General features: G+C 38.6%; 12 protein-coding genes across 20 annotated transcripts; 6 read left to right on the plus strand and 6 right to left on the minus strand.

Moving 5' to 3' along the window:
- Positions 1–3120: 3120 nt before the first annotated feature.
- On the plus strand, positions 3121–22768 carry RB195_015943 (uncharacterized protein; the record flags this gene model as incomplete). Its single annotated transcript, XM_064206885.1, has 30 exons — positions 3121–3282; positions 4413–4466; positions 7188–7280; positions 7600–7701; positions 8550–8613; positions 8696–8832; positions 8924–9073; positions 9142–9290; positions 10458–10569; positions 11296–11423; positions 12492–12650; positions 12779–12844; positions 13292–13393; positions 13627–13717; positions 13800–13895; positions 13990–14078; positions 15123–15191; positions 15259–15360; positions 15522–15675; positions 15756–15819; positions 15886–16036; positions 16380–16449; positions 18550–18708; positions 18805–18948; positions 20042–20149; positions 20340–20429; positions 21632–21743; positions 22009–22133; positions 22423–22506; positions 22682–22768. The coding sequence occupies 30 exons, from the start codon at positions 3121–3123 to the stop codon at positions 22766–22768; spliced, it is 3273 nt and encodes a 1090-aa protein (XP_064062766.1).
- A 1331-nt stretch (positions 22769–24099) lies between these two features.
- Positions 24100–24537, plus strand: RB195_015944 (uncharacterized protein; the record flags this gene model as incomplete). Its single annotated transcript, XM_064206886.1, has 1 exon — positions 24100–24537. One exon carries the CDS (start codon positions 24100–24102, stop codon positions 24535–24537), a length of 438 nt encoding a protein of 145 aa, XP_064062767.1.
- A 756-nt stretch (positions 24538–25293) lies between these two features.
- On the minus strand, positions 25294–35001 carry RB195_015945 (uncharacterized protein; the record flags this gene model as incomplete). The annotated part of the gene is made up of 12 exons (XM_064206887.1): positions 25294–25442; positions 25711–25837; positions 25939–26026; positions 26138–26231; positions 27737–27887; positions 27972–28062; positions 28417–28545; positions 28624–28730; positions 28966–29147; positions 29336–29456; positions 34126–34224; positions 34945–35001. The coding sequence occupies 12 exons, from the start codon at positions 34999–35001 to the stop codon at positions 25294–25296; spliced, it is 1395 nt and encodes a 464-aa protein (XP_064062768.1).
- A 9883-nt stretch (positions 35002–44884) lies between these two features.
- RB195_015946 (uncharacterized protein) lies at positions 44885–46598 on the plus strand (the record flags this gene model as incomplete). Its single annotated transcript, XM_064206888.1, has 5 exons — positions 44885–44918; positions 45015–45173; positions 45241–45297; positions 45409–45473; positions 46458–46598. The coding sequence occupies 5 exons, from the start codon at positions 44885–44887 to the stop codon at positions 46596–46598; spliced, it is 456 nt and encodes a 151-aa protein (XP_064062769.1).
- Positions 46599–47402: 804 nt separating this feature from the next.
- RB195_015947 (uncharacterized protein) lies at positions 47403–49352 on the minus strand (the record flags this gene model as incomplete). The annotated part of the gene is made up of 5 exons (XM_064206889.1): positions 47403–47565; positions 47623–47775; positions 48645–48795; positions 48966–49062; positions 49239–49352. The coding sequence occupies 5 exons, from the start codon at positions 49350–49352 to the stop codon at positions 47403–47405; spliced, it is 678 nt and encodes a 225-aa protein (XP_064062770.1).
- Positions 49353–50098: 746 nt separating this feature from the next.
- RB195_015948 (uncharacterized protein) lies at positions 50099–50627 on the plus strand (the record flags this gene model as incomplete). 2 transcript variants are annotated; one of them, XM_064206891.1, is made up of 2 exons in its annotated part: positions 50099–50362; positions 50412–50627. In XM_064206891.1, the coding sequence occupies 2 exons, from the start codon at positions 50099–50101 to the stop codon at positions 50625–50627; spliced, it is 480 nt and encodes a 159-aa protein (XP_064062771.1). The 2 variants fall into 2 exon arrangements, with proteins under 2 accessions (XP_064062771.1, XP_064062772.1); XM_064206890.1 differs by having other exon boundaries at positions 50433–50627.
- A 553-nt stretch (positions 50628–51180) lies between these two features.
- Positions 51181–51921, plus strand: RB195_015949 (uncharacterized protein; the record flags this gene model as incomplete). Its single annotated transcript, XM_064206892.1, has 1 exon — positions 51181–51921. The coding sequence occupies one exon, from the start codon at positions 51181–51183 to the stop codon at positions 51919–51921; it is 741 nt and encodes a 246-aa protein (XP_064062773.1).
- Positions 51922–52456: 535 nt separating this feature from the next.
- On the minus strand, positions 52457–56982 carry RB195_015950 (uncharacterized protein; the record flags this gene model as incomplete). The annotated part of the gene is made up of 9 exons (XM_064206893.1): positions 52457–52680; positions 53262–53370; positions 53809–53911; positions 54062–54262; positions 54318–54421; positions 54799–54908; positions 54996–55083; positions 55427–55516; positions 56920–56982. 9 exons carry the CDS (start codon positions 56980–56982, stop codon positions 52457–52459), a joined length of 1092 nt encoding a protein of 363 aa, XP_064062774.1.
- Positions 56983–59566: 2584 nt separating this feature from the next.
- Positions 59567–65685, minus strand: RB195_015951 (uncharacterized protein; the record flags this gene model as incomplete). 5 transcript variants are annotated; one of them, XM_064206898.1, is made up of 16 exons in its annotated part: positions 59567–59684; positions 59743–59886; positions 59939–60089; positions 60338–60434; positions 61304–61411; positions 61916–61996; positions 62239–62288; positions 62345–62374; positions 62441–62503; positions 62539–62647; positions 62730–62832; positions 62918–63118; positions 63174–63277; positions 64168–64277; positions 64375–64462; positions 64588–64617. In XM_064206898.1, 16 exons carry the CDS (start codon positions 64615–64617, stop codon positions 59567–59569), a joined length of 1587 nt encoding a protein of 528 aa, XP_064062776.1. The 5 variants fall into 5 exon arrangements, with proteins under 5 accessions (XP_064062776.1, XP_064062775.1, XP_064062777.1 ...); XM_064206896.1 differs by lacking the exon at positions 62441–62503 and having other exon boundaries at positions 62239–62360; XM_064206897.1 differs by lacking the exon at positions 62441–62503 and having other exon boundaries at positions 62239–62360; positions 62730–62859.
- Positions 65686–67793: 2108 nt separating this feature from the next.
- On the minus strand, positions 67794–75223 carry RB195_015952 (uncharacterized protein; the record flags this gene model as incomplete). 2 transcript variants are annotated; one of them, XM_064206900.1, is made up of 15 exons in its annotated part: positions 67794–67911; positions 67967–68110; positions 68163–68307; positions 68640–68736; positions 68911–69018; positions 69371–69454; positions 69869–69996; positions 70593–70698; positions 70779–70881; positions 71013–71216; positions 71272–71375; positions 72607–72716; positions 72815–72902; positions 73029–73118; positions 75167–75223. In XM_064206900.1, 15 exons carry the CDS (start codon positions 75221–75223, stop codon positions 67794–67796), a joined length of 1686 nt encoding a protein of 561 aa, XP_064062780.1. The 2 variants fall into 2 exon arrangements, with proteins under 2 accessions (XP_064062780.1, XP_064062781.1); XM_064206899.1 differs by having other exon boundaries at positions 68163–68313.
- A 922-nt stretch (positions 75224–76145) lies between these two features.
- Positions 76146–104039, plus strand: RB195_015953 (uncharacterized protein; the record flags this gene model as incomplete). Of its 2 annotated transcripts, XM_064206902.1 has the most annotated exons (13): positions 76146–76181; positions 76296–76344; positions 76407–76454; positions 95618–95694; positions 98552–98737; positions 99596–99730; positions 100973–101046; positions 101282–101348; positions 101784–101841; positions 102280–102371; positions 102428–102591; positions 103311–103397; positions 103928–104039. In XM_064206902.1, 13 exons carry the CDS (start codon positions 76146–76148, stop codon positions 104037–104039), a joined length of 1185 nt encoding a protein of 394 aa, XP_064062782.1. The 2 variants fall into 2 exon arrangements, with proteins under 2 accessions (XP_064062782.1, XP_064062783.1); XM_064206901.1 differs by lacking the exons at positions 76146–76181; positions 76296–76344; positions 76407–76454 and having other exon boundaries at positions 95626–95694.
- A 5086-nt stretch (positions 104040–109125) lies between these two features.
- RB195_015954 (uncharacterized protein) lies at positions 109126–115077 on the minus strand (the record flags this gene model as incomplete). 2 transcript variants are annotated; one of them, XM_064206903.1, is made up of 6 exons in its annotated part: positions 109126–109194; positions 110553–110682; positions 111751–111879; positions 112085–112245; positions 114612–114753; positions 114830–115077. In XM_064206903.1, 6 exons carry the CDS (start codon positions 115075–115077, stop codon positions 109126–109128), a joined length of 879 nt encoding a protein of 292 aa, XP_064062784.1. The 2 variants fall into 2 exon arrangements, with proteins under 2 accessions (XP_064062784.1, XP_064062785.1); XM_064206904.1 differs by having other exon boundaries at positions 114830–114996.
- Positions 115078–121450: the final 6373 nt, after the last annotated feature.

A 121450-nucleotide genomic window follows, 5' to 3' on the forward strand; every position in this document is an offset into this window, starting at 1 on the left:
CAACCCGTATCAAAAAAAAAAAAACTTTTCGATAGAGGTTGTGGCTCAAACAAAAAATTTTACATAAATTTATCCTCTATCCACTGCTCGATCCATCCATTTCAATTTCTGCGAAGTATTACCCCGTTTTTTTTTTCAAGAAACATTTCGAGAAACATTTTCAGAAACATTTCGAGCACGAAATGGTCATTCAATGCGATGCAAAGGCTTCTAATGTTCTTTATGAAGAGCGGAGGATAAAATGGACAAATTAATCCCTATGAGGATGTCCTTATCCACATCCGACTTCAATTCAGGATCATTTGAGATTTATGAACGCTTATGCAGCCTTAAAATGATTTACTGAGGAACGCAAAAATGTCAAGTCAGCGTTTCTATCCTTCCAGAGAAGTCTGATACCAATTTGTCGACCTTTGAAATGAAATGAAACACCCTGGTTGGCATCGGAGTGGTTTCGATCGATCCATCGATTAGGCAGTCAAAGTCGGATCTCTTACGCACTGCTCTACATCCACTCCTACTTTTTCATGTTATGCAGGAATTACCATGACACAAAATAATTTTTTCTCCTAATAAAATTTCTCAGATTAACGTGTGTTCTCACAGGAATATGTGTTATTCGGAAATATTCGGAGAATCTATGATTTTTTGCAAAAATTTGCATTTTGCATTCCCAATAATAATTTATGGAATTCCTTGCAAAAAACAAATCACAGTTTATTGGCAACTTATGAGATTTTGCCAGGGAACATTTTCAACAAACTCGTGTTTTTCGTACGATAATAAATCTCCTCTGAGAGGGAACGTTCAAGCCCTCGGGCTATTTTTTCCTCATTTTTTTCTCGATTCCCGAAAGTACATGTTATAACTCATTTTGATGAAGGAAAGCAGGAAAAATTGCTACTATACAAATGGTACGGTAATGGAATAGTTTAAACGACGGTTTATAATTTATAATAAAATGAATAATATGATAAATAATATGAATAATATAGATATAAATAATAATAATGAATAATAATAGATAATGATAAATGATAAAATATCTTTTTACGTTCATACATTTCTGAAATCAAATTTTTGTAGGTATGCTCTTGCCGTTCCGGCGTATTTACGTCACTAACCTGTTTTTCTGTACAATGTAAACAAATCAATTTATTACAGTCACAAAATCCATATAAATATATTTTCAACTAGTTATATTAAATAAATAAAAATAATAAAAGATATTTTTTCTAAACTGTTCTCGAAAAAAAAAAACTAACAAAAAGAAAAAGAAAGAATCCTTAGCTAAACCATAAATCCATCTTTCTTTATCTTATTGTCATTCTTATTCATATTAGCATTTCTTTTTGTTTTTTCATATTTATTATTAAAAATTGATTTTATTTAATTCTCAAATTCACGAATTTCGAGTAGCACATAAAACCACTGAAATCTTTCCTGGTTTTATGATGTCTAGCAATTTTGAAATAGTTTATTCCAAGAAACCATAGATCCAGGCGAATTTTTGAACAAATCCTTGTTATTTTTTTTCTGTTGACTCATTTTTCATTCCATTTTTAATGTTCTCACTTCTTCGCCGAGTTCTTTCTTCAACACGGATTCAAATCCCTCCAATCCATCAGCTTTCTGGGAGACCATCGAAAAGTGCAATTTTGAGTACGAGTAATTAAGTAATTAAACCGTGAGCTGCAATGCAAACTGATGGTGGACGCGTCTGAAAAAAACGGCTTGAATTGAATCCTGAAAATAGGATTTCCTTGTTGTCGACCGACACGCACACGAAACCGTCAAAATTCCGTCATTCGGTGCAAGCGAAACGAACTGTTGTTCTTTTTTTTTCGAACGAGAAAATTTATGGATGTTTGATGTAATTGGTTTCTCACGTAGCTCATTCAATTTCCATTGTATCCGAAATTTTCAGGAAGTGTTCTGTTATTCCCTTTCAATGTCGTCTTTGCCCATATTTTGCATAACACTATCGCTATTCCGACCGCGCTTTCACATTCTTGATATTGTACTGAAATTTTTTTTATTGCTTATACTCATTGACAATAGTTAATGATATATTGTAAGATGTAAGTTAAAATATTAACATTGGGTATACGAATATAAATAAATATTCAAATAAATAAATATGAATTTGAGTATTTAGTAAGTTAATTATACTTACTTAGCTTACTAATTTTCAGGTTACAGTTTTTTAGTTGTTTACGTTTCAGCAAAATGACATATATTGATTTTTAGAGGGAAATAATGACGTCTTCACATGAATATAGGTACAAAATGCTCCGTTGCGATTCAGTACTAGTTACGTCATCTTTTGTAAATCCCTCAAAACTTATTTGTGCCCCTAAAGTTAATGATTGTAGCGTAAGATGACGTTATTCTGCTAAATTACTACAAGTTAATCTTCAGAAGATTTCCAGAAAAACCTAGAAGAAAGTTCTAGAAAAAAGGTAGGAAGAGAAAAAATAGTGACTAGACTAAAAAGGATAAAGGATAAAGTTTCTGGGGTTAATCAATCCGCTTGGGACCTGCGCCATCACGCTCACTTCAATTCAGAATCGTTTGAGGTTTACGAACGTGTAACTGGCCTACACAATGACTTGCAGTGTCTAGCCGATGTGTCAAGTCAGTGTTTTTATGCTCCCAGACAAGTCTTTACTGACCCCAGGGATGAAAGGCTTGGGGAGCATTAGGACGGACTCGAACCTCCGATCGATCATGCAGGCAGCGGAACCTCTAACCGACTGCGCTACACTCGTCGCTTGCGGCTAGACTACTCTTTATAATTGAAAATCACTCTTATAAACATAGAACAAACCAGAAATCTTTCAAGTAAATAACAGAGAAAAACGACACCTTGTTTAAGTCTATTTTTTCGCTAATTTCCTTTTTCTTGGTTCTTTAAGAACGTTTTATCTCGTGCCTCTCATGATTATTTCCTAAGAATTAAGTTTTCTAGTCATCTTAAAATGTTGCTTTCTTAGGAACTGATTCAGTCCTGTTTCCTTAGCGCTTTATTTCTGTTTTTTTTTCGTATTTGCATTGGATATGAATTATATTTGCACGGATGTCCTCGTGGATAAGTATACTGTAGATTTGCAGGGAATCATGTCGAGCTCTGAGGCGTCAACACGTTCCGAGATCCGTTCCGTACTCGTTCGTCATTGGCGTACATTGGACAGAGCTCGACTTCATACATTGCACCTATGGATGTTAATCTATGCTGTTGCACAAATATTTATTGTTTATTATTTTAGTGAAGTTAGTGAGGTACGACGTAAATATTCGGATTTTTATTTATTAATAGCGCTAGCTCAACTACAACACACAAGAAATCCAGGAATCCGTAGTTTTTGCAGATTATAGGCACCACATAACTTATTTCCGCTTAAAGGCTCGAACATCTTTTCTTGAGGATTCACATGAAAGACCTCTGGAAGAAGGAATTTTCCGGAGAAAAAAAGAATTGTAAACACGAAAGAAATTGTTTGAAAATGCACGAAAAGTCGCATTTTCTTACACTCGCGGTAGAGCTAAAACAACCGCTAGGATGGCTACAAAAAATACCGCCCAGAGCTATAAATTTTCTCTGGAAAAAAGGTTCCATAGGTTTTGAACGAACGTTACATATATCATTGCAAAATTGAAAATTGAAAAAAGATTGCTGGACTGACGTTCTTTGGCTAAAAAACGTATTACCGTACTAAAGAACGTATTACGTACATACTACACGCACTATGTAATTAGTTTCCTCTTTGAGAACGTTCATTTGAAAGTTATGGATTTTTCTCGTGGGAAATTTCCCCACATTGTGATCATTCTTAATGTAGTCGTTCATGAAAAATTGTTTGAGCTCTACTGGAAGTGGAAAAAAAATTGGAATGGAAGAGAAAAATACTGTAATTATACTATATTAACACACATGTACAGTAATATTGCGATTTTTACGTAGGTACGGAACAAATCCACGAAGTTTTTACCGATCCTATAATTCACATAATTATTCTTTCGCTTGGAAACCACTGTGCTTTTTTGATACACATGAATGAAATAAGAAACATGGAATTTTTCTAATTAAATTAAAGAATTATTAAGAATTATTAAAGAAAAAAAGGTTAAAGTTGAAAGGAGTTATTTGAAAATGTACGGGAAATTATTCTATTTCACCATTTTTCTTTTGCATTCCATTTACCTTCCACTACCAGTTAAGCTCAAACAATTTACCAAAAACGACTACAATAAGTACGATCAATAATGCGGAAAATTTTTCCAGGAAAAAAAATTCCATAAATTTTGAATCGACGTTCTCAGAGCGGGGACTAATGGCTTCCCCAAAATTACCATTTAATTTTTTTCATCCTAGAATTAGTCCAATTTGTACCTAAGCAAGTGCATTTCAGATTCTTCTACCGGTGGAAAAGGATCGTTCATTATCAGTGATGAACAAGGATGAGGTGATGAATATTTGTTTACCTCAATCATAGTGCTTTTTTGAGCTAAAGGATGGCTTAGGATTGATAGAAATAGGAAAACCCCACTTTGTTTGTTTTTTTTTTGTTTATTTTTTGTTCCACTCTCTTCATATACTCACTTCGTAATTTGAAAACGACCTCGTAACTGCTGCTAATTCTCCATCACGATCTTAATTTAAAGGGATCACCCCACGAATCCGAAGAGGTACGAATTTCAGGTGTAGTATTCTTATACGGGATAGTAGATTATGGAGAGGGGGGCGATCCGGTCCATTTCTTCCTAACTGCGGCCCAGAAGATGCGCCGCGTGCTCAGCGTGCTCCAATCGAACTCGTTGTGGACAGTAACGCGCCGGAACGCTCGAGGCCGTATCTTCTCGCCGTTTCTCACGGCAATTAGGAAGAAATGGACGGAATCACTATTCTTTCCATAATCTACGATTCCATATACGAATACTCCACCTGAAATCCGTACCACCTCAAATTCGTGGGGTGATGCCTTTAAAGACTGATGATTTTAGAAAAACATTATGCTCATTTTTTCCATCTTACATGAATATTTGTTTGTAATTTGCAATTTTTGTAATTTTTTTCCTTCAATTTATCCTAATCAAAGAAATGGCGTTCAAAAAATAATCTTTCCTCTCATAGAGTTTAGATCGTGAAGATCAGCGTCAGCTGGAAAAACCTCCTTTTTCGAACACCTAGTTTTTTATCCAATGATTTTCATCCTAACCTTAAATCAACGCGTAATGAATACGTCGCATAAATCACTCCATAAATAAAATTAACTTGATTAAAAGAAGTAGATTAACTAAGATTTAAAGAAATTTCATGTAATTTAAAACTTTTCCTAGGTTTATGTGTTTTTAGAAGGGTTAAATGACAGGATATGGTGATACGGAAATGAAGGAAAACAGTAAATATGATGTATTAATTGTTTTCCTGTAATCTAGAGAAAATTTGCAGAAAAGACACGTTTTTCTGATAAAAACAAATGCACTTTGTATTGTAGCTTCACAGAACAACTATTTTAACAAAAAAAAAAACTTTTTCTACAACGAAAGTCAATTAATCTCTGAAAATTCACTCGTGTTCTGGAAAGGTACAAGTTTGAAAACAAATTTTGCACCGTAAATGTATTTGCAAGAAAATGAAAAATTGAAAAAAAAAGATTCTAACCAGGGATGTTAGTGGTAAACTCATAGAATTTTAAAAAATTCCTGCTTATACTACCTATATTCTAAATCCATAATGGAAATTTTGGTCCTCTCGGATAATTCCGTCATTTCTTCAGAAAGCATAAAAAATAAATAAATAAAGTAAATAAAAATAAAGCGTAAAACAATAAATAAAAGCGCGTCTCTTTTCAAGACTTTTCCGAGAGTTTTTTCCCAACATCTGATCGAAAATTCGTAAAGCTATCCTGTGTATCCTTAAAATAGACCCCCGCGAAATGTCATGACCGATCGGAAATAACATTTTCACCCAGGCATACATATTTACGGTGTCCAATATTTTCGTATATCGAAACGACGGGTTGTTTTGGCGGGGGGGGGGGGGGGGGGATTGCCGCAATTTTCGACACATTCGACTCCTCTTTAGCGTCACTAACTGTCTTTGAGTCCTGGAAGGAAGGAAGACAGGGCGACGAGGGGGGCGTGTAAAGAGGGTCCCGCCGTATTTTCCAGTATGCCCCAATCATGGTCCTAGCCAGAGCAATTAGCGATGAGGTGCGAGAAAGAGATTTACTTTCGTTGCTACCTAAACCTAGCTGATTCCGTTTAGCTATCGCTATTCGTATACGTTGGATCACCGGCTAGGATATAATCCACGAGCTACTTGGTAGTTTTGGAGGATCACACACACATCCACTGGAAATTTGTGATGTGAGATCATCTCAAATTTATAATCGTAGCAGTAGCAGCAGAAATAATCCCGTAATGATAATCTTCTGTATTTTTGAACTCTTGGAAGAAAAAGAGCCCATTTGATAAGATTTCTAGACTTCCTGAAAGTAAGATCTGGACAAAGCTCGCCGCTCCCGTTCTACTTTTTATTACACATTTCTTATAACTCTTTGCACCTCCATGGCTAGAAGAGCGGTTGTCTGCGACTCCAGGAGCGTGACCTTGACGAGATATGTTCGTGTATCCCCCGGGCACATCCACTGGACACGTAATTTCTCGAAGGAATTCGCGGAGGATCCGTCGGGACCCTCTTTACCGTCCCACAGCTACGAGTTTGATGTGGCCGGTGTACGTACGTACGTTGGCATAAATATGTAAACGTATACATAACTCTTAGGAAAAAGAAGAAAGTGAAAAATAAAATAATAAATGAATAAATGAATTAAAAATTAATGAAAAAATTAATAAATAACACATAAAAGGAACAGTTTGAAAAAGAGGTGTACTTGCTTCTTTTGTATGTTTTCCACAAAACAACGAACTGAAAACTGGAAATCTCAGAGAGTCTACTTTTCGTGGAATTCCAATTTTCCTACTTGAATCTTCATCGATCGTCGTAGCAATAAAATCTGTCGAAGAACTTGGGTAGGTCCCACACAGAAATCGTCTTGAAATAGTTTTCTTTTCTCAAAAATTTGCAACAATTTTAAAATGGAATGAACTTATAAATAGTGTTTGAAATAATAAATAATAATTTTAAAATGTAATGAATTTACAAATAATGTTCGTTACAGGTGAAACAGTGGGCTCCAGTATGTTTTGGTATTGCAGCCATATTCGTTGTTTACTTACTAGTCAGCAGTTTTTCTATTAGATTTCGTGATCAGGTTCGTTTTTTTTACTGAATTTTTACTCAACTTTTAAAGCACGTATACAGTTCACGCGACTTATGTTTGTGTTGGCGACCGCAACGCTTCCGCAACGCAACTCTCACTTTGTTTCATTTGCTTTGTAGCGGTTGAACCTGCTATCACCATGGTCCCCAACCAAAACACAAATCCCGACAACCACTTTTGAGTTAGAAAATTGGATTGAGTTGTAACCTCAAAAAATTCCTTTCAACTTCTGTAAAAGAGAAAATTCTCACGTTGTGCTGAACGAAAATTTCAGGAGATACAAGGATTTTCATCATACACATCTATTCAGAGTAGTGGATTCGGCCTGGTTCTCTTCTCTCTGGTGACGTCAATGATTTTTCCAGCTTTCATTTGGGTTCTTCACCTTCCACTTGTCGTTTTTGTAGCCAGAGTAAGTAAATAAAAAAAAATCATATAAAATTTATTTCGATAAAAAAGAACACTCCTAACATCATTTATTTGATTCATGTAATATATATATATATATATATACATCAAATGAATACATATACATTTAATTGAGAAATCTACATGAAGAATGATTTTTTGTAGATTTTTCTTAATTTTTTTTTTGTTTTTCTTTGTTCTTGAAATAAGTTTATGTGTTATATGTCGGAAGAACCTCAAAGGGAGTCTGAAAAAAATATTTAAGATGTACTGGTTGCAGGAAAAGATGTAATATTCACCCCACGAAACTGAGGTGGTGCAGATTTCAGGTGGAGTATTCGTATACGGGATCGTAGATTATGGAAAGGGAGGAGATTCCGTCCATTTCTTCCTGACTGCCGTAAAAAACGGCCCGGAAGGTACGGCTCTAGGTGTTCCGGCGCACTATTTTCTACAAGGAGTTCGATTGGAGCGCGCCCGGCCTTGTGCACGCGCCGCATCTTCCTGGCCGTTTTTTTACGCCAGTTAGGAAGAAATGGGCGGAATCATCCCCCTCTCCATAATCCACGATCCCTTATAAGAATACTCCACCTGAAATCCGTACCACCTCAGATTCGTGGAGTGATGTCTTTAACAAGATTTGTTTGCTGCCTGCATCTTGGTTAAGTAACGGCTTAAAATATAGCGAAGCATGTTTTGAAATTCAAAAAGAAACCAAAAAAGATGCTAGCTATAAACTTTTTTAACTCTTAAAATTTTTAACTCTTAAAATTTTTAAACTCTTTCTAACTCTTAAAATTAATTTTATTCTGATCAACAGCCATCATTCGAATCTAAAAATAACATTTTTAGGAACGCGTACATCTGAATATGTACGATCACTCATCACTCTATACGGGATTATGTATAGCCACAGGTAATATTTATCGTCTTGCGTTTATACTTTAGCGGAGTTTGCAGCGCTGCGAACAACGCGGTTGTTTGAAATTTGTTTTCAGTAGTACAATTTTTCGTCTTACCACGACATCGTCGTATATTTTTAATTCTTTCTCTATTATGGGTAGCAATAAGTATGTCTATACTTCTCATAATTAATTGGGATGCAATTCGAGCCGACTACACATTTATTTGCTCAGTGAGTTTTCAGGATTTCTAAGCAACAGAAAAAAAAAACAAATAAATAAAATTTCGTGACAGTTCGTTCCCGTGAAATGATCGTTTTTCAGCTCATATCATTCCTACTACAACAGCTGATGATCAGTTGTGTCGGGATCGTATCCGATTCGAATGAAGCAGGGAACCGAGCCGATATCGCGATGAAACTCACTGAAGCGGTCTACCGGAGAACAGAGCTGGAAACGCTTAAGGACAGGCAGGTACGAAAAGTCGCATGCACAATCGCGGAGAGCGAAAAAGGATCGCACGATGTGTTTTTTTTTTCTAGGATCAGCTGTTACTCTCAGTGATACCTGCGTATCTAACTGATAAAGTTAGTAAAAGTATCATTCAATCGAGTAGTACAGCTTCGAGGATCAATTCCAAGCATCATAAGCTGTTCCATGATCTTCACGTTCAAGTGCATGACAATGTCAGGTGGGGTGATAAGGATTAGGACTGAACGGAGGAGGATTTTTATGGTGAAATGACAAAAGTAATGATGTTTGGAGTGGCGAAGACGGTGACCAAGTAGAATTCTGTACGACCATACTGTCATCCATGAATAGGTTCGCAGTCAGGCATCCGTTGTGTGCCATTCAACTCCTCAAATCGTCCAAATAGTCGGATCGCAGTGGAATAAAACATGCTATATCCTTGTTCTCATTTCCATAAATGTCATTGTCCTACATCTTTGATGACAATGACAGTCCATTTAGCTTGTTTTGCTTTTTTCTATCTTTTTAACGAGTTTTTTTTTTCGATTTTCAATTACTCAGCCGCATTTCTTAGCCCTTTACTGTTCGACAGGAATACAGGTTAGTTTTTCGATTGGGTGAAGAGTGACAGGCAGTTCTGCGCTCCGTTTGCAATGCAACTCCCTTCGTCATCCCTGAACTTGGAGGCTCATAACTCGTATCCGAAAAAGAGGAGATATTGAAGGAGAATGTAGAAAAAATGAACGGCATAATTACGCATACAACATTGCAAGTATTATAGAATAAACATGAAAGTATTGTAGCAAAAAAAGAAATATTTTACGAGCGAGATTATCTGATGGTGTACTTTTACATTGATTTTCCTGAGCTGTAGCCAAGATTTTTATTGATAGGGTGTACTGATGAAGAAATGGATAAATACGGGATAACAACATAATCTTGACAGAAAAAGATACACCATGAAAAATAGTGTCTGCTTCGGTAAAACAATCCTTCCTGCTTGGTCTCCGGAAATCGAGCCTCTGCGCCGCTCAAAGCAAGGGGAATTTGAAAAGAACCTTACGCAACTGCAAGTGACTTCTTTATATATTGTTGTTGTTGTTGTTGTTGTTGTTGTTGTTGTTGTTCCCGCCATCTAGGAATCGGGATTTGAGACTGGATGGACTACCGAAAATGCCGTTCATTTAATCGTTGTAGTCGTCTCTTTGCCACTGAATCGTTCTTAGGTAGTAGAAGAAATCCACGATAGAAATAATTTTGCAAAAGAACAAGATAATAATTCGTTGATGAAGGATTGTCTGCATAAACCGTAAAATTTTGCAGGAACGCTGTGTCACTGTCATTCATTGATTTTTTAGAATTATCAATCAATAATGATTGTTTGCAGTATTTTATTCGCTGACATTGTCAACTTCACCGTGCTCGCTGCTCAACTGACTGCGAAAGATCTCGTACGAACATTGAATGAATTGTACAGTAAATTCGATAAAGATGCGCAGGTTTGTGTGTTTTGTATTTTCCTTCGAATTTCTGAAATTTTCCTCGAATTATAGGGGTCCGGTAGATGTTGAAGTCGTAAATAAATCACTATAAAAATGTCATTTGCTCTGGGTTGTATAAAACAAATGCAGCGCTATGTTGTGACTTTTTCTAGCAATCATACAGCTTAATTTCCTAGAACATTAAAGGCATCACCCCAAGAATCTGGGATGGTATGGATTTCAGGTGGAGTATTCGTATACGGGGTTGTAGATTATGGAGACCGGGGTGGTTTCGCTCATCTCTCCCTGAATCACTGCAAGCAGCCGGCTCCAGAATGTTGTTTTGCACGATGCCTTCTACTGCAGCGCGCCACCCTTGCACGCGTAGCCTCCCTTACTGGCCTATCGGGGCAGTCCGAATACATTTTCAACAAATCGCAGGCGGAGGCGGCGCAAGGGGTGGAGCGTTCCAATAGATGGCGTCGTACAATACAGCATTCTGTAGGCTGCTGTTTACAGTGATGCAGGGAGAGGTGAGCGGAACTTTGTACCCTCGTCTCCATAATCTACGACCCCGTATACGGATACTCCACCTGAAATCCGTACCACCCCAGATTCGTGGTATGCTGCCTTTAAGGATTGGAAAGACTGGTACCTTAGGAAGTTTAGGATTAGAGATTAAACTAATCCTGAGAAAAATGCTCTTCTGGAGTTCCGATCTCGAAAAAGTGAACTTATTTTCAGAAACTCCAATGTATGCGTATCAAATTCCTTGGCGACTGTTATTACTGTGTCTCCGGTATGCCGGTGAATCGTCCAAATCATGCGGATATGTGTGTTGTGATGGGTCTTGAAATGATTAAAACGATCAAGTAAGATAATCGTACTGTAAGAAGCAGGAGAAAGAAGACTTTAGATTTATCTAAAAAATTAAACAACAAAGCAACAATTGACAAACAAACAGCAGATGGTGAAATTTCACATCTGGATTTTAGTTCTGGAAGTTTTTTTTTGTCTGAAATTACTGGCCGTTTGATCAGGAGTTTTTTAAACAACCCTTTTCTTCAAGTTGTAACTAGAACTGTAGAGCAGACTTGGTCACCCAACCGGTTCCTGGATGATTTTCTTCTTTCTGGCAAAAAGTAAAGTAAAGAAAGAGTAAAAAGTAAAGAAATGAAGAGTATAGCTGTGGAAGCCAGCTATGCGGTACTTCCTGGCTCTAGGTACTAGTTACTCCTGGAGCTTGGGTTAAAAGTAATAGTAAAAGTAGTAGTAGTAGTAGTAGTAGTAAAATCTCTTAGCAAATAAGAGTAAGATACGATAGAGTCATTGGAAGTCTGATCTAAAATCTGAGGAAGTCCATCGAAAGAAAGTTGCTGGAAGTACCTCGGATCCGGCGGTTCAAAAAGAGAACCCGATGGTCTAGCCTACCTTAACGCTCTGAAATCAGAGAATTTACCGTAGTTACAAAGAAAAGACAAGTGAAGTAAGGTGATACGGTCAGGAGAACCGCCTAAACGATAACCATCGGATTATAGTCATGAGGGAATGGGGACCATGAGGTAGACGAACAGTGGGAGCACCACCGATCTTATGGTCAAATTTTTTCACGAGGTCCTTTGAACGAAAATTTATTTCTTAGTATTGTCCCTAGCGAGAGAAATAGCCAAATAGAATTTGTGAGCAAAAAATCCAGCCCATGGTCTGGACAAATGGATTCATTATTTTATGGGTGTAAGATCTAGCGGATGATACAGGTGATACCGTATTATACAGTATCTAGAAGCAAATTTCTGCTAACAACGCCAAGATCACACTTTTGTTTTTGTTCCCATCCCTTTTACCAAATCTTTGATTCTTTGTTTTTTTTTCTCTTTTTGAAGCTTTCAATTGTGACAGTAAGTGAGAACCGAAAAAGAAATTTACCACTTCTTTTCCAGGCAAATCCGCCTTGCCACTGGTGTTGACGTAAATATGCGTATCGGTGTTCATACAGGATCCGTTCTCTGTGGTATTCTGGGATTACGAAAATGGCAATTTGATATTTGGAGTGACGATGTGACCTTGGCAAATCATATGGAATCGGCTGGTGTTCCTGGGTAGGAGTCTGTGTCCGTCCGTCTGTCTGTCCGTTTCCGTCTATTTTTAATTATTTCATTATTTTTTTATTTCCGTCCATCTGTCTGTCCATTTCTTTGTTTTTCTATCTTAATACAATAAATTACAGTGCTGTACATATTACAAAAACCACAAAGGACATGTTGCTTGGGGATTATCGAATTGTCGAAGCAAAGTACGCTGTAAATCAGAAAATTTTCAAAAATTCTAAGTATAAAATTGGAACGAAATTGAATTGAACTGAAATTGAATCCATTGAAAGGAGTGGCTAACGATAAATTATTCCAAAACCCCTACAAATTTTGTTGCCAATGAAAACGGTCATTACAATGCCGGTAAAAAAAAGGGCACTCGAGAAATTTTACTCATTTTTTGATAAATTTGCTCCCAAAACGAAATAAAGATGATAACATTGCAAATTTTGTAACCCTACCGAAGAGATGATAAGCTAACGGGTTTCTTTGCAGGATCCAGGGTGATCCAGGATGGATCCAGGATGTAGTTTTGAATAAATTATGTATGAAACCTTGCAGGAAATTTCTTTCCTGATATACTATAAATATTAAATAATAGAAATAATGGAAACAATAATAAATAGAATAAATAATAGAAATATTTGAAGATCTGATGATCCACACATACTGGCCTACGGTGAACCGACCTATCATATTCTTCCGGATAAAACGTCAGTCCTTGAGAGGACCGCTTCTATCTACAGGAATAGGTACGTGTTTGCAGAATAAAAGTTAAATTTCAATTTGATACCACAGGATGAATCACGAAATTACTGTAATGTTTTCGTGAAATTAAGAAAGAAAACTCTGGAAAAATTGGAAAAATTTTATTAGAGCGACTTCTTTTCCTTTCAAGTTTAAATTATTGTAAATAAAAATAATGAACTAGAAATAAGGAGGGTGCTGACGAGTCGAATAATTCCATTAATCCCTACCACTCCAGGCGAACTATTGATCTCTGCGACGGCGACAAATCGATTGGACTTTCGAACAATGCGGTAGCGTTGCAGTGCCGACATAGTATGAAGGCTAAGGTAACGTTCCTAAGGCATAACTCTTCAACTGATCATGGTTACTTAGACGGCTAGATGGTTTTTTATTGTTAGAAAATTTTAGGTGTCAAAAATGGTGGAATTTTGGGGTGCTGAAACACCGTTCGCGAATTTTAATCGCAAAAAATCATCGACATGCTACGAACCTGGGCTAATAGTGGTGAGATTTCTGTGGTGCAATCAATAATTTCCAGAAAAATCTTCATAGAATTGAAATTGCTGGCAATTTTTATCTACTTTAGAGAATACTTTAGGATGATACACCTCGACGTCCAAACTACAGTAATACTATTCAGTCGATGACTTTGATTGAGAACAGTTTGACGAATTTTTCATTGAACAAGTAAGCGCTTTTACATATTTCGTCGCTCTGTTCAATTAAAAAAAAACAAAATTATGGAGTTTTTTTCCATAACCCGAATCTTTTTTGGTTTCTTTTTGAATTTTAAAACATGCTTCGCTATATTTAAGCCGTTACTTAACCAGGATGCAGACAGTAAACAAAATTTGTTAAAGGCATCAGCCCACGAATCTGAGGTGGTACGGATTTCAGGTGGAATATTCGTATATGGGATCGTAGATTGTGAAGAGGTGGGTAATTCCGTCTATTTCTTCCTAGATGCCGTAAAAAAAGCGGCCCGGAAGATGCGGCGACGCACAGTGTTGGCGCGCTCCAATCGAACTACTTGTAGAAAAATAGTGCGCCAGAACGCCTGAAGCCGCATCTTCCGGGCGATTTTTTACGGCAATTAATGAGAAATGGACGGAATCTCCACAATCTACGATACCGTATACAAATATTCCACCTGAAATCCGTACCTCTTCAATTTCTTTGAGTGGTGCCTTTAAGGAACTGCATGTGGGGCAATCTTATAGCTAACAGAGTGTTACGAGCGGCATACAGTCACAAATAAAAGATAAGCTCTCATATTTACTATTTATTTATTTGCTTTTGCATGTTTTTACTCAGGATGATGGTTCCATTTCTCTAAATTTGAGAGGGACGGGGACTGTCGTTCACTGACATATCTCGTCTTATACATCCTCCTCCTCTTTCTCACTTTCTAAAAGAATTTACAGGTGGTTTATGATTGCAATCAACGTTATGTAAAAATTTAAGATAATATAAAATCTCAAATCAGAGAACGCAAAAAATCCTACTTTTAAGAAAAAAAACGAATTAGCAAAGACAAGCAAACTAAATATCAATGAACTAACAGTTCTGTTTGTGTGGACAACCGGGCTGTTTTTATCGATTAGGGCACATCAGGGAGGGGATAGAGCGCATGCGAGGAAGTGCGCGAGTTACTGCGGAGGCGTCGCAGTCGCGTCGCAGACGCCTCGGCAAACATAATTGGCGCCCAATATAACTGTGTGCCATTTTTAGCATCAATAACATGTTCAATTGCCGGCATCCAAAAAGTCAAGTGTCACCGTATTTGCTGTGGCCATTCAGGTGAATGATTCGTTTTTTTTTTTCTTTCCGGATTTTCCCATATTCTCTACTAGTTTATGTTTTGCAGTAACAAAGCAATTTTGTGCAATTTTTCTGACTGTATGCTTTTTCTGTTTCTTTCTCTGCCAGCTGCTTTTGCAAATATTATGGTGTGTCGACTTTACTGTCCGTGAGTTTTTTTTTCGTTTTTACTCTATTTTTTATATTTATTTTATATTTATTACTACCTATTTATTACTGTATTTTTACTCTCTTTAGTCGCTATAAATTAATTTTAAATAGAATTCTGTAGTTCTCACTACCAGCTGAACGGTTATCCCTGAATTTCAGGGCAGAAGTTCAACACACGACGGGTCTACAGCAGTTTTTCACTCTACTGGTTCTTATTATTCTATCCTTATTTGATCGTATCTGTCCCTATGCTCATGCGCTTCTCACTAGCACTTCGTTTGTGATCTCTTCTTTCATTGCAATTGGACCACATGTGCGTTCATAGTCGGCGTCGGTGAATCCCAGAGTCCGCTGACTCTTGTCTGATTCCTGAAATGTTGTTTTTTTCTGCAGATGATCATCGCGAAATCTGATCTTCGTGAAGTGGAACCATTCACTTCAATGGTATTTATGCCCGGTAAGTGAATTATGTTGGGTAATCGTTAACACTTCAAAACATACATAGTAGTGTTTTTCTTTTCAGCCTGTGTCTCTCATATTACATCAGTATTTCTGCTCTATCGTATACCGTATTCCTATCGTTGTATTCTTTTCACAATAGATTTTGTTATATTTGAGATCTTACTGTCGATCTTTCCCGTTTACGGTGCAACACCAGCCCAAAGTTTTTTGAGGTAACGGTTATATTTTCTCAAAATTTTATTAGTAATCGAAAAAAAGGTTAGGAATCTGATAAATCTGATCTTATGCAGAAATGTATTTGATCTCCGTTTCGTTCTTTTTCTCAGAAAAAAAACTTAAAATACAAAATTTAAACGTTGTGGAAATTTTCTGCCTTTTTCAACAGACCTTAGGTTTATGATGCTTAGAAACCCGCTACGAAAAACCACTTTTTTTCGTATTTGGCGTATTTTTCGTATTTATTTATTTATTTTTTGTTGTCACGCTACCCTTATCCACAAAATATGTTGAATTTCAATTTTTAGACAACATAAGTAATATAGCCTATCCTTTCAGCTATCAACTCACTACAGTAGCTATAAACCTATCATTTCTCTTGGTACTGGTGCTATTTATCGACTGGATTGTAAGTTGTTTATCATTTTATGAAAAAAAGAAATAAACAGCGAAGAAAAAGGAGAAAAAGGGAACTTCTGAGGCTGAGGCAACTAGTCAACTGGGCAGTTAAAAGCATCACCCCAGGAATCTGAGGTGGTACGGATTTCAGGTGGAGTATTCGTATACGAGATCGTAGATTATGGAGATGGAGGTGATTCCGTCCATTTCTTCCTAATTGCCGTAAAAAAAAACGGCCCGGAAGATGCGGCGCGTGCACAAGGCTGGCGCGCTCCAATCGAACTCGTTATAGGAAATAGCGCGCCGGAACATCCGAAGCCGTGTCGTCCGAGCGTTTTTTTACGGCAATTAGGAAGAAAGGGACAGATTCACCCACCTCTCCATAATCTACTGCCCCGTATACGAATACTCCACCTGAAATCCGTACCACCTCAGATTCGTGGAGTGATGCCTTTAAAAAGGGAAGCAAAAAGGTTCTGTGAAGAAAAAAGCACTAGAAAGTAAGAAAAAGAATGACTACACAAAACAAACAAATATGGAACAATGGTAGAGCGGCAAGGTTCGCGGAAATTAACAGACAAGCAGGCAGATCTGTTTGAGACAACGGATGCTTAGTTTCGAAAACAAGGGAGTACGTCTCGAAACATCGCAAGGTGTCTTACTTACGCGCGACTTCGCGACGTCGCGACGACTAGGTCCCGCCACGCGCCTCTTCCTACTGTGATTTTCACGATCGGGTCGGTACGTAAAGAGTAGTTCTTAGCTCTCGGATCCGTGTTCAGATTTCGTCACCTTCTACGGCAACATCGTAATCCTTTGAATGTAAGCGACTTGGATGGCTTGTGAACCTTGCGGAAGGGCAGGTTCCACGCTACCTTCAGTCTTCATTCTTCAAGTCATGAGTCCTCGAGTCAGCCGTTAAAAGGAGCATATCACGAATCTGACATGGTGAAGGAATCTGCTGGAAAAGCTAGAGATCCGGCTGTGGATTGCGGGATCAGGGATGGTTACACTTCCTGATCATCGTAAGAAACAGCGTGAAAGACGACGTTTTTTAAAAGACGATTTCAGTTGGAAAGCGCCAGCGCCTTGTCTACGCGCCGCATTTAAGTGCAAACGGTCGAAGATCAATGATGTCATCTCACCAGACTTCACCAGGCGCGTTCTACCGTACCTTGCAGAAACGAAAGCTTTTCTCACGCCCTTTTTTACGACGACTTCGCAGAGATGAGCGAAACCACGCCCAATCCCCCAATCTACAACCTCCTCTCTAGCACCATATCATGTGTATGTTTACTTCTCTAGTTGTTGTGCATCGTATTCTATCTAATTTAATAATAGTGACTTATTTGTAGTGCATTAAAATATTAAGCTGGCTAAAATTGTAGCGCGCTGTAGCGCAGTCGGTTAGAGGTTCCGCTATCCACGCGATCGATCGGAGGTTCAAATCCGACCTAGTGCCGACCAAGCCTTCATCCTTCCGGGATCGATAAATTGGTACCAGACTTGTCTGGGAGGATAAAAACACTGACTTGACTCATCTGCTAGCCCTTGCAAGTCATTGTATAGGCCAGTCACACGTTCGTGAACCTCAAACGATTCTGAATTGAAGTGACCGTGAGGGCGCATCCAAAGCGGATTCACTAGAGCAAGACGCTTTATCTTTCATCCTTTATTGTGTGCAGCATGTTGCACCAGATCCCCAGGAACCCGCATACATACATGGTAAGAGATGTGCGGTATAGGGTAGCACCGAGGTCCGCAAGAGGGAGTTGTTGCAGGCGGGGCCAGGACCTCTTGCCACGCGTCCACATGGGTCCAGAGGCGCTTCGCCGCCATTTAGTGGCTCTGACCAACGAAAGGTCTTCTGGATCCGGGTTCGTTACCGAGGTTGGCCACCAGTATCCGCTGCTCTCGAGGAAGCGAAGCTGAGACGAAGTTTTGTAACTCGAAAAATAACTCCAAAATAAGAACTTTCACACTTATTAACGTAGGAATAACCGAAAAGAGGCATAACAAAAAAATAACGATCCAACAAGAAAGTTCAGTCATGAGAGAAAGCACGAAATTGAATAGAAGGAAAATATGCACAATCAGTCTCGATTTTCAGACAAACTATGAAAGAAAAGCAGAAAACGCCTGTAATGTTTCATTCCAAAACGAGGAACGAGATGTGGAAACAATGCAAGACATAAACAAACTCCTCATCGAGAATATTCTTCCAAGCAGTGTTGCGGCGAAATTTTTAGCGCCTGATAGGCCTGTGAATGTATGTTGCTTTTGCTTATTTTGTTGTTGTTCTTGTTGTTGTTTTTGCTTTCACTTGTTTTATGGGGAGAAATCCTAAACAACTGCTTGTTTACAGGATTTGTACGCACGTCAACATGAAAATGTATGTGTGATGTTCGCATCAATACCGAATTTCAAGGATTTCTGGAGTCAATGGGATACTAGTCGAAAATTAGAGTGTCTTCGACTACTGAATGAGATTGTTTGCGAATTTGACAAGGCAAGCTAATAAAATTTAAAAAGGTTTCTGATTTCTATGTTAGGCAGTAAATTGTAGAACAAATATTTAAATAGTTTCTTCAAATCCATTCCCAAATATTCGGGAATATGTGAAAGAGAAAACTGGTACTCGAATCAACTGTTGCTTCCTTAATGTCCTGTTTGTTATATTCCAATTTAAGATGATGTATGTAACGATAATCGATAAGATCCAGAAAAATATGACAAGAAATCTCAGTGCAAAGCATTTTCAATATGACGGCGTTGTAGAGCTAATTTAACTATCTATCAGTAACAGTAGAGGTCCTACGAAGAGGAGGAGGAACGGATTAAAGGCATCACTCCACGAATCTGAGGTGGTACGGGTTTCAGGTGGAGTATCCACGTATACGGGGTCGTAGATTATGGAGAAGGGGGTAGTTCCGCTCATCTCTCTCTGCATCACTGCAAACAGCCACCTCCAGAAGCCGCTGTTTTGTACGACGCCATCTATTGCAACGTCCCACCCCTTGCACCGCCTCCACTCCACGATTCGTCGAAAATCAATTCGGACTGCCCCGATAGGCAGCTAGGGACGCTATGCGTGCAAGGGTGGCGCGCTGCGATAGAAGGCATCGTGCAAAACAGCGTTCAGGGGCCGGCTGCTTGCAGTGATTCAGGGGTAGATGAGCGAAACCACCTCGGTTTCCATAATCTACGACCCCGTATACGAAAACTGGAAATCCGTACCACCCCAGATTTGTGGTATGCTACCTTTAAAGGAGATGTGGTTAAAACAAGTTCATCATCCTGGAAATGATCAGTTTTCCTGCGATTCGAAATAAAATCGATAATAATCATGGTCTTTTGCTCAGGAAGGAGCACAATTTTCCAATTTTCTCCTTACAATATGAGACGGGCGAAAGTGACAAGCAGTAGAATTGTCGGAAGAACGCATTTAATTTCTCTCTCACTCTCTTTCTCTCCTGTCTCTTTCTGTAATTTTTTCTTCTTTTTTCAGAGAGAACAGTTTTAGTTCCTCTAAAATTTTGTTATCTATGATTATACATATTTTTCATTTATTTTCTTTATTCATTCATCTAAAATGATTTCAGCTCCTTTCAAAGCCGAAATTTTCATCAATTGAAAAGATTAAAACAGTGGGCAGTACGTACATGGCGGCCGCAGGACTCAATGAAATGGAAGGCGATATCGATGACTATGTACATTTTTATTTTCCTTCTTGCAAAAAAAAGAGAACTCGTAAAGATTTTTTTGTTTATTCATGTGGTAATCTTTTGCAAAAAAAAAATTTGTAGCAATGTTTAACGGCTGTCTTCAACGAGTTTTTTTTTTTTCGTTTTCATTTTTTTTTTACTCCTTGAAGTCTACTCGGACAATAGGATTTCTCAGGAATTCACCGATGACAACGATAAAAACGTCAACGACAGCAGTAATGCTATTGTAAACAACAACAATACTGATGGACATAAGGGGAATCTAGTGAGTTTTTCTCAACTATTGGAATCAGAATGACTTTTCGACTTCCAATGGATCTCGGCTTAAAGGCATCACCCCGCCCGCGAATCTGAGGTGGTACGGATTTTAGGTGGAGTGTTCGTATACGGGATCGTAGATTATGGATAGAAGGGTGATTCCGTTCATTTCTTCCTAATTGCCGTAAAAAACGGCACGGAAGATACGGATTCGATCGTTATGGCGCGCTATTTTCCACAACGGATTCGATTGGAGCGCGCCAGCCTTGTGCACGCGCCGCATCTTCCGGGCCGCTTTTTTACCGCAATTAGGAAGAAATGGACGGAATCACCCCCCTCTCCATAATGTACTATCTTATATACGAATACTCCACCTGAAATCGTACCATCTCAGATTCGTGGGGTGATGCCTTCAATATGATGATGTATTGATTTTTGCTGAATTGTACGCGGGGATTTGATGAAATTTATTAGATTATATTCTGACAGATCACTTTTTTTACTCATTTTTTGTGTTGTTTAACCTCTTCAAATAATAAGTAATAATAATAATAAATAATAATAATAAATAATAAATAATAATAATAGTAATAGTAATAAATAACAGTTTTGCGCGCATTTTTGGACTAACATTCATGATAATCTTGGGAAAATCGCTAGAAGAGGTTTTTTCGGTTGAAAATTGGAAGTCATTTCATCTCCCTCTTCAGTTCAGTCGTTTCCATTTTTTAGCAAATAATTTTGAAGAACTAAAAAAAGAAGTATGTAGTTCAGAAAAGAAATAATCGACTACGGTCTAGTGAATTTTTTTTATAAGCTTATTTGAACAATTCTGTTGCGCAAGAATTTTTCACTGGAAAAGTGCCTCCGGAGCTATCCACACTCGAAATAGCGTTAGCGCAAAATTGGAGACGAACGAGTTCCCGTAGACGTGTCGCGGCCACCACCGTGTACATAAGTACCGCATATAAATAGGTTATGTTGGATCAGAGACATATTTTTCTTCGGGAATTTTGAATTTTTTTTCCATTGAAGAATTTTCCTTTTCCTCCTTTCCTTCGGTAACTTCAGAAATTTGAGAATTCACTTCAAAATTCTTTCTTTGGCGGGGTACATAGAAGGAAATGTTGAGAATATTCTTCTTTTTTCTTAAAAATATCCCATTTCTGGGAACATGGATATGGGAACTTAACATTTCCACAATTGCAGAATATGAAGATGTACCGTAATGCTACAATGATGGTGGAATTCGCCTTGGCAATGTCACAAATTCTCGATCAATTGAACCGTGACTCATTCCAGAATTTCGAATTGCGAATAGGTATAATTTGTTGTACCTAATTCTGGATATAATTATTGTATTTTTTTCCTCGAAAGAGAGAAGTTCCCTGTATATTTCGGTGGGAGACAGTAGCTTGTGCAAATAAAAACATTTTTCCTCTGTATTAATAAACATGAGGATCCAGAGATATACAGAATTAACTTCTTTTTCTAGAAAAAGAGAGGGTTGTGCGTGATACAGAATTAACTTCTTTTTCTGGAAAAAGAGAGGGTTGTGCGTGAAAAACAAATTATTTTACCTTAAGGAATGAGCGTTGGTCCTTTGGTGGCCGGTGTTATTGGAGCGCAAAAACCTCAATACGACATTTGGGGAAACACCGTGAATCTCGCCAGTCGTATGGATACCCATGGGGAACCACGGAGAATACATGTAATTTTTATATATTTTATACATTTTTACTTTTATTTTTTATTCTATACATTAATTTTTATTTTTTATGTTATATATTTTTTACGTCTCAATTGTGCAATTGCACCAAATCTGATGCAACTTAGGAAATTAACTGAAATTTGTATTATTTATTTATTTATTTGGAAACACCCACAGGTGTGTCATGGAAGAAGAACAAGAAAGAATAGAGTTCACTAGAATTTCGCGTAACTTTTATACAGTAAAGCAATTACGATATCATTTTATTTTATATTATATTTATTTTCAGGTGACCACAGGAATGGGTGAAATATTACGTCGTGGTGGATATCGAGTACAAAGTCGTGGAAAAATTAAAGTGAAAGGCGTAAAAGTGACTTTTAATTCCAGTTCTCTACTTTCTTTGTATTTTCCTTCTCCTTTTTTATTATTTTTCATTATTCCTGACATTTACATGAGTACATCTAATTTTTGCTTTTATCAATCTGAGAAAAAAAATGCTCTGTGAAGTGAAAATGCTGACTTTCTGACGTTCTGTCTCAATTCAGGAACCAATGGAAACATTTCTACTGGAAATCGACTCAAAACGAAACTCATCCGTATCGAATGTCTCCAATCATCCGAGTTCATCATGATCTATCCGTGATCGATTTGACCAATTTCCTTGTAACGATTTGGAATTTTTCATAATACTTATAGTTACCGGTACAACTTGAATAAATCTCGTTCATTAAGTCTTTTCAACTTCCATTTACAAATATTTGATCCGAGCAACAAAAAAAAGTGCTTTTCGGTCACTATTCACTCCCAGTGGATTTTTGATAGCCCCCACGAGGCGCAAGGACTCTCAACAAACATAAGCCTCCTTTTTTTCTGATATAAATTATAATGACTTGAAGACATTGGAAGAAAATTACCTTAGTAATAAGGTTCTGCATTCACTTTACCAGAAGCAAGAGAAATCCTCACGTGAAATGTGAGATAAGGATGTACCTAATAGCTTCAAATTACGTATATTAAAATTTTCGTTAAAACGGAACCTTCCAGCTTTCAAAAATAACGGTAATGAGAATTATTGTTATCCTGTGACTCCCAAGCTCTCTTGTAACTTAATTTATTTCCGCACAGAAAGACTTTCTGTATTTCTTGAGTTCTTGGAAATTACAGAAAGAAAAAGAGTTCAAACTTGATGAGATTTCTAGACTGAGATTGAGAGATTATGAAGGTAATATGAAAACAAACTAGGTCCCTTTCTTTACTAGAACACCATACAAAATCCCATGTACTTCTATCAAACTCTGTTATTCTTTGACTTATTCGTTAATTTCGACAGCTCACACCACTCTTCTTTGCATATTTCTTTGTAACTGCGCAGTTCTTTGGGTCTCTGTGGCTAGAAGAACATCTAAGACGGTTGTCTGCATCTCCATGAACGAAGCTGGAGGAACGAACTGGAGCGTGACCTCATTGAGATATGGTTCGTGTATAAGGCGGCATATCCACTGGGCACGTAAGGTCTCGGAGGCATTCGCGAAGAATCCGCCGGCACTCTTTTTACCGTTCTCCATCTGCAGCCATATAGTCGTTATTACAAAATTTTAAATACTATTGTACTGTGTTTTCGTAATCAGGTCAGCCTCAAGGTCTCGACACGAGTCCACACAATGGTCTCGACACAATGGTATTACTTTGCTTGTTTACGATTTCAAACCTTCTTCCGTCTTTGTTTTATGAGGATCTCTAATAGATCGTAACTCAGAGAAAAGCAGACGAAAACCATCATTTTTTCAGGTGTACATAAAATAGAATTCCAGGATGAAACATACGTCCTAAGCATACAGTACATTTTAGAAAGCTAGTCCATCGACAACTTTCCCGAAGGCTTTTTCACTTTGTTGATCGGGAAGATAATCAAGACTGCATTCTAGCAGTCGGATTAACAAACCGGAACACCATTTAACATTTCATGAAAGACGCAAGCAAGGGGAAAAAGGGGATCAACGTCATAGAATGCGGATTTGAAAGGGTCATGGTACGAATATCCACAAAAGAAGGAAGGAATCTTAAATTCTTTCCTACGTCAACGATCGAAGACGAAGAGACGCTGCCGCACATGCCAAGTAAAATTAGCGCCGCTCATGTGAAGCGCTCCAACGACAATCATTGGACCAATGCCGTCAGCGACTGGAGCGACTATGCGTTGTCAAACGCACCGCAGGAAGTTGCGCCAGCCCGATGGTCAGACCTCTTCCAGAAGTCCTTCACGGAAAAATTCTATGCTCTTCAAGGTCCTCACGGGAAGAGAATCCACCGGGCAACACTTATGGGCATTCCGGGCAGATGGAAATATAGCTGGTGCCCGCTCGAGCAAGTCGACGATCACAACAGGAGCACAGGTAGATAAACGTAACAGAAACCAAGTTCAGTTTCCACTATGTATTAGTGTCAAGGAGCATCTAGATGGACTCGCAAAATCTAAAGCCTTCACCCCACTTGGAGCATACCGTAGAATATGTCATCCAAACTCCGAAGTAGAGGTAGAAGTTCGTATATTATCCCACGAGACCGAGATCACAGCACGCAGAACACTAGAGGTTTTTTCGGATAACCGCCAAAAGTTCAAAAATGAACAAGAAGGATGAGTGCATTGCTATCACAAACGAGTTATCCCCATATCAAGACCTATGCGGGTTTTGATCTACGGGGGAGGGCATGAGGTCCCTATATAAAACCCTTGTGGCTCGTAGTTGTGGTACGTGGTGGTCTGCTGCGTCACCAAGTCTAGCGAATGAGGTAAGTACTAGTCAATGTGTTGCTGTTTGAGTTTGCCTACCGTTTGGATGCTTTCTGTGGGGTGATAAGACGCTTGAGAGAATGAATAACTAATGGCTTTGAATTTTCCAGGCTCTGTCGAAGGCGATAACGCCGAAACGTTTAGCCGTTGTTTACTAAAGGAAGATCAATACCAATCTTGGCTAAAGCTCAAGAAAATCAATCAGAAACCAAGCTTGTTTCAGAAGAGACGAAACAATTTTTTATTAGTGATCATTCCACGAAGAGGCGAAAAGAAAGATCTCTTTAAGACTCGAAATAAAAACTGCGTCTCAAATACCGTATCTATTATACGAATAGAATAAGAATTGTTTCTAAACACAGACATCTACAAACTCGCTGACACATGTCTTACAGCATCGTCAATTGCTTTCGCCACATATTCAACATTTTTCTGGTTCAAACCACATACGTTGATTCGGCCATCTTTTAATAGGAACACTTTGTGCTTTTTCACCAAATGATCGACTTGTGCTGCTGAAAATATCCATAATTATTTTTTTTTATCGGATAAGCGTCTTTTTATTTGTTTTTTTTTCCCTAGAGAAAAAAGAAATCTTTAACTAAGAAGATTGAAATCCTGTCTAAGAGATTAAAGTAGATTCTAAAAAATGAAAGGCAGGTGTTTTGGAGTGGAAGAAAATCTCCTTTATTTTCATATTGACAAATAGAGAACGAATACCGTATTCTTTACGGGATGATGCGGTACGGAATCCAAGATGACTGATGAACTATATAAACTTACGGTTGAGTCCTGTGTAGCTAAACATTCCGATTTGTTGCGTGATATGACTCCACGTTCCGGGAGTGCCGAGGTTTTCAAGATTTTCTCGAAGAGCTGCTCTCATCTGCTTAATTCTTGATGACATTGTCTGGAATAGGTATATTATATCTCTCTATATTCTTTTCCCGCAATACGTATCTCTTGAAAAAGAAGGATCTTTGAGTCAAAAATAGGCTTGAAAACCCCAACCTGGATAGCATGATCCCACTGTTTGCGCATTTCTGGAGTGGTTAGCACTTTGTGCACGACACGAGCTCCATGAGCTGGTGGGTTTGACCTAGGGTTAGTATGAGTTTAACCAGGAATCACTTCATGGTTGTTTGTTGGTGATTCAAGTGTGAAAAAAGCAATAAGTATGAAAAAAAGAGTGGTTTTCATGTGCATATACCAATTTGCTCGGATAATCAGTGACATTTGGGATTTGTAACCGGGTAAGACGGCTGGGTCCTTGACAACCAGGCAAAGATTACCAACACGTTCGTCTAAAACACAATGAATGTGTAGACGATTATTTTCATTGAGAGCGAAAGAATCCAGAGAAAATTCAGGTAACTAAAAAATCTAGCATCGATCAATATATAGACGCCTCCTACTTATGTACACCCGCGCAAACGCGACGCATCTGTTGCAAATTAAGCGCTGTAAAAAATCAATAGAATTTCACGCAGCTGTGAGCGAAGTAAATGCTCACTTGAATATTCGTACAAAAAAAAAAGATTTTTATAAATAAGTAAACAAACAAATGAATAAATAATGTGATAAAATATAATACATACATTAATTAGTAAAATAAGTAAATAATAGAAAAGGCAGATGTATTAGATTTTGTTTATTGCTTTCTTAGAACAAATGTGACGTCATGAAAAACTATGGTCGAAAGCATCTATGTTTGTCCGAGCGACCGCGACGCGTCCTCAGCAACCTGCGCAGCTTCTTTGCCGAGCAGATGCTATGTATCCCTCTCGAGGACCCTGGTTTGACGTGGACGAGTCGTCCTGGTGGACGCGTCGCGGTCGCTTGCTTCTACTTAAGTACGGACGTCTATAAATGAGGTGAGTGGTGCATTATTGAGAAAAGGAGAACGGGAGGGAGAGAGAGAGAGAGCGCGGGAAATTCTAGCATTTGAACACAGCTGCATAAAAGGAGCACTGAAAATTCTCAACTATTTCGCATTATATCAGTAATATAGGAACTTTTTTCTTTAGTTCCGGCCATATTTGAGTGTCCTTAATATCGTCACGTAGTATACATAAATTTGGTTTATTTGTTTCAACTATACCTGAGATGGGTATTGATTGATATTGGTTAAAGTCATCACCCCACAAATCTGAGGTGGTACGGATTTCAGGTGGAGTATTCGTATACGGGATAGTAGATTGCGGAGAGGGGGGTGATTCCGTCCATTTCTTCCTAATTGCCGTAAAAAACGGCAGTCCGGAAGATGCGGCGCGTGCACGAGGCTGGCGCGCTCCAATCGAACTCGTTGTGGAAAGTAGCGTGCCGGAACAGCGTTCTTCCCCGTTTATTTCTTTGAACTGCACCTAAGACTGTCATTGATGTTTATTTAACATCTACCAGTTTCACCTTCATGAACCTTTCTTCCCTTCTTTTCAGTATTTCCACATTTTAACCGCTTTAGCGCTTATCACGCACATATACGTCATGGTCATTTGACTACCGTACCGAAAATATTTGCATCGTAGAAAAGAAAGCTGAACGCTATGGTGAATACGGTACTTGTCGCTGTACCAGCGGCGGTGTACTTGCATATGTGCATTGGATCAGTGTGGTATAGGCCTTCTTGCTGGTAACATGTACTATATTTTATTTTTACTTTATTTTTATTTCTTTATACTTTATTTTATTGTATTTCCTTCACGTTTCTACCCACTGTGCACGTGTTTACTCGCATGCGGTGCCGTCATTGTGGAGGGGGCTTTGTGTTCAGGCTAAGGCACCACTTAAGACGTTAAAAACCATAACTCACTATACAATCCGAAGTTCTTTGCGAACGATTGCGCAATCACCATCTCCAATCCTTGCTCAACAAAATACCGAACCGCCCATGCGTCATCGTTTGGATTTCCGGATGCGAATCCTTGATAGGCAATGTCGAAGAAGGTGAAGAGGTTCCGCCTCTGGAAGAATTAATTTTTTTTTCACAAAATTTTACGTAAAGTTGGGAAATTTTCTTAAGAATAATAATTTAAAAAAAAACTAACCTTAATAACTTCACAAATTTGTTTCCATTGTTCATGAGTAGGATCCATACCGGTAGGGTTGTGGGCGCAACCGTGGAGAAGAATTACTGCTCTTAAAAAAATAAGAGGATAGAGTCGTCATGTTGTTTCATTACAGGGATGTACTATTGATGTTTTTTTTACTCTACAACATTAATTTCAGGTAAAAAAAAAAGAAAAAGTGTGGGTCAAGACCAAAGAAGTCCGAAAAATATCCCCGGAAATCACAAAAACTGCGTTATCGAAGGATTTTGGTGACCTGAAGTCAATGATCAAGGTGAGATAAAATATTTGAGCAAATAACCGTAACAGCTAAAACCGGATTGCATCATCCTGTCTGATTTCAGGAAAAAATGTGACGTATATAAATTTTTGACGCTCCATCCAGAAAATCTCAGAAATAAAAAATCTCTTCAAGGATACTTACTTCTCCGGTGCCGCTTCCAAGTCTTCGAGCACCTTCTCAATGTTTACACGCCTCTTTTCCGCATCCCAGTATTGATAACTATGGAAATCTGTGAATCCGGCATTGTTGAACACCAATCTATGATTGCCCCTGAAATACAGGATGTATGCGTCACAGTACAGTAGTCCGCCGTAGCTTAATACTGTATGTACAGTTTCAAAACTTTACCAAGTGGGATTACTGAAGTAAGCAGTTTTTAGGTGTAGAATTCTAGAGAGGAACTCGGCTCCAGCACGGAGCGATCCGGTTCCGGATAGACATTGCACACCAGTATACTGCAAAGGTCGCCGGGTGCTATAGAGAAAATAATGATATGGTGGCGAGAACTGGTCTCCAGTTGATTTCCAGCTTCCAGCTTCACGTTGTGGTTGATTACGAAATGATATAAATATGTTGCAGTTGAAATATGACAAGGTAAATGGGTGCATCTCTGGGGGCGATCCACTGCTAACCGTGGTGGGGATCAGTTCTCGTCATCGTTTAAAATCGGAAGAAAAACTCGAGACATACCCGACCCTCCTTTATAGCAGGGCTATTTTCTCCAAGTACAAGAGCACAAGCTGCCTGTGAAAATCCTTCATGTCCTAGGACAGGAAGATATTCGTGATTCAACGTATCGTCATCTGCTAGCGCTTTTTCTGCTTCTCTTACCACCGGCAACACCCAAGGTTTCCCCTCTTCGGTACGGTAAGCTGAAATCGTAAGAAATTCCTTTTCCGACACGTTGACCTTGCCGTTCTCGGCCAAACTTTTATCGAATCTATACATCTTTGAGATATTTCAAGATAGAATAGATTATATTGAAAAGAATTTCAGATTAGATCAATATCGAACTATAAAGGAGACCATCGGCCCCGGAAAAAATGAAAGATCACCTGACCTCCCACAGTAAGATTCACTTTATTTGGGCTTGTTTCATCCATAAACATTTTGTTCATGAAGAACACCTCAATTGGAGGTGCAACTGCGATTCCGTCGAAAAACGACATCTGTGGCTCTGTCTGAAAAAAATGTCTTACCTTAGAGAAAATCTTTGCATCGGCGTAAAAAAAAAGAGGAAGAGGAAGAGAAAAAAAAACGAAGAAAAACGTAAGTTCATTAATGAAGAGAAATTTAGAAGATATGAGAAAAAAAGAACACAAAAACATACATAAAAGGATATAAAACATGGGGAAATTTAGATTCAGTAGACAATGAGAAAAAAATGTGATGGGAACCACACTACTATAAATCCTAAATTTTTAGCTTCGGAACAAATTCATAGCCATCGCTGGGAAGGGAAAAAGGGCCAAGAAGATGAATTGGAATGATCTATTTTTTGTGAAAATAATTATCAGTAAGGTGTAAGATGAGAAGAGAACAGAAAAGAAAGGAAGAGAGAAGAGAGGGAGAGGAAAAAAACAAAGAAAGGCTCAACTAATTAATTACTCCACAAATTCCGTCGAATTCCGGCGCTTCGGTGCAGAAAATAACCCTCTGGCACTGATAATGTTGTGAACGTACATATATACGTATGTAGCGCAAAACTAGGGTTTGTTGACCCAAACTGTAATATTTGCCAGTTTTTAATTTTAGTTTTTAAAAATATAAATAATATAATGTGATATAAAATCACTATATAAATAATATAAAATCAGTAATTTTTAAAAATCTTCGTGGATTTCCTAGTGTCTTTGGTGAGAACATTCGGAGCTGATCTCAATTTTTACAAACAGAGATCAGCCGACTATGGATACCCAACTTTTCCCCAATCATTCAATCATCCCGATCTCAAAAATAGGTTCTGTCTGATACGCAGCAATGGTGCCACTGGGATACTGTAGCTGTCACAGGCGCTCCAACATAAGTGTTAATCGAAGCAACTACTTAAAGTCATCACCCCACGAATCTAGAGTGGTGCGGATTTCAGGTGGAGAGTTCCTACACGAGGTCCTAGATTATGGAGAGGTGGATGATTCCGTCCATTTCTTCCTAATTGCCGTAAAAAACGACCCGGAAGATGCGGCGCGTGCACAAGCCTGGCGCGCTCCAGTCGAACTCGTTGTAGAAAATAGCGCCCCGGAACGTTCGAAGTCGTATCTTCCGAGCCGTTTTTTACGGCAATTAGGGAAAAGTGGACGGAATCACCCACTTCTAAATAATCTTCGATCCCGTATACGAATATTCCACCATCCGTACCACCTTAGATTCGTGGAGTGATGCCTTTAAATAATCTCCCAGAAAATTTTTAAAAATCTAACCTCTAATTGTAATCTCCCAGAAATGTTGACCAATTAAGTGGCTTCATGGATAACTAAAAATATGTGGACACCTGTGCCCAGTTAGGATCATTCTGTAAGCAATTCTTTTTCGAAAACAGTTTTTTTTTAAGTCAAAGTAAAGTTAAAGAAATGCTTCTCGTCCTCTTTTAGAAAGAGGATCAGTAAAAGTCTACCAGAAAAATTGGAAGAGGATAGGAGTTAAAAAGTCAAGGAGGGCAGGTATTTTGGAGAAATTTTGAAATAAATTTACACATTTTAAATTTATAGAACGTTCTGTATATGTATATTAATCCTAATTATGTATATGTATATTAATCTTAAAATATAAGGGAAGTATAGAATACTGTATCGTTCCTTTTTTAGAAAGAGGGCCAATGAAAGTCTACCAGAAAAATTGGAAGAGGATAGGATATCCTTAATCTACAACTCCGTATAGGTGTAACCCATCTGAAACTCGCACCTCCCCAGATTCGTGAGGTGATCCCCTTAATGAGCACTAAGCCTTGAATAGATTTCTGTATAGAACAAATCTGAGGAGAAAAAAAAAACTTGGGAAGAGTTTGGAAATAGAATTGGGCAAATCAGTAAAAGGAAGGAAACGAAAATGATTGGAACGAATGACAAAATATGAATGTCAACAGTTTCGACGACATCAATAAAATGACGTAAATAGGCAAAGAAAAAGTAGAGGGAGGACACCAATGTGTTACTTATCAAGACTGATATAACAAAAGAAGTGCACGATAGGAAAAAAGTTTTGTCTTTGACAAAGAGACGGAGAGAAAAGTTCGTTTTAGAAGAAAAAAAACCAGTTCGATGGTATTTGAGTGGTCTCAAACGATTTTTACATGCTGTACTCGGAAAGTACAGTATACGCCCTGGTCACGAGGACAGTTGACAGTTCCCACGTCCATTTCCCGCTACGATTAGGGGGAGGGTAAAAGAAAAAAAACCTATTAATGTTTTCCCATGTGACAAGTATCCTTGATAAAATTTTCTCACGTGACAAATATTCTTGGTAAAATGAGGTTGGAAGAACAGGAAAAAGTGTAAAGTAAATTTTTTTTTCTAGAAGAAAAAGATTTTCTGGAAACTTCTGTACAGTAAATAAAGGGAAATACTATGTTTACTTGAATGAGAATGTTATCTTCCATTTAATTTACATCCACTATCATAAATTATCTTTAATTTATGCAATTTTATATCTGACCATTTAACCATACTAAATTTTGCTGCAATAATATGTAATCCTAAGTTTTACATTCATTCCACTATTTTATTTTAAGACAAGAAAAACTCGAAAATGATTCCAGAAACGAAAAGATAGTTATCTGTAATTTTAAAAGTATAGTGTAAACGCAAAGTTGAATACATCAGATTCACATTTCAGCGAGGAAGAAATTATTTATTTATTTATTTACGTATTTATTTACTATTCTTGATCTCAAGCAACGAAAAAACCAAAACTGAGACAGCATCTATAGTTGTTAACTGTTCTCGAGGACGTTTTAAAAATGTTAATAAATGAAAATAATTAAATTAAAATTAAAATTTGGAAGAAAAATCCACTATGACTAATCATAGTAATAATAATGTTGGGCAGCGCTAGTAAATAATAATAGCAATAATAATAATGAAAATAAATAATAGATTTTTTTCGATAAAATAAATTTTTTTCATGTTCTTCTTGCAATTTCAGCTGTAATAATAATAATAATAATAATAATAATAATAATAATAATAATAATAATAATAATAATAATAATAATATAATGTAAAAAAAAAAAAAAGATTGTAGTCACCGGTAAAAACCTGCAGAGGCATTTGTTATATTCTAGGCGGGAGCAACTCGTCTCCGAACTGGATTCGGCACAAAAACTCCCACACCACGTCCGTCAACAACAATCGCTGTAGTACATTTTGTCAATAACTAACCGTCACATTGAATTAAACATTAAAAATCGTTTCTATCCTTTGAAAAAAAGAATTAAAATATTCTTTAAAAACAAAAGTGGCCAGAAGGTTTTGAACAGCTCTGTTGAACAAAGGGTGGTCTGAGCTCTCCTAACTTGTGCTGATCTTCCCTAACCATTGCTGACACCTAACTTTTCTAACTACAATAATATAAATTAGCCTGAGCATAATTTTTCTTTTGCAGATTTTTTCTCCCATTTCTGTGGGATTCATCCTAGATTTAAGAAAATTTACAGTTTACATAGATTAAACACATTTACAGTTTAAATAGACCCAAGCTCATGACTATGTTTAAGCATACGTACACCTGTTACGACAAAGTTTTCAACAAAACAAAACCGCCTGAGCGAGCGAGACGACAAAAAAAAACGGTGCTAGTGTAAAGTTTGTGCTGTAAGACCCTGTTATTTTTTTCTAAAAAAAGTAGAATGGCAGCTGAAACAAAGAAAAGTTCGAAATGATTATGGAAGGAGGGAGCTGTGTGTGCGGCCCCGAGGGAGTGGATTGACGTCGTTCTGGTGCTTTAACGATATGAGAGTAGACCGCGGAAATAGGTGGATTTTTAAATTTTCTTTAATTTTTTCTTTAATTTTTTACTCTTATTTTTTATTTTCTATTATTATTATTTTATTTTCTTATTTTTCCAAGTGAAGAATTCGAGAAAGTTTTTATAAGATATGTATGTGTAACAAACTTTAAAAGGAAAACCTCTTACTCAGTGATACGGTTTTTTTACGCTGATAACTGCATTACTTATTTATTTCAACTAAACACCTACTAATTCATTACTTGAGCTCCCAACGCCATGAGTGAGAAAAAATAAAAGTAAATAAACAAGTTAACTCAAAAACACAACACATGGAGAGTTTGACGAAGGGAAGAATAGAAAAAAGAATAGGGAAAAACGAAACTGAGTGAAAGAAAAAAAGTACAGTAGTAAAAGTAAAGCAGTACGTATATGGAGAGATTTTTCAGATTCGATCAGATATAGATGGCAAGGACAGATTTAACGCCACCCACATATTTATCCTTGAAACGGAGCGAAGAAAAAGATGTGAGGAGGCGGAGCGAAAAAATCCTCGCATACAATAAGATTTTCTCCCCTTCCAGGCAATTTACTCTTACTTACTTTACTATTTACTTGAAGTACTCCTTAATCAAGTCGAAAACAACCCAGGATATTGTAAAGTATTTCAAAAGAAATGGGGTGCCTGTGGCAATTAATCGATTGATTAATTAATCGTAAAAGATTGAAGGCGATTCTTGCATGTTAAGCTGAGCCCCAGTGGTGAGGATATGCTGTTGGAAATTCTATGAAAAGCGCCTACACGTAGAAAACGATGGCAAAAGAAAAATTAGTTGAATTTTTCTTTTGAAAAAAACCTAAAAAGAGTAACTGTAAAAAAAGCACTAAAATTCTAGCGAAACAACACACCATAATACGTTCTATTGCTTCTAAGTCAGTATTTTGACAAAATTCCTGAAACTCTCTCGCAATCGCGGCTTCAGAGTTCGACGGACGGCCATGTCTTCTCTGGATAATGAAAAATTACCCATGGTTAAGAGTTCTGCAGTGAAATTTTCCAAAGATTCTCTTCTTCTGGAAAGTCGTGGAAACTACTTGAAGGCGGTGAATCGCTGCACTTTTTCAAATTAAGGACAGAGAATTTGAAAAAAAAAATGATGATGATAGCACCTCTTTACGTCTAATTAGCGACGAAGATGTGATCCGTGGATTATGATCGTGATTAGGCACAATTCAGTTTGGTCATCCAGAGCAAAAAGTTTAGAAAATAGTGCTGCGTGATCCTGTTTACCTAACGATGCAACTTATTACGGCCAATAAACCGAAGGCACCCCGCCAGCCCGGGCATTGGGAGGATTACAATTACTGTTGCAGTTACTCCCGCAGTCACTCCTGCTTATTTAAGCTCTATTAGCTGGACAACAAGAGTTTGGGCAACAACGGAAGTGCTCGCGCTTTATCGCGTAATGAGCTGCATCGTAGGAGAGACGTGATCACACAAGGCTATTTCATTGACTTCTCTCTGATCTCCTGAGGGGGAGTTGAGCGTGATTACGGTTGAGACTCGACATCTACACCCTACCTACCTCTATCTAAATCGTGGAAAGGTCCCAACATCGGCTATTTCCTGACGGGGTGCCTTTGAATCAACAAAAGAAACTTCTATGGGGTCCCGTACGGCAGAGCCATAGTTAAAGTGGATCAAACAACAAGTTATCCGATACTTACCGGATGAATTCGGGTTCGATAGAGATCGGAAACGGTCGGTAACAGAGATATTGACATTTTCAGCTGATCGATGAAGCCACCACTATACGTCGAAGCCGAGGAACAAATGAATGTGTCTTGTTCCGGAATGAAAACAAGGAAAGCACCGGATAGTGTTACAGTAACACTTGAAAGAATTTTCCGCGAAAATTATTGGATTCAAAAGGGATTAAATATTATTATTAGTATTATTTTATATTATTGCATTATAATTACTAATTCTATAGTATAACTATAAAAGATAAATATGATAATAATAAAAATATATGATATAGGTATAAGTAGAATTGCCTAAGGCGCTCGGGAATGTTTCGGAGCGATGCCACGGAGCCCAGGTGTGGAAGTCCACGAGAAATTTGCTTGGACCAAACTCCAGAAAAGAAGTGAAACGTGAGCACAATTATTCCCCGATGAGAACTGGTCCCCCGACACTGCGCACCTGTACTTTTGTTGTGATCACATTTTACAATACTTACAGTACTTTATGTCTATAAAGTGGTGCCCTTAAAGGATGCTACGCACATGATTTTTCATCGGTTGCGAGGTTGTGCGTTCCTTATTCAACTGTATTTTTCCCCTGTTTGGGCTTGCGCAAAGGATTACTGTATCGTGTCAAAAAATTATAATAATTAGCACGCAGTAACGTTCGTATACGGGATTCTGATTCATTCCATTATTATTTTATTATTTTTATTATTATTTTTACGTGCGTTTTCACGCGATACTGTAGTTAAATCAAAATCGTGAAAAGCAGAAAAGCAGCAGGGTGCGCTCGGTCATTTTTTTCTTAGCGTTATCGGCTGAAAGACAAGGAATGCGAAATAAATGTCAAAATTTCTGGCAATTCGCTTCTACATTTATCCACAAAAAAAATATCCAGAAAATCTCTTCAGAGAGTAATTTAGAACGAAAGACAGACAGAGAAAACGGCAATTACACTCCAAAGTTATTAATACTACATTGAACTCTGATTTATTCCACGGATGTAGTGTACGTACGAGAAATTTGATAAATTTCAGTTTGATTTTTATGTATAAAGAAATTCCGATCCTACTCTGGATGTCATCTAGTTTTGATTTAGGGAATATTTCTAAGAAAAAAAAGCGCGAAAAAATACTGCTTTGACAGATACGGATAGAAAAATTTGTTTATTTGTTTATTTATTTAATTATTTAAATAGGTATGCGGGAAACAGAGGCAGAGACAAGAAAGATCAGGGCCGAGCGCACTTCTCACTAAACCCTTATACATCGTTTAAATAATCTCCCAGAAAATCTTAAAAATCTAATCTCTAACTGTAATCTCCTAGAAATGTTGACCAATTAGGTGGAAAATTTCATGGATAACTAGAAATATGTGCAGATCTCGTGCACGGTTAGGACCATTCTGTAAACAAGTCCTTTTCAAAAACAGATTTTTTTAAAAGTCAGACTAGAGAAATGCTTCTCGTCCTCTTTTAGAAAGAGGATCAGTAAAAGTCTACCAGAAAAATTGGAAGAGGATAGGAGTTAAAAAATCAAGGAGGGCAGGTATTGTGGGGAAATTTTGAAATAAATTTACACATTTCAGATTTATAGAACGTTCTGTATATGTATATTAATCTTAAAATATAAAGGAAGCATAGAATACTGTATCGTTCCTTTTTTAGAAAGAGGACCAAGGAAAGTCTACCGGAAAAATTGGAAGAGGATAAGGATAAAAAGATGAAGTGTCTGGCGTTAATCAATCCGCTTGGGACCTCCGCCACCACCTTCACTTCAATTCAGAATCGTTTGAGGTTTACGAACGTGTAACTGGCCTATACAATAGGCTTACCGTGGCTAGCCGATGTGTCAAGTCAGTGTTTTTATCCTCGCAGACATGTCTGGTACCAATTTATCGACCCCGGAGTGTGAAAGGCTTGGTGAGCACTAAGGCGGATTTGAACCTCTGATCGATCGTGCAGGAAACGGATCCTCTAACCGCTACACTACGCCCGCCCTTGGAAGAGTTAAAATAGGAGTTAAAAAATCAAGGAGAGCAGATATTTTAGAGAAATTTTCAAATAAGTCTGCACATTTTAGATTTATAGAACGTTCTGTATGTTTTAATATTAATAAATGAAAGAGGTATAGAATATTGTACCGTCTATTAGATGAATTAAACAAATTAGCATGATCTGGCACTAAAAGTGAGAAGTAAAAATAAAGGCAGCACACTAAAATGAATAACTTGTTGGATTTTTCAAGGAGAACTGAGAAATGAACAATTTCAAACAACGTCACGATCGCACGGAGACGTGTGAACCGCAAAGGGTTTCTTTCAGATCTAATCACAAAGACCTATAATGACCTCTTAAAAAGAGAAAGACTGACAGTTCCAAAGAACGAAGCTAATGGGAAAAACTCTAATCTTACATAAATGTCCTATAAATGTGAAAGATAACAGTCTAAATAGGAAAACATGTCATTTTGGTCACGAGCGGATAAGAACATCTATGGATTCGACGAACAACAATAACAAAAATAATAGAATGTGACAGAAGAAGAAGGAAGGAAAACCAAAAAGAAATTTCTGGGAATATGCATATCAAAAACTTTAAGAAATCCTCTAAGAAATCAACATAAAAGACCAGTAGAATTCTCCACGCGATGAATATTGAAAAAAATTACTTAAAAATCTAATTCAATCAAATTTTAAAAAAATTAAATTTAAAAAAGCAAAGCTAGATAGGTCATGAATATAAACTTCAAAATTTTCAGTATTAAATTTCTTGACAAGTTTCAAAATAGGAAGCTACATCTGTCTTAGAATTTTACTTTTAGCAAAATTTTAACACAATAATGAGAAGTCAAAAAAGTCATAGTAAAAGAAAAATGTTGAGAAAATAAGATAAATAATAAAATAACAAATAATAACATAATAATAATATTATTATAACAACAAATAATAAAATAAATAATAAAAACAATAATAAGAAGTCAGCAATGTTATAGTCAAGGAAAATTTTCGGGAAAAAACCCTGAAACAGTTAAATCCTGTGATTTTAGTGGAAAATGGAAAATTTGTTGAAGCAACTTGGCGGGTAGTGTGACGCCATTTCGACTTTATGAACACATAACACACGGTCCACCCGATAAGAAACACGCGATTTTGGTCGTCTTCTGATCCATGGACCACACCATGGATAACGATATCTATGGATGGATAACGTAGCTGCCAATGTGTTAAATAATTTAGTTAATTTTTAATATTTAATGACGAGAAAATTTCCCTGAAACCATTCATTTTCTGCTTTACGGACAGCGTTGACACCAACAGCAACAAAAATCGATAGCGCAAAATGAGAGTGAGAGTCATTTCCAGGAGGACAGCGCAAACAAAACATTGTGATGACAAACCAGTTAATATATCGGGAAAAAATTCAACATATGGGGGAAATCCGTATGTAGGTCCCATCACTCAAATACTCCCTTCACATAAATTCCATCAGCTCATCATGTTTTAGGATTTTAAGTAGTTTTCCATTAAAAATTACTCTATTTTATTTTTTATTTTAACTTTGTTCTATTCTAGTTTACTGTATGTTTACGAAATTGATGCCTCACCAAAAATTTTCCCGTTTCATTTCGTATGTGACCCACACAACGGCCCCCTGGGCTAGACTTTCTATTTTCATTACTCTTTCCTCTCGAGGGTCCCATTATAGATTGTTACAATCTAATTGTAAGTCAAACAATAAACTCCATCCGCGTTTTCAAAAGCAGATTTCTCATCAATTTCCCGTTTTCTTACTTTTACTAGGGTCCCATAGGTTTCTGGGAAGCTCTTTTGCTGTTCTACACCCCTTTTATTGTTTGTCTAGAACCTCCACTCCATTTAACTTTCAAATAATAAAAAAAATACGCTTCAAAATCTTCAAAATTAATTATTTTCAATATTTCCTCATTCTCTTCTTCAAACAAGCTTGAAATATTGGCGAAGCAGCTTGAAATAGTGGTGCTTTTTACGAAAAAGGCACTACGAATGAAAAAAAAAATTGCCGGTTAACAAAAAAAAACTTCGAACTCAAACTTAGCAATTTCTATTGAAGAGGCAATTAATTAATCAATCAATAAATAACCGAATAATGAAAAGAATTTGCAAGAAACATTGAACGACGAGTAATCAATTAAGCGAATGTAGTCTTCTTTCGAAATATGTCCAGAAATAAATTAATAAATGAATAAAAAATTAAACTAATAAATTTAAAAAGTGGAAAACTCCAGTCCAATAAATGCGATCGAACGATCAGATCAAATTTGAGCTGTATTTTCGGCAATGACAGGAAATGGAATCAATAAACACGGAGAAGCTTATCAGCGCTTGAAACAAATGTCTAACGTGACTTCCAGCCTTATAACAACGTGTGTTAACCACTAGAGAACGGAGTGGAGCAGAACAGCGCCGGGCACATCCGGAGAAAGTCCGTGAATCCATCTAAAAAAAATGTGCCCTTGTGGTTGGCCACAGAAAAGTGTGTTTGAGTGAGCGATTAGAAGTGCAAACCACAAAGTTCGATTATCAAAAATTACGGCTATAATACGCAATCGCAGAATCGCAAAGAAAAAACACCTATAACGGTTCTGTAAACAAAGTTATGGATTTACATTTGACCAGAAAAAAATCAGGAATCCATGTAAAAAGTCATGGTTTCTGTTTCGTTGAGGGTTGTTAGAGGACGATGAACGATCGGTTTTGAGTGAATGCCGCTGGTGAGGTGATTTTTCGCACGACACCGAATATCGTCCAAGTACTAAAGATCAATTTTTCGGCCGCCGATGCCGAGGCGGCGGAAATGTTTTCCCTCTTGCCGACGAAGAGGAGGACGAGTGAGATTATGTGTGTGTGTAGTCGGAGATTTAAGAGGTCAAAATTTAAGGGAATTTTTTAAATCTGAGGATTTATGGCTTTTTTTCCTTAAATAGCAACCAATTCTCATCAATACCGAGTGATAAATTGATAGTCAGGTGACAAGGTCAGTTTTTTTTTTCTTTGCGCTGCCCGAAAACTCCCATACCACAAAACCATCACACACACAAAGAACTCTTCTTATTTATTTGTTTGTTTACTTATTTATTTATGAAGTAATCCTTTTGGCATATGATCTTTGGTTATAAAATATTATTTACACCTCTTCGAAACTGCTAATCCATAAAGCAAATATAGATAAGATCTAAAATTATGCGATGCGAAATTTTCGCATCATTTGTTAACCAAATCAGCTTAATAGAAACAAATGTTTAAGAATAGGAATGTAAAAATTTAAGAATAAAAAATAAAAATAAACTAAATGAAATAAAAATGTAAATGAATGGAGAGTTGATTGAAATTGTTTGCTTTGTTTTTGATACCATATTTCAAGATAAATGCACAGCACAAACCCAAATTTCAAAGAAAGAGAAAAGAAAGAAAAACAAGAAAAAGAAATGGACTAAATATCAATTATTTTAGAAGAATCCAGGACTCAATCGCTCTGGAATTCACTGCAAGTGAAATGGTGGAGACGGAAGCTGGATAAAAGAAAAAAATCGGCTTTATACAAATTTAGAAACCAAAAAAGGAAATCTTTGGTAGAAAACTTAAGAAAATTGCATTTAGATTTTGAAAACAAAATGATTGTCGCAAAAAAAAATCTGAAAAAGATAACGGAAGAAGACATAGGTAATAATAACGAGACAAAAATGATTTTTTTTTGTTTTTATAATTTAAAAGTAGCGGCGGCACTGAGTACTTAAGAAGATCTATGTAAAACTAATTTTAATCAATTTTTTCAACACTAATAAAGGAAAGAAATTTTCAAGCAAGGAATGGAGTGAGCACGGCCTGAAGCACAGCATTTGTTCGAGTGATGTGTGCAAAAAAAGTAGCGCTGGCGGATCAATAATGAGAAATATCCGTTTATATCATACATTGATGAAAATAAGCGAAAAAACTCCTCACACCAGCAAAAATTCGCGAAAAATGACTTAATGCATTGGGTATGTAAGATTTTAAAAAATTCTTAATGCTGAAATGTAATCCCGACGAAAAGAACCGTCAAGCTCCGGACCGATGATGAACTGACATGTGGTCAAAGATCAGCGTATTGGGATCATAGTGCGAGATCGAAATCGATTGAAATCGAGATCGAGACTGGGATCAGTCGAGTGGAGGCTCGCCAGAGAAAACAAAAAATGAACGCGATGTCCAAAAAAATTATATTTGAGATCTCTCAAAAATGATAATCGGTAATTAATTTAGATAATAATGACGATGCAGGTCCACATGAAATGTGACGCAAAAAAATACCCACAACTTGGCGCCAGTTGATCCAAATAATGGATATTCTTTTTAAATTCAATAGTTAGAAATTTCTACGTTCTTAGGATAGTAAGTAAGTTTCTAAGTTCTCACACCAATTAATTCAAATAATGAATATTCTTTTTAAATTCAATAGTTAATTAATTGATGACCTGTACCGTCATTATTATTTAAATTAAGTAAGTTTCTAAGTTCTCACACATCACATACAGAATGACCGCCTTCAGCTTCAATACAAGCATCCAATCTCTTCCAGAAATTTCTGAGAATGCGCGCGATCAGTTCCTATGGCCCCATGCCTCATCCAGCGATCCTTTCAGGGAATCCAGTGACTTGCGCTTAAAAGACGACTCTATAATCGACCAGACAGCAAAATCCAAAAGATTGAGTTTGACGGCCAAACACCTTCGTCCAGAAATCCGGAAGGCTCCAGTGCCTCCTTTCCGCCATGGATTGGCGCCTAATTTTGCAGGAACGTTCAATCGGTGTCTTTAACGGTTCCTTTGCTTTAAGAAATCACGCATCTCTGGATTTTCCATAGCCCGCCATACTTCACGTGGACCACCCTGTATAGCCCCCCATCAGATAAGGTGCGTTAACAACTCCGCATCGCTCTGTTGGCGATTTTTTGGGATTAGTGACATGGAACTGTACAATAATGGTATTTGGTGACGAATAATCGATAAAATGTTGTAATTTTCCATTGTACCGAGTTTTTCTCTCGGGAAATTGGGGATTTTTTGTGTTTACGTCAGCAAATCACTAACAATTTCCTGTTTCAGGGAGGAGAACACGAAAAAATTTATTACTGGTGAAATTGTGCTGCAATGATGGGGAACATTTCTCGAAAATTCCGTCCAGAAGGGGAGATTAAGTGTCTAGGAGAATTTTTGTGAAGAGTGCTGGCCAATCGATATGTGGTATTTTCTATTCCACATATCGAATGGCTTCTTTAATATATTTTGTAGTAGCAACGTAAATAAACAAAAATAAACAGGTGAAAATGATAAACTACAAAATAAATAAATTTAAATTTTACACCAAAGAACCGCAAGAATTTAAAGTGAATAAAAAAATGGCTTCAAAAACAACCAAGAATCAGCAAAAGTGATTTTTTTTTTCAATAAAAACATCTACTGTGTTAAAATATGAGTTTTGCAAATATGAAAAAAATATTCAAAATATTAAACAAGGTTCTTCTCGTTTTTCTTCTGAGCAGTTAACATGAGGATATTTTCTGGATTTATAGGAGGAAAAATCGTAAAGAATGAAGGTGTTGAGGTTAGTGAAAGGGAAGAACTTGTTTATATGTGAATGGAATGGACAACTTATGCTGTCTCCACACTCCGTCCTCTCAAATGTGTATCGATCGGAGGCCGTGGATAGCTAGGCAGTGAATGTACGTACATACGTTATTGTGAGCGCAAATAATGGACTAGGAGAGTTTTTTTTCCATGGAAAGCTAGAAATTTACTATTTCACTTGCTTTATTTCTATTTGTTACCCCAGAAGGACAATTTCATGTAAACGAAAGAATTTATTTATTTATTTATCTTCGCATTTTTCTCTGGGAATCAATGCGAGGGCGCTTGTTAGTATGGAGTAAGTTGTATTTTAAAAATCACTTTACGCGGCCAGCAAAGAACTTCCAGCTCTAGAAATTACACGTATCTCGGAGAAGTTTTCAACAATAAACAAAAAGTTGGAATTCTTCTATTTCCAGGAAATCAAAGTAGATAAAATTATGAAAGCATCTATCTATTTTACTTGTTTTATTTTTATTTATCTCCCCAATACATACGTAGAAAAACTTTACGTACTAAAATAATAGAATAATAAAAATAATAAAAATAAGTTGATGCAATGGGTGTCACAATTTCTACTGTTGAGAGTATTGGAATTTCATTCCATGAAATATGATCGTGAAAGAGCTTTCCAGAAAAAAGTCTCTTTTCTGAGAAGAATCCATGAAAATTATTGAGCGGTTCATTGGTACTCTCAGGTTTCTGTGAAAAAATGACTTTGTGAAGCGATTAGCTGAGGTTGACACGGATATTCCATAGCGACGAGAAATTCACAGGATTTTTTTTTTGGACTTACTAGAATTATTATCATTTTGGGCCCTAGGGTAAGGTTAAAATTAGAGAAACGTAGATTGAGTATGGCCAGATTCACTACACTCACACTGATGGACAAGAAACACAATCTGGAAAAGAAGAACTATGTACATAGTGGTGCACATGAAGTGTGACGCAAAAAAACCAACCATAACTTTGCACCAAAAAATCCAGACGAAAAATATTCTTCTTAATTTCAGTAGTTAGAAAATGCTACGTAAGTTCTCACACATCACAAACAAAATGACTGCCTTTGGCTTCAATACAAGCCGGTATCTTCCGGAAATTTTTGAGCATGCGTGCGATCAGTTCTCATGCTTCATACCTTATCCAGAGATCCTTTCAGCGGTATCAGCAACTTCCCCTTAAAAGAACAGCGCTAGAATCGACCAGAATATCCAAAAGATTGAGATAGGGGGAGTTCGACGGCCAAAGAGCTTCGTTCAGAAATTCGGAAGACTGGTCTCACACCACTCCACTGTCTTCCTTCCGCCGTGGGCTGGCGCCTCATTTTCCAGGAAGTTCCAGACAGTGTCCTTGAAGGCTTCTTTGGTTCAAGAAATCACCGGACATCTGGATCATCCATGGCTCGTCACACTTTATGTGGACCATCCCATCTATGTGTTTGATTTCGGTTCTGTTCAGAATCAGCCTGGACTAAATTATTGTTATTAAAAGCATCACCTCATGAATCTGGGGTGGTACGGATTTCCGGTGGTGTATTCGTATACGAGATCGTAGATTATTGAGAGGAAGGTGATTCCGTTCATTTTCCCCTAATTACCGTGGAAAACGGCCCGGAAGATACGGCTTCGAGCGTTCCGGCACGCTATTTCCTACAAGGAGTTCGATTGGAGCGCGCCAGCCTTGTCCGGCGCCGCATCTTCCGGGCCATTTTTTTACGGCAATTAGGAAGAAATTGACGGAATCACCTCCCTCTCCATATTCTACTATCCCGTCGTATACGAATACTCCACTTGAAATCCGTACCACCTCAGATTCGTGGGGTGATGCCTTTAATCAGTCAATCAATACACATTTTTACCTTCCGGAAAATCCGGATAGAAAAGATCACTGGTGCTGGTAAATTCGCATTAGTAGTCATAATTATGATAGACATCAACTAATTCCCAGTGCTAATCTTTGAGACCAAATAACAAAAAAAAAGAATTATTCATAAAATCACCCTCGAAATGATGTGTTCGCTATTTGTGGATACGTTGTCTGCCGCGATTTATGACTATTGTTTCTGCATAAAAAAAAATTCCCCCAAATACATCATCTATAGTCTTCCATTGCATATTTGACCGGCAAAATCCTAAACACAGAGATCAGAGTCCTGTGATTTTTTTTTCTGGATACAATGAATTAATAAGCGGATTATCGGTTCTTCTACACAATAACAACTCAATGAGTATAAAAATTCGGGAAATCTAGAAGCACACTATGATTATAGCACCGAAATGTCACTCGAGCAAATTTTTATTCTGCTACTTGGTAAGCTTTTTTTTCAGTCATATGTGGTATGTCATATGTGTGTCCAGAAATCCTCAAATCACGTACACTGAGTGAGTTAATAAATTACATTTTTAGTGCTCACGGTCACAGGTTCTGCTTGGAAAAATGACCCGAAAAAAATTGTACCATGCAAAAAAATGAAATGCCCCGAGGGAACTAAATGTGAACTTGGAAAAAAGATATGCCCCTATGGGCAACCATGTTCCATCAATCCCACCCAATGCGTGCCGAATGGTAGGTGACAGTGGTTTCTACGGTTTTTTTTTCCACGAGAGCTATCTCATTTGATTTAAAAATCTAGAACCCGAACCTGGATGCGGTGGCGAAGAAGGTTCTGGTGGATTAGGCGAGGAAGTCGGTGAGGTTTTATAGATTTAGGTATATTTGAAGATTGTGGAATTATGTACAATATCCATGAACTGTATAGCCATCCGGAATTTTCTTCGAAAATATACTTAGTTACATTTAGTTAACTGCCCTATAAATATGTCCAGCGCCAAATGTGGACCGGCATGTCCCCAAGACTGTAGCAAAGTAAGTTCAAGTAACTAACATTTTCAAAATAGCAGTAACAACAATTACTGTAAGATTTATAAACTGTGAGATTCATCCTACATTTTTTCCTACTTACGATCTCCTCTTCAAGAGTTCTGGTCGAGAAAGACTAAAATGTTTTTTTTTCTGTTTTTCCTGGTTTCATTTAAAAAATTATACGTATTATATTACTGATTACTATTCCTGGTATCTGCGTAGGAAACCATTCATAAGATCAGCTGAGTGTTGTTTTTTTTATTGTTAATTATATATTATTGTTTGTTTCTTTTATTCTGAACATGAACAGGGAAATTTCCCATTTTTTTTATGTGTATGGAAAGTAATATTCGATTTTAAGATAAAAATCGAAAAGTTACATGTTGATTTTGGTACCGTAGTCAGTCCCGTAATTGTGGAAAAAAAGAACTGTTGTAATCCACTGCAATTCCACTCCGGTCTCCCTCCAGAAAACAACTTTTCTTAGAAAAAAAAAGCCTTTTACCATCTAACATTATTTAACACTTGTCAAAAACTTGAATCAGAAATTTACTGCAAAGAATAGAAGTTCTCAGAAAGTGATTCTCTTCAGCAAGTCTCCTTTCTTTCTCATTTTTTTCCTTTTATTTTTTTTTTTTTTGCGAGCAACCTTTACGGCATCATCGTTCCCTTTCATCTGTCCATGACAGATGATTCCGTTATTCATACGTATTTTCGCCATCGCTGTGCTTTGTAGACTCTGTGGACACTCAAACATGATTAATTTCTTCAAAAAAAAATTTTTAAAAAGATTCGAAGACACTTAAATTTTGTCTCACAAGAACAAAAATGTGACCACATTATTTTCATTGTCGTGACAAATTTTTATGAACAACACCATTACATAGAAATAATAATCTAATGAGAGATATGTGACGAAAAACCAATTTAATTCTTTAGACGATGATTAGTGATATTATTTAAAAAAAAAAAAACTCTGTTTTCCAGGAACCTACGTGTTTGGCCATCACGTGCACCGATAAACCAAAATGTTTCTGCAATCCTGGATATGTTCTCTTGAACAGAAATGATCCAAGCCTTGGATGTGTTCTACAAGAAGAGTGCCCCTGTGCTCCACCGATGATGTAGAGCTTGCTTCATCATTGAAAGAATGAAGAATGTGTGCGCATTTATTTCCGTACAGAAGTAATTTAAAACTATAGAAGGACGTCATTTTATATGTTTAAAATCGGATTTGCTTAGTGAAGACACGAAATCATTAGTTGAACAACATCAACAAGCATCTTTTGTTGATGCAACAAATTTCTGTTTTTTTTTTTACTGATGTTGATTATGTCATATACAAAACAAATCTACAATCCACCAAACTGATTCCAGAATAAGCAACAACTTCCCCCTTTGTAAAGAAAATTCAGCGTGATTTGATATTCCACCAAAAAGTTAGCTTCGATGAAAAAAAAAAGAAAAGAAAAAAGAAACATTCCCGTACATATACATACGTGTGCCCTCTGGGAGTGGCACCTAAACACAGGCACATGCCGCTGTCCCATTGGGACAACGGCAACAACATTCATAACCCAATAAGGTACAAGGGACCCTTTTGAAAACAGATGTTTTTATTCCTCCGCATGATTTCTATCAAATGTTATTTTAAAAAAGCTTCATTTCTAGTAACGAAGAAAATGTTGGTTGCATTGAAGTGTTTGTAATAAGCGTAATAAAGGTTCCGTTTTATCCGTCAAAAAGAACAGATTCCGTGAAAAAAGCACATACAAGTGAATTCGAAAAACTAACTGTACAACAATAAACATGAGGACACAAGGAGATAACGAGAAGTGGCCGAAGCAACCTCGTATTTAAACAATGTTAACGTGATGCAACAGATGTATTATGTATTACTTCAAAAATAAAAAGTCAAGCTGATAAAACTCATCACTCAGACCTCGTATGGTTGTCGAGACTATCAACACTACGGCGATCACTTGCGCCGATCCATACAGCTGCGAGAACAGCCCCATTGCAGCCCACGGGTATCTCAGGACCCAACTCCCATTTATTTCTATCCGCGTCATACACATGAATTAATTTAGTTCCCCTAAACAATTAAGAAAATATTTATTGGGCAGATAATACAACTAGTATGTAAAACTACCCTCCCATGACATAGATGTGCTTATTGTTTGATACGGCTCCTGGGTTTGCTAGCGGCAGAAGCATTTGACTTAGGATAGTCCAACTCATACTGTGAGGATCAAAACACTCGACACTGCCAGAATGAAGAGAATAAAAGCCATCAGGACACCCCCTAAACATTATTTCTATAGTGATACATACCACCTTGGAAATGAGTGGTCATGTTGGAAAAACACATCATTCATAGACTATATATATATATATATATATATATATATATATTATATATATATATGTTGTGTACTTATGCATGTATGTATGGATGCGTGTGTGCATATACTTATTTAGTAAGGTCAAAACGACATGAAGCACGGTGCAGTTGCGTGACCGGCTGTGCTCGAAGCGGCGCGTTGGAGGTAGCGGTTGGAATCGACTTGGGACCACCGCGAATTGTAGAGGTGGATTGTGCTAGCAAGAGTCCGCGATTACAACACTTACGCTCCTCCGCGCCGCTTCGAACTCAGCCCCTTACCCAGGCGCACTATGCTTGACGTTGTCTTCACCCTACATAACACAGAGAAGTGAGGCGCCACAACGCCGTGAGATGGAGTAGAATGGGACCTGCGGCTCAGAAAGGTACGCCGGCACAAGAAGGCAGTGAAAGCGGATGATACAGTTCCCGCTATATGGGAGTGTTGTGACAAAAAAAAATGTGATCAGTTGCTGGGTTAGAAGAGAACCAATACCGCGCAATAATCTCAGATGAGTTTTTTAAAAGGTTAAATGAGAAGTTAAGAACTCTTCCATGGTTGCGGGAACTGCATTCTTCGGATTTCATTTCGATGTACGTCTCTGCATGTGTACTCCTCTAGGTTAGCCAAATCGACTTTTCAGGGAGTAAACACGAAGTGCGCACAGCCGCTTATGTAATAGCCAACAGTTAACTTAGTTTATCTATTTTTTTTTTGGCTAAAAAAGATCGTAAAAGTTTACAGAAAAAGCTACTGCTTAGAATCTCTGTTGATGATTAAAGAAACACACCCTCCAAAAACGTAGATCTTCCCGTTAATTGTCGTTCCACCAAAGTTGTAGCGCCCATCATGCATGTCAGGCACACGCTCCCAATTACGCATTCCGATACAGAACCTCTCGACGGAAGAAAAGACACAAGACTGATTTCTGCCACCCATCACTGAATAAGCCGAGCTCAGACTTCAAGAAACGACTGACAATACGGGTTCGTAGTCTGGGTTCCGAACCAATGTCGACTACACAAACAAAGCGAAGCGCAGAAACAGTCTTGACTAGAAATACCTTCGGATTTCAACAAGAATTTGTCGATGTCTAGATTACTTTTCTCACCATAGATGTATCCGTCTAAAACAGCAACAGCTGCGAGATGTCGGCTTGTTCTCATGCTAACCCCGTATTCCCACAAATTGGTGTTGGGATCATATACCTAAATAAGCGACAGTAAGACACAGTTCAAATCATCCTCACAACAAATGAACCTAGAAAAATAAAATTTTCAGAACATTTTGCTGCGAAGTTGCTATTACTTGACCACAAGCAGGAATCAAGCGAAATAACAAACAAATATATGTTCTCTAGGATTGAATAAGGAAGAGAGCGTACTTCTACAGAGGAGGAAATCTCCTGATAAGATGTGTCCTTATCAAGCACTCCGCCACAAACGTACAATTTGCTTTGCAAAAATGCTGCAACGGCCCCATGGCGTTTCTCTCTCATTGAAGAGATCTGAAAGTATCACTGTAAACGCAATCAAATGAACAGACTTAGATTTGAAATCATCTCGAACACTTTAAGGAAAATGTATCCAGAAAAATTTCAAATTTATCCTAATACAACAAGAAACTGAAGAAACTAGCGTATCAGAAGCCCACTGTTTAAGTGAAGTGTTCATTGAAAGGAGCGGAAAGAACGCCTCACAGTACAGTCATTTTTCAATCTCATGACAAATTCTTCACCCAAAGGGAAACATGTTACAGTGGAGTTTTATACAATACAACACAAAGTTGGATGGGCTCCTCCCTATACTAAGGATGGAGAATATACCGAGTGCTTTTGTACAACTGCAAGTGACCTAAGCTCGGTACAGCTGCGTAAGTGGCCGCACTAGAAGAGGCATGGTAGGGATAGCGGTTGGGACCATCGCTAGCTTCTCTGGTACTGCAGCGGGTGAGTAGCCCGCTGGGTAGGGAGGGTCCCTCCTCAACAACAACCGCTATGCTCAAACGTGGCACTTCGACCAGACTTCCCTACGCAACTGCGGTTACCGAGTTCAAGTGGTTTTGACATAGCTACAACTAAGTAGCCTTTGATCTCGCCGAAGGAAGAGGATGTCCGTTGGCAGGAACAATAGAAATGTTCTCCAGCAGACGCGCCGCTCATGGTGGTCCTGCTTTAAATGAACGCAATCAGGCGTTCGAGTGTACGCATTGGGAACGTGCGAGTTATATAACCTGCTCTTTTATATGGGGAAAGAATCCCATACATTGAAAAAAGGTGCTGTCGTCCAGCACTTTGCCAAAGCCCATTACCTGAAAGGTCAACTGCAAGGGAGCAAGGAGTCTTTGGCAACAACGATTCGCTTCGTCACGCTGAGTTGCCGAAAACTGTCGAGTGAACTCCACCAAACCGCCCTGTCTGGGCTTCTGCGATATCCCTCTGTACCGTTTGCTGCACTCCAGGAGGCACGCATGGGAGATCGGCTCGACATCAGCATCGAAAATTACGAGGTATACTGCAGCTAAAGGACGAATTCTACGATGAACTCAATGCTTAAAGAAGTCTAAAATACCTAGCCAGCAGGTGGTTATTGTCGGAATCGACGCAAATGCCAAGATGGGACTCGAACAACAACCCAATGTGCAAGAAGAATGGTATTATCCACCGGAGCGCACGTGGAACAACGATCACCGTCTCGTTGACTTATGTGAACAGACTGGCCTCATCCTCGCTATCACGTTTAATAGGGATCATCGACGCCATCAGCTCACGTGACAGGGGTCAACTCTTTTAACGCCTGAAGAGAAGCGCAAGCGGAAGATGAGGACTCTTAAGCCTCAGCACAACTACGTTGTGACGAGGAAAAATCCTCATTAGGATATCCGAAAATCCAGAGGACGCTGTTTTCGACTCTGACCACCATCCAGTTCTTCTCAGCCTTACGATACGATTCCTCAAAATAACCTAGGAGTACCTGCTCAAACGAGAATCGACATGAGAGGTCCGAAAGACGAAGAATCCAGAACGAATTTCTACCAACATGTGTCTATTCGTTTTGGAGTACGGACCAAGAAGAAGCTTTGCAATGCGGATTTCTTTACAAGGTGCATCCAGGATCCAGGACGTTGCAAAAAAAAAAAAAAAACTCCCGCGGAAGGAGTTTGCGATTGCAGGAAAGTTCGTTCGCTTGCTTGATGACGTAAATGAACGAATAACTGCTGCAGTTCGAACACCATCCGGATAAACAACACCATTTGAGGTGGTAACTGGAGTAAGACAAGGGGCACTGGCAGGAAACTTTCTGTTCAACTTCTCTATCGACGACATCATGCGAAGAACAATCGATCAGTATCCTCCCGACATCGACTTAGCACCATTAGAATGCCCCTTGAATGATCTCGACGATTTTGTTATATTCGACACCTCGAACGGGAATCAGGCGGACGGACAATGGATCGAACTCGTCGATGAGCTCTGTCACCTAGACTGTATGCTGAGAAACAACGCCAGCTACAAGAAAGATATTCAGCAAAGATGCGATAAGGTCATTTCTGCATTCATCTCCTTAACGAAATGCCTGTGGTCGACCCCCATCACCAACGAAGTCAAGCTGCGAGTCTACCTATCCGCAATTCGCCCCATCATGATGTACGGGTCGGAGAGTTGGGCAGCAGTAACTACGGTGATGGAGAGGCTTGATTACACGGAAAGAAAGATGTTTACACGGTTGGTTGGCTACTTTTGGCTTAGAGTATGTCACAATGATTACGTAGAACTTGACGTGGTATACAGGCCGAAGCTGACACGTGGAAAATATCAACATCTTGCACCGCCATCGAAAGTGGCTACAGAAAATCGTCTTCGCTTATTTGGTCATATATTGAGAAGACCACCAGATCGCCTTGTTCAACGAGTTTCGAGGAGTTGGTCGGGTTTAAGCTGGAAGAGGCCACCTGGTCGAAAGCATAAGTTCTGGACTGAGGCGGTGAAAGAGGAACTGAAAACACCCGACGTAGATAAGCAGTTCAGGCGAGACATAAAATTTCGCAGGATATGCAATAGCGACTAATGGATTGACTCCACAGACTCTCACAAACTGCAAACTCTCAGAGAAAATCGAGAAGGTTGGGGAGAACTATCTTCAAGAATGGCACACCTCGGCGAAGATGCGGATAATCGCGTCAGGCGATGATATCAGCCCGCCGATTAAGTCAGGTGTGTCAGCTGCATCTCTACGAAAGGGAATCGAGATTAGTAAGAAATACGTTGACATTAGATTAATGTTAAATATGTTGTCAGTGCTCACATGCGCTTGCTATTGACTACTCGTTGGTTCCCCTCCCTACGAACGAGCACTACTATTGTTCAGATCAGATTGGTATTTTTTGTTGAAAGATACCATCGTCCACTGATCCTTTGTCGCGTCGTAACATTCCACATCGTTCAGGGTTCTTCCTTCACAACTCCCACCGATAACATATATCTAAAAGTTAATAAACTGTGGTGACTACATGTGTGGTGAACATGGATCACCTGTAATTCGTACACTGGGAAGAACAAAGGAAGTAAATAGTGTATAAGTATTATTTGCAATACTAACTGCATTAGAGCATACTTCCAAGGGGAAGAATAGACATCCAAACGAACAATAATCTCACAAATAAAAAGAACTGGAATTCCGACAAGAGATAATGACTCATCTTTCGGTCGTTAACAGCAACAGCGTGAGATGTCCGTGGGATGTTCATCCGCGCTATTTCGCTCCACTTTTCTGTGAAAAAGTCGTACTTGGCTTCCTTAGCAAATCGTACTCCATAATTCAATCCACCTGTAGTTTTTTTTTTAAACTAAAGTGTACGGAGACCAGGGAAAATTTAGTTGGAGAGGAGGCGATTAGTGGGGCTCTTATTTCCAGACACTCTCTTACTTCTTTTTACTTTTTCTCTTAGGAACTTACATGATACATCCTCTAGGACTAATACTCAGGTCTTAAGGCTCCGACTGATCTAGTTATTTACTTCGAGAAATAATGTCGCCATTGAGTGTCCCTCAACAGAATGACTGAAGATCTGATCAATCGATTGAAAAGCCAACTTATCAGTAAAAGGAATTCAAGCAGCAGGGAAAAATTATGTATGTGTTCTTAGGTTGGTTACTACCATCCGAAAATATCTATGAAATCGTGAGCACATCTTTAACAGAAGCTATAAATACAGGCGCACATGTACGCATCGCCGCCATGGTTCCACTCTATTTCGCCAGCCTTTATAGCCTCCGAAACACCGTCCATCTTGACAATACCGCGTCAAACGTCCCACTGGATTTCTGTGACATGAGGACAAATTGAAAGCACGCGGGGCTAACCGCTCCTTTCCTGTGAGGACAACTCGAGCACTACAACTAGCTCACCTACTAAAAATAATGCCCAGTAGCGATAAGAGCTACGACGTCCTGATCTGGAAAAAAGTGCACGAAGACATGGGTCACGTTTCCGAAGGTAACTCTTCGCTTCATCAATCTTAAGTAGTATGGGATCTGAAAATATGTGGAAAAACACAGAAAAAAAAACAAAGAAAAAATGTTCAAAGTGATTCTAAGTTTTCCTTCACCAGTAGTTTAGCTGACTAATAACAATAACAATAACAATAACAACAATAACAATAACAATAACAATAACAACAACAACAACAATAACAATAACAACAATAACAATAACAACAACAACAACAACAATAACAATAATAATAAAAAAAAAAAATAATAATAATAAAAAATAAAATTAAAAAATTTTATATATATATATATATATTTATAAAAAAAATATTAAATAAAATAATAATAAATAAAATAACAACAACAACAACAACAACAACAACAACAACAACAACAACAACAACAATAATAATAATAATAATAATAATAATAATAATAATAATAATAATAATAAGTAACTGACAAGTCTACGACAGGAGTTATCGCTCAGAAACGCTTGGTGGCGAGCGACAACGTTGAAGAGAAATTCTTTTCTGAGCAGGCGGAGACGAACGCACGAAAGAACTCTGCAATGGCGTAAGTGGTACTCCAATTTTACTTTGCTGCTTAGTTTCAGGTCATGTTTTTAGTCAACTATTTACGATTGTCCTTCAGAGCTCTAAAGAAGGTCATAATTGTGAATTCACAGAACAACCTTAAATGTGAACGATCTGTACCGAAAAGCGACTTGGACTCGCGCCGGACAGTGTTCGATCCAACGCGCAGCAGCTATGAAAACGTCCTCCTCGATTACGTTCAAATTGTTCCTGGACAATAGCTCCACAAGTTTATCGATGGGTAGTGTGATGAATTCTTCAGTCAGAGTGATAGACAAAAAGTTTGTTTTTACAAACTTCTCGACTTCCAGAACCCGCGAACTGCAACGTAAATCCAAGATCTCAGCTGATAACTATAGAATAGCGAACCGCAAACCTATGCCCTAATGCAGAGAAAAGCTCTCCAATTCCTAGAGCATTTTCGTTATTAAGGATATAGTCGATAATGAACTCTGAGCACTTCTCAGTGACATGTTGGAGCTAAAAAAATTTTTTTTTTTTTGAAATGAGTAATGAAACAGTGAAGTGATTCTCTTAAGAAGAACTAATCATATATAAAAGTAAATTGCTTCATATAAATATATAAATATATGAAGCCATAGAAACTTTAAAAGAAAAAACACTGCAACACAGCTGAAAAACTCATTCCAAAAAGCTGATGTTTCCTCTTTTTCTCTTTTTCTTTGGATAGTTTGTGTCACTCCCTGGTTGTCACGCAGCTGCGCAACCACACCGTGTGAAGCAAGAAAAGCTGGTAGAGTTTTGTACGCGGATGCGCTCGAAGTAGCACAGTGGAGCTAGAGGTATTTCCTCCATGCTAACCGATATTCGACTATAGTGTATCCTGGATTAGATACCTGTAAGAAGTCAGCTGCAACCAACAATGCTTGAACATTCTCCTCCGAAACGACCAGAGTACAACCGTACGCATGCAAAATTAACTTGTTGAGGATTTCGTGGTCGATACCTGGGGTGATAAAGTATGTATGTACTCAATAGTGTTAGGATAAAGTGCACCAGTAAGTAGTTAAGTTCTTTTCAAATGGTAATCCACTTTGAAGGGTAATTCGATAAACTCTTGAATCTTCCATATTTCCGGCAAACATTACGTCGAAGTATGGAGCAACAGCCGCCAGAACAACCTAAAAACAGCAAATAAAGTATTGTCGGGCCAAAACGACATGAACCACGGTACAGTTGCGGAAGCGATTACGCTCAAAGTTAAACGGTGGAGCACAGCGGTTAGAATCAAGCGAAGACCATTACTAGCACCAGTCAACGCTGCACTTCGAGTTAGTCTCATCTCGATTCCAGCGTTAGCTCAACAGCCCCGCTTCGAGCGCAACCGCTTGCGAAACTGCGCCATGCTTCATGCCGTCTTGAACCTACTATACATAAACGCTGCAGAAATCAAAGTTTACTATGCGAAATCGCCTACATTTGTTCAATCGTTGTAAAGAAAGTCCTGAAGAAAATTCAGCAAACCTTATGGGCAAGTATTGTCCCATTTCCAGTGCGAATTTCTACGTCACACAGTTCACCATGCGACTGCAGGCTCCGCAACGAAGAAAATACCTAAACTATGGAGATTGCAGAATTTCTGTGTAGAACAAATTTTACACTCTAATAACAAAGGAATCTTGAATGTGACGGAACATTCTCCTCAGTTTTCCTATCTGTACTTCATTGATTTGCGGGAAATTATTTTTCGGCATTAAAAAATAATTCTTCGGCATTAAATGCGTCACCCCACTAATCTGACGTGATATGGATTTTCGATGGACAAGCTCTATACGGGGTCGTAGAGTGCGCGAACGTGGGTCGTCCCGTTCATCTCCCCCTAATCGTAGTAAAAAAAAACGACGTGAAAGACTCCGTGTTTCACGTCGGAGAGGTTAGCGATCCCTTTCTTCCAAAACTCGGGAGATTGGGAGTCCAAGAAGGGGGAGATTGGGAGTCGAAAAGTCTTAGCTAAGAGAGGTTAGACGGGCCAGAGCCACACGGCACGGTGCGCGTTAATGTCGTAGAGGACCCTCATCATCTCCCATCTCCAATCATAAGATCATCGAGATACTCCTTTAGATGCGGGCGAAGAAGGAGAGATTGACAGATGGATACCCGGGTAAACCGGGTGCCACCCGTCAAGGTGGGAGGGATCCATCAGCACTTTTCTGTAGCCGATGGCCTGGAGGCGACTGACGACTGTTGAGTGGCTACACCCGAGACTCGTCGCAAGACTGCGGGTGTTGATCTCCGGATCCTCTTTGACAGCGTCGAGAATGACAGAGTATTCGACAGTGTGGGGACGTTCCGACCACTGCTTGTCTTTGAAGTTGGTGTCTCCGCTTGCGGAGCGAGCGAACCAGTGCTTGACAGTCCTGATGGTAGTGGTGCCCTCGCCCAATCTCCTGTTGATGTCACGGGCTTCTGCCGTTGCTCCAATGCCAACACGCCATTCATACAAGATGATAGCTCGAAGTTACTCTCGCGTAACTGACGTCGTGATATATATATATATATATATATATATATATATCCGTTGTGGAGAAGCTTCGAGAATGTTATTCAAACACAACATGGCACAACGTGGGTCCTGCCCGAAAATGGAAAGTTCTGGCTGGGTGTTTCGAAAAATCAGCGGCTTTCTGTTCAGCCTAATAAATACCGTCCCCTCCAGAACGTCTCGAATAGATGGAATTCAATTTGGAGAAAAACCCCTCTAAGGGAAAACAGCTGACCAATAGTTCTTGTTCTTTCGATATCAGTACCTCGATGTAAACAACGGCACGCTTCAGTCTAATTGTGCAAATGCACCACGAGACTCAGCCTTCCCAACCGACAGCACTTCCTATTAGTTGAATTTGAATGTATAGAAAAAAAAAACATCTTTTTGAGGTGCATAAGACACACAAGATATTCGATGGTTATGATGCCCACATACTGAATACAATAAATATTTATTGCAGCAGATCACCAACCTCTGAGTAATGTTGGTCAGCGCTAACCTCAATACTACGTAGGCCACTTGCTGCGTCACTCATCACGTTCAGTGAACAGTACTGTAAGAAACGAAAAGAAAAGAGGTTTATTGTTTCCCACTTAAGAAAGTAAGGCAAGGCGAGAGCAAGACACAATAGAAAGATAAAGAATGAATAAATTGAATGCATGAAATATATTTCGTAACACTGCCCACTACGATAGGCTTGATGATTCTTGCTGGGACCTCGTGATCGCAGAATGTCACATTGCATAACTGCAGCATTACTAGTTACAAGGTTTTACTCTTGGAAAAGAATTCTCATTTGGTTGGACGATGAAATTGAAGAGGATTCATCAAATTTGATCAATAATGTGTATTAGTGCTGCAGTTCTGACTGAAAAGAAATTGGAAATGCATTGTACCTGCACAGTTACTCTCGAGGTTTTACTCTTATGCAAATTTTTCAACTCTTTAGAATCTGTAGTGTGTGAAATTCCTTAAAAATATGTTAATTTACTTTAGAAGACATCTATTTTCTATTTAGAGAGGATGAATTCATTTACTGACTTCGCGCTCATCTGTGATATAAACGCATGGAGTTTCAGTCCATAACTTGTAAAATGATCCAGAAGGTGGCTGCGCCGACGTAAAAAGTTAGCTTTTCCTTTCAATTGAATCTTTCCGTAAGCATCCAATTCCTTCACCATCAGTGACAACATATTTCCAGACATCATTGTCGTTGTTGAGAAATTCTTGTAGAAATCGAAATAGAGCTCAACAGAATTGAATCGCAGTCGCTGTCGTTACGATTGATGTTGCAGTGGCATTTCTGTCGTACTACGACACCACAAGCTATACGATTTGCCTTTTTCAACTTATAGTTATTTAGTGATTAGTGTATTCCACGATGAGAGCTTAGGTCTGTTGAAATTTTTTGAGCTGCATATCGTACAGAAAAGAAGTGTACGATGCATTCTTCGTCCATTTCGTTCTTCCTTATATCTTTGTTTCCTGCCCAGAAATCATTTCAAAAAAGTGGGCGAACACATGCAATAATAAAAGTGCTAAAGCGATGAGGCATAAAAAAGGGGAAAGAATGGGTGAGACCTTTACCATAGCTCCGTATAAACGGAAAACAGATGTTTTACTGTGCGCCAACTTCAGAGGTTTGGTAGATCTTCGCTAGCATTAATATTCCTACTTTTCGCTATTCTGAATCATGAATTCTTCATTTCATGTGAGTTCCGTTTATATGGCAAAACGCAATGTACGAGGGTAAAATGTGTTTGGGGAGGGGGAGCGGAGGAGAGGTGGGGCACTCCGACGCGACAGGATCGAACACTACTGGAACTGAAACAGCGAAGGCGCAGAAACGTCCATAGAGCACAGAAACAGTTCTTTTCAAATGTTTTTCTTACTTGACCATTCTAAAAACATCTGAGAAGGCGATAGTTCACCATTCCCCATCGTTAGAAGTGAATAGCTGAGTCGCTCCTTAAAGCAACTAAGAAAAAAGGAAGACAGTGCTGGAATTAATACTGTTTTAACTTTACCTAGCTTTCCGAGCAAGCTTACCAGAATTGAATAGCTATGTAGTATCATGCATTACTTCCAAAGAAAAAAAGTTCCGAAGACGGAGTCCACAGCAAGCGACGATCAACAATCATGCATACAACTTTTGTTCACACATTTTCGAGTTGTATTTGAAAGTTGTTGGCTCCAAAGAGGTCGTTGGGTTCGCCTTAAAGGCATCACTCCACGAATCTGAGGAGGTACGGATTTCAGGTGGAGTATTCGTACACGGGATGGGAGACTATGGAGAGGGTGGTGATTCCGTCCATTTCTTCCTAATTGCCGTGAAAAACGGCCCGGAAGATACGGCTTCGAGCGTTCCGGCGCACTCTTTTCTACAAGGAGTTCGACTGGAGCGCGCCAGCCTTGTGCATGTGCCGCATCTTCCGGGCCGTTTCTTGCGGCAATTAGGAAGAAATGGACGGAATCACAACCCTCTCCATAATCTACTATGCCGTATACGAGTACTCCACCGGAAATCCATACCACCTCAGATTTGTGAGGTGATGCTTTTAAGGGAACTTCCACAGTTGGGACAGTCCTTTACAGCAACTCACCATCCGCGGACCATTCGTCAAATTCCTCTTTGGACTTAGGTGCGAGCTCCGCCCACGTAATAACCAAAATGAAATGACTTAGAGTCGACAAGTTAGCTGCAACCATTATGCAATTGAAACGGTTTAACGATTCTGTCGGAGTGCCCTCCCCATCCCCAACAACATTTTACTCATGTACGATGATCGTTTGATGAACACAACAAGAGCAAAGAACATCCCTTTCGGAAATGGTTATTTTCACATCCCAACATAATTTTTATTTTCTGCCAGATGTTATAGGAAGATCAAAATCTTCTAAATAAACATGATTAAACCTCCATTCTCACACACATCAGCAGAAAAGGTACATACATAGCATAACTTTACAGCATTGAACATGGGGGAACAGGCAAATAACAAGAAGTGAGCAGAACAACACAGAGGTGAATATGTGGTGTTGTAGATCTACTAGTTCGAAAATAAGTGGTCTAACTGCTAAAACTCATCACTTATACTTTGTATAACCCAACGAGAGCATCATTCGGGTGGAATATAGATCGCAGCTCCAAATGCAAACTGAAAACGCAATGGAATCTCGGGACCTGGCACCCATTCAGCTGTATCCACATTGAATTTGTGAATTTTTGTCGATTCTCTAAAGAACTTTAAAAAAATCATTTAGGAAACAAATTATAGTACGACGCAACCATTACATTCCCTTGACAAAGACGATGTTATTATGTGACACCGCTAAAGAGATGCGACCAGCCATCGGCATCGGTGGTAAGATCGTCCAGCACATATAACGAGGGTTAAAACACTCCACACCATGTGACTGAATGCCATTCGTATTTAATCTGAATTCTTATCTCATTGATATATAAAATAAATAATTGCCACTTAACATACCCTCCGAAAACGTAGATCTTGTCGTTGACTACTGTTGCACCAAAGAAGTAGCGACCTTCATGCATATCAGGCACAGGTTCCCAACTACGCTTTTCGATACAAAACCTCTCGACGGAAGAGAAGATACAAGACTGATTCCTGCCACCCATCACTGAATATGCCACACTCAGACCTCTACGAAAAAAAGTTGCATCGCATTCCGAGCACCAAACTAGTACTGACAGGAAGTTGAACAATGGACAGCGCAGAAGATACTGTTTTCTTCGAAGATGTGGAAGTTTTGTTTCCAATATGAACAAAAAAAGGCTTTAAGGATTGTTACAACTTAGAAATCTGCATCGAACATCTCCGAATTTCCAAAGAAAAAATAATTGTCGAAGTCTGAACGACTCTTCTCACCATATATGTATCCGTTTAATACAGCAACAGCTGCAAAATGTCGACTTGTTCTCATGCTAACACCATCCTCCCAAGAATTGCTTCTGGGATTATATATCTAAAGGAGCGATACGGTTAGGCACAGTTTAAAATATCCTCCCTACAAATTGACTTTGAGAAACAAATGCTGCTAAACTTTCTTTGCAAAAGGATCACTAGCTGACCAAAAACTGAAATAAAGGAAAGCAGCAAGTGACTGAATATTTCTGAACATAAAATGCGGCCGACTCTGATCGCTACCTGCTCACGGTGGTCCTGCTTATATGTTATATTACGTTTTATTACGAGCGAGCTATAGTAGAGTCAAAACGACATGAAGCAAGGTGCAGCTGCGTAAGCGGTTGCGCTCGAAGCAGTGCGGTGGAGGGAAGCGGTTAGGATCGAAGGAAGACCTATTTTACCAAAGTTCACTGCCGCAGTTCTCGATGGTCCCTTCCCGGTTCCAATCGCAATCCCACCGCGCCTCTTCGAGCGCAACTGCTTGTGCAACTGCGCCGCGCTTCACGCCTTTTTGACTTGACTATACATAGCTTGCACTGTTGGATCGCAGAAGTTATATAAATAGTCCAAAAAGAAGCTGTCGCCCAGCATACTCCCAAAGCCTAGCCCAAATAGCTCAAACATCTAGAGGGAAATCTCGTGGAATCTTTGGTAACGTTGGTATCAACTCCCTGTTTTCTTGAGCGAAACGCGGACATTGTCGACGTGAAAGTACTCGGGTAGTTCGGTCTTAGCAGGCAGTTCACGTTTACAGCAAGTCCCGCATGCTACGGAACAGTGAGGAATGAGTGGATTCTATACTAGTTTTGGTGTAGATTGAGAAGGTAAGGCAGAAGTATTTTCAAGGATGAAACCTCTCGGTAACCGCGTCGGGCGATCACACCAACCCGCCCGATAAGTTAGTCAAAAATGAGGAGAAGAGCGCACTTCTACGGAAGAGAACGTCTCCAGGCCAGACGATCCGCCACATACATACAACTTGTTGTGCAGGAATGCTGCAACCCCACCAAAACGTCCTCTTTTCATTGAAGAGATCTAGAAGTGTTATTGTAAACATAATAATATAATGACTGGCCGTGAATATGGAAATTTACAGATATCAACAATTCCATGTATAATGACTCTCAGAGCACTTTTTCTCTCTTGTCCCAGGAAAAAATACAAAGAAACAAACGAAAAGAGCAACTAAGAAGTAGCTCTAAATGCTACAGTGAGTAATGTGCGCCACAATGCGAAAAAATTCCATTGTAGTCATTTTTCGCGTTTAATGTCAAATTGTTCGCCTAAATGAGATATGATGCATTGAGAAAATGCATAGGAAATTATCTGGAACCGCTGTTCTTGGAATTCTCGCATTCGTCCACGCAGCTGAACAAATTCAGCATCAAGTATAGCCAAGAATTTGGGCTTTGCGGAGTCTCAAATATAGTAAATGGAGATTGATTTCCTATGTTGCAGCGCTTGCTATCTACTGCTCGTAATTTTTATTTTCTCCAAACAAGAGCTGTTAGTGTTCAGAATGGTGATGAGAAAGAATACCATAGTCCATTCATCCTTAACGACGTCATAGCATTCCACAGTATCCAGAGCGTTTTCTGGATGACCACCGACCACATAAATCTGAAAGCTTGTTCAGAAACAACAAAGAGAGAGCACCAAGCAATGATAAGTGCAGGCACCACACGTCTAGTGAACATGAACCAAATGTAATTTTATTTACTGAGGAGAATAAAGGAAGCAAATAGTGTTCAGTAGTATTCTAATAAAATCTACATTAGCACATTCTTGCGAATATGGCGAATAGACATGTAGGCCTATTAGATAAGTGGAATTGAATCAGTACCAGAGAAATAATAAATCACCTTCCTGTCGTTTGCAGCAACAGTGGGAAAGCTCCGAGGAATTTTCATTGCTGGTATGACTCTCCGTTCTTCTGTGAATGGGTCGTATCTCATTCCATCCACAAACCCTCCATCGAATCCATCTGTAGTTCTCTAGCTGAAGATCCGACGAGTCGACCAGGACACATTTTTAAGAGTAGTCTCCGCAATCAGGAGAATATACCTTTATATTTCAGTTCCAAACATGAAAACTCGCAGAGCTCGCAAGCAGCTGACCGCTTCCTCCCTGCATAGATAAATAAAGCACTCCACGAAACTCACTAATGAAAAATAATGTCCAAGGATAGCTGCTCCGACGTCCTGCTGCAGTGGAAAGGAGAGGCTGAAGGCATAGCTCAGGTTCCAGAACATAACTCTTCACTTCATTAATCTTAATTTATACGGGATCTTCAAGAAAAAAGTTTAAAATGATTCCAGCTATTCCTTCGTCACTTGTTTGAAATATAACTGACAAGTCTATGACAGGAGTCATCGATGAGAAACACTTGGTGGCGAGCGACAACGTTGACGAGAAAATCCTTTTTAAGCAGGCGAAGACGAACGCACGAAAGAACTCTGCAAAGGTTTCGTCTACGTTGAGAGCTGTAAAAGAGAGCAATTGTGAATTTGCGTAACAATACCAAATGGGAAGAATCTATACCGAAAAGCGACTTTGATTCGGGCTGGATAGTATTCGATCCAACGTGCAGCTGCTGTGAAAATGTCCTCCTCATCTACGTTCAAGTGATTCCTGGATAATAACCCCTCAAGTTTATCAATAGGGAGTGTGATGAATTCCTCAGTAAAACTGATAGGCAAGAAGTTTCTTTCTATGAACTGCTCGACTTCCAAGGCCTCCGAGCTGCAACGGACATCGAAGAGTACAAGTGATAACCACAAGAGAGAGAAATGCAAACCTATATCCTACAGTAGATAAGAACTCTCGGATTCCCAAAGCGTTTTCGTAATCGAGTACGTAGTCGAGAATGAATATTGAACAAATGTCGGAGATATGTCGAAGCTGAAATAATCTGATACCAGTCATAAAGTGATCCTCTCAAAAAAAAATTACAAAACACCAATTCAAACAGCACAGTGGCCTGTGACAGCTAAAATAGCTTCATAAGCTGTAAAACTCATGGAAATCTGCAATACACAGCTGAAACAGTCGTTCTGAAATGACAAGTTTCGGTAATGGAGAGTCCTATCTTATTCTTGAATTTTCAAGTCCTGCGACGTTACTTCTTGAGTTATTTCACACGCTGGAAACGAGTATGGCATCCATCCTGCACATAGATTAGGATGGTGAACGGCTTTGGAATGAATTCGAATTACCTGTTGGCAGTTTCGCTGAAAAAATAAATCCAGTCATTTCCCGAACTTTTCCGAAATGGAGTCGCGAGTCGAAGCATTTACGAAAACTGATGGGAAATGATTCCCGGTACATTCCGTGAAATCGATTTAGAGTAGATCCATTATGTGCATATAAGAGGAGCGCACAGCAGACGCCACATCTCCCTACTGCAAACCACTAGGGCCACAAAAAAGTACTTTTGGTGGTTTGACGCAAAGCTTACTGTTACTGGATGAATAAAACTCGATTCTTCGGTAGATTTGTTCTACAAAACCGTTTACAGTACAAAGTTTACAAAGTTCGAATCTAGATTCTATATAAACTATATGTTATTGTTCTACATCTGAAATTACTCTGAAAGAGGCCTCTTACCAACTTCAACATCGGAACCCACTTACTGCCGGCCTGCAGCTAACTAGGCACCGGTACCCACTGGATGCTAATGTTTGTTTTTGAATATGGTATGCCCCTGCATCCGAGAATGGAGGAACCATATGGGGGCAACATAGATCAGATTTCTTATTAACATTAGGCGGAGACGTTTCGTGGATAGATACCTGTAGGAAGTCAGCTGCAAGCAACATTGCTTCAACATTTCCCTCCGAAACGACCAAGCTGTGACCGTAGACATGCGAGATTAACTGTTTAAGGATGTTGTGGTCGATACCTAGGACGACAAGGTATGTATCAACTTCACAACAGTAAATAGAGCCTGCATAAAGTATATCAGTAAGGTGTGAAGCTGATGTCAAGTAGTAACTCACTTCTAATGCTGATCCGATGACTTCTTGCCTCTTCCTTATTTCCAGTGAACATTGTTTTGAAGAAGGGAATAGCAGCTGCCAGAATTACCTATTAAGAGCAAAAAAGTAAATTAACGCTACAGATATCAAAGTTTCCTTGGTAAGCCTCCTATGCGAAATCTGATGCATTTGTTCGATCGTAGTAAGGAAAATTCTAAAGAAAATCCAACAGACCTTATGTGCAACTATTGTCCCCTTTCTCATGAAAATTTCTATGTCACACAATTGACCATGCGACTGTAGGCACTGCAGCGAAGAAAATACCTAAAATGTAGGGATTGTAGCACTTCTGTGATTCCAGCCTATCCTCCAATAAAAAAGAAATCTTGAACGTGACGGAACAGTCCGCCATAGTTCTCCTAAGTGTGCTTCTCTTTTTTTTTTCGCCGAAATTCACTTGAAAGAACACTATTGAAAATAAGAAGTCATGACCCTCTTTGGCCATGTTCTTTCCGAACCACCAACCACTTTGCTCGATGGATCAGCCTACCAGTGGCGGCGTACAGTCTACGAGAACCCCGAGAACTTGCCTTTAAAGGCATCACTCCACGAAACTGAGGTGGTACGGATTTCAGGTGGAGTATTCGTATACGGGATAGTAGATTATGGAGAGGGGGTGATTCCGTTCATTTCTTCCTAATTGCCATTAAAAAAATGGCCGGGAAGATACGGCTTCGGACGTTCTGGCGCACTATTTTCTACAAGGAGTTCGACTGAAGCGCGCCAGCCTTGTGCGGCACCGCATCTTCCTTTTTTCACGGCAGTTAGGAAGAAATGGACGGAATCACCCGCCACTCCATAGTCTCCCATCCCGTATACGAATACTCCACCTGAAATCCTTACCACCTCAGATTCGTGGAGTGATGCCTTTAATGATACTTCAGAATTACGCATAAAATCCGCTCCGGCTTCTACCGATTGTCATCAACCCGATTTACGGAATAAACAGAAACTTCTCGAACGAACTATAACTCAGCACAAGCAGTGTTCCGGAGTCAATGGTTCTTGATTCTAACTAACAAAGATCCGCCTTCATTACTTTTTCCGGGACAATTTTCTTCTTGGTGAAAAATGGAAATAAATAGACGTTTTCAAAATGTCCCGAATATTCCAAATCAAATCAAAAAGTAGTTCCGACACCAATGCACGCATAAAATGCTCGGTGATCATGATGTTTATGAGGAGAATAACCAAATATTACAGTAGGATTCCACCCACCCGCGAGTATTGTTGATCGGCGCTAATCTCGATGCTACGTTGGTCAGTTGGCATACTGCTCATTATGTCCTCTAAATAGCACTATAAACATTTAAATACATCCAATAAAGTGCATTGTTTCCCTATTGAGAAAGTAAAGGACGAAGTCGAAATTAATGTGTGGAGTGTATTTCGCAACGCTGCCCACTACGGTATGTGTTAAGATTCTTGGTGGGACCCCATGCTCTCAAAATATCGTGGTTTCTTTGGAGCTTGATGATTTGGTCTAGAACTGCGTGGTAGCGACGTCATGCAGGTGATGGGGTTCCTCCATTCATAGCGTTGGTCACTTTTTGCCTTTAGAATGCACCCTTAAAAATGAGAAGTTTTTTTGCTGTTGACAGCTTGCTGGCAGTCAGCTCAATGCCCTTTTTGTTTTATTTTTCTTTCGATATTTCTCTTTCATTTCATTACGATAATTATTTACAAGCTTAGTTGATTTGATGCAGGCAACTTAGAGATTTTTCCTTACCGGAAAATCACTAATCGTATGGGAAGAAGATCTTGAAAGTTAGCTGAGTTCATTCCAGAAGAGAGTTCCCATCCGGCCAGGTCCCGAAGTTGAAGAGGATTCATCAAATCTGATCTTTCGTCAGTTTTGGTGCCACAAACACTTGGATTGAACATGGTCTTGAGCTTTGGAATGGGTAGTAGGAACTTCTGCTCCCTCTGAAATGTTCTGAAACTCTTTAGACGCCTTCTGCGCCACGGAACTCTTTAAAATATATCTCTATTCGCTGCAGAAGTTGATTCATCCTATTTTTTTTTTTATTTAGAGAGGGTGGACTCATTTACTGAGTACGCGTATGTGGTGTGAACGCAGAGAATTTCTGCTCATAATTTGTTGGGTGATCTAGAAATTGGCGATACCTGAGGTGGAAGCTTCTGTTGTTGTTTGGCTTTTACTCATTCTGTCCATACACATTCCATTTCTTCCCCATCAGTAATAGCATAATTTACTCATTCATTAACAACTAACGCTGTTGACAACTCTTCTAAGGATTGAAGATGAGCCCTTCAGAATCGAATCGCAGTCGCTCAGTGGCCAGGAGTTGCGCTCCAGAGGAATTTCTGTCTTATTACGATGCAACAAGGTGTACGAGCTGTTCTTTTGTTCAGCCAGAGGTTATTATTCTGGTCGGTATTATTCTAGGGAGGATGGCAGATTGGTTTTATTCAGACCACTTGAAGTGCACAGTTGCGGAACAAGTGAATTAAAGGCATCACCCCACGAATCTGAGGTGGTACGGATTTCAGGTGGAGTATTCGTATCGGGATCGTAGATTATGCCGTCCATTTCTTGTTAATTGGCGTAAAAAACGGCCCGGAAGATGCGGCGTGTGCACACGGCTGGCGAGCTCCAGCCGAACTGGTAGAGAATAGCGCGCAGGAACGAGGAACGAACGAACGTACTTCCAGGGCTGTTTTTTACGCCAAGTAGGTAGAAATGGACGGAATCACCGCTCCCCTCCTTAATCTACGATCTCGTACACGAATACTCCATCTGAAATCCGTACCACCTCAGATTCGTGTGGTGATGCCTTTAAGCATTTTTCAACGTTTTCTTCTGTTTTGTTTTAATATCTCTGTTTTCTCCACAGAACCCTCCCCCCCCCCCCCCAAAAAAAAAAAAAAAAAAGTAGCAGAGGTTTTGTAGATTGCATTAGTAGTGCTCTTCTGAAACATGAGTTTTTTTTTGTTTGATTTCATTTTTATACCATTACTTTTTTACACCGATGTACTATGATCGTTTGATCAATGCAATGAAGGGGAAAAACACTTTGGAAAGAGCTTGTTTCTAGTCTCTACCACATGTTATGAATACGCTTCATTTTTAGTATCATTGGAAATGTGGGCTGCATCAAAGTCGTCTAGATAAACGTAATAAAAACTTCCACTTCTAAAGAAATCCCGCACAATCCATACTGTACAACTGAACTATAATCTGTACAACAGTAACAAGAGGAACGCGAGAGAGAGAGGTAACAAAAATGTGCAAAACAACTCCGGAGTTAAACAAAAATGAGATAATATAGAAGTAGCACTGCGAAAATAAATAAACAAAGCAGCTAAAACTCATCACTCATACTTTGTATAACTAATGAGATGGTCAATGCAGAGCATTATTCGGCAGGAATACAAATTGCAGGTATAACTGCAGTACTAATAGCTGCTGGCATCTCAGGACTCTGTTCCCATTCATTCGTGTCCACGTTGAATATGTGAATTCTTCTAGATCCTCTGAACAATTATAGAATCATTTACGAAATGAAATATAATATGACATAACCATTACATTCTCGTAAGAAAGACGAGATTATTGTGTGACACGGCTAAAGAGATGCGACCAGCCATCGGCATCGCTGGTAAGATCGTCCAACACATATTACGAGGGTTAAAACACTCTACACTACGTGATTGAATGCCATTCGTATTCAATCTGAATTCTTATCTCATTGCTGCATACAATAAAGAATTACCACATAGCATACCCTCCAAAAACATAGATCTTGCCGTTGACTGCCGTTGCACCAAAGAAGTAACGGCTTTCATGCATATCAGGCACAGCCTCCCATTCATACTTCTCGGTACAAAACCTCTCTACTGAAGATAATGCTTTGCCGCCATTTCTGCCACCTATTACTGAACTTAAACATTAAGGAAAGACGGAAAAGTGCTATCGCAGTCTGAGTATCGAACTAATCCCGACAAGAAACCAAGCAAAGAAACAATGTAAAGTGCAGAAAAGGCAACTTTTTCGGGATTGCGAAAGTCGATTCCAGTTTCCAATATATCGAAGGCGAAAAAAAAAACAAAAAGAAGCCCTTCAAGACCTGTCACATGTGAAAAATCAGCATCGAATATAAAATCTCGTATTGCAGTATACAATATATTCATTATTATAACATAAAAAATAGAAATGTATTCGAATTTTTAGAATTTGTCGATGTCTAAAAGGGACTTCTCACCATAGATGTATTCGTTTAATACAGCAACAGCTGCAAGATGCCGACTTGTTCTCATACTAGTGCCTTCTTCCCAGAAACTGCTTTTGGGATCATATATCTAAATAAGCGATTAATTTGGACACAATCGGAATGACTATCACCACGAATTGAGCTTCGAAAAGTAAAATTCCATATACCTCCCAGCGAAATTACCAGCACCTGACCGGAAGAAGCAAGAGAGCAATTGAATATTTTGATTGATTGAATATTTCTGGGAATGAAAAGAGCGTACTTCTACCGATGAGGTCGTTCCCGTGACACCCGATCCGCCACATACGTACAATTTATTGTCCAGGAATGCTGCAGCGGCACCAAAACGTACTCTTCCCATCGGACAAACCTATGAATGCAAGTGCAAATCCAACGGCTGCTTTTAGAAATTGAAAATTTACAATTACAAATTTACGGGAATCCATGTTGGATGACATTTGCAGAATTTTTCTCGCAATATAACAAGAAAACAAGGGGAACCAGAAACACTAGTAAGCCTAGTGTTACAGTGTCCATAATGAACATCTAGCATAGTTACTTTTCCTGATGTTATGTCATATTCTTCTTCTAAATAAGAGGGCATGGAATAAGCAAATTTGACTCTTGGCTCCTCACGGAAGGTCAACTCAGCCCTTCAAGCACTTGGTATTTACTGGTCGTAAGTTTTCTTTCTCCAAAAGATTGATCTTGTTAAAGAATACCTTTCTCCACTTGTTCTTGACGGTGTCGTAACATTCCACATCACTAACGAAGTTTTGTCGAACATGACCACCGACAACATAGATCTGAAAGTTAGTTCAGCAGCAAAGTGATAGAGTGCCAGCTACTCATAATTGTTGGCGACCACATATCTAGTGAACATAAACCCTCTGTAATTCACATACTAGGAAGAAAAAGGAAGAAAATAGAGCGAATAGATGTGTGGACCTCATGGGCGAAAAGAATTGGAAAGCCACCAAAAAAATAATATAGTAGATTCAAAACGACACGAAGCACGGTGTAGTTGCGTCGCGCTCGAAACTGAGCGGTGGAGATAGCGGTTGGGATCGAGGTGGGACCATCGCGAACCGCAGCAATAAATTGTGGTAGTAGAGGTCCTCACTCGATCCTAATCGCTACGCTCCACCGCACCGCTTCGAGCGCAGTCGCTTACGCAACTGTACCGTGCTTCATGTCTTCTTGACCCGGCTATAACTCACTTTTTTGTCATTTACAGCAACAGAAGGAAAGTTCCGCGGAATTGTTATTTTGGCTATTCCAGTCCATTTTTTTGTGAGCTGATCGTACTTGATACCATTAACAAACATTCCTTCATAATTGCATACACCTGTAGTTGTTTTCTCTAAGTGAAAATCCGACTACCCATTTGATGTGCGATCAAATGTGTTGTCAATTTTGGTCTTCCTCCTTTCTTCTTTTCTTTCCTTCTTTCTTACAAAAGAATGTCTTTTCTTTCCTTGCAAGCATTCGCTGCCGCTTCCTTCAAGGAAGAATTCTTCTTCTGGATTATAGATAGAGTTTTGTAGGAGATTCCTCGTCTAGGTCAGTATGATGACATACTTCGTCTTTCTGACTTCCACCAACAGAGCTTTAATAGAAGATGGATAGTAGATATAGATAATAGATCAAGATGAAAGTAAACATCGTTTTTCTTAGAATCGCATTCATGGACATACTTCATTTTGGCAGCCTTTAATGCTTCTGGAACTTTGGTTTTTCTGACGATAGCGTATTGGGATGCTTCTCCAGAATCAGGAGCACAGATACAGCTTTTACGACTTTCAACTTCTTAACCAGTTATTTTTTTTATTATCAATAAAACCCAAGGGAAGCACAGAACATCTTTCACATAGGGACAAACTGAGGTCATGGATTGCTGACCGCTTCTTCATTTCAGTAGCGCAACCACTGCAAGCACCTCACCTAATAAAAATAAGGTCCAGCGGTAGGAGCTCCGGTGTCCTGCAGCGGAAAAAAGTGATAGAGAGCATAACTGAGGTTCCAGAAAGTAATTATTCACTTCATCAATCTTAAGAAATATGGGATCTTCAAAAAAAGTTTCAAATAATTGCAACTTTTTCCTCATGAGTAGTCGTAAATATAACCGACAAGTGTACGACACGAGTCGTCACTGAGGAAAATGTGGTGACGAGCGACATTGTTGTCGAAGAAGTCCTTTCTAAGCAGGTGGAGGCGAACGCACGAAAGAACTCTGCAATGATGTCAGCGATAATTCAACCTTATTGTTGCTTAGCTTCGTCATTTTTCAAAGCTTATTTTCAGAGCTCTAAAGGAGAGCAACTGTGAATTCACGTAACATTACCAACTGTGAACGATCTATACCGGAAAGCGACTTTGGCGCGAGCTGGACAGTGTTCGATCCAACGTGCAGCTGCTTTGAAAACATTCTCCTCTTCGACTACATTTATTTTGTCCCTGGACAATAGCTCAACAAGTTTGTCAATGGGAAGCATGATGAATTCCTCAGTGAAGCTGATAGGCAAGAAGTTTCTTTCTATAAACTCTTCGACTTCCAGAACCCGCGAACTGCAACGTAAATCCAAGACCTCAACTGATAACTATAGAATAGCGAACTGCAAACCTATGCCCTAATGCAGAGAAAAGCTCTCGGATGCCCAAAGCATTATAGCAACAGAGGACATGATCAGTAAGGAACATTGAACACTTCTCGGTGATACGTTGAAGCTGAAATAGTGCAAAATAATAATGATGAGTCATTAAGTCATTCTCTTAGAACTAAGAAATAACCCCAATTCGAACAGAGCAGCGATATGGCTTTAATATGGCTAAAATAGTGTCAAGCCGATGGAGGCTTAGAATAAACAATACGATACAGCTGACTAACTCGTTTCGAAATGCTAATGTTTCAGTATAAAGGGATGTGAAAGCGCCAGTCCGATATTCTCAAATCTTTAATTTTCAAACGTCAACTGCAACTCCTGGAGTTATTTTACACGCTGAGAACAAATAAGGCATCCATTCAGCATACAGACTGGATCGGTGAACAGTCCCCGAAAAAAATTAAAATCACCCAAAACTGTTTCTCTTGGCTCATCAAGAGGTTCTCAAATAGGAAAGCCGCAAGAATTCGGATATCAAAAACTAGCATATCGTAAGACTTTAACCTGGGCGCCATTTTCGAAATCGTTCAATAATCGAGCACGAACCTCACCCAGGAAATCTATTCCAAGTAAAATTAAAGACATCACCCCACGAATCTGGGGTGGTGCGAGTTTCAGGTGGATTATGCCTATACGAGGTCGTAGATTATAGAAGGGGATGATTCCGTCCATTTCTTCCCAATTGCAATAAAAACGGCAGGGAAGATGCGGCGCGTACATAAGGCTGGTGCGCTCCAACCGAACTCTTTGTAGAAAATAGCGCGCCCGAACGCCCGAAGCCGTATCTTCCGGACCGTTTTTTACGGCAATTAGGAAGAAATGGACGGGATCACCCCTCTCTCCACAATCTACGATCCCGTATGCGAATACCCCACCTGAAACCCGTACCACCTAAGATTCGTGGGGTGATGCCTTTAAGTGTGTATAAGAAAAGCACAGAGCAAATTCTGCATCTCTATTTAGAGCAACAAAAAAAAACGGAATTTTGGTGTTTGACCCAAAGCTTCGTTTTAATGAATGAATAAAATTCGTCTTTTGTAGATTTGTTTCACAAAAATTCTTTCGTTCGAATCTCCATTCTATATGTTAGAGCTATATTCGTGTTCTACATCACTGATTACTCCGAAGGAGCCCTCACCAACTCCAACATGGGGTACCCACTTACTGCCCGTCTCCAGCTACCTTAACACCATTGTTTCTTTTTGGATACCATTTTTTTTCTTTTTGAATCTAGTATGCTGCTCAATACGAGAGAGCTGATAAACATTAGGCAATAGTGTTTTCTGGATGGATACCTGTAAGAAGTCAGCTGCAACCAACAATGCTTGAACATTTCCTTCCGAAACTACCAAGCTATGACCGTAGACATGCAAAACTAACTGTACTAGGGTGTCGTGATCGATACCTGGGGTGAAAGAGTATCTATCAAATTCAAAACTAGACAATAATGCTAGGATAAAGTGCACCAGTAAGAAATAAATCTGTTCCCAAATAGTAACCCACTTTGCAGAGTAATTTGATAACTTCTTGCCTCTTGCATATTTCCAGTGAACATTGTTTTGAAGAAGGGAATAACAGCTGCCAGAACAACCTATGAACAGTGAGTAAAGTAAAAATACACGTTGCAAAAATCAAAGTTCCCTTCGTAAGCCCCTGTGTGGAATCGTCTGCTTCCGTTCGACTCTTACAAAAAATATCTAAAGAAAATCCAACAGACCTTATGTGCACGTAATGTTCCATTCCTTACGAGAATTTCTACGTCACACAATTGACCATTTGACTGAAGGCGTTGGAGCGAAGAAAACACCTAAAATTGATTGGAGTATTTACTAGGTTGATAAGAAAATTTTATCAGTTCTATTATCTTTTCCTCTTTAATATTTTATTCTAGGAGTTTATTCTTTTTTAATTTTAATTGTAATTAATCTTATAATTCGAATTTTATTCTAGAGACCTAAGAAATTAATTAATTAATTAAGGAAAAGAAATTACTGCATAGTACTTGCTATAATGAATTAATGGGTGTCATAGAATACAGTAATGGTAGACCGTAGAAATAGGTTTTCATAAACTTCAGTAGTTCAAAGTCGCACACGGCAAACCCGACATATGAACAACTGCAATGCAGCAGAAGGATAGAAGAATAAATGATAAAGTGCACGGCGTTGATCGATCCCTACGTGGATGCGCCTACGCGTTCGACTTCAAATCAGACTTCGTTTTAGGTCTATGAACGCTCGTGCAGCCTTACAATGACTTGCGGGGGCTAGTAAATGTGCCAAGTCAGTGCTTTTATCCTCCCCGACAGGCCTGGTACGAACTTAGGGATGAAGGGCTTGGTTTGCACCACTTCGGATTCAAATCCCAGATCGATTGTAGCCACAGCGGAACCTCTTACTGGCTGCACTACACCCCTCCTGCAGCAAAACACTGGAAATAAACACAACAAAGGGTGCTCTGCCACAATTTTTGTTCTTTCGAGGTGGAATGGCGAGTTTGGCGAAGCGGTAGGGGTATGTGTGCTGTATGGCTCAGCAAGCAGAATCAAGCAACCGTTGAATTGAGGGTTTTGGCAGAGTTTGGATCTAGGAAGACGTCTGCTCGGTAACCTATTTCCCATAACTCCACATGCGAACTGTGGTTAATTATTAGAATCTTCTTTCTTTTTGTTTATTTTCCTTTTCTTTTCCTTGGGCGGGTATTTTCTATTCTATTGTAGCGCAAGATATTCCGGAATTAAACTACCAACAACTTTTCTACATACGTCAGGCTGCCCGCAGAGTTCAGAACCGCGTGGACGCGGAGCCTGACGCGACGCCAGCCTTAGCTTATTGTCCCATATACAGTCTCGACGTACAATTTATAAAAACGCGATCGCGTTGCAGTTATAACAAATTGCCATACATGTCTGGAGAGACTCTTGCTTTAGTACGACTTTCGGCAGCCACTAACAGCATTATAATTGTATTTCCAAAAATATTTATAAAATCCGCTTTGGGCTCTGTCCCATCCACCCGACTTGCAGCAACATAATTTTTTTCCTTCGAAAAGCTGTAATTGACCACAAGCAGAAGTATTCTGAGCCAATTCCTGATTCTAACTGGCGCTGATCCACCTTCACTACATTTTCCCGTAGAATTTCCCGGGAAAACGAAGTTAGTGGCCACTCAAAGACGCAATTATTTCTGGACCCTCTAACTGACTTTTTTCTCCTAGCAACTTTAGCTTATATGTCATAGACAAAAGAGACTAATGTTTACGATTTAGGGTCCCGTGTGATTTAGAAGGAAGGGGACACTGACTGCCTCAACCTCTACAACTATATTTTACCCGAACTTTCCCCTTGGTGAAGAAGTAGAAATAAATACAGACGTTCCTAGAACGTCTCAAATATTTACAATCGAATCTAAAAGTAGTTCCTTCCGATACCAATGAATTCGACTTAAACAACCGCACACATCAGCCTAATTGTGCAAATACACCATAAGTCTCGGCCTTCCGAATCAACGACATTATAGTAAGGTCAAAACGACGTGAAGCATGGTGCAATTGCGTACTCGGCTTCTCTCGATGCGGTGCGGTGGGGCGTAGCGGTTAGGAGGGTACTAGGACCCTTGCCCTCACCAGCCATTGCTGCAGTTTGCGATGGTCCCACCTGGGTTCCAACTGTTGCTTCCACCGAGCCGTTTCGAGAGCGTACGCAAATGCACCGTGTTTGATGTCGTTTTGATCTGACTATACCTAGTAATTGACTTATTTACAGCAAAAAAGCCACTTTTTGGAACGCATGAAATATCCGGTGATCATAATACTTGCGAAATGAATAATCGAATATTACAGTAAGACATGACCTACCCTCGAGTAATCGGCGTCTATCTCGAAACTGCGTTTGCTACCTTGGCCGCCGCTCATCACGCTCTGTACTCAATACCATAAGCAATTAAATACAATAATTAGGTGAATCTTTTTCTCATTGAGAAAGTAGAGGAAGAAGACGAAGTAGAAGGATCACGAAAGGACCCATTGAAGGTATGAAATGTATTTCGCAACAATGCCCATTACGGTAGATATCTTGGTTCTTGGTGGGACCTCGTGATCGCAGAATATAATTTCTTTTCTTTCTAAAATTTGTCGGGATTTCGTGGTGGCATCCTCCAGAAGGACAGTGTGCTAGTAAAGATGCTAGTGTTGATGCAGTAATGTGATGCAGGTACTCCATTTCTTGTGTTGGTCACTGCTGTCAGTGCTCTCGTTGTTTGTTTTTACCTTTCTGTCGATTCCCTTACGATCTTTACAAGAGCTTTATTGGTTTATAAGCTTTCGTCTTTGACAATTTCCCTTCCACTGGTGGGACACCACTTGTGCAAGGCGAAAAAGGCAAAAGTTACCCGGATTCATTCCGAGTGAGAGTTCTTATATAGTTACGTAAGTGAGCTGAAGAGAATCCCATAGATTTTTCATTACACTAGTTATTTGTGTGACATCAACGATTGCGAATTCCAGTAAAAAAGCGTTGGCGCATCCCAAGCGAATTGATATGTCAGTGACTTTTTCCCTTTTTTTCAATTATCTGCATTGATGTCACAAGTGCGACTGAAAGGATCCTGGAGATGCGCTGTGCCATTGCACTCGTAGTGGAGAACTTTCCTCCTTCAGGTATGCTTGTAACTCTTTACACACTCTATGTACCGTATAGTTCTTTATAGAATATGTGTATGGATTATAGAAAAGTTAGTTCACTTTATTTTTCTGTTCAGTGAAGACAACTTCATATTGGGGGGTTCATGTTCCCCTTTAATATGAGCATATGGAATTCGAGCACAAAATTTGTTGAATGATCGAGGAAATGCGCGCTGCGCCGATGAAGAAGGTAACCAGTTTTTGGTTCTTTTTTTCTTTTTTTCTGTTCATACCATTTTTCTTCTTTACCAGCAATGACGGCATACTTTTGAACACCTTTGTAGTTGTTGAGAAAGTCTTCTAGAAGTGGAACTTCGTAAAATCGAATCGCAGTCGTTGTTTCGTTACGATTGGTGCTGCAATCGCATTTGTATCGTTCTACGATGCAACCAGCTATACGAGTTGTTTTGTTCAGCTTGTGGTTATTTATTGGTTGGTCTGTATATTCTAGAGACGATGACAGGTTAGTTTTGTTCGAAAATTTTTGAAGTGCATAGTTTCATTAAAATGTGTTAAGCGTTCTTCCTTCACCGTTTCCTTCTATATTATATTTATTTCCTGTCCCTTCAGCTGAAATCTCAGAAAAGTGGTAAATAATAAAAGCAATAACCAAAGTATGGATGGTAGAACTTTGAAGTGAAAAAAAAACTGATTACCTAGTAGAGAATTTCATTAGAATTTCCGCACAAAACGGTTGGAAAACAGATCTTTCTCGTATATCAACTGAAGAGATTTAGTACACTCTTTACTAACGTTCGAGGTTACCTTTCGCTATTTTTATTATGTTTTTCTTTCTTTTGGTCCCCTTTTTATGGAAGATGTTTACAACAAGGAATTGAAGTCGGCCATGCTAAATGCTTTAAATGGATCGCATCAGCTCAAAAAGGTATCTTCGATGTGCAATTAGCATTTCCCTTTTTGATATTTTCTGGTGTTTAAGGTTGTTTTTTTTTTGCTTGTTGTTCCTTCGCTTTACGTACTGAAACTTCAGTGAACGTGACTCGGGCTATTATCTTAGAGCGCCAAACCAACACAACGTGATTGGCGTCAACTTTAGAAGCGTGGCTATTTTACTTGGTGCAAAAGAATTTTTGTTATTAGTGCACCAGCATACAGTCTGGTCAAAACTATCTGAACCCTGTTGGAATTTTGTAAGCGACTGCGCTCGCAGTAGCTAGATGCAGTCTACTGCGCAGCCACAGTCGGCGTGAAAGGTGTCGCAACATGACGACGCGACGCGTCCTCGATGAAGGCGTGCACAAAGTTCCCTCAACAATATCCAGAAAATACAACGGACTTCTTTTCTTTTTGCTTTTTACGGTTTCTCATTATTTTGTCTTATAATAGTGCATGAATAAGCTTATCTAATCTTAACAAAGTCCTCTTCTATTTGTACAAAAGCTAATCATGCTCACTTACAAAACAGGGACCGACACCAAAACCCTACAAACTATGATCTTGGAGGTATCCTAGATGAAAAGCAAACTGTAAAGCTAAGGAAAAAGGTTTTCACCAACACTATGTAGTCCTATTCCTGCGCTATTATATCAAAAACAATGGAAACTGTGGAGAAGCAAAATGAAAAGAAGTTCTGGAATTTTCCGCTTGTTTTGTATAGAGTTCAGTGCACACTTTCACCGAGGATGTGTTGCGTCGCCTTGTTATAATACGTTTAACGACTGTATTACTCCTGTCGTTTGCAGTCGCACATAATTAACTCGATCAGGCATCCGTTCACAGATCTACTCTTGTCGTACGTCTTCTCCTATGACCCACGATACTATAGGAAATGTTTTCTCGGCTTTGCTATAGACGTTCCTTCAATATGAAGGATTAAACGGTTGAATCGGTGTGAAAAAGCAGAAGTGCGAATAATGGAGGATTCTTTCATTGTTGGTCTATTCAACCTTTTTCGTCCCAACCCCGGCAACTCGTCCTTTTTCTTGTTAACTGGTTTAAAGGCATCACTCCACGAATGTGAGGTGGTACGGATTTCAGGTGGAGTATTCGTATACGACATAGGAGATTATGGGGAGGGGAGTAATTCCGTCCATTTCTTCCTAATTTCCGTTAAAAAAAAAACTGCCCGGAAGATTCGGCTTCTGGCGTTCTGGCGCACTGTTTTCTGAAAGGAGTTCGACTGGAGCGCGCCAGCCTTGTGTGGCGCCGCATCTTCCGGGCCGTTTTTTTACGGCAATTACAAAGAAATGGACGGAATCACCCTCCTCTCCATAATCTACTATCCCTTATGAGAATACTCCACCTGAAATCTGCACCACCTCAGATTCGTGGGGCCTTTAAGCCAACGTAGTAAGACTGCTTCTGATTCAGTGTAGGACGTAGTATCGATTAGGTGTGAGACGGGAGTGTTCAAATCATCATCTCCACCGTCATCAACATCTCGTTCCTTTCTCCGTCATAAACATCCACATCTAGGATTAAGAGATTAAAAACACTTGCAAAGTTGTTCTAGCAATTCCATCTCTATTTAAAATCTGCTAGTTCAATTTTCGTCTATTTGTGTGTCCTGTATTTTCGCCTCGTTTACTGCCTTCTTCCTCTTGCATCTTAATTCTCACCTTGCAACTGAAGCTCTCAGGAAATTTCGTTCTAACATCATCCTCACTTACGTCTCAAGCATCAACAACCATAGACAACAAACGAGTATGTGTTGCCTGGATAGAATTCCTATCAGGTTCACTCTCACTCAATTTTCTTTTCTCCTCAGCATCCATCATGAGACTTTTTTTTTTGTGAGCTCTGATGCTTACGTCGGATTTTCGTGGCTGCCGAAATGCTGAAATCAGGGTTAACCATGGATGAAATTGCTTACTAGGTATTTTTTTGGTTATGAAGATTTGGAAACATTCATTTCTACCTGGTCACTATCCCAGTGTCTCTATAGGACTGTTCATAGACTCATGTGTAGTTCATTGAATACCTTGTTGCCCATGGTTTCGAAACGAGCCTAAATTTTTATTGTGTATTTACAGTGTTGATGCTCTGATTTACCCATGCAACCAGCACCGCTTATACTACTTCATAATTTGACAAGAAGACGCATTTTTACGCTTGACGTCGTCTCGGAGCGCATGCGTTCTTGACGGGTGGGGATCTGAAGATAAAGGAGTTAGCACCTTATCAGGAATTGACCGTCAGTATATTTCGCCCACGAACCACATCTGAGATTTTTTTCATTGGTTGCGTTGGTTGATAAGATGAAAATGGAGCGAGTGATTTACGTCTTCGATTTTGTATGGCTTCAATACCATACAAACCCAATTAGTGGGTCCCGACACCACTTCTCTTATATATCGTAGTTCTACATACTGAAAGGATAAACTGCGAATCCGTATTGGATTACTAACTTCTGTTCGATAATGAAAAAAAGCCTATGTGCCACGAAAATCAACAGAATTGTAATGTGTCAGTAAGACTATCAGTAAGACTTGCGGAAAAAGGTCTCCATAAAACAAATCGGCTACAGAAGAATCGTAAATAACAACTTCCTAGTTCTTGAGTTTTGCAAGAAGAAGGTACTCCACCTTTGAAAAACTTCAGAAGAAATATTTGAGTGGTTCAGTGGTAGAAAGATCGCATGGCAGGCGGTTGGCGCTAGTTCATACCCCCGATGGAACATTTCTCATCTTTGTGTGGACTACGTTGTTCTTGTAGAACTCAAAAACTAGAGAATGGTGAGTTATGGATTGTGATGGATTGTGATTCTGTGATTCTTCCCTAGCAGTTGTTTTTTTAAGACGACTTTCTTCTCCAGTCTTACTGATAGTCTTAGTGATACATTGCAACATTAAAGGCATTACCCCACGAATCTGGAGTGGTACGGATTTTTGGTTTAGTATTCGTATACAGGGTCGTAGATTATGGGGAGGAGAATGATTCCGTTCATTTTTTCCTAATTGCCGTAGAAAATGGCCCGGAAGATACGGCTTCGAGCGTTCCGGCGCACTCTTTTCTACAAGGAGTTGAATTGGAGCGCGCCAATATGGACGCGCGCCGCATTTTCCGGCCCGTTTTTTACGGCACTTAGGATGAAATGGACGGGATCACACCCCTCTCCATAATCTACTATCCCACATACGAATACTCCACCTGAAATCCGTACCACCTCAGTTTCATGGGATGTTGCCTTTAAGCATGACAATTAGATTCCTAGATTTTCGTTGCAAAGGAAACATATTATGTTGTTTGTTAACAGCAGCACACCATGAATCTGACATGTTATGAATTTCCCTAAAAAAAAGCTTCTATACGGGGTCGTAGATGGCGGAAAACCACGTGGTTCCGCTCATCTCTCCGTGATCATCGTAAAAATGGCACGGGAATCGCTTTAGTTCCTAGGAAGTCGGTTAGAAACGCGCCTCTATGTAGACATTCCGCATACTTCAGCTGTTTATTCATTAGTTGAATTTGAATAGGCCGGTGAGGAGACCTTATTAACCCTTAATGGCTTAGTTGCTAGTTGATACAGCGCGTGCAAAGGGTGGCGCGTTACAATGCAAACCGTCGTAGAAAACGTCGGCTTCCGTGCCGTTTTTTGCAGCGACTACGGAGAGATGAGCGGAACCAGTCAAATTAGCGTGTTGGCATCAGAGAGCAGTGAAGCGAGTTTCTCGATGCCGAGGTAGTGCCCAGCCCCTGTAGGCAGAAGGAATGAAGGATGAGTGGCGCGAGTATCACAACGTCGGATTGTGCGCCCACGTTATGAAAAACTAAACTGAGTGAGACGGATCCTTCAGCGGCAGAAGGGTGAGCCAGTACCAGGGTGTGATGTGATGGTACGGGTTTCACTCCATCATTCTGCTTTCTGTGGTATGGATCTTGGTGCACCCGTGTCACAAAACAGTAGGATTGGGTGGCACGTGTTCGGCAGCTCCAGTTAGCCATAGACGGTGTTATTTAGATGCCCCTGCACCAAAAGGTAGGTTGATGGGCAACTCTCACGACCTCAATTGACCACGTTGGCTCTAGGATGCAGTAAGACGGATCCTAAGACCTCGTAACGCGTCGACCCTAAAAAGTTGCATCTTGTACTAATTGTTGGAGTGAACGACGAGAATGTCTAATATTTCGAATAATGCTTCCAAATTGTAGCGGTATCCTAAGAATATAGGTGTAAAATCAAGTTTGAATATTCTCAAAGTGAAGTACTGACCCTTTTAGAAAGAAAACAACTAAATCTTCGTAAAAAGAAAATTCAGTTCCGTAGCTGCAGAAAGCACTACGAATTTCAATTTATATTGATCACTGAAGGCGCACGAAGCGAGAACCTCAAGAAGTTTGAAGTCCGGCGCTCAGAGTGGTTTGAAATGAGCTAAGAGAAAATTTCGAATTTTCGAACACCCAAAATTGTTTCATTTTCTGGGTCTTTTCAACTGTTTCAGACATGCCGCATATGTTCAGGTGTCATCCGTCAGTCTTTGAATGTCGGGTTTTTTGCGTTTCTCTCTTGTAACCATATTTTCTGTACTTTACAACTTCCCCACTATTTTTTTTATCATGTATCACCGACGATACACGATCTTTCCAGAAGAATTGTCTCAAACGTTATGACAGTGGGAGATATTTCTCCAATTGAGTTCTAGACAGAAATTTCTTTGAATTTCTTTTTTTTTCGATTATTCCTCGGAGATATCTTAGATTCTTCAATTGTTCGCAATTCCTAAGCCAGTGCTAATTTATCCCTAAATCTGGTTATAGTTTGAAAAAACAAACTGGGAAAATTTTATTATTCCCTTCCAGACCAGGAAGTACATTTTCGTCCTCGCCGCCCCCCGCTAGAGATTGTTGTTTCTCAAATTAAATGAATGAATTGAATGTCTATTCAAGAGATCAACTCTGTTCGATCCTTCCCCTCCCCCCTCCTCTCCCACCTTCCACATATAAAATTCATGTCTGAACATTTCTTGGATTGTTCCATCGCGCAAACCTTCCATTTAAAAGTTTTTTTTTATTCAAAAAAGAAAAATTCCTTTCAACTTCCATGTTCTTGGGTATTACTAAATCGAGTATTCCTAACATCATCTGCAAAATTTCAATTCATCCTCACAAGGAGTTGAATGAAGAGCGGGAATTTAATAAAAGTACCCGTGAGCTTCATAAGTTTCGCATCTCTACAAAGGGTGGCCAGAATTCAATCCTATTCCTGTGCATGACGTATTTTAAGTTGGACATGGCATGAGAATAGCTTTCTGCCACAGGAGGCAAACAATCTCGTAGATTTGTTGTTTCACTGGCGAAACATCCACATGTGTACGTAATGTAGGAGCAGATCCTATAGTTTTGCAGGATAATGTGCTGCCTTATCCTCGGCCACTCGTTCCCGAATTTGCAAGCTATTTGATCATGGAATGGAAGTTATTTGAGGAAGCCATAATTCGCGACTCACTTTGGTTTTTTTTTTGGTTGTATTTTTTTGTAATTAGTACAAATTTGATATGCGAACAGTGTTAGAGCTATGAAAGTTGCTTGACACAAAGGAGATTTTCTGGGAATTGATCGGAGAGCTAAGTGGGTTAGCTTAACCAATGTGTAGATGTTTCGCTGGATTAGTTCCGCAACACCGACAAATTGGATAACTCTGACGTATTCAAGTGGCCGTGCTTTGGTTTCAAAATAGGAGGGAAATGAGTGGAAATTTCTGGAAACTTTCTGACCAAACACCTACCCACAGCACCTTGTTTTCCGGTTAGCGGATGGAATCTGCAGATGACAAGTGTCAATCGGTAGCCTTCCAGAAAGCACCGGAGGATGGTACGCGATAGTGCCATTTCGTTCTCGACAATCGTAGTCACACTGGTATGTTGAGCATAGCGCAATAATTCTTTAGGATCCTCACTGATATGTTTTGTCGCTTATTTAGCGAAATTTTGGAAGCTAGTCTATGACGGGATAGTTTTTTTTTTCTCGGGAACTCTTCATCCTCAAAAAAAAAAGGAAAAAGGGAGGGGAAATAAGATGCCGGACAAGTTATGTGATTTCCATATGTGACTGAAAGCTGCAAACTTAACTGCTTAGGACGAAGTTCTGGGTTTTTTTTTTCTGGCGCACATAGAACTGACTTACTATCCGATGCATCCTGACCTTTTAAACTAGGTTATTTTCGATGATATTCGAAAAACCCGTAAACTTCATTGATGTTCTCCATACATGCGGTAGTCAGAGGCGGTGCTCCGATCCCCTTCTTTTTTAGACGGTTGGCAATGGGACCGCCTTCACTTTTGGACGGTTGGCGAAAGGATCCTGTTCACTCGCGCTGCATCCCTTGGGCTAGACCCCTTCACGTGACGAGGCTCCTCCCTATCGCACCTCCGATTCTTTCATCCAGTTTTGAGTAGTTTTTTTTTTAGAAATTTATTTGTACATAGTAAATAGTGCACAACATGTATCTTCGAATGATCTCTCTCTTTCATTCTTTTCCTTCTTGTCTCGAAACGACCACTTCGTTGAGGAAGAGATCTGGGCACTGCGCCCAAGGAGGATCAGAGGCGGATCTCCACCTCGTCTGCGTCGGATGAGCCCTGTGCTCGTCCAAGCTGGGTATTCCGATTGTTGTCACGGCACTGTGTGATGGTCTTTTTTTCTAAACTCACATCGATTTTTTTAGTCCGGTAAATCCAAACTTTTTGTTTCTCCTAATCACAATTTTTGGTCACAAGCTGTCCAGCCTGAACCTAATAGATTCTGGCTCGCCATGGAGCTTTCACCTTCTTCTGACTCATTGTCTAACTGCGCTTACTGTACTACCATCTCATGATTCGTCTTCCTATTGACTTCTATCACAGGAATGCTTCTGTAATACGTACCTAATAAAATCATACTGTCTCGACAGTTGACTATCTGTTCCATGGTGCTGCCCTCAGAATTGCTGTAAGGCGTCGACGTGTGAGCAAGTAAACAAACAAACCGAAACCACTATTCCATTTACTTCAGTTCGGAATTTTCCCAACGATATGCGTGGACAGCACACAGCAATATCCTTATCGACATGTGACAAACGCTCCACTAACAGTCCAATCCCTTACCACTGAATTAGCGGTGGGACCTAGATTTGTAGTAATATTCCACATACGAATAGCGAGGTCATATCTCACAGAAACTCTAAATATCAACTTCTCTCCACTTAGGTCCCGCGAACCAACTTCACTCTCAATTTTTTTTAAAATGAATTTGGCCCATTTAGTGGCGAACGCGATGAAAATTTCACTGGGGAGAGTTACAACACCGTTTTAGTTTTACGAGATTTCCAGAGGAAATTAAATTGGCAAACTCTGTCACAAATGCCAACAATATTGTACTCTTCTCTTCTAATTTTCGATTTTTTAGAATGAGGAAAAGAAATAATGAATAAATAATGATAAAATAATAATATACAGCAATGTAAAAATAATTAAACAAGGTACTGGATCATTAACTGTACTCAACTTGTAACCCGAGAATTCGAGAACACCTGTTCTTCATGCAACGTTCTACTATTTACTTTTAAACTTTGGTACATGAGAAACATAACCTGAAATCTTGTCATAGAACATTTCTTGGGGAAATGATTAACCTATTTTGCACTGAATTTCCCACTCCCGTTTCATTTCTTGACATCCTGGTCTTGATTCTTACATCGAGTAGGTTCCTCTTTGCTTAGTCGTACGCTACTTTTTCCAATTCAATTCTGAATCGGTTCAATGTTCTCTTTTATACGCTGTTGTTGTTTCTTTGATTACCTCTAGAATCCGAGGATAAGTAATGAAGTCAAGCCGAAACTAACCTCGTTGAGGCAGAAGGGGCCGATTTGGTGATTTAGGCTCTCTCATCATTGCGTACTCCACGATCATCACCTCATGCTTTTTTGCACTTACTACTACATAGGGTGTACTCTCTTCCTGTTGGCAACGGCTAGAATCTTCCTTCCAGGACTCTTGGACCCTGCAAATTGAAAAGTCGTAGCGAGGAGTTTTGCTCTCCCTGTGGAATTGCTAAGCTACTGCATCCAAACATTATGGACTATTTGTTTTTGCTTACTGTTCTTGCGCTGACTGGAAGGGAGAGAAGCGGAGAAATAAGTAAAAGAATTGAATCAGTTTTCAAACGTTTTTTTCTTCAAGACTTCGCATATTTGTGTAATTTTTGAGCCCATATAGGTGGTTTCGGTGGTTTTTTATCGTTCAGAGACCGGATTTAATTGAAGTAGAATTCGAAAAATATTGGATTCATTTTAAGTCATACTTGCAATATTGAAGTTTTGAAATTCGTTCAAAGTGGCGGAAAGGAGAAAGAGATTGATCGATTGAATGATTGAATGATCGAATGGTTGATTGATTAAAAGTATAAGATTAAAGCGTAAAGCGTGTTATGTAGCGTTCTACTGAGGGTCCGCGTTTAACTACCTAATATATAGAGAAATGGATATTGCCATTCAGGATTAATAGTGCCTTTACGGTATTTGATCCATACATAACAATACCAAACAGTTCCATACAGCTCATTCATAAACCAAAAAATTAATTTTTATTGCTCTCTGTCGTCAAGAGATCCCTTTCACCCATCCAGCGGTGATATACGCGAACCTCCACCCGTAACTAATCCTCAACGCTAAAAAAACCTCATCCACAGCGATGAGGAACCAGATTTTCACCTGTGCATCGCATACAGCTGGAACATGCTTCTCTGCTCAAAATCCTTGTGGAAGTGAAGCATATGTGCGGATCACTCAGAAGGTCTTCAGAATTTCGATTGACGATTTTTCTGTTCCAACGGTTTATTTTAGGTATTTTACATTACTATTTTATTTTAATTACTTTTTTCGTCCAACTCACGTATATACTTTTCTTGTGGAGACATCATGCTTTAAAATCATTTACGAAGCATGTCTTCAACAATTTTCACCTGAAAAATTATATAAAATATTATGTACAAGCATATAAATTGTATCGCATATGACCATTTGAGGATTAGAGTCAATGTTCCGGCAAGGACAAACTATTCATCTTCCACCGTGTCGTATACATAGTATTTGTCCAGTTTTTTTTCCCCAGTTTTCACAATGTTTATGTTCCCATTGGGATATTCACTAGAACTAGAACATCATTCTTCAAGTATACTTGAGCGATGCTACGGCTAAAAATATAAAAGGGAGGGGATAGAGAAGGGGGAAATGCACTTTCATGTAATGTTGTTCTTACTTACAATGGGGGACCTTCTTTAGTGTTCAGACATGGATATCTCCGTTGTCCCTCATAGTCCTTGAGAATAATAATCGCTATTTATGTTGTTCACAGCAGCTAGCACATGTTTCATCAGCGATACAGCGAAATTCACGTCTCCAGATGTTTATGCTGTTGGTAAAAATAAGCTTGTGTCTCGGTGGCACAATGATTGTGATAGTTCTTACTTTAACTAATAAAGTTTAGTTTGAGCTGAGATGTGTCTGCTTGAATTTTTCGTATCAAAACGGACATTACTTTCTGAGCTCCCTAGATATAGAATATAACACAGCAACATAATGAATGTAATGAAAGATAGGTGCGCTAGGGAGAAGCCGGACCCTCCTCAGGTGAAGGGGGTTTAGCTCATGGGGTGCAGCTCAAATGAAGGGGGTCCTTTCGCCAACCGCTGGAAAGTGAAGGGGGTAATTTCGCCAACCGTTCAAAAGTGAAGGAGGTCCCTACCCCAACCGTTCAAAAGTGAAGGGGGTCAGAGCACCGGCTCCTACTATCGCATCTATGCAATGAAATGTGACGTATTGCTGTTTCCGGATGCTCGAATCTGGCATGCTTATTTCCTCTTTCCTTGCCTTTCCTATACATTGCTGTAAGAATTGTATTTGTATGTTGAGATAGAAGAGCTCACCGTACTTTCCGGTTTTGAGTCCAATTTATTAGAGCTGGTGGTTGAGTATTCGGAAATTTTCCATATCACTTCTTGCACATTTCGGATGCATCGACGTAATAATATTGTCGAGTCAGCGGCTCAAGTCTTTTGTTCTTACTATTCTATTATATTCTTCTACTACCTAATTAAAAAAAAAAACCCTTTCAAAACGACAGAAGCAAGATGTTACGTAAGCGACTGCTGTCGAAGCGGCGCGGTGGAAATAGCGGTTGCAATCGAGTTGGGACCCGACCGCGACTACAGCGAGCAGTGGGGTCAGCAATAGTTCCTCCTTAGACCTTAACTGCTACGCTCTGCCGCACTGTTGCGATCTCAGCCGCTTACGCAACTGTTCCGTGGTTCATGCCTTTCTGATCCTACCAAACATCAGTCATCTTTACTTCTGCAGTACATAACTGGTAAAAGTGGTGCTCGCGACGTTTCTCAGTCCTTTTCATACGACAACATGCAGGAATTGGTGCTGCAGTGAGGTCAACACGTTCTGAAGTTTGATGAAGTTGTTTAGGCGACTACGCTTGAGGTAGGCGGATCGAACTGGGACCATCGCCATATGCACTGAGACTTCAAAAATGAGTGGAACCAGCAAAGGTCCCACCCCGATCGCAACCGCCAGTTCCTCCTCGCCTTTTCGATCGCGGCTGCTAACGCAACTGCACTAGGCTTCAGGTCGCTTTAACTCGACTGCAGTCGTTGATCTGTCGCCTTAATCCTTATTCGAATCAGTGAAGTTTGTTATTTGGAGTGACATTTCGTCACTGATGAGATTGTTAGATTAGGAAGATGTTTCTCTTGGATTTCTAACCTCACAAACGAACACTTTTCATTTTTTTAATCTCAACTATATATTGATATAACGGTACAACGTAGTTTCTTAATGACAGATTCATTAGGACAGATTCATTAAGAAATGTATCGGGAGCTTCTGCCGAAATGTTAGACTGTATAAGATGTAAGGGTCCCGAGCCCTATTTTAAAAATGTGGAGAATATTTGCAAATTCTTCTTTAACGCAACATATTCTTCAATTCATATTCTTCAAGACTCGATTTCTTACTGTAGATGCTAGCAGTAATAAGAGGACAACAACACAGCAATCATGCAGCATCATATGACTGCTGATGACCTTTTAACACAGCGCTCTCCATGTGCGCATGACTGCTTGCACTATTGCCTGAATCGTGTAAACTCTACATTCTTAGAATCCTTCGTTCCACACACGGTGGAATAAAAGATAAACAGAAAAAATCGCTTGTTTACCCTTAAGAGCGGAGCTAGCGAGTACGTTGGCTCTTAAAAGTTCAGAACGCCTTCTTTTTCCTTTTATCCTTCCCGACTCACGCGCACCTATCCGATACGCATACATGTACATTTTGGATGTGTTTTTCACGGAATCTGAGGTGATGCGGGTTTCAGGTGGGTTATGCCTATACGGGGTCGTAGATTATGGGGAGAAGGGTGATTCTGTCAATTTCTTCCTAATTGCCGCAAAAAACGGCGTTCCGGGGCGCTGTTTTCTACAACGAGTTCGATCGGAGCGCGCCAGCCTTGTGCACGCGCCGCATCTTCCGGGACGTTTTTTTAACGGCAATTAGGAAGAAATGGACGGAATCACCCTCCTCCCCATAATCTACGATCCCGTACAAGCATTACCCACCTGAAACCAGCACCATCTCAGCTTCGTGAAGTGCTGCTTTTTATTCAGGATTACACTTTCCCACCCACGCTTACCAATACCAGAAGCGGTGAATGACATATGTGTTTGGTCCGTTAAGATTAATGTACGTGCCGTGTTTTGACGGATCCCATACTTTTTTCCTAGCGAGAAGTGTCGAAAAGCGCGAATAAGCCTGCGGCAAAAATCGTATGTATTTTTTTCCTCGTGAAGCTGTCGCCGTCGGCATCCAGACATATTCTACATGTGGACATATCTGTTTTTCGCACATTGTTCGTCAACAAATTCGCTTATGCAGACAACAACAGTCACGGACTTGTCCACCTACATTGGACGAGCAAAACAAGACGGATATGACGTGCTTGTCTTCTTCGCTTCAATGCTCTCATTTAATTTATCCAATTATAGCGGCCCGAGATGATGAATTCACGGATTTTTTTTCCTGTAAATGAACTTGAAACTTGTATTTGACCCATTTTTCAGTGCTGTATCGTTTTTCTACCACTCATTTTAGTTCATTCATTTTAATTACAGAAACTTACTTTTACTTTCGCCAGTCGATCTTTTCCCGAGAACCATTCCTCAATTGTGCTGTGAAGACAATTTCTTCTCGCATTTATTGCATTCATTGCTAAGCAAAGCGAACAGAGATGTAATTTCCGATCTAGTCAGTCAGAAATTTTCCTCGGCCCATTGGAATTTTCTTCCACGAAATTGGGGACCATTGTTTATGCACGAAAATTCCCCGATGCGTTGTTTCTCTGGGATTCCGTCTAGAGTTAAACGGAATGGTCATTAAGATCTGAACGGCCGTGCCCTTTGCTCTCCTTTTTCACATCGAATGATTTGAAAGCACCATGGGAGAGGGTACAATGACTGACCCAAAGGCAATAGCGTGTATGGTGGGCCGAGCAATCGCGATGTGACGTTGAAGACAGGAATCCGGGAAATCTGGCGATGATGGCTTGACCAAATCAAGCCGCATTCATTTTTGTCTTGATCATCGCCTGCATAAAACCCTTAACAGCATTTAATTGTAGCAGACACGACTATTATTTCAATCGATTTTGAAATTATTGCTCATTTAAAAAAAAAAGAAGAAAAATGAAAGATAGTTTTAAAGTGATAGTTTGGAAAATGTTTGCTGCATAGTTCCTAAGCGTATTTTAAAAGATCGACGAATATTCTTTCGGACTACGAAGAAAAAAAAAACAATATTCACATTTTTACTTCTCTTTTTAATTACTTGTTTTTTTTTTCTAAAACAGTTACTAAAAAAGATGTAAAAGGGAAGAAAATTAATTATAAAAAATAAATGTAACATTAATTATAATTAATGATAACCAATAATAATATGCTTTTTAATTCTAAGATAATTCATATAACATTCCTCTCTCTTTTCTCCTTCTTTTTTTGTTACATATTTCGTTATTTTCATAATATTACTTTACATATGTATGTATGTAGTACTAGAAGAAATCACTTTTATGAATATTTTTGGCGCATGGGTCTACGACGTTAGCGAAAGGAAAAGGACACTTCTGCTTTCAATATATCATTTCCTATGGAGAAATATTTTTTACTTGTAGAAAAAGGAAATTTTCCATAATTATTTAAGTAAAAGCTGTTAGGTCCTGGAATATGTGCTGTTCTGAGTGACAGCAATATGCCATCGCTCCATATCAATAGCTCCAAGTTCACTTTGTTGAGCGCTGCCGCTGCCGCATCGTAAGCGGAGAGCGCGTTGCGGTCGCCCAGTGCTCGAAAAGTGTAGTCTGTGCTCTATAAATCTCGAGAATCCTGAAATCGTTCTGAAATCTGTTCTTGCTGTTCCAGGAATATTCTCATAGATCACCGGTAGATCACGTGCAGAATTTTTCCTACTAGCCCACGGTAGAAAAAAGTCTGCAAGTGATTGCGTTTTCTATTATTTTTATTATTGTTATTTATTTTTACTAGAGATTGTTTTTATTAAAGGTGTCTTTTTGGACCTATTTTCCGTTAGCGCTGTATTTAATTTTTTTTTTGAAGTATGAAATAAGATAGAACAACAATAATGTTTTTTTTTAGCAGTAATGACAGTGAAAAGAATCATTTAGAGTTGTTTTTTTTTTTGTTTTTGAATGGGTCAAAAAAAACCAATCTTTTTTTGATGAGTTATCCACATAATTCATGCGACGATTGTCCATATTTTGGATTTTTATCCGTCCATTCATATCCACCATCCAAATCTTCTGTTGGATGGACTATGAACTGCTATTTGACGGTATTTTGCGAAAACTCGATTTGTAACGTAGATTTGTCTTAACGTTGAAAATTTCACGCAACATAAAATACGACATTCTTATTCTCCTGAGCGCAACGACGTTTCCCTGCGATCTTTGTTTATCGGTGAATCCCACTGGACCTCAAAGAAGCGATTTATCACTGGGCGTAGCGTAAAGGATAGTTGAGGTGTAAGCGAACATGCAAGATCCTTGTTTTGAAGATAGCAAATGGTTGATTTCGTGAGATTTTCGTGAGATAGGATAATTATTTTATAAAAATAACTGTCGTTGCCATGAAATTATTTTCGAGTGCAATTATATCGCGTTTGAGTGAATTTCAAACGCGATAATTTCCTAGCTCTCCTGTTTTTTTTCTGGAAGATTTCCCGCTTTTCTGAGTTAATATTTTGTCCTTAACGGCTTTGAGCAATCATTTGTGGTTTCAGATATTTGGTTGGGGTTCTCCTATCGGTTAGAAGGAGACGTGTATCTATAGATAATATGACAATATCCAGGGAATATTCTGGCTTTTTCTCTCTCTCTCTCTCTCTCTCTCTCTCTCTCTCTCTCTCTCTCTCTCTCTCTCTCTCTCTCTCTCTCTCTCTCTCTCTCTCTCTCTCTCTCTCTCTCTCTCTCTCAGGAACTCTTCCTATAAATATTGCACATAAACACCAAACGTTTGCAAACACCAAACGTTTGCATTTAGGAGAATATCAAGAGAAAATTCAAGAATTTTTGATTTTTAAAAGGATGTGAAGTAAAAACAAGGCTCATACCATGCAAATAAGTTGCTTGAAAACTTTCTCGAAGATGCTACAGTAGACATTTCAAGTTGTATCGCATTAATTGGCAATAGGTCAAGCTATTAGCGCTGGGTCATGTTGGAATGCCCTCTGACTATGGTTAAAATTTCTTTTGGAAAGCGGATTTCTTTCAAATCCTCTCAAATAAAATTTCATACACTTTAGAAAATCAAATTCCTTTGTAAGGATGACCAGAACAAAATTATTGATTTTCGCCGTTTTCCTCAAATGCAAATATTTCAGTTCAGATTTCAACTTAATGTGACCTAAAACATAGCTAGAAATCATTCATTGAAATTCAAATATTATGTATCACATTTGTTCCGGGAATGGGTCAACTTATTACCCTTGGGTCCCAATGGTTGTTGGTTACGGTCCCATACTGGTTTCTTTATTGCTAGAAGAACTTTATCGTCTTCCAGCGAACAAAACCACAAAGATTTGAATTTATTAGCTGGAATTTCGGCTTCATTTAATCCGAAATCAACCAGAAATAGCTAACTTTCGTACATAAGTCATTGAATTCCCTGTGAACCAGAAATAATCGGCTGATATTTTTTCCTGATTTCAATACCGCCAGGACGTTGTCATTTCAAGTTTCACTCAACCTCACTTCCTAAAAACTCCTTCAATCTCCTCTCTCAAACTCATACACACACGCCTGCTGTTTATTTATGTGGTTATCGTTTTGAATGAGTTCACGTCTCTTATCGATGTCAACATCGTAGACTCAAAAGAAAAAAATATGGGAATCCGCCCTATCAGGCGTTTATAGATATAAATCTTCTCACGGGCGAATTTTCCACCACTTTTAGCCATTATTTCTACGCGTTTTCGTAAATGTTATGAAATATATCACCGTGATTTGTTTTCATTTTCACTTTGCATCATAATTATCCGTTTTCCCGACTTTTGTGAAATCTCATAGAAATATTTGATGGACAACCACATATATATCGTGTAAAAGTGAGATGCTCAATTCATTGCTCGACTTTTCATTCGGATTTTTCTCTCTGAGACATTTTTCTCATCCTCTCCATAAAATTTCTGGTAATTTCCGCTTTTCTGTTTTTCTTTGAAAGAACATAAAAACGATTGCACTTCTTTGCTGAATATTCTCTCATTTTCTGACATGAAGCTTTAAACGGGCGAATCATCGCTTCTCAGCCGAGTCCCCCGGGGGAATTCACCGACCGAGCTCCTCACACGACACTTTCACATCAGCTCATCGCCACTTCTTCGTTTTGTTTATCCACTATGTTTTTCTTACTTTTATCCTAAAATCTTGTCAGAAACTTGAATCTCAAAAGAAGTTATTGATGAGCTATTTTGAGAAAAGAGGGGAAGACCACAAAAAAGGGAAAGAAACACGGCTAAATTTTGGAAAATTTGATGAATTTTGTTATTTGCTTAGGGGTTCTGGAAGCATTTATTTGTATTTGATCTACTTTTGAATAAGAATTACTAATTCTTCAGCGGAAAGTTTTGCGGTTATTCCCTATGGTCACATCATGAGTTCACAGTCGCTGCGAGTGACTTTTAATTGCGATAATTACTATTCTCCTATGATTTTAGCAAATTTTGGTTAAAATAAAAGAGAGTATCAGAGTTTTCCGCAAACGTGGGGTTTCCAAAAAAAAAAGTCTAAAACGATCTGGTGAAATTCTTAAGAAATTTCTGTAAAATTTGAAAATTCCTGTAAAATTAGGTATCCCTGTGGAAATCCCTACAATTTTATAGAAAATACCTTTCTGTATATAACTTTGGCAAAACTCTAGCTAGCTCAGCTGTTTCTTGTTTCTTTTTTCTGTTTTATGGTACACCTAAGGATGTTTTAAAGTAAATAAGTAATATTATAAATAATAAATAAATAAATTCGTTCTAGAATACCACAGTACATAGTTTTAGCAAAGCTGTTCGCTGCACCAACGTTGCATCCGCGTCGGGAAGTTCCATATCCCTCAGGGTCTGTAAATTCATGGGCCAAGCTTTAAATGCTTGAAAGATGCACATTTAGGAACTATGCCTCTAAAATCTATTTGAATGAGCGTAAAAATTGAAATTAAATTTAAAAATTAAGCTAGAGTTTATTAGAATTAAAGCATACATCTTGATTTTTTTACCAAAAACCCAGCTGAGCAATATGGATCAGGATTGATCGATATCGCCCAAATGAACTCTTCCCATTCACGCCCAATCGATATTACAATTGTTAGACCACGAGTGACGAAATTTCTGAAGAAAAGCTAGGATTCGAACAAACTTCCTCGGAAATTAGCACAGCGTTAGTAGTACAATCGAATTAATTATATTTTTTTGGAAAGCACCCAGATGTGGTCAAATTAGCTTGGCTGTAGAAAATTTCCATGGTCCTATGGAATTGTCGATAACAGGCGCTCAATATTGGAATGCAACGTTGAGGTGCTGTCTTTTCTTGAACATTACAATTTTTCATTCCATTTGATTTTTTTTTCAAAAATTTGTTCTGTTCTGCTTGAAATGTTGTGAAAAATGAGAAATATCACACAGTGCTTGCTCCTTTATTACTAGAAAAAAAACGGATATCCTAATTTTTCCACGAAATTTCGTTTTTTTTTTCTTCTTTTTTTTCCAGACATGAAAATTAAAGGAAAATTAAGGGACTTTCTGTAAAAGTTTTTTCTTCTTGGTTGTTTTCTTCTATTTTCTGCAGCAATTTTTTTTAATTCCATATAAATCATTCTTGACATTGTCTGTTGTTCTCAGTTACTTTTACTATCCTCTTTTCTGGCCTACTCGCTTCAGTGACGAGAACGTGTTCTCAGTTTTATTTGACGAAAATATCTCCATTTGAGTTTCGCTTGTTATTGCTGGTTATAAAATTTCTGAAAAATCCCTCCCTTGGGACGGTGATTTTCGAGCGTCGTTTGGTTGAGCAGTATTGTAGATGGTCACATTTCCCCTACGTCTAGGCGTGTGGAAAACAGTTTGATTCATTCCTATTTTTCTTTTGCTCTTTTCGATCCTTCTTCTTCTTTGAATTTCCAGTAAATCTTTCTTTCTATAAAAATTATTATAACACAATAAATTGCTGGTTATCCTTCTGTGCTGCTATGAGCAGAAACGGCTAAGAATTTAAGGAATTTTAATTTTTTACATCTATTAAGTCATTATCTCTATTGCTGCTTATGTTGAATCCTTTCCAGCATATTTTTAGAATTTCAATTGTTCCTTCAAGAAAAAAGTTCCTTTCCTTGCTTTGGAAGAAACGCCTTTAAAAAAAGAATTTTTTCTCAACGAATCTAAGAAAATAGGAGAAAAACGGTTAGAAACTGCGGGAAATCCACTAATGCTTTGCGACATGTAATTGATTGCTTTCCGTCCTCAAATGAAAGTTTTAGCTATGTGTAGATACTCCAATGTTAAGAATGGAATATTTACTGTAGCATTTTTAACAGATAAACCCTTTGAGGGTTAATTCTCAGGCAAAACGTTTTTAGAGTTCTTTTTACTTTACACTTATTTGGATTATATCGTTATATTTATTTATTTCACATTTATTTATTATATTATATTAATTTGGAATCCCTCAGTTTCCCTTTAGCCTGTTGTGAATTCTGGAGAATTGCATTTGTGAATTGTTGTGGTTTTGCTCTTCAAACGCTTGGTTTCCCTTTAATTTTCTTTGATTCTTTAAAAAAAGCTCTTTTTTTCTTGCAAAACTAATTTTCTCTGGTTTCTTTTTCGACGCTTTCCTTCTTCATTCTGCTCCTGTTTTCTATCGTTCGCCTTATTTCGGATGACTGCTCTCAAAAGAACATGTTAGGACCTTGACGTACGTACATACGTAAGGTGTGTAACGTGGAGTTTGTTTACTTCTTATAACCTTTCCTATTCCAGTTTTTATTACATGCTCATATCTTCCTCAAATTTTAATCCAGAACTAATTTTTCATAAATATTTCGAGTTATAGAACTATATTCATTGAAGCGGTCTTTTTTCAGTTTCAAAAATGATGTCTGCAGCCCGCTCGGCGGGCATGCGCTACAAGAAACGAAATTCGACGACGCAGCTTAAGAAGGTAAGAACCGGAATTATTTTTAACTCATTATTTTATCATAAGAAATGCTATGTTAGAAGTATTTCTTACGCGAAAAAATCGGTTCTGACCTATTATTTTATGATATTTTAATATTTATTAATTACTTCTTACATCGCTTCGTTTCTTAGAAAGAACGGAATTGGAGCACCAGTTATTTTGTAGCTCATCCCATAAAATAGGATTGGATTCGGGTGAAACACTGCAATTTTTCTGGAATTGTTGAAAAACCATTCTAATTTCGAAACCACGTTCTTCTGAAATGATTCTACATGTCGAAATAAATCTTTTCTTCACGAAATCTATTTTTATATCGGATTTTGGAAATGGTCAAGTTTGCTGGAAATTTCTGTTCGAGTACTGGGAACATGTTGTTGAGTTTTTGTATCGAAATGCTGAAAGATCCTATTTGAAAATTTAGTGGTTAATATTTTGGATTCATTCATGGTAAACTCGCTCAACAGGACCCGGATCATTTTCTCAAAAGACCCCTACAAAAATACGTTAAAAATATCTGCTCCTCCTGGAAACCTTTCAATTTTCTGGAATTCTGCGCTAGTTCCTCTCTGTTTTTGATCTCTAGTCAAAGCCTCCGTGTCCTCGAAGCTTTGGAGGTCGCCGAACAAATTCGAGAATTTTCCATGCAACTCCTTGGCGACCCTTTGAATTTGTACTCACATCTAGAATAATCCAATGTCTTCCGCGACTGAAGACATTGATATAGACTCCGATGCCTGTTTCGCTTCGAATACCGTAGCTGGACGATTAAAATAATTTTTTTTTCAATTTGATAGTTGGACGTTAATTGTAGTGCACCAAATACCATTTTTATGGGATTTTTTTTTGCATAAAATTGATCAGTTTTATGAGATATAGTGGAACAATCACGGTCCGTGTACAACGGCTCGCGATCAGAGAACGAAGGATTTTGAAGACAGTGCGTGCGGACGCGTTGCGGTCGTCTGGGTGAACATGACTGTCGTTTACTTTTGTAGTCATCTTAACGAAAACTACCAGAACCAGAAATAAGCTTCCTTTTGAGCTATAATTATAACTTATAAATTATCTAATCATTTTGTTTACGTAGCTACAGTATAACTTAGACATTGTGAACATAGAACGAATTTATTTCCGATGATCCACAAGCGCAACTAACCCGATGAGCGTTTATTCATCACGCGGTAAGCTTGTCAGAAAAAGGTGACGTGAAAACTCGTAAACAATCATTTCTCACGTGCTCCCGGATAGAAGCCCGCGGTGAGAAAGTGGTCGAAGCCACACGTTGCCAATTTTGACGAAAATGTCCTCAGGGACATTTTTGTCAAAATTGGCAACGTGTAACGGCTACGGAACATTTTTCGTGGACTTATCATAGCGTAACCGCGTTTATCGTGAAATTGACTCGTAGGCCCAGAGGAGCCTGTGAGCGTTTCTGGAAGTTCTTTGTGCTGTTGATAGAATTGTAGAGACCTCCTCTACTATGAATACAATGATGAGGGTTCGTGGAGAGAATTTGCTGCATTAGATTAAGAGCTAAAAGGGCTAGGATTAAGTCAAGATACGGACGCATGTCAATCTCTTTAAGGATTGTAAAGCCAGGGACTTTCCATACCGACATCTACTTCTTCCAGAATGTCATGTGCTGTAGTCTGATCGAGAAAATAATTATTTCTTCTACATATTCCCAAGAATCTGCTAGGATTATACAAATTAAGCAAGAACTCACACATTTAAACCTAAACCTTAAAACAAATAACTTTAGTATTCCGCTCTCTAGCCAATCCAGAGTGGGAGATTAGATTGAGTCCTTCAGAAATTTTCTTTCCTTCCGTGAACATTTTATCACCTTTTTGCATGGGTAAATTTGAAAAAATTGTTAGAATTTTGCAATTAAATTAATAATTGAAAACAAAGTTAATTAAAAAAGGTAGAATTTGTTTGTGTTCAACGTATTTTGGACGAACCTATCCCATTTCTTTACTAAGAACTGAGTGCGGAGAAAAATCCTGAATTTAATCAAGTCTGCTTGTTTTGATGCAGAACGGAGGCTATGCAAGTAAATTATTCTCTCTTTTTCTGTAATTTTATTAGAATTAATGGTTATGCGGTTAAAAATTTCAACTGAACAAATAGCATTATGAAACCTTTAAGAAAATCAATTATTGGGTTAAGTAGTGTGATTTTCAACTGGAGAATAGGGGAAATTTTCGAAGTGGACATTCCAGAAGGAGCAAAAGAGGAAAGAGGGTTGTACGGAATAAAGGGGAGTACATTCTGGATTAAAATTGTCCTGTTTATCTTGAATTCGAAAGAAGTAAACAGAACACGGTGTTATTTATAGGCTGACCCAATGATTAGATATTTAGCTGCCATTTCTTCGTTTTAAAATCCTTATCATTCAAATTAAACCTATTGAATAGTAAAAAGTATTATTTTATGTTTATTTATATTTATTTATTACATATTAAATAAAATAAGGAGGATAAATTAACGAAATAGTCTTTAGAACACATTTATTGAAGATTTATTCTAGTCAGTTTTGTTTCGTACCGTACAACTTAATAAGGTCATTGTTCAGTCCACGAATACGGTATCAGACAGTACTACGCAACGTAAAGGTAGACAATGTAAGGAAATAATGAAAAATCGAGAAAAAAGTAATTTCTTTCTCTTTACACTCCGATTTTTCACGGGGTGTAGTCTCAGAATGGATTCTTGCATGTAATGGAATGCAATTACAATTGTTGTAAGCAAATAAATGAATAGGCAACCTAATTTTATTAACATCTATTTTTTATTATTTTTATTATATTTTGTTATATTTATTTTTGTATTCCAGAAAAATCGTTCTGGAAGCTGTAGTGGTAACTCTATCGACTCAACTACACAGAGCAACGTGGAATCATCAAAAAATCCGATTTTAATAAGCGCAAACTCGTCCGGATCTCTTCTCACCGTTCCGTCGTCTACATCGTTGATCAGGAAACGAAGCGGAAGCGTTCCAGTTTTCAAAGTTATCACTTTGGTAGGTTTGACAACGTTTTTTTTTTAATTTTTTCGGCTGGAAGGAATTTTATGCATAGTCTAAAGAGTACAGCGAGGTTAATAACGATAGATTATTGGTCCCTTAATGAAATCAATGAGAAAAAAAACAAATTCATCATTGTTTGTGATTTCTGCGATTGAAGTAAGCTAGAATGGATTTCGAGAATTTATTGTTATGACCGTCCTTAAGCCTCGAAGCTTATTTTGGTCCGTGTGCACGAGTTTTTACGAACGAATCAAAGAATACCCCGCGGGTGGGGGTGTGTTGTTCTTTGATTCAGTAAAAGTGACGTCTTTTGCGTACAATGGTCATGTGGGAAAGGCCGAAGTGCAAGGATTTTCTCCAGATTACCAATTTAACTTCGAAATTTTGTGGACCATGTACATTTTATCCGTGTATAAAGCTATCTGAGCAGTAAATAAGACTAGAGAGTCTTGAGTTGAAAAAAAAATGCAGGGGTTTTTGATATAAACCAACAAAAAACCGAATAAAGAAGTAAATAAAATGAAAACTTACAGAAAGTTTAATAATATAAGTTTAATAATTTATTTAATATGAAAAGTGATCTTCCTCTGGTTTTTGGTGTTTTTCAAGAAGTGTTCAAAGAGAATAACAAGAGACAAGAACCTGAGAAATAAATAGGTGTTCATTTCGCGTCAGGATAGGGTTTGAATGAGATCTATTTGAGAGAAGCTGATATTTTCGTGTATTAGTCTGGTTTTATTGAGATTTTAGTGTGCAGTATTATTTATTGAGCTCATACTCTTTGAGATTCTCAAAACACTTTTTCTAATGATGGATATCTTTATGGATTACATACCTATTGATCCGTTTAAGGCAAATCTATGGAATCTGAGGTACGAACAGGTGCGAGCTCTGCGTATGACATGGGCTCGACTATGCGAACCACCTCGATCCAATTGCAAAGGAATTGTGAACTTGGTTGAGAGAGTTTGGGAAAAGCTGGATAATGTGAGTCTTCTTCGTAATAATCGTGAATAATCTGGAAAAACCAAGAGAAAATTCCAGAAAAATTTCTGGAATGTTTTTTTGCAATCAAAAGCACATGATTAGTGCAGCAGTGCAGTACGTGCCGACGCGTAACGCTTCCTAGGGCGAACACGACGATGTCAGGCAAGGAAGGCGCGCGACGCGGTCACTAGGATAAACATAAGTCCCTGCCCCTACATAACTTGATATTTATGCTGAGTGGTTCCTATTAACAAAATGGCACCCACTTCTTTTCTTTCGTAAAATTCCTAGTGCGAAAAATAAACAATAAATAAAAAAAATAGATAAAAGGAAAATGAAAGATTGCATATGTTCCTTAACAGTGAGAGCATCACAGAAAGTACGCGGATCACCATGCAACAACTTTTCGCACAAAATATTGGGATTCTCCGGATATTAATGAGACGCTTTTTTAGTTTCAGTTTTGTTTTTTCATTTTCCACAAAAACAAATGTAATGTAATGTCAATAATGTACTCTCTGTACACATCAGCAATTCGTAATCACCGCTAATAGAGAACGAGTGCCCTTCGTTGTCCAGAACTCAAAGGACAACGACTCAAAGAACGACTCGAGCTCATATTTAAGCTCATCAAAGTTCTTGACTCGTTTTCCTTAAATGAAGTTCTTTAGAGATGGGAACAAATGGCAGTCATAGGCTATGTTAGGGGAATAAGACGGATGGGTTAGGTCCGCCAGGGGTGGAGATCCGACTTGAGTTCACCGTCGCCGTTTTTCCTGGCCAGCATCGGCCAAGTGGCGGAGCTGACGCTGCAGATTTCAGCGTTGACCGTATCCTTTCCTGACGGCAGCTTGTAGTACAGTACAGGGCTGAGCTCAGACGATTGATTGGCCATGGTGATCGTGATTTTTCAAGGGCGTGTCCCCCAATGCGAAGCGAGCGAACCAAAATGATCGTTTGAATTTCGCGCTCTTCCTTTTCGATCGCAGTTATCCTAAACACGGCGCAATCGTCCTTTTAAACCCCGCCTCCCAATGGATGGTTCTGGAATGTTCTTTCAGAGGCAAGAATAGTTACACTTCAGGGCCTGTTATTCCAAAGAAAATGAGTAATTTCTGGCAGCGCCTCATTACTTTCCGAACAACCCAATAGAACATTGTTAAGCAGAAACAAAAAAAAAGCAGTGGTGATCTAATTTTCTTTCCTTTTCCTGCTTTCTTTTCTATAAATCTTTTTTTCCAGAAGGACCCATCAGTACGTAATATTTTCTACAATGCGGCCTTTGTTGAGACAATGCATGAAAGATGCGAAAGAAGGTAGGTAACCTGTAGAGGTTATTTAACGAAAAAAAATTTCTACGAAAGTCCTGAAACTTACATAGGGGTTTATTGATGATTCTAGATGTTGTTATACATCCGGATAGTATTTTTCTTCCTTTCTTTATTTTCTTTTTATTTATTTATTCTCTTTATTTTCTTTTTTTTCTTTCTTTATTTTCCTTTTTCTTTCTTTATTTATTTCTTTCCTGATTTCCTTATTCTGGTTTTGCAGAAGATCGAAAGGATCCATTGCGACGTTACGAGACCACACACATTTCTTCGTATCGCTGGTTTCACAGGTCAGACATTTTGATGAGAGGAGAAAAAAAGAATGCTATTAGAAAATTTCACTCCTTTGCTTGTAGAATTGAGAAAAAGGTGCGGAAGTAGAGCAAAATCAGGAACTAAAGAAAGAAAATATGATAGCAGGATTTTTTTTTTTTGCAATGGTAGAAAAAGGATAAAGGGCCGATGCACGAGAAAAAGGCTTTATTGTGCCTTAGACACCGTAAAATTATTTGTTTGGAAACTCTGGAAAAGAAAAAAAAACAAGAAAACAAAAAGCAGAAGATAAGAGTAAGAGGACAAGAAGACAGAGGAATTTCCCTTTTTAAAAATTCACCGTCAATGAAGTAATACGATGCATCTGAGGGAATTTAGGAAAATACTGAAGAGTGAATTTTATCCAGTTGAGAGTTGCTGAAATTCGGATTGCAATGCCCAGGATATTTCAGGTAATCCAAAATCTTGATGTCGATCCGCAGTACATCCTCGATCACATTGAAACAATCGGTTAGTTGAACATTTTTTTATACACTTGATTACCTTGACCCCAATTCATCTTGGAGGTGATCGAGCACCCGCCAGTAATTTTTCCATTTGTTCCGATCCAGAATCGCCCAGAAGTTTATATTCTATTTTCTCTATTTCGCCGGAGACACAAAGAACAAAATTTTCTTTGAAGGATCTTTTTTACAATGAAATTAATTCGTTTAATTGGTATATTTTGTCCTTGTTTAGAGTTTAGAGAAAAAATTGCATAGGATCCAGAAAAAATCTCGAAATATTAAATTTAATCTCGTATATTAAAGTTGCAATTAATTTCAGCATTCGTTACTGTAGATCTGAGAATTTTCTAGAAAAAACAGAACTAAAAATTGTAAAACATCTGCATCTACGTATTAATCCTAAGTTATCGAGACTCACACAGAAATTTATTGTTCCATCCAGGAAGAAATCATGCTTACCTGAAGCAGTACGGTTTCCGCTCTGTACTATGGGATAAAGTTGGCGAATATTTCGTCGATGTGGTTGTTATTCAGGTGAATTTAGTGGTAAATATAATACGTTATGAGAATTCATCCTGAAGATTTTTAAGGATTGTGTACGTGGTTTTCCGGAAGCCTGTAGAGCATGGACTATTCTCATTGCTGCTCTTGTCGATCGACTTCGAGCATCTCCACGTCGTGGTAGTTGTGCTTTGTCGGCTGCATCCAGTCAGAACTCTTTATGTGGTTCCACACATAGTGAAAATTCTATAAGGTTAGTTTCTATAGGAGATCTACTCGTTTAAATGTGATTAACTATATAATTTATTGGTCTGATGTCTTTTCGTGCACAGTCGTCCATAAATAAATAAAAAAATAAATAAAAATAAAAATAAATAATAAATAATAATAGACACTTATGTTCACGTGCGCAACCGCGACGCGTGCGAGCAGCAATCGCCGATCAGACAAGTGCCAGGACAGGCACTTACATTGGATCCAAATAGACATCCATATTCGGATCGAGATTAAATTTATTATCGGTTCTGAGTAATTTGGATCAATCGAGCGATTGGATCCTCCTTGATTTTGCCGTAGTGGATTGCCCAGCGTCGCGGTCGCTTGGATAGACATAAGTAGCAGTATGAATTAGTGCCTGTTAGACGTTTCAAATTAGATTTATCGTTCTTCTTGTTCTTTCTGCTATGTAATAATGTTATTTTCTGATCGGGATACGTAACTGTCAATTTTGGTGTGAAAAAAAATGAAATATCCAAGAAAACTGAATCCTAAGAAACCAGGAATATTTCCTTGTTCCTCGAGTTTGACTCAAAAATCATTTCCGCTTGACACCTTGACTAACCCTTGGAATGAGTTAAAGTAGCTGAAAAGAGTGTATTGCACCAATGTTTTTTTTTTACAGGAAAACGTTTTCCAGAAATTTTCCACATACATGCACTACCTTTTTTTCTCCTAAACCTCATCACTTTTCAGACGCGGAAGTGTCATGTCAGGTTTGAACGACAGCCAAAACAGCGTGAGCGACTCGACGGCGAATACTAGTGGGACTATTCCTAGAAGGTAATTTTTTTATTCATTGGTGTTAATGGAGAAATTACTCCTACTGTTCCTGTTCCTGTTATTATTATTATTATTATTATTTTGTGTATTTTTAAATCAAACCAAAATAGATTTGTTGAATGAAAATGAAAATTGGTGCTTGAGAGAAAAAAAAAGCAATAAAAGGGAGAGGGCACTATTCACATTGAGAACGAAAAATAATTGCTGAAAATATATCGGTGCGGGCGGGTGTGGCGCAGTCGGTTAGAGGTCCGTTGTAGCCACACGGTCGAGGGTTCGAAACCGCCTTAGTGCAAACCAAGCCTTCCATAAAGGTACCAGACTTGTCTTGGAGAATAAAAAACCACTTTTTTTTTCCCCGGCTGGCCCCCCCAAGTCATTGTATAGGCTAACACGCGTTCCAAAACCTAACGATTATGAACAAAATCCCAATATTGATACGCCAGTGAATATATCATTTTACAGTGCAGTGGGAGAAAAATTGCCAGCTATAAAAAGCTCTATAGAAATTTTAATTTAAGAATTTTTAGAAAATCCGGTTGCCAGAGTACTCCATCCGGTCTCCGTGGAGGTTGCATCAACATGGCATCGTTGGAGAATGCACTTCCTGATATTCGGGCAAGTAATCCAGCCATAGCTTAAGAACGTATTACTCGGTGGAGATTAGTTTAATTTCTTCTCTTCACTTTCAATTTAATTTATTTAAATGAATTTGAAAGTGTCTCGTCCTTTTTCGTGTTTATCTTTAACTGTTGTATATAGCTTGTACACCGTATCACGTACATATACAATAAATTTTCAAAATTCAATTTATGTAGTGTGATATTGGATCGTCGGGAATAATTTAAATTGAAGTTGACATATACTTTGGGAAATGGAGGTTTTTTTCCTGGCACATCACACGACGATTTTCGCAGCACTTCCTGGATGAGCATTTCGATGCTGGTCATAAAACAGAAAAAAGAAAGAAAGAAAGAAAAAGGAAAGCAAGATAAGAAAGAAAAATTACAGAAATTAAATACAGAAATTAAATACCCCGGATCTGCTGAGTTCCAAATTTCTTCTCAATAAATTATTGAAATTTTAGCAAATTACAAGATCTGGGCTTGCGTTGACCCAGCGTAGGCGGAATAACCATAGTATGTATGGCGTGATCTGGGCTGTCCTGTAAATCGCTTACGGAAACTGTTCAAATCACCGGAAAACGCGGTAGCGTAAGCGTAATCCGAGTCAATTTTTTTCAACTTAAGCTTAATCAAAGTCAAATTTAGAAGAGAACGGCTTCATCTTCGAATGAAGATTTCTGCAATTTCGAGTATTTTTTTCTCGTAAAAATGACGGTGATGACATGATTTTGTTGTGGCGATTTCTTAATGAGTTTTTGTTGACACGCATGTGATTTGGACTGCATACAAATTTCTAATAACTGAAACAACATATGAGAAAAACTGGCACAATGCCAGCGCAGAAATGTGAAAAGAACACGAAAGATATGGGAGGATTTAGGAAACTAGAATGACCTCATAGATGAATGGCATACGCGACGACGACAATGAATAAGGTTTAGAAAATTGAGATCTCTCGATTGATATACGGATAAAAAGAAGGTGAGTTTTTGTGGCTTGGAATCAACATCTCGAACTTGTTTACTGAGAACATTATTGCAAGGAAAAAGACGTTCACCATTCCTAGCGCAAGAATTTTTTTTGTATTCGTGAACCTTGAAGACGTAGGTTACATGTCATCACATTACTACCATATGGTACCGCATGACCAGATCATGGCTTTCGACTTGGTAATAAAACCATACTCCGCTCAGAATCCCAACATTAGACTCTTCTGGTATAAAAATGGGACGTTAGTCACTTTCTTTTTCACGATTTTTTGAATTGACAATTTTTAGTAGACATTTTTTCGATCCAGAGCAGTAAGATTTATTATGGTTCGGGGTTAAGCATTTGAGGAAAAAAAGAGTTCAAGTTATTATCCCATATTAGAAGAGAAAAAGCTGCCACTGCCATAAACTGGGCTGGGAGATCTTACACTGATCTTGGTAGACGGATGAGGAACCGTAGGCTGAGCGTCGTCGGATGGTCTACAGTTGACGAGCTGAGAGGGCATAAGATTCGAAGGACGGAGGAATCCGATCAAAAATAAGGAACATGACTGATGGGGGATCCGAGCAAGAAGAAGGAGAACAACTATGGAAAGTTCTTTACCATGAAGAATTGAGAAAAAAAAACGAAATCTTTTCAAAAAAAAAAAACAAGAAAGAAACCTTGAGAAGCCCCGAGACCGAGATGACTGCGCTTTATCGATTATCGTTCCATCGATCGGCATGGCGGGCAAGTTGCCGAGGAGGCATCCGATCAATGAAATATGTTTGGCGGTAACTGTATGAAGAGATGCCTCTTAAGAGTCCTTTACACTTCTAACTCATATCGAAATGCGACTCCTTTTTTTTTGTTCAACATCTTCAAAAGAATGCCATAAACCCAAGGCAAATTCTTTTTTTTGTTCATGATTCTCAGGAATCAGAAGAAGGCGAAAGGAAGCAGATTAAAGGCAGCATACCACGAACCTGGATTTCAAGTGGGTAGTTCCTATACGGGGAAGAGGGTGATTCCGTTTATTTCTTCCTAATCGCCGTAAAAAATGGCCCGGAAAATGAGGCTTCGAGCGTTCCGGGGCGCTGTTGTCTACGAAGAGTCGTATTGGAGCGCGCCAGCCTTGTGGTGTACGCACCGCATCTTCTGGATCGTTTTTTACGGCGATTACAAAGAAATGAACGGAATCACCTTCTTCCCCACAATCTACGATAGGCATAATCCCCCTGAAACCCGTATCACCCCAGATTCGTGGTGTGATGTCCTTAAAGGCCGCATACCACGAATCTGACGTGATGAAGGAATACGCGTGAGAAGCTATAGATGAGGTTGTAGGCAGCGGGATCAGGGGTAGCTCCGCTCACCTCTCCTTAAGCATCCTAAAAAAACGGCGTGGGAACCGTTTTAATGCCTACGAGGAACGTTAGAGCGCTCCTCGTAGCATACGTTCTGGTCCCCTCAGCAACCTATTCATTGGTTTCATTTGACGAGGCAACCGAGGAGAACTCACTCACCGCTGCGCAGCTGGATCCGGCGTGTTGAGAGTAACAAGTTTTTCTCTTTTTTCTCCTTTCTCGAATTTCTTTTCTGGTCTTATCCGAAATATTTCTGTCGCTGAGGACCGTTTCCAACTTAATTTTTTTTTGTGTATGGTGATTACCATTTTAACAAGTCTGCGTTTTTATAGTCTCATACAAAACCGACACCTACTCGCTGATCCCGAGCGAGTAGAAAAGTTTCTTGGCTCACCGTTACGCATCATCGCATCCGAACAGATGTTGTGTATTTACTTATCACTGCGCAACATCCATATTATGCTAATGATTTGATATTAGGGTAAAAAATAATATTCCCAGATATTTATTATTATATTTATTATATTATATGCTGCCATTCAATCATAAAAGGCGGGTGTGGGGCAATCGGTTAGAGGTTCCGCTTCCTGCACGATCGATCGGAGGTTCGAATCCGCCCTAGTGCTCACCAAGCCTTTCATCCTTCCGGGGTCGATCTATTGGCACGAGACCTGTCTGGGAGGATAAAAACACCGACTTGATCATCGGCTGGCCCCCGCAAGTCATTGTATAGGCCAACACGCGTTCCAAAACCTCATCGATTACGAATTCCAGTAAAACGCGTTGGCGCATCCCGAGTGGATTGATACGCCAGTGACTTTATTTTACTTTTATTCATTCATAAAGAAATAAAATTAAAAACAAAATATTTATTTGATACTTTGGCAAGAGTTCGACAACAACAACAACAAAATAAATTGATTATAAGAATGAGCATCACAGTAACGATGAAGATCATTAATTACTAAAGTGTTAAAAAAAACTGAACCGAAAAAAAAGGAATTGGTGTTATGCGAATGGTCCCAATGGTGTAGTTTATAATAATATCAAGTAATATCAAGGAATAAACACAGAAATGTTATCGCAGTGTGAAGAAAAAATTATTTTCGTCATTTAATCTATTCGATATTTATGTTTATTTTATTTTATTTATTTAAAGAAAGAAGGAAACATTTTGATATTACCTTCTGCATATTTCCCTCAATAATTTCCTTCTTATGGATTTTACGTCTAAACCGTGTAGCACTAATAATAAATAAAAGGCTCATAAAGTACCAGTAAGTGATTTTCAAATGAAAATTACACGATTGAGCAGCAGAATTCGAGTCATATTTACAGGATAAAAGAAAATATGGGAAAATTCGTTCCTTCGATCTACTCATATCATTCCCGTATCCTTTAAATTCTCCTGTACAATAGTATCGATCACAGAGTTGATCACCACCTGTACTTGATTGGTGTCCGTTGCGCATGTCTCGTGCACATATCTGTAGAAATAGAAAATTAGAAAAGTAGTACTACATTTCTTAATTTTATTTATTTATTTATTACTTATTGCATTTATTATTATATTTATATTTATGTTTTTTGGTTTATTTCGTTTTTGTTTGTTTTATTTCTTAATTTTAAAGTTTTATCAGAAAGCATTTAAATGTCATCTCTACAGTCCTTCACATGATTTTTGTCTCATTTATCTCAGTATTACGACTTTTGCGTGCGGATGCAATTGGATCCTGTTGATGGCAAAAGAAAAGATGAAAAATAAGTATAAAAATAATAAAATTAATGGGAAAATAAATAGATAGATTTGTGAAAAAAAAATATTTAGCTCAGTTACAATAAGAAAATAAAATAAAGAAGTAAAGAATGCGCAATCGGAAGCTCAGCGCACGTTATCGAGCACGCGGCGGGCACTGCACGTGTCGCAGCCGCGCGCGACGGTCGTAATGCAGCGATTGAAGGAAGAAAGCTGTGCTGAAGACTATCTACAAGTTTAATAGAACCCACTCTTCGCAGTTGGAAGTTCTGCTGTGATTGATTGTGATTGTGAAGATTCAAGAACAAAAAATAAACAATTTCAAGAAAAAATTTAAAAAATAAGAAGGTGAACTGGAAAAAGAAAAAGTGCACCAAAATTACATGGTTCCATAATCGAAAATTAATGGGATAAAAACTGAATTTTTTCTTTAACCTTCAAAAATCATTTTCAATTTTAGAACCATTTTATTCTAGTCACAAATCCATTTTTACGTTTTTGAGGGTTCTTTGAAATCATTTAAAATTGAAAAAACGAAAATTAGAAATGGAAACAGAGGTTGTATGTATTCTACGAATAATTGTGTACACCAAGGAAATTTGAAAGAAAAATCTCAGCCTCTCTTTCTCTTCTTGCAACCTTTTTTCACTCTTAAAAGTAAACTCTAAGGCTATTCGCACCTAAAAAAAAAGTGATATTCCTCATTTTTAGTGCAAATATCTAATCTTACGTTTTTCCTTCACGAGATTGATTGGATAATGCATTAAAGGAAATTAGAAAAAACTTTGTGAGCGTTACCAGGAGCAATAAAGTGTTTTTCTTGAGTTCTTCGATTGTGTAATTATTACACAATCAAAGAAATTTTATTAGCGTAGTTTTACTGGAAACAATTTTATATCGATGAGGAATGAACACGGGGGAAAAAAGGTGGAATTTATCCGCACTTTTTCACATGAAATCATCAATCACCGCTACGTAAAAAAGAACTCACGGTTTCTTTGAATGCTTGATTAACGCATTTTCGAAACGTTTTCTAATGTAGGCGACCGAGGCAGCGTATCCGGTTCCGTCACGTCCGGCTGAACAAATTTTTCTTGTAGTCAACAGTTAGGAAGGAGGAGAAAAATAGCGAGCATTCAAGAATATTTGCAAAAAATCAATAAAATGTCCGCACAAATATATAAGTATCAGTATCTTCACATAAAGTTTCAGCAAAATTTCTTTTCCTCGCCCTGTCGTCTTATTTCTGTCACTAACTGCTTTGAACAACTATCAAATAGTTGGTCGTGCCGGCCACTTCATTTCATCGATCGATGACTGATCGATAAAATTGATCGAAGACGGTGGAAACAATTTTTTTGCAGAAACTGTATGCGATGCTAACACTAGGATCGAACCGCCGCAACGATTACTAGATTGAAATGACGCTTCGAATTTCAGCGCAAGCGTCGCGGCAGCTCACGTCAACATAAGTCTCATGGTATATGGATATATAAGATGCTATTTTAGCAACTCACCATCATAACTATCGAAACAGACTTTCAATGATACATATAATATTTTTTCAGCAAACAAATCTTTTTTGTTAAGAAATAAAATAACCGATACATCTTTGAAATATTGGTTGTTAACAACACCGTCGAATAGTAATAATGCTTCCTTAAGTCGATTCTGTAAAATAAAAACTGGAAATTTCTAGAAAAAAAAACTGTTGCAAAATTCATTCGAAAAAAAAGCCTTTTTCATTGTCTTGACAATAAATAACCGTTTCTGGTACCCATGGATGGATGCTATGGAAGTTTTAAAAAACTGAGAATGGTCCACACCACTGCATTGGAAATAGCATACGAACTCGAGAGCGTACCAGACGGACAAAGACCAATGAATTACGAGACGCGTGCGGTCATTGTTGACTTTTCGAGAAAAACAATCGTTTCATTTGTACTCAATTAGTGCTTACTTGCCTTCAGCGTTCTTTTTTTTTTGATTTTCTGGATTCTTCTTATTCAATTCGGAAATTACCAGAGCATGAGAGTCTGTTCAGTCCAAAATAACACTAATGTAGTAGAAATAAGGTCTGTTCATCGTTTTTACACAAACTATTAGTGAAATTTACCAAAAAAAAATCAGAGTAAAAAACGTCCTGATTTCCATGAAAAACAGGAGAAGGCAAAAACAATGTAGCAAAAAAACATGAAAATGACGTGTTCCCAATCACATGTGAAGGAGGCTAAAAATCGCGAAAATCACCGCCTACGCAATATTGCACAAAATTGTCGCTTATCGCCCAAACATTCACCATGGAAAACAAAACTGAACAACAAATATTTTAGAAACTAAACAAATCTAAAGACTGTTTTCATCATTTTGTAACATACATAAACTCTAATTGACGCAGATATTTCCCCTGAAGGAACAACACTGAAAATCCACCCACCGTTTTGTTATCCTCACGTAAAACTTGATCATATTCACTAATGGCGGCCACATAAATAACGGCGTTAACGTTGTCAAAACAATGTATCCATTTTCGCCGTTCCGATCGTTGTCCACCAACATCAAAAACTCTGGAAAAAAAACAGCTATTTATCAAGTTGAACAAGCTATTACAATTGTTCCAATTGTTCAAAATTTTCTTTATAGAAGAGAAAAAAGAAGAGATTTTAAAAGTTCAAAATCACTCAAGAACTAGTAATTTGGAACTCAGGTAAATAACACGTAAAATCAAATCGGGCCTTATAGAAATTTCTCTACTAATTTTAGGTGGTTACCTCGTGACGGATCTTTCTAGGAAATTCAAATCATCCTAGCTTCTGGCTTAAGAAAACGTTATCTACCGACCCGATCACATACTAGAATTGCAACATTTCACTCAATATGTTTACATCTCTTGCACTTCCATGCCCTGCTCCAGGTTTTCAGGATAGAATGACGGAGCAGCCCTCTCACAACCTCATTTTGTAACTTTATTTCGATTTTCGTTTATTGTTTTCATAATAAAGTTTAATTACCCATGTTTGAGGTAGCCCACGTGGGACTAGGCCTATGCATGGCTGATGAATAGCGCAGTCGGTAAGAGGTCCCGCTTTCTACCCTGTCGATCGATCGGAAGTTTGAATCCGCCCTAGTGCTAACTAAGCCTTACATCCCTACGGGCACGATAAATTGGTGCCAGACTTGTCTGGGACAATGAAGAAACTGATTATAAATAAAATAATAAATAAATAAATCGGCTATCCCTACGACTCTTCCCCTATTGTATAGGCTATGACGCGTTCGTAAACCTCAAATGATTCTGAATTGAAGTGAATGTGATGGAGGGTCCCAAGCGGAATGATCTACTTTAGACACACTTTATCTTTTGACATTTACTGTCTTCCTACGGTTAGATATCAGTTATATTTTACTGCGATTACTTTGTGCCGAAGAGCAAGAGTGGGAGCGAGTTCTTGTGGAGGTGTCGCGGTCCCGCCGGTAAACATAAGTGCGGGTAACTATGTGCATGTGATTTGAATGCATTTTTTTTTTGAAATTTGCAACCCAAATTTAAAAAAATGAAAAATTGAACCCAAACTATAAAACTGTTAGAATAAATGACAAATTATGTGTTATTGCACACAATTTATAAAACTCACTCAAAATTGATACCCTTCATGGTGAAATAAAATTGTACAACACCAGACGTAGGTACACGCGTATGAAGAATATCGAGAAGTGATGGTTTGTAGTTTTTCTTAGAAATACGTTCCAATTCATTGAAGAAGCTAAATAATTATTTAGAAAAATACGAAGAAAAAACGACATCATTGACATGACATCATTTCCTGTTTTCACCGTATTGTTTACCACTGAGAAGTATTGGATCTAACAATTAGACAACTATGAATTGCTACCTGTACATGTCTACATAGAGATATAATTGTTATTTACTCGTTGTTTACCGGAGCATGTCGAGAAACTCTTACTCACTATTCGGCACTTTCACTGATATGAAAGGAATTTTTCATCGAATACGCTTTTCTCACTCCACTGTCAGCCCAAAGTTCACGAACTGCCGCTCGCAACTCCGGACCCCATTCGATGAATTCGCAACCGGACGCGTAGACTTTGCGGACGAGTTTCCCGTGGATCTGAATCAGAAGCGTCGAGAAATAAAAGAATCTCGAGAACCTGTGCATGTACAAAAATTTAGCAAGTAAATGCAAATAATGAAAATGGAAATAAAATGAATAAGTTAAATAAATAAATAAATAAATAAATAAATAAATAAATAAATAAATAAATATTGCCCACAAATTGCTAACACATCCAAATTTAGGAAAGTCTGAAGGAAATCGGAAGAGAAAACAACAAATTGAATTTTTTTCTTAACGAAAACTTAAGAATAAAGCTTTAACTAACTTCACTGACCTAAGAATTAACTTATTTAAAATTTTATTGTTATTAAATTCAAATTTTAAGTTTAAGTTAACTTAACTAACTTAAGAAGAAAATTCTAGCAGTAATCTTTAGAACTTTCACTCTAATTTGAAGAACAATTCCTGTCTTATGATAGATCTCTCAATAGATTTAATTAATCTAATAATTTAAATTAATTTATTTAATTCAAATCAATCAGTTACGAAACCATTCGTGACGTTTTCCTTTCGCAGAAGTTTGGAAACTCGAAGTGAAATTCAGGATAAATGATCTGAAGAGCATAAAAATTCGAGCTTCCTTGAATCTTGCCATGATTACTGCGACTATCGGAAAGAAAAAAGAGCACATAGCGGTGATCAACGTGCTGGCTCTGTTTCAAGAGCTTTGTGGGTTTTGATCTACGGGTTAAATACGGGTGGGACCCTCATTAAGTGTTAAAGGCATCACTCCACGAATTTGAGATGGTACGGATTTCGGGTGAAGTATTCGTATACGGAATGGGAGACTATGGAGAGGGAGGTGATTCCGTCCATTTCTTCCTAATTGCCGTAAAAAACGGCCTGGAAGATACGGCGTCGCACAAGGCACTCCAGTCGAACTCCCTGTAGAAAATAGTGCGCCAAAACGCCCGAAGAACAGATGAAATCGGATGTAGTGTCCTTAGAGGATAATGACTTGTTCTGGATAAAAATAAGCTTTGACGAAGGCCATAATAAAGTTCAAAAAAAAAAGACAAAAATAATAAAATAAAATAAATTAAAAGAATAAAAATAGTTAAGAAACGTTAGTCATAATAAAGAGTTTTAACAATCTTGACTTTGGGTTCACATTGTTAGTCAACAAATGATCCTAGCCTCGGCGCGAAATACAAAAACGTATTTTCATCATTCACCTCTCTCAGACGAGTTCGTTTTTTTTTTACCATTTTCTTACTTTAGTCCGAAGAATTTTATACGGGAACGAAAATACACACGGTTCCCATTCTCCTAATAACATATTCCCAAGTTCCAAACTCAAAAAAAGTAATTTATTCAAGCAATTTCGGATTTGTACTATGGGAAGGAAAAAAATGAACAAATGTTAACAAAAAGAAAATTCCTCCAGCCTTATGGTCGATGATTTTCAGAGGACTCATGGGTTCATTGAAAATCCTTGACACGCTGCTGAGAATTTGAAAATCCGGAAATTTTCAAGGGAATTTACAACTTTTTTCATAATTACAGCATTAGGTACAGTTGCCGTTTAATTTAGTCTCACTACTTAGAATAGAATTTTTCTATGAGAAAAATATTACTATTTTCGTGAAAAAGAATTCCCAAGTACTCGAGTGCTTCAATGGAGAAGGAGATTAATTGTCAATTAATTCGTACTAATTGTTCACTGAAATTTTCCAGCATATTCGGAAAAAATTCCTTTTATTTATGTACGATCCATAAGAACACGGCACGACAGGATTCAGACGCCTGCACTTTTGTTGACCTTGGAGACCGCGTGATCCGCAGGCGGCCTGACTCTTCCAATTGCCTTTTGGAAAACTCGAATAACGTTGTTTATTCATGAATTCGTTCAGGACACGTGAAAATATGGGAATGAGTACCGTAGAGCCGTCAAAGTTACTAAATTTATTCGCCTACGCAAAAAAAAATCCTATCAGAATAAGGCATAGAAACCGAAACGATCTATAATCGCTAAATTTCGGAAAAAAAAACTTTCCCCGTCGAACAAAAAAAGATCTCCCCGAAGAATTTTTCCTTTAAAATTGTCTAGGTTTTTTCTCACGGATTTTTTAGAATTCCAGTTGGACATTTACAGCAGAAATTTAACCGTGTTATGCTAAAAATCAACCAATTTAATAAATACAATTAAAGAGTCACGATTCAACAACGTTTGAAGTATTTGAAATTAAAAATGAAGCACTAACAAAATTTAGCAGATGGTTGTACTGTAGCTTACAGTATACTAAATATAAATTAATTCCATAAAAAAACACTTTAGGCACTGATGGTGTCTGTAATATTTAATAAATTTTTTTTCAAAAAGATCTTTTAATTTTTACTCTTTTCATCAACATATGTACCTCCATAGAGTTGTTGTCGAAAGAAATCCCCAACACCTCCATTGCGTCCAGAAGAGCCGCCATCGCTTGCACAATATTCATGTAAACAACAAATTTTTTCTCCTGTATTTCCTGTTCTGAGTAACCATTTGCGTGAAGTATTCTGTAAACAAAACGAAAACATCCACTATTATATGTTTACAGTTCAAAAATGCTGATAAACCAACAAATTGACTCACTTCAGCTGCTTTAAACAGGTGCTTTTTCCACTTTCACCGGGACCTAGTAGTAATAGTTTTTGTTCCATGTTACCGTTGTTTTTCCTCTCAAGTTCCTTGTCGATTTTTTTTGAAACCATTGCAGCTTCACGAGCTGCTTTCGAATCGACTGACTCACATGCACCCATTACGGATCGGATAGGACTACACGGGAATCGTGATCGCACAGGAAATTCTCTAGAATATATTATATATCGAGAAATAAACATCTGTAAACAAAATGAAAAAATCCATTGTCATATATTTACAGGTCAAAAATGCTGAAAAGAAAAAAAGAAGAGAAGGAAAGAAAAAGTGATGTCTGATAACAAAGAGAATGCTCCACACGTCTTCGAGAGGCAACACGAACCAGAACGAGGTGTTTTCAAAATTTCTACAAATTCTAGTAGTTTAAATTAAGTTAGCAACAAAAATCAGGTGCAATTCTTCTTGCAAACACAGTCGCAACAGTCAGGAAATGGCTGTGAAGATTCGGATAAAATTTTTTTCTATTGAAATATACAGGTACAAGTGAGATGTAATACAATGATATATGAGCTAGGCTGAGATATGATAAAACATCTGAAATGAGCTCTCCTTCGCAAAAAAAAAACCGTCAAAGTAGAAATCAAAAAAGCATAAAAATCCTAAGAATCTATTCCTTAACAACCAACAACAACAACCTCAACACTAATCCTTAACAAGATTCTTAAGGACTAGATAAGTGGACGAGTTCATAGCGTTAGCACTCATCAGTTGTTCATCTGAAAATATTATTACGAAATAAAATATTACGAAAATTACTATGAAAATTATTACGAAAGTGAAAATATTACGTGCCACATCGCATTGCATGCATTACGCTCCAAGTGAAGTATTTTTCTTCTATTTTAACCTAAATTCTATTATTATTTGTTCTCAACAAAATATAACCTTATTATCCTAACTGATCTAGTCTAATTTGAATAGAGTGTCGCATTAATTTTGATTTCTACGGTAATAGGTTACAGCTCATCCGGATCCACATGAAAAACTCTTCCCCCCCCCCCCCCTTGAATAGGGAGTTAGCCTCCAACCATCAAAATTCTGTTATTTTCAAGTTATGAAAAAAAAACATTTAAAATCAGATGGAACATAGATGAGAAAGATGGATCTTCATCAATAAGAATATAATGGACGCAAGAGACGTCGGTGAATATTATCGATAAGGTCAGTCAATACAGCCGAATCCTTGAAAGAAGATCATAAACTCAGATCAATTGGAATATTTCGAGCAACGTAGTGTCAAGCATTTCTTAAAAACAAGAAGAAAACTACGGCGCTGGAGACTTAAAAGCGATTTGAACATGTAGAAGTAAAAAAAAAGAAGTGTATGGCTTCGATCCCTTTGTGGGAAGTCAAGGCGTCTGACCTCAATTGACACTTCCCTCTTCGGTTGTACTCGTCCATTCAGCATGCACCCAATCAGTATTTCAATTCTCTCCCCTCCTCCTCAAAAAAAAATTCTGTTAAGAATTTATCATCGACAACGGCAGAATGTATGCCTTAAGCGCTGTTCGTTACATCTCTTTTTACTATAACGCGAGACCGTATACATACGTGAGGGGACCCATCAAAATTCCAAGAGCTAGGCTGAGACAGTACAGTACTACGGCTCCTGGTTCCACAATTCTGAAAAGAGCATTTCTATCCTGCTCATTAGGTGGAGCACTGCAGAGACTAACAACGACGATTATTTTGTTGATTGGTTTTGATTAAATGTTGAATAAAAAAAGATTAAAAAATACAAAACTAAAAAAAAATTCTTATTGACTCAATGCATATTATTAAGAATATGGCCATAGCAAAGGGTATTGATTACGTATTTGAAAGTTAACATGAAGAGTATATCAAAAAGGTTTGTTTACTTGTATGAAAAATGCAGTTTAGATGTGCTCCACGTCATTCATCCGGAGAAAAGAAATACAGTATTTTAGGTAAGGATAAGGATAAAGTTTCTGGCGTTAATCAATCCGCTTGGGATCCGCTCACACGTTCACTTCAATTCAGAATCGTTTGAGGTTTACGAACGTGTAACTGGCCTATACAATCACCTGCGGGGCTAGCCGATGAGTCAAATCAGTGTTTTTATCCTCCCAGACAAGTCTGGTACCAATTTATCGACCCCGGAGGGATGAAAGGCTTGGTGAGCACCAGTGGGGATTCGAACCTCCGATCGATTGTGCAGGCAGCGGAACCTCTAACCGTTACACTACACCCGCCTTGTACAGATATAAAAACAGTGAAGAAAACATTCAACCAAAACAGAAGTGGAACAAAGGGGCAATGGAAAAGCGGAACTGAATAACGCAGAAAAGGATTGAAAAGCGCAATCAAAAATGTAGGAGCTGGCAGTATCAACAAATCCAGAAGGACGTGGAAAAATCATTTTGCACAGGATATCAGGAACATGTCGTTCATTCCCTGTCATTCTCCCTTAGAGAGCTGAGAGCTCGGATGGAAATGACCGTATATTCAATACAAAATAACTGATTTCTAGCTTAGAGTAGAAGTTGGACGTGAAAACTACGAAGAAAAACTTCGGTAGGTACGAAATAACACAAAAACCTAATTCTGTCACCTCATCGCACATGTAGCAGTACTCATTCGTGCCAGGATGATTGCAATGCGTTTTGATCGGGCAAACCTCTGGGAAGAATTGGAAGAAGGGATGTATGCGTGAACTGCTAGCGATCGCCCAGGTAAACACGAGAACAGGTACACAATTGTTGTAGCAATGTTTTGTGATAGTGTGCCTGCGAGGTTTTTTAGATGGACCGTTTATTTGCATGACGTTTCGGCTTTTTCGCCGTTTTCAGAGGCCTAAAGAGAGCAACTAGCAGTTGGTGTAGCGATTGTTGTAAACGAGCGCTGATGGAAACTTGATTGTCCATAAATGGAAGAACAACTTTTTCAAAGACGATTCGAGCGGCTTCTAAGATCCAGACAAGACAAGGTTTGAAATTTTGAACGATCACGCCATAACGCTCAATAGGGCGGAAATCTGCCGTTACAGTACACAATTAATATTTTTATCCCGTTAAGGGATCAGCCATTAGAAATAGACAAAATTTGAGAGAAATCTGAAGGCCGGCCGGATAAAAAACTTGTCAGGACATTCTCGGAAGGGAAAATATGGAAACAACTAGGAGAACTGAAAATGGGACAATTTCTGGTTGGTTCAAATTCAATTTCAATTTCTGGTTTCTGGTGGTTTGATGATCGAGCGAGTAAGCAACTCGAAAGTATTTCAAATATAAAAAAGGTTTTACTAGAAAGATTAGAAGACTAGAAGACTACTAGGGACTGGAGACTACTTTGAGAACGAGTTTCTCTGAGGTGTGCAGGTAGCGGTAAGCGTAGCCTCATCAACTCATTTCGCATGCGTCGATGTAAAAGTGCAGGTGTGAAGGAAAAGCAGGCACCACCACGCGTTCCAATTTCCATGAGATATTTTCCCGGCGGGAATTTCAAATAAGGGTGGGGTGGACTTACTTCTTATAGTCTTATAGTTGAACACGGGGATCCACTTGATTTCTGTTAAAGGCATCACCTCACGAATCTGAGGTGGTGCAGATTTCAGGCGAAGTATTCGTGTACAGGATGGGAGATTACGGAGAGGGGGGTGATTCCGTCCATTTCTTCCTAATTGCCGTAAAAAACGGCCAGGAAGATACGGCTTCATTCGTTTTGGCGCACTATTTTCTACAAGGAGTTCGACTGGAGCGCGCCAGCCCTGTGCGGCGTCGCATGAGACCAGCACCTCAGATTCGTGGGGTGATGCCTTTAATCGAAGCAAGCTTATTTTAGGATCTTCATAGTTTCTGGAGCGTCAGAAAGTGGTGGGAAGGACCGAGAGTTTCTTCGGTGAGCCGCTCTCTAACCTTCACCAAGGACTCTATGGAAATTTTCTAAATAACAATTCAACGATAATAGAAATAAAATCGTTTGTAAAAACTCGTGCACGGACCAAAATAAGCGTCCAGGCTTAGGAACGGTCATAACAATAAATTCTCGGAATCCATTCAAGCTCACTTCAATGTTAGTTCATACCATTCATGCGTGCACGTGCATACATACACATACATAGAGCATTATAAGAAAACCTGACCCGAGAACCAGAGAACCTGGTTGATTTCGAGAATAAAACCATAAATCTTTTCCTCCAGAGGTATATTATGACAGAATACATAGAATTATGTTAGTTGGAAAATATTTTCCTCTTTAAAACCGCAGAAACAGTTATTAATCAATAAGCCTACAGGTTTTTCATATTTTTCTATGTTTCCGTATCTACGTAGAGATTTTTTGTAGTTAATGTAGTGATTAAGCAACACATATGTAAGTTAATCGACATCAATGATCTACTTAACTTTATAATCGAATTGAAAGTAATCGAGGTGAGTGTTTATTGATGTTGGCTCGATCATAGCGGAGAAACGCGCACCTTAACAGATGTAACGTAACGTAACACGGACACAAGCAATTAGCACCGACAGTAATATGTAACGGATAGGAAACAAAAGAACGGGGGTGGATTTACCCACTACACAATCACTCAGACACTAATTACACACGTATATTAAAGGATAAGTGAAGGTTGTGTCCAGCGTCCAGTGAAACGTTATGAGACGGGAAAGGGGCGGTCCTTCCCCCCGGGAATCTATATAGTAATAGATGTTTTCAAAAACTTTCACGTCACGCCCTCGGGGAGAATTTAATTCTGTCATTTGTTTGCCATCTAATTTGTACATGAGACTAACAGTAAGGTACGTCAGAAAAAAAAAGAACAGGGGAAAAAAATAACAACAATAGATAAAATTAAAGTCATTCAATTTGCGAAAACATCGCAAATGTAAAGCGAGTGAAGTTCTTGTAATTGCGGCACATTTAAATTAGTTTGAGGACAAAAACGAAATTAATTTCTCCTGAGAGCAAGAAAAATCCATTGAAAACACTTATTATACATATTTACTCCACTCCTACCCTCGTCATATTTGAAGAAATTATCAATGATGTCATACATCGCGTAAAATCCACCTACTATATGAATTTTTTCTAACGTTCACTTTGAAAATATTGTTGGAATAAATAAATAATTCAATAAATAGGTACAAAAGGTAAGTGAATAAAAAACCATGGTGACATTGATAGTTATAATTAATAAAATATTAAGGTAAAGGATAAAGTGTTTGCTTCCAATCAATCCGAAGGAGATACCGTGTACCACGCGGATATCCGCTAACATCACGGCAACACGGCTACTGAGGTAGGCACAACGATTTAGGCTTTTTTGGTTTTTGTTTCCGGGTGTAATATCCTAGGGGATGATGACTTGTTCTGGATGAGGCATTTGAGAGGATATATCACAAATGATCTGACTTTCCAGGCTCTGACGAAGGTGACAACGCCGAAACGTTAGCCGTAATAAAGTTCGTTAACGACCTTGGCTGTTGCTTAAATTTGACTATCGACAAGTTGCAATCTCTATGCCCTGCCAAAATTCAAGGAAGGTCGAAATTTCGCACTTCTGGAAGATACGGAACACGTTTAACTTCACTTCAAATATGTTCAAGATTTAGGAACGCGTCGGTGGTCCATACACTGACCAGCGGAGTCCAGCCCTTGTAGCAAGACGGTGTTCCAATCCTCTTAGACAAGTCTGGTACCAATTTGTCGACTCCGAAGAAGTGGAAGGTTTGGTTGAGCAGTATTTTCAAAGATAACCGCGCATACCGTAGTCGTAATCAGCGAATTAGACGCAATTACAGACTGCACTTCTTCCCTCCACTCCAAACTGGCTCTAAACACATACATCAAACTGCAGTCGATTTCTTTATATCTCATTCTTTTGAAAATTTAGGTGGTATAATAGTATCACCTAAATAGATCTTGTTGGATGACGAGACGTTTGAGGGAGTAGATTACATGTGCCTTGATTTTTCTGGGCTCTTAAGAAGGCCGAAACGTTAGCCAGAATAAAGATTAATAACAATCTTGGTTCTGCTCAAAAGTAGTATACAATCAGTTATAATAATATTAATATAAGAATAATAAGAAGATATAATGATCTTATCTCTCTTTCGACTTGTCTTCGTTCTGTGTTAGTTCTTTTTTGTTACATTTCAGTGGTCCTTTTCTTCTCTTTACTAATTTTAAAGTTATTTCCTCTTGAAATACTCATGACAGAATATTTATTGGTTATTATAGGAATTTTTAATTGCAGGTTTGTAAACATGAGAATATTTATGAAATAAATAAATAAATAAATATATGGATATAGTCGTTATCGTAGCGGGCCAGTGTAGCGCTGTCGGTTAGAGGTTCCGCTTCCTGTTTCCACGATCGATCGGAGGTTCGAGTCCGCTCCTGCTCACCAAGCTCCTCATTTCTCCGAGGGTCGATAAATTGGTACCAGACTTGTCTGAGAGGATAAAAACACTGATTGGACACATTGGCTAGTCACCGCAAGTCATTGTATGGGCCGGTTACACGTTCATAAACCTCAAACGATTCTGAATTGAAATGAACGCAGTGGCGAAGGTCCCAAGCGGATTGATTAAC

Source organism: Necator americanus, chromosome V (assembly GCF_031761385.1).
Source record: "Necator americanus strain Aroian chromosome V, whole genome shotgun sequence".
Lineage (NCBI taxonomy): Eukaryota > Metazoa > Nematoda > Chromadorea > Rhabditida > Ancylostomatidae > Necator > Necator americanus.